The following is a 112,839-nucleotide window of genomic DNA, read 5'->3' as shown; positions in this document are numbered from 1 at the left end:
GTGACACGGATTGCGGAAGCAGGTCGGTCATTGGGCCCAGACATGCATTCCCTGTCAAACATCAAAGGTTCAGCGGGACGTCCGGGTGCCAGTTCAAGACTTCGTGGTGCCTCGCCGACGTTTCAACTACGTCCACGTGGATATCGTGGGGCCGCTGCCTCCTTCCCGCGGAATTTTGCACTTGCTTACGGTGGAGGACCGTATCATCTGGTGGCCGGAGGCCATCCCGCTTGTCGACACCTCGACCATGTACTGCGCGCGTGCCCTGGTGGCCTATTGGGTTGCCGGTTTCAAGGTACCGCTGGACATCTCGTCCAACCGGGATGCCAAATTCACGTCGGAGCTCTGGTCAGCAATGGCTCGCCTGTTGGGGCCTCAGCTCCACCACTTGACGGCCTCTCACCCCCAGTCGAATGGGTTGGTGGAACGTTTCCACCGCCGGCTTATGGACGCTTTGAAGGCTCGCCTCCCCTGTCCTGGTTGGATGGACGAGTTGCCGTGAGTCTTGCTGGGGTTTCGCACCAAAGGAGGACTTGCTGGCTTTATCAGCCGAGTGGGTTTATAGAGTTCCGCTAACCGTGCCCAGGGAGTTTATCCCAACCGGCGTCATCCATGTTGGTCCGACTGCGGGAGAGGGTCGGCGCCCTGTCTCCTGTCCCAACGTCTCGGCATGGTGACGCTCCATCTCACATGCCGCCGGCTCTTGCGGACTGTCAGTATGTCTTCCTCCACCGCGACGCCCACCGGTCGCCCTTACAGCGCCGTTACGAAGGTCCTTTTCGGGTGCTACGGCACGGACCCACGACTTTTGAATTGGACATGGGGGGTCGGGGGGGGGAAGACTGTGTCGGTGGCTCGTTTGAAGCCGGCCCTTCTGGACCTGAGCGAGCCAGTCCAGGTGGCCCAGCCTCGCCGTCAAGGGCGTCCACCATCTCGGGTCCCACCTAGTTCACACTTACCAGAAAAGAAACCTTTGTGTGGGGACGTACATACGAGGTCCAGCTGCCTCGTTCGGCTGCCCGTCCGTTTTTGTGCCTCCGGTTCTGGGGGGGGGGGGAGGTAATGTGGCGGCTCCGGGTGTTGTGCCACACACTCACTGTACATAACCTTCGGCTCTTGGGGGGGGGGTCACGTGTCCCGGTGATGAGAGTTAAGGGTCAAGGTGGGGTCACGGTGTGGTCACGGGTGCCTCTGGGGAGTATTTAAGGGTTAATCGCGCGCACGGTGTTGGTGAGTCAGGAGAATTAGTGTAGTAATAAAGAACAAGAATTTCGGACAAACTTTAACGGGCCAACTGCAACACAGCCATTACAATTCCCTTTGTTCCACCCACCGCCCCTTGACTGTCTTCTTTGCTGTTTAGATTAACTCACTTTTATTTTTCTCAGTTCTAATGAAGAGTCCCAGACTTGAAATATTAGCTGTTTCTATTTCCGCAGATGCTGCCTGGCCTGATTATTTCCAGCGTTTTGTTTTTATTTCAGATTTCCACCATCCGCGGGTTTCTTTCTTTCTTTCTTCCTTCCTTTCTTCCTTCCTTCCTTCCTTCCTTACTTCCTTCCTTCCTTCCTTCCTTCCTTCCTTCCTTCCTTCCTTCCTTCCTTCCTCCCTTCCTCCCTTCCTCCCTTCCTCCCTTCCTCCCTTCCTCCCTTCCTCCCTTCCTCCCTTCCTCCCTTCCTCCCTTCCTCCCTTCCTCCCTTCCTCCCTTCCTCCCTTCCCCCCTCCCCTCCTCCCTTCCTCCCCTCCTCCCTTCCTCCCCTCCTCCCTTCCTCCCCTCCTCCCTTCCGCTCTCCCTGACCCCTCCCCTCTCTCCCTGACCCCTCCCCTCTCTCCCTGACCCCTCCCCTCTCTCCCTGACCCCTCCCCTCTCTCCCTGACCCCTCCCCTCTCTCCCTGACCCCTCCCCTCTCTCCCTGACCCCTCCCCTCTCTCCCTGACCCCTCCCCTCTCTCCCTGACCCCTCCCCTCTCTCCCTGACCCCTCCCCTCTCTCCCTGACCCCTTCCCTCTCTCCCTGACCCCTCCCCTCCCCCTCAGGCCCCGCCTTCCGGTTGCCCCGCCCTGGCCGGAAGTGCATCGTGTATCCGGCAGTGGCGCTCGGAGTGTGATGGCGGCGCGGACGGAGCGGGAGCGGATGAACGAGCGGCAGCAAGCGGCGCTGGGCGCCCTGTTGCTGGAGAGTCGGGAGTGCGCCGACTGCTGCAGCCGAGGTAGGAGACAGGGGGGAGTTGGGTGGGGGTACCGCTGGGCCGGCTACAGGGCGAAGAGGGACGTCCCCGGGGAGATAGGGGAGCGCACCCTTTGGGAGGGGGATAGGGGAGCGCACCCCTTGGGAGGGGGGGGGGAGAGGTCGCTCTATATCAGAGCTGGCCATGTTTGTACTGGGATTACTCGTTTTTGTAGGTATAGAGGCCGTGGTATTAGTCTAGCTAATAGGGGTGTTGGGAACATGGGCCAGAAGGTGCTGTATCTGGAATAAATATCAAACTGTTGAAGAAAGGTCAGCCCTGAAACAGGGTCTCGATCCAAATGTTAGGCATCACTCTGCCTCCGCAGATGCTGCCAAACCAGCTGAGTCAATCCAGAAGCTTGTTTCTCATGGGGAATTCTCTATGTATTAGAGGGTAGGGGCTTTGTCCTGGTCCTGGTTATGAGTGGATGTAGGAGGTGGTGGGTCATGAAATTGCGTTTTGCTTTTGTGGAAAATGTCCAAAAAAATCAACAGGTTGTGACCCATGTGTGTCCCGACTCCATCCGTGGATTGGAACAATCATTTCATGAATCTGATGTGTTTTTAGCCTGATAATTACTGGGATATTAATAGTCTCACATTTGCTTTATGGAGGGAGTTGTCCAGAGTCATCAGTGCTGCCTATCCAGTTTAAACAGAGCAGACCTGGTATACGCCTTTGAATGCAGCTTGGGTGGAGATTGAGACTCCTTACACATTCTTGTGTATTTCAAGAATGCCATTTTACTTTAAAAGTATTCAGTCCATACTCCTTTTCAGCAGCACATGATGCTTTTAATGCCAAGACAGCAAGATCATCAGATACATTATGTGAACAGAGATGTACATGTGTTGAAATAGGGTCCTGAGCCGAAATGTCACCCATCTGTTTACTTTTGAGATGCTGCCTGGCCTGCTGAATTACTCCAGCACTGTGTCTACATTGTGGTTAAGTTCATTGTTGTTATCCTTTGAGTTTCATGGATTTATATTTTAAATAATAGACTCCTCTTGGAGTTATTCAGAGGGTCATGTTGGGCTTACCTTTTTGTACAGATTATTGGCCACCTGTTAAGCACTCAAGGAGCCTGACAATTTGAGGTCAGGACTGGCAGTAGCTAGTTTTTGGACATTAGACCCCAGAATCATCTGGTATTACAGGCTTTGCTTGGTCTTTTGGTACTGGTATTTATTTATTATTGTCACGCATACTGAGATACAGTGAAGATCTTTGTTTTGTATGCTATCCAGACAATCACACCATACACGAGTAAATCAGTACAAATGAAAAACTAAACAGAAAACGAGTGTAGAATATAGTGTTATAACTACAGAGAAAGTGCAAATAAACAAAAGGTGTGAGGAAGATTTGAAAATTAGGTATTTATCCGTGGCATATGTGAGGTCCATTCAAGAGTCTGATGATAGTGGGAAGAAGATATTCTTGTATATGGTGGTGGGTATTTTCAAATGTGTATCTTTTCCGCCTGGCAGGATAGAAGAGGGAAAGACCAGAGTGTGAATGGACCTGGAGTACTCCAGGGTGTGTGTGGACCTAGAGTGCCGTTATTTTGGCTGCTTTTTCAAGGTGTAGATGTCGTCGCAGTGTACGAACTCTGGTTTGTGTGATGGACTGGACTGTGTTCACAATGCGATTTCTTGTGGTCTCAGGCAGAGTCGTTGCCATACCAAACATGCATCTAGATGATAGATACAAAATTCCAGAGTAACGAATGAATAGGTGACGTTTCGGGTCGAGGCCCTTCTTCACACAAAGAGTCGGGAAAGGGAAATAAATTGTTATTTTATGTAAACTGGACCATGAGAGTGCACAAATTAAAATAGTGGAGCAGCCAAAGTAGCAGAAAATCTCTTGACGATTCGCTGCTGAGGTGGGGTTGTGGTTCGGGCTGCACAGGGTAGTTCAAGAATCTGCTGGTCGAGGGGCAGAAGCTGTTCTTGAACTTTGAGGAATCAATTCTCGAACTTGGAGGAATCAGTCTCTGTGGTTGGGCCATGACAAATTGTTGGTGGTATTTACCGCAAAGAACATGAAACTCCTGACTTATTTTGTACAAGATGAGTAACTTCCTGTTCAGTATAGTTTGTACATATCCTGTACTTGGTGATCATCTCAGAACAATAGTTAAAGAACGGGTGTGCCAGTGCGTGTTGGCCTGTTTTAGTAATATATGGATGATGCTGCAAAATCTTTCACTGAGTTTGTGCAACTGTGAGGTTCTCACCTCAGAATCCTGGCTGAGTTTAAAGCTATGATTCTTATTAATGAATTGGTTTGGAAAAATAATCCTTTTTCTCTTCTAGTTCATCTTAAGTAGTAAATTTGAAGGTAGACTCAAAATGCTGGAGTAACTCAGGCAGCATCTCTGGAGAGAAGGAATGGTTGACGTTTTGGGTCGAGACCCTTTTTCAGACTGAATTCTAGTAGTAAATTCAGACTAGTACATTTGAATGCAGTTTAGCTGGACACTGCTTGGTTATTTATTTTTTCAATTAATCTGAAACATGCTTCAGACTTACTGAATTCAAGTTTAGGGGATGATCGTCCATTAAACTCCCTTTACAAGCCGTGCGTCACTGCATCTCACTTCCTTTTTCTGGGTAGGCCAAGTGAGATCATTTTACTTGTTGATACTATACACGATTCTTTAAAAAGTACATTTTTTGTAAGCTCTAGCTTCCTCTCCACCATTGGCGATAAGGCTTTCAACAACATCCTGTGTAATTTGCCACACTTGGCTGTTACTCACCCAGAACAAGGTTAGACTTCCCTTTGTCTAACTCTTCACCTCTCCATACGCTCACTTCCAGAGATTAATTCCATGTTGTTTCGGCCACCTTCAACTGAATATCATCACGTGAAGCATTTTTCCCCTTTCAGCATTGCGGTACGACTGTACACTTCCCGACTCCCCGGTTCACTTCTCCACCTCTGCCAGTAACCACTCCACTTTTTGCCACAATTATCCCATTAAAGAAATACCTTCACTCGACCTCTTACATTCCTATTACCCAAGTATACCTTTCGGGTGAAACTGTAATTCACTTGCACTTATAATTTAGTGTACTAATGTAATGCTCAGCAGAGGATTTCTCCTGAATCCGAGAAATCATTTGAAATTTGGATTACTACTATGCAAAATACTTCTATTTAATCTGTAAGGAAAACTTGTCCTGGGTTATTTTACGGGTCAGGCCGCATCAGTGGAAATGGCGAGACGATGTTTCGGGTCAGGACTCTTCTGTCTGAAGAAGGGTCCTACCCGAAACGTCACATATTCTCTGGAGATGCTAACTGACGTGCTTATTGTGCATTTCCTTCCACAGATGCTGTCTGAGTTCATCCAACACTTTGCGTTTTGCTCAGAACTCCAGCATCTGCACTTCCTTGCATTTCCCTAAGATATTACAATTCTCCATCAATCCTCCATATTGACCACTGTCATGATCCGCAGTGTAAACTAAAGGAACAGCATCACATCAGCTGTCTAGACATATTGTAGCTCTTGGAATTTTAAATTGGATTCAACCTTTTCAGATGATCAACCTTTGCACTTTGTATTGCCGTCCAGTTCTAATGAAAGGTCTTGAATCTATAGCCTTCGTCCACTCATCTGCCAATTTAATCCCCCCCCCCCCTCCACCTCCACCACTTTCAACTGTATCCACCTTTCATTTGCCGGGCTATGTCCTGACCTCACCTCTCTTTTCCAGATTTCTCCCCCTACTCCATCAGTCTGGAGAACTGCCCCAACCTGAAACATTTTCTTTTCATTCTGTTCACAAATTCTGCCTGACATGGTACTCCAGCAATGTGTGTCATCAATCTATTTTGTAAACTGTCTTTTTCTCTCCATTGATGTGGGTTAACATACTGAGTATTCACAAAATTCCCTTTTATTTCATGTGGGTGACGTCACCCATTCCTTCCTTCTCTCCAGAGATGCTGCCTGTCCCGCTGAATTACTCCAGCAATTTGTGTCTACTTTTGATTTAAACCAGCATCTGCAGTTCTTTCCTACACAGTGTTTAGATGCCACACACGCAGCATCTGTTGTTCTTTTTCTGCCCTTACTCATTTCCTATTTACTTCCCCTCTGGACAGGCTGGTTGCGATAAACAAGTCCTCACTGCCATCCCTCAGTTGGCACCACACGTCATTCAATGTATCCTCTGTACCCCTTTCACAGACAATCCCATTGTTTTTCTTGCTTTTAACATTTCTCTCCAATTTAAAATGTGTTTAGCGTTCTCACATTTTTTGCCTGGCCTGCTGAGTGCATCTGGTGTTTTCTGTTATTTCAGATTTAAAGTCCTGTTTGATGCTATTGCTTAAAATGTTTATAGTTGAAGTTGTGTGTTAGTTGCCTAAAAAAATATATCTGGAATTATGTAGTGTATATGTAACCTTGGAGGTCCTTTCGATTAGAAGCCAACATACTCTCCCGTTTCCTTCTTATTTCCCAATGAAGAAATACAGAGCCAGGATTTGCTCACTCACTCCCCACAGTTTGGGACGACTCTGGTGCAGTTAGTCCGGCATCTGCCTCACAGCTCCAGTGACTTGGGTTTACTCGTGACCTCTCATGCAGTCTGTGTGGAATTTGCCCGTTCTCCTTGTGACTGCATGACTCTCCTCCAGATGCTCTAATTCCTCCCATTTCCCAAAGGTGCGCAGGCTTGTAGGTAAATTGGTCACGGCAGAGAGTCCTTCATTTGTAGATGAGAATCGGTTGCGCAGCAGTAGAGTTGCTGCCTTACAGCCCGCCAGAGACCTGGTTCGATCCTGCCTACGGTTGCTGTCTATACGGAATTTGTACATTCTCTCCATGACCTGCATGGGTTTTATCTGGGTGCTCCGGTTTCCTCCCACACTCCACTTATCGGTTTGTAGGTTAATTGGCTTCGGTAAAATGGTAGATTATCCCTAGTGTGTGGGATAGTGTTAGTGTACAAGGATTGCTGGTTGGCACGGACCTGGTGGGCTGAAGGGCTTGTTTCCGCGCTATATCTCTACACTAGACTAAAAAAGAATCGAGGAGGGGGGTTGAAGAGAAAATTGGTAGAATTTATGATTCTGTGGAATCATTCCATGCTGCCTCACGAGTGGGCTTTTTGCTGGTCGAAACATCGCAGACTCCACTGGTGGGGTTTGAACAGTAACTGGGACTGAGGAAGTCTGTCCTCTAAACTGTCCCAGAAAGCCTGTACTACTACCAGTCCCACCAATCGCTTGGTCACTTTTTAAACGTGTCAATGGCACTGAATTAAAACGACATCTGGGAAATGCTAAAATTAAAGTTATTAATTAGAAGCATTACAATGAAATGAGCAAAAATAACCTCTCCTTCCCCATATGATCTGGAAAATCTCTCCAAGGCATAGCTCAGCTCTTACGTTACATGTGGAGTGTAGCAACGCCCTGAATCAGTGGATAAATCTGAAAATTCCACATCTACCCACACGCACAGATATTTCAGACGTAACTGCTAATCCTGGAAACCGCCAGTGAGCTCTGAATAATGGATTGCGACACCGTGGAGCATTCCCTTGCTCTGACTCAAGTTGCGTCATTTGATCTTTATATCCGCCTGAGTGAACTGATAGGGCAAGAGATTCATGTCATTGAAAGATGACACCTGAGGCCACACAGCATTCTTTCACTGGCGTGTCAGTGGAAATTAAATGTATAGGGCAATTGCACGGCCGGTGAGGTCACGACACTTGACCCGTAATGTTGCCACACAATGCCTTCTGGAGGACAAGCGGTGCACTGGAGGCAAGCATGAGTGTTGATTACTATGGCTGCCAGTACAGCGGGACCGTCTTCGGTCCCAGCAGCCGTTGAATTGTCGCAGTATGCCTTCAATCTTTCAACTGAGGAGCACGCACGATAAGTTCTAAAAGTTTCTGGATGTCATGGCATACCTGATATCAATGCGAGTTCATACACGACAAATAATTTCCAGGCATACAAGTCATCACCTGCAAATGGTTGGTTGCACGACACGACAAGATTCATCTTTTTTGTTTTTTTAACAAGAGTTATTAAAAACACACGCACAAAACTTTATGGGTGTGCAAGTAATGACTGATCTGATGAACTACTAAATCTGCAAAACTATATAACAGAATTATATTATGCATTGTGTTCACGGTATTGGCATGTGCGTGCTACAAGCAAGGACCTGAATTGTAGCTCTACATTTTCTCATAAAGCTTACAGTCCCATAAACAGGCTGAAGTATTTTTATTTATTTCAGAAGTTAAACTTTTTTTTTCTCTGGTATCGTTTAGATGGTCTGAAGCTTGAAGCTCGGGTAACTCAAGACGTGTCTGTTAAATTATAGATCAATGGTTAAATAAAACAAAGCTTAAGGCCATACTTTTTTACAAAGGACATCATGTAAATATAATCTCAATATAATGTAAATTGAAAATTGGTAGCCGGATGGAAACTAGAAATGTCAAGCATTGGATTTGCAAAGCAAAATTGCCACACAAGTTTTAACACTTCCTAATCAATTATGAAAACCCTTAGCATAAATGTTAGCCAGTTCCATTTCAAAATTTACTTTTGTTGTTAGGTAGCCTGGAAATTTAAAAAGAATGCTATGCAAAATGTTGGAATTACCTCACAAAACAAATATTATTCCTAATTAAAAAACAATGCTGCAAATCCAATGCTTGCAATTTCAGTGTTTCTTTTTTAAACATTCTGACTATGATCTTGTGCATTCACTGTTACATAAGCCTACTGTTACTGTACAAGATCATTGTACATGTGTGCATCACTGTGAACATGGTAATTTTTCAAGTACAATTTGTGCTAATATGCTAATGTGCTAAATAATATTTACATCTCAGTAGACAATTATTATATAAATCGTGTAATCTTCATGTGATTCGTGAAAACATGCCGCTTAAATTTCAAATTGTATAGTAATTAAATTGCACGATGAAACCTTTTAAATGAACATGAATGGAATTTGAATTTGTTATCTTAAAATTACAAAGTGTACTTTAACTTCTGCCTTTGTGATTTAATGATTTGCCAATTTCTTACAATTTCATTCATAGTAAATGCTGATGAGCCATGTTACTTTTTTGTAAGTGGGTATTTGAATTTCAGTTGGTTATCATGTACTCCAGTGGTACAGTATTAAGTATTTTTGCCTGACACCACTTTGTATCTGAGTAAAATGTAATTCCAAACCCACGTATAATTTTGTAGGTGCTAAGTTCAATTCTGTAAATGATTTGCGATTTTTTTTCTTTCCTGAGAAATTTCCCTTCAGAAGTGATGTCATTTTGCATGTAAACACCCACTTGAGAACCATGGTAACTTCTAAAACGTTTTAGATACCAAAGGAATCAAGAAAAAACAAGAATGCTGTTAATTAAATGTAGTGAACAAATGGAATAATTCTCGATCTTTTCCATTTTGATATCAGCACAGCCAATGTTCTCCAACCACTTTAGCTGTTGTTGTTCCTTCAACTCTCGCTTCTCTCTACCATCATTTCTCCTCGCTTTTGGAATTCTGAAGTACGATAAAAGGCTCTCACAGTTAGCCCTATTCCCACAATTTTTAACAGCACAAAAACTGACCATTTTGACGGAATTTTCCAGGTAAGAATGTCGAATTAGGGTAGAACGTGTTGCGTATGTGACGAGTGAATGCCGGCAGCGTGGTTGTCCTCCAGTATGCTTGAGTAACTCCGTGGGTCACACACATTGACCTTTTGACCTACTGTGCAATCGCCCTACAAGGCAAAGACGCTGATAAAGCTCTGTAGCTGATTACAAGCAATGCATTCTGAGAAAAATAACTTCAGTGATCAGTGATGTGCTGTCTGAATCATTGTTCCTCAGTGGAGAAACAAGGAACTGCTGATGCAGGTTTACAAAAAATGGACAAAGTGCTGGAGTAACTCAGCGGGTAGGCATCAGACGGTTCGACAAAGGCCAGAGTTGGAATAAAGGTGTGTCAAAAGGATTGAAGAGTTGCAAATTGTGAAGCCAGAGGAAGGAAATGTGGGGAAGGAGAGAATCGGTGAAAGTCTAGGTGGGGCACAGGGAGGGGGGAAGAAAGGAGTCATGGGGGAGAGGTGGGGGGGTTTAATTAGAGGTTACCAAAAATTGGAGAATTGGACTTACTCTCTTCTTGCTTTCTCCCTCCCTGCCCCCACACCAGTTTGTCTGAAAAAGGGTCCCGACCTGAAACAACACCTATTCATATTCTCCAGAGATGCTGCCTGACCCACTGAGTTACTCCAGCACTTTGTGTCTCTCATTGTTTGTTTACCGTTGATGCAGATATAGATCGCTGCCCTTTGTTGATAGGAATGTGTTGGCTTCACACTATAAGCCAGCAATCGGGTTTATTCAGGAAACAGCTCCATTGTTCTGATTAAAATAGTTTTTCTTTCCATGCAGAAACCACTCTGCCTTGATGACACCTGGTTTAGGCAGTGTAGTAACCCTAGATGAATGCTTAGGGTCTCAGTCTCTGAGATTCCTCTCCAGTTGCACTATGCCCGAACCCATTGCAGATGTGGCTTCAGCCTTAAGGGTTCTGTTTCCTAACATCCAGCATATATGGATAGAGAATGTGATGGTATAGTCAGTAACATCCACACTGTTAAAAAAAACTGGGCTTCTAGTTTTATATCTTCACTGATGAGTTGTTTACTGCCACCGAAACCACATCACTGTATCTGCGCCAGCTATCATTGAAAGTAAATATGGGTGTGTGAGATAGCTCTTGTGGTGCTTCGTAGGCAGATTAAATTACACAATCATCTTTCTCATATTCTCCCCTCCCATTTTGTATGACTGCTGCTTTAGGAATATTAAGGGAATTGGAAATTGTTGATCACAAAACATGTTTCAGAAAAGTGGAATCAGAGGAGACAGCTCTAATTTTAAAATAGCGGCTATATGTCAATGTATGGTTCAGGTACCTTCAGGATTTGATGTAAACAGTTAATGTATTGGTTAATTATAATACAATGATTTTCTTTTAGAAAATAGTATTTTAGGATACAGTTTATGAATAATTAAATGAGACATGCTAGTGTAGAGTTTTTGGGGAGACAAGTGACAAGAGTATGATTCTCAAAATTCTCGCCTCATGAATGGGTCTGTTGTCCATTGATTGCCACAATTAGTCAGCTACCATTACATCAGGCAACTAACGAAATGGTAGCGGATGACATAGTTTTTGTTTTGTTCAGTGATTCTCATGTCCCGAGCATCTGACCATAGATCTGGCCTATAAATGATGTATTTTGTTCCCCAGACCTGAAATTGCTGTTCAGTTGTATCCAAGTTTAAGAAAATGACATCCAACCCTGCACTGCAAAATTAACTGGTTTCATCGCACGACATAGGTGTAGGTTTATTATTGTCATGTGTACCGAGATGTGTACCCAGTGAAAAACGTTGTTTGCATGCTATCCAGTCAAATTCAAACTATCCTTGAGTACAATTAAGTCACTACACAGCTACATAGAGGAATGGTGATACGTGCTTTCAAGCTGTTGTATTTTTTGCCGGTGAGGTGTAAATAGTCCTTGATTGCTGCTTGTTGGCTGCTTTCACAAGGCAGCATGAAGCGTAGATGGAGTCGATAAGTTGGTGAGCGAGCTATGTCAACAACTCTCCAAACTTTCGCGGTCTTGGGAAGAGATGTTGCGAAACCAAACTGATGCGTCAAAAAGCATGCTTTCTGCAGTGCACCTGTACAAATTGATGAGATGGTTGAGTCGTGCTGAACCTCTTTAGTCTTTTGAGGAAGCAGATGTGTGTTTTCTTGACTGGATCTTCAAAATGGCCTCCTTGTGCGTTTGTTTGTAATTTGGGTCAGGCAAAGAAATATGTAAACTTTTTTGGCATAGATACTTTTTGAATATATTTTTGGAAGGCCATAAGTCATCAGGTGTCTCAACTCCACATGCCAAAAAAGTTTTTGTGTTGTGCATGAAAGCCTGAAATACATAACGGATTAAAGGTTAAAAGGTTCATCGTCAACTGTAAATTGCCTCCAGTTAGAAGGTGTGTGGTGGAATGTGGAGAATTGATAATAATGTGGATAGAAGGTTAAATCAGTGTAGGTAGGTGCTTGATGGTTGACGTGGTGGGCTTGAGGTCCTGTTTCCATGTTTGAATTCTGGACCAAGTTTGCCAATAATGTATTGAAAAAGATACTGGCGAATTTAACGAAATTACAATTTTATTTTGGAGACAAAGAACTGCAAATGCTGGAATCGTGAGCAAAACAGGAAGGGCTGGAAATTCTCAGCAGGTCGGGCCGCATCTGAGGAGGGATGGACATATGACATTTCGGGTTGGGACCATTCATCAGAATTTCATTTTCCCTGTTTTACTTTCTGGCTGTCATTGTGATCTTTCCTTGCCCCCATCTCTTCCAACTGACCCATATCATAGAAACATAGAAAATAGGTGCAGGAGTAGGCCATTCGGCCCTTCGATCCTGCACCGCCATTCAATATGATCATGGCTGATCATCCAACTCAGTATCCTGTACCTGCCTTCTCTCCATACCCCCTGATCCCTTTAGCCACAAGGGCCACATCTAACTCCCTCTTAAATATAGCCAATGAACTGGCCTCAACTACCTTCTGTGGCAGAGAATTCCAGAGATTCACCACTCTCTGTTTGAAAAATGTTTTCCTCATCTCGGTCCTAAAAGATTTCCCCCTTATCCTTAAACTGTGAACCCTTGTTCTGGATCCTTAAACTGTGACCCCTTGTTCTGATATATCGAATCATCCTCATTACCGTAACCAAATTGCAACACGAAGAACCTGAAAAGCTGAATTTTTAAGCAGATAGATGCTGCTTCTTTCAGATTCATTGCCGTGTCAAATGTGACATCTTGAGAATTAGTAATGAATTCCACAAATTGTTGATGTCTGCAGAATGTGAATCAGTTGCCTTCCCTGGTGCCTGTGATTTCCTTGTCACTAAATCTTCAGTTGTCGTGTGAAACCATTTGGTCTTGAGTCATCATCGGTGATCACTCAAAGTTGAGCATGTTTGTCTGACTGGTGTGTCCTTTCTGTGGGTCTTGAGATGGCTGAAGAGGCTGATCTTGGAGCCACAGACGTTTTTGTTGCTTCAGATGGATGCCTATGAGTGACATATTTTAAAGTGGGGAGACTAGTGACAGCCACCACTCATAGTTCCGGCCGACATAAGAGCCTGTCCACTTACACAATTTTTTTTGGCGATTTGACGGCTCCCGTCATATGTCGCGGGGTGACGCCTGTATGGTCGTGAGAAGTGGCCCAGAGAGTCGTACCTTTTTCTGGTAGCCGCTGGATTTTCAACATTTTGAACATTTTTGGCAACCTGCTGCGACTATGACGGGTGCCGGCAAATCGCCAAAAAAATTGCGTAAGTGGGACAGGCTCTTTAGCCATTGTGGTATTCCACCTGCTGGTCAGCCACCATCCTCCGCCAGTTTTACCGTTAACGTCTTCTTGGGCTGTGCTTTGTCAGGAATCTCCCTTCAACTGAGGAAGTCTGTCCACTCTAGTGATTCTGCCAACAGCACAGCTCCAGGCAGTTTAGTTCTTGGGATCTGGCGCACTCAAGCTTCACATCAACAAGGACCTTTGGCGAAGGTCGTTGAGTGAAAGTTAATGTTCTTACTGATCACAGGCCTGATAACACTTGCATTTGACAGTCTAAGCTGAATGACCAAACTGATTTCCTTTTGTAATATGTGTAGAAACTAAAGATGCTGGTTTAAACCGAAGATAGACATAAAAAGCTGGAGGAACTCAGCGGGTCAGACAGCATCTCTGGAGAAAAGGAATAGGTGACGTTTCGGGTCGAGACCCCTCTTCAGACAGAGTCAGGGGGATGGGAAACGAGAGATATAGACGGTGATGTTGAGGGTGATAGAACAAATGAATGAAAGATATGCAAAAATGTCTCTTCCATTTGTAGTATCCTGTTTATGTGCAGGTCCACTCATCTACCTCTGCAGGTTGCTGTGTTTGCAGTTCGTACAGACTGCACAACCTTTCGTTTGTTGAAATGCATTATGTTTTATTGTTCTTTGTATTTTAAAGTACCTGTTTTGTCAGCTGAGATATAAGGTGTTGTCTCTGTCCCAGTTATTATTATTAGTTCTGAGGTAAAAGATTGCAGATTCAAGATTTATTTGAGCACTGCATGCGCAATATAACTACAATTGATGCATTTTCTTTAACATTGGTTTCAAAATTTCCAGGAGCACTTTACACTGAAATATTTTTGAAGTGTAGTCAATTTTGCAATGCATTTTGGAGCGCCACTTATCATTCACATCCTTCAGACGAGTTTCTAAAATAAGACTGCATCTGCCTTCCTGAAGCAAAAAAAAAAATCACATTGCTTCTTTTAAAACAAACTGGTGGAATCTCTCCTAGGTGCTAGCCAATATAAATCTCTCAATCAATGTTGTTTTAGAAAATGCAGGGTATTTTTCTTTCAAAGGATCCTTTGGCAGTGAGGTGATCATAGTGATACGTCACTGGTGCTGTGTTCTCAGTGACAGATGCATTCCCATCTCCTAACCAGAGACTCAAGAGTATTTTATTGCTATATGTCCCAGATGGAACAATGAAATTCTTACCTCTACTTCCACATTGTGTATATCCCAATCTTGTAACAAATGGGGAGCAGGAGATACAGAAACTCTAGGAACATTTTATTTAACACCATAGCCTCAATGAGAGCAGGGTTTACTATTATAGGACATGTATAGGGTGAGACTCCCTCTGTCTATTTAAACTGCTGCTCCTCAGTTCCCCATCTCCTGCTGTAACCATTCCCTGGTGCAGATAGCAGATAGCATGCAGACTGCCTGCTCCCATCATTGTAGCATTACTGTCCATGGACAGCAACACTGGCTTGCTGGGGATCTTGCAGGACTAGTGGGCATCACAGGAGCTGGTGTGCATCTTGGACCTGCTGAGAGCATTTTAATTAGTGTTCACTGTTGTTACTTGAATGATGGGGTAAGCTTGAGTGGGCAGGAAGCTTTTGTCGCTCCGATTTTTGTGTGTTTTTGTTGTCTACATCATCAATCCCAAAGGTATCCATTCTATGTTCTCCCATGGCTACTGAGTTCAGCCTGAACCATCATGGACATACCATAAGCAGGCAGCTGGCTGACCTGCATTTCCAAACTTATTTTCTCTATCCAATGCTTCCACCCATTCATTTGTGACTTCTGGGATTGAATTTACAATTCATTTATGCCTATTCAGAAAGTTATGATATTTGTTTCTTTATGCACTATGACCTAGATGTACTTTGCTTCAGCTTTGTCAGATTGTTTTTGTTCTTTTAATCTATTGTATAGTCTGAGCTTCCTATCTTTGAACCTTTTTGATAAGTTGTACACCATGTCATCAATTATAAGTCATTTGTCCAAGGAACTTCCAGTTCCCTCACTGGGCCCAGGGCTCTGAGCACTCTTGCTAACTTTTTGCTACATCTCTTGTTTTTTTTAAAAGTGTACATATCCAATTATGCTTCAAATTTTCTTCTTCCAGTCCCCTTTAATCATACCCTTTATTCACCCTGTTCAGCACCGAAATGCCGCAAATTGGTGTAGTTCAGTGATACAGTGTGGAACCAGGCCCTTCAGCCCACTGAGTCCATGCCAGACATCAATTGCCCATTCACATCGTAGTCAAGATCGAACTCTGGTCTCTGGCGATGTGAGGTAGCAGCTCTACCAGTGCACCATTGTACTATACCAACAGAGGTTCCGTGATCATGAAACGACAATACAACCTGGCCCGCTAATGACAGTCATAAAACAAGAATGCCAGATACTTAAAAAGAACTTATAAAATGTAAGCTGCGGCTGCCACTGTCTCCCTGCCCTTTAGAACCCTGGCTTCTGACCTCACTCCCGCCTCGCAGGATGCACCAGTGAGCCCCGCGCACCTGCTGCTGTTTTTTGCTTCTGCTTCTCCTTTACTAACGGGATATTAGAACTGAGATTATGACCGCAGAAGGAGACAAATAATAATAATAATAATAATTCATTTTATTTATGGGCGCCTTTCAAGAGTCTCAAGGACACCTTACAAAAATTGAGCATGTAGAGGAAAAACATGTAAGGGGAATGAAATAAATAGTAGAGACATGACTAGTACACAAAGTAAAGACAGAATTCAATACAAAACACAGTATGAGGCAATTAATGCACAGATGAAAAGGGACGGGGACGTGGGGCTAAGGATAGGCAGAGGTGAAGAGATGGGTCTTGAGGCGGGACTGGAAGATGGTGAGGGACACGGAATTGCGGATCAGTTGGGGGAGGGAGTTCCAGAGCCTGGGAGCTCAAATAATAATAATAATAATAATAATAATAATAATTCATTTTATTTATGGGCGCCTTTCAAGAGTCTCAAGGACACCTTACAAAAATTGAGCATGTAGAGGAAAAACATGTAAGGGGAATGAAATAAATAGTAGAGACATGACTAGTACACAAAGTAAAGACAGAATTCAATACAAAACACAGTATGAGGCAATTAATGCACAGATGAAAAGGGACGGGGACGTGGGGCTAAGGATAGGCAGAGGTGAAGAGATGGGTCTTGAGGCGGGACTGGAAGATGGTGAGGGACACGGAATTGCGGATCAGTTGGGGGAGGGAGTTCCAGAGCCTGGGAGCTGCCCTGGAGAAGGCTCTGTCCCCAAAACTGCGGAGGTTGGACTTGTGGATGGAGAGGAGACCGGCTGATGTGGATCTGAGGGACCGTGAGGGTTGGTAGGGGGAGAGGAGGTCAGTGAGATATGGGGGGGCCTGATGGTGGAGGGCTTTGTAGGTGAGGACCAGGATTTTGTAGGTGATCCGGTGGGAGATGGGAAGCCAGTGATGTTTTTTGAGGACTGGAGTGATGTGATGCCAGGATTTGGTGTGGGTGATGAGTCGGGCGGCTGCGTTCTGGAAAGACTGGAAAGACAAAGACTGGAGCACCTTTCCTTGGAAACGCTAAAAGAGAAATTGACCCTGCTTAAAGAGAAATTAGGAATTATAAATATGAAGATAGTAACCGTGAATCCAGCATTTGAAATCGGGGCGGTCCAAAGCTGACAGCTGAAAAGCAATGTAGATCAATTTGTGGTGTTAAATGGCTGACAAAAGAAAACACAAATACTACAGATGCTTGATCTAAAACGGAACTATATTCTGGTAATACTCAGCAATTGTGGAATTATCTGTGGAGGAAACCAGTTAATGTTTCATGACCTTTCATTTGAACTTTAGGTTTTCTTGTGTCGGAATGTTTTCCACCATCCTTTGCTTAGATTTTGGTGATTTAGGCACATGGTGTTCCACAGTATTTGACCTTGTACATTGATAGATAGCAGTGTAAATATATAATAGAAGGGTCAACATTCATCTTAATTGTAAGCTGTAACTTGTGAGCCCAAAAATCTGAGATGCAGAATAAACTTAGAGATCTTTGATGTAATCATTAGAAAACTGTCCATTGTTTTGGTGGGTCCTATTCCCGGGTGCAAAACAAACATAGTTGAGTGATGGATGGTAAAATCTCAGTCAGATCAATAAAATATCTATTGGTTGTATAGCAGCAGTAGACAAGATCTCTTATTAACAGTCAGGGTGGTATGAAAGTGTGCTGCGAAATTACTCAGGCATATTAGTATGAGTTTAAGGTAAATAAATAGTGTTTGTGCAGGGGCATGTGTCTGTATGCTGTGTACTTAAGATGGGAATGTTGATTTATTTTTTTGGATTTGCCTTCAGGGTGTGACAGAATGTAAGTGCAAAATAAAGTGTGATTGGCCATCAAAACAATACTGTATTTGGTAACGCACGAAACAACAACTTGTGTAGCAAATTATCTTCGAGTGTTTAATTCTCAAACAAAAATTAACATGCAGATGTTGAGGCAGATTACAGAAATCTTGGTCAGAAGTTGGTTTTAACAATGTCTTCAGTGATGACATATGAGAAGCAAACAAGCAGAAATGATCTACAGCCTGAGCAGGCAAATGATGCAATGATTAAAATGAGAATTTCAGAATCACGGAATGGTTACAGCATGAAAGGTGACATTTTGATCATCGAGTCCTTACTGGCTCTGTTAGAACAACTCGTGTAGTCCCGTTCTGGCCCTCTCCCCATGCCTTATAAGTTATATTCATTCAGATTCTTATCCGGCTTTACTTACCAGATTCTTACCCTTTAGATTTAGTGATTGAATCTGCCTCCGCTATTACCTCAGTCGTGCATTCCAGATCCTCTCATTAAAACCTCTCATTCTTTTCACATTCACCGTTATTCCATGTCCCTTAGTTCGAACTACTCTTCAAAGAGGAGCAATTTCTGTCCATCAGCTCTATGGATTGCAGATACCTCCATCAGATGCTCTAACAAAAAGGACAAGGCAATCTTCTCCAGTTAATACAATGAACAAAATCATTTTGGCAAATCTCTTTTGCACTTCTCGAAGACCTTTGCATCTCTTCCCTATGGGATTCCCTCAAATATTTTCCTCCAATCTGCAAGACAAACTTTCACTTAATGTTTCTTGCTACTTTCTGTCCATTCTGCCTCAACTTTATTTTTCCCCCCACAGCTTTCAGTTTTGTTGTCAAGCCTATTTGGTGGTGTCTTAGCAAATCCACTTAGTGGGACCATATGCATCTCATCAGCTGCTTTCCTTCATCAAACACCTCTATTTCATATTAAAAAATCTATGAAGATTGCTTGACCCTTTGCCTTGAATAAATCCCTGCTGGCTTTGTCTAATCGATCTAGTTTGTCAATCAATGAGTATCAGCTTTGTGTGGATTTTGAGGTCTTGATCTTCAATTTGAGGTATTTTTCTCAGGTGGCCAATAGCTATGCCAGAGTACTGATTGTGATTGAATGCCTAACACGCTATGCCATAAACCACCTGTAGCCAACCAGACTACAACTGAAGGAAGGAAAATATATAGAAGGCAGAGAAAGGTGTATTGCACTGGCAGGTGTCAATCACTTGAAATTATTAACTTGTTCTTTTGTCCACTTCCATCTCTACATCTTCCATTGTCCCTGTTCCTTGTATTTCTGTTGTTTTGTATGAAAGCTTGAATTGAAAGATACAGCATGGAAACAGGCCCTTCGGCCCACCAAGTCCACGCCGACCATCGATCACCTGTTTACACTATTTCTCTGTTCTCCCACTTTCTCATCCACTGCCTATACACTACGAGCAATTTACAGAGGTCAATTCACCAACAAACCTGCATGTCCTGTAGACCCAGATGGTCACAGGGAGAATGTGCAGACTCCACACAGACAGCACCCGAGGTCAGGATCGATACTGGGTCTTTGGCGCTTTGAGGCAACAACTCTACCATCTGTGCCACTGCTGCCCCTTCATCTTTCTTACATCTGTGGAGGCAACGGACAGGCGACGTTTCAGATCGCAAAGCTTCTTCAAGCTGATTGCAGTGGGGGGAGCAAGCTGGGAAAGAGAGGTGGGGGTGGAACCTGCTGAGTTCTTCCAGCACTTTGTATTTTGCTCAAGATTCCAGCATTGCAGTTTCTTGTCTCTTGAATCTATTGCTTTCAGCGTGCCCAAATAATTTTCCGATTGTTTTGTTCTCTTTCGTAGGACCAAGATGGGCATCGTGGAACCTGGGGGTGTTCATCTGCATTCGCTGTGCTGGCATTCACAGAAACCTTGGAGTACACATCTCCAAGGTGAAGTCAGTAACTCTGCACCAATGGACACTAGAACAGATTCAGGTACTGTGTGTAAACAAAATGTTGGATGGATGAATAATGTGTGTGAGTGGAGATGTGTTGGTGGTTTGGAGCATCTTACACTCTTGGTAAGAGTCAGAAGCTTCAGGCTATAATCTAGACTGGCACAAATTCAACAATGAGAGAGTGGTATTCTGTAAAATGCAGAAAAATGAGGATGTCCTAATGTCCTGAGCCAGAATTTAATTCTGAGCCAACACCATCAAATTAAGTTGAATTTATTCTAATATGTACAAGGAGGGTGAAGTACAAGTGCAATGAAATTCTTGCTTACAGCTGCATCTTTGGGACGTAGTCTGTAGTGCAACCAAAGACAGTCCATGTGGTTAGCTAGTGCTGTGCATTGTTCAAGAACGCTTGATGGTTGATGGGAAGAAGCTGTTCAGGAACCAGGTGGTCACCGGTTTCTGCCTCCTACACATTCTTCTTGATAGCAGGAGTGAAATAAGTGTGGCCACGGTGTCATGGGCCCTTTTTGAGGCAGCACCTCTTATAGATCCCTTCAATAGTGGGGAGGGTGGTACCTGTGATGGACCGGCGGTGCTTACCACCTTCTGTAATCTCCTTTGTTCAAAGCCGCTCATCCAGTCCCTGAGAGAGTGCATCTCCTTCCTGCATTGGCCTATATAAATCTGGTTTAAACTAATAAATGAGAACTGAAACCTGGCAATAATAGTCATGTGAAGTATCCTCAGAGAAGCAGATTCTTATGCATGTTTCATTCTGAAATGCATGGCCTACTTGTGCAGACTGTAGGGCAGCAATAAAGAAAGAAACTGAGTTACCACTGACGGTTGAACATAGTGAATGCCACTTCATCTTCTGTGCAAAGGAGGAAGCATTTCCAGCAGAGGCCCTCTAATTGATGCAGCCTGCCTTGCCATTCAGTGAATTGAGCCTTGGGTGCAGAGCACACTGCTCTAAAAATCATATGTTTAAATTCAGATAAACCTGCAGCATTCCTTATAAAACCTGTCAACCAGCTTGTCCATGTATCCTTGGGTGCAGTGAGGCGTAAGGTATAGCCATGGTTAGCAGAATGAGTTGTCGATTTTGGGCAGGTTTAGGGAGCTGAGAGCAAAGTAAATGCAGCTCCAGGAGATGGGTACTTGCTCTTCTCTTCCTGGCCCCTACCCTCTCATTGAAGCTGGGACCAACATGGGATTGGCATGCTGCTTCTTCAATCTGCCTAACAGCTCCTGTCATCCTGACCGCCAGTATCATCTTGACAGAGCTTGCAGACGCTCACAGTGATCACATGCTTTTCCTCCAGGTTTCCTCCCAAACCACAGAGCCACTGCACTTTGGCAGGTCAGCAAACTGCTCTAATTGCCACAAGTATACAAGCAAGTGTGAAGGTCGGGTGAATAGATTATGGGGAAAATCTGTGGGAGAATGGGATCAAATTTTGGGGCTGCACAGATCTGATGGGCCAAGAAACCAGCTATGAGGTAAGGAAATATGGGATTTACTGGCTATGTTAAACTCCACGTAGACCAATTGAAAGAGCTTACTCCAAGCACTGACTGACATTTGCCCTCCTGAGTACTTGTGGAATTGGAAAGGTTTGGAAAGTATGCAGTATTTTTAAATTGTTTTAAGAATTATAGTAGGAGTAGGCCATTCAGCCCGTCATATCTTTGCTGCCATTCTGATTTCATTGTTGCTTTAGGTGCCTTTGTGTTAATGGTGGAGCTTTTGTGATGTCTCAATAACCTTTTGGTCTTTTGTGCTTTTATGGAATAGAGTATTCAGGAAATGGGCAACTCTAAAGCCAAGCTCCTGTATGAAGTCAACCTTCCTGAGGACTTCAAACGACCAAAAACAGACCAGTATCCTTTTCAAGTTTCTCCAGGGGTCGAGTGAGGCGATGGAGCTGTCATCTGCAGGGACAAGTTCTATTGCCGTGCTTATCATGCATTCATTATACATGAATATGTATAGGTTGCAGATTTATCAACTGTTTAATCACTGTTTTATCAATAAATAGTGGAAAGGGTGTGTAGGAAGGAACTGCAGATGCTGGTTTAAACCCAAAATGGGCAGAAAATGGTGGAGTAACTCAGCGGGCCAGGCAGCATCTCTGGAGAGAAGGTATGGGTGACATTTCGGGTCGAGACTCCTCTTCAGACTTAAAGTCACGGGAAAGGGAAACGAGATATAGACGATGATGTAGAGAAATATAGAACAAATGAGTGAAAGGTATGCAAAAAAGTAACATTGATACAGGCCATTGTTATCTGTTTGCTAGGTGAGAACGAGAAGCTGGTGTGACTTGGGTTGGGGAGGGATGGAGAGAGAGGGAATGCAGGGGTTCTCCAGCTCCCCTTTCACCTTAAAGCTATGCCCTCTAGTTTTTGACATTTCCATCCTGGGAAAAGGGTTCTAGCTGCCTACTCTGTCTATGCCACTCACAATGTTATATGTTTCTATCAGATCTCCCCTCATCTTCTGACACTCTAGAGAAAACAATTCCAGTTTGTCCAACATTTCCCTGTAGCTAGTACCCTCTAATCCAGCAGCATTTCATCTTCAGTTTCCTGATACAAATATGTTCCAGACTATTGAGCAAAAAACAAAATACTACCAAGAGTTCAGTGGGTCAGGCAGCATCTGTAGAGGGAAATGGACAGAAGACATTTTGGTTTGGGACTAGACTATCGTGCACCTTCCCTAACCCCATCCTCCCCACCCTTCACCCTGCTGAATACCAGCAAATAGTGTTCATTCAGGACACCATAGATCACCTGACTGCACACACGGACTTCCTGCCCCAGATGGGACGCACTTTTTCTCTAGATGCTTTCTTGCTTCTAGCATGTTTATAAAATGCTCTGTAATTCTCTGTAATTTTGTGGACCAGTGCCTTTCCATGTCCATTTTTACCTCCCTGACTGTTTTCTTATGCTCTCCTCTAAAGCTTCAAATAAACCCTAAATAACTTGCTCAGTAGCCATTTCCTGTACCTAACCAACGCTTCCTCTTTCCTCGTTAAACTCTAAACTTCCTTTATGAACCAACATCCCCTAATCTTATCATCTATGCTTCTTGCCCTTAAAGCAATAGGCTGACCAGAGTCTTACTATTATGCTTTTAATTGTAACACTTTTAAATGCCTCCCGAAAGTTGTTTTTCTCTCTCTTGTAGCTGCTTCCAATCTACTTTCACAAGGAACTAATTTACACTATTGAAGTCAGCCCTCCCCATTGTAAGAACTGAAATCTAGGCCCAACCATATCCTTTTCCATGACTGCCTGAAAGTTTATCAAATTGTAAAGGGTTCCTCTACAGATATTTCCACCATTTGTTCATGCTCATTTCCTGAAATATGGTTGAGCGCAGCCCAGTCCCACACCATGTGGTTTCTACTACATCACACTTTGAGCCATGCTTTTACCTCTCATCCTGTTTATTTGTGGCAATTTGTATGTGGCTCAGATAATCCAGAGTTGATTACCCTTGTGGTTGTGGTTTTTCATTTTGCCCCAAGCTGCTGCTCATCTTGCAGCAGAATCTCCTTCCTTGTCCTAGCTACCTGGACCACAGCAACGGGATCCTTTCCCCCTCACTGCCAGTTCTGCTCCAGTCCAAGCACTAGGCAGGCAACATACCCTTTGTCTTTGCTCCAGAGAATAGTGTCTGTCGCAGTAACTATGTTGTCCCAATGACTACTACTATAGAATCTTCACGGCTTCCGTAGTATATATATACACTTTTTCTTTAGGTGAGGATACCAAAACTGAACACAATATTCTATATGTGGTCTCACCAAGGCCTTATGTAATTACAATAAAGCTTTCTTTCTGAGACTCATCCTCTCACAATAAATACTAACATACCATTTATCTGCTTAATTGCTTACTACATGGACGGTCACGGTGGCGCAGCAGTAGAGTTGCTGCCTTACAGCGCCGGAGACCCGGGCTCGATCCCGACTATGCGTGCTGTCTGTACGGAGTTTGTACGTTCTCCCCGTGACCTGTGTAGGTTTTCTCCGAGATCTTCGGTTTCCTGCCACACTCCAAAGACGTACAGGTTTGTAGGTTAATTGGCTTGGTAAATGGAAAAAACCCCAAAATTGTCCCCAGTGAGTGTAGGGTGGTGTTAATGTGAGGGGATCGCTATGCGGCACAGACCCAGTGGGCCGAAGGGCCTGTTTCCGCACTGTATCTATTTAAAAAAAACAGTTGGCTACCAGTGACTTATGTATAAAACACTTTGGTCCCGTTAGATATTAGTATCGCCCAGCCAAATCACCATTTAAAAAATTACATTGCATTTCCATTTTGTGCACCAAATTGGATACCCTCACATTTACAACATTTCATTGTATCTCTTGTTCTTGCCCACATATTCAGGTTGTCTCAGCAAGCATCTCTACATTTTCCTGCCTTTTTACAATCCCTTGTCTTATGACGCAGTGTCTTGAATAGGGCGTTTGAAATCCAGCTTGTCTTTTTAATTTTTCTCTTAACTTGTAACTCAGAGCTGTGGAGACCTTCATCAGAGACAAATATGAAAAGAAGAAATATTTCAATAAAAGTATTGATGTCACTGCATTCAGGGTGAGTCCCACCAGCAATTGCAATGGAAATTCTGAAATTCATCAGACCATAGTATGTGAATGAACTGTTTCTGTATTATTTTGATCCATAGATAGGCCTGAGTATGGCCTTGTTAACGATTTATTTTCATTAGTCTCCATTAGATTTGGGATGGGGCAAGAGTTTAAAATGCTGGAAGATTGCTGATTCTTTTGTCACTTTATTTTCTGTAAATGATTATGATCAATGGATTGTGTAGAAAAGAACTGCAGATGCTGGTTTAAATCGAAGGTAGACAGAAAATGCTGGAGTAACTCAGCGGGACAGGCAGCATCTCGAGAGAAGGAATGGGTGACATTTCAAGTCGAGACCCTTCAGACTGATGTCGGGAATGCGCGGGACAAAGATAGAATGTAGTCGGAGACAGTAAGACTGGTGAGAGAACTGGAATGGGGGAGGGGATGGAGAGAGAGAGAGTGAGAGGGAAAGCAAGGGCTATTTGAAGATAGAGAAGTCAATGTTCATACTACTGGGGTGTAATCTACCCAATCCCTAAAATATGAGGTGCTGTTCCTCCAATTTGCGCTGGGCCTCACTCTGATAATGGAGGAGGCCCAGGACAGAGAGGTCAGATTGGGTGGGGAAGTTAAAGTGCTGAGCAACCGGGAGATCAGGTAGCTTAAGACGGACCGAGCGGAGGTGTTCAGCGAAACGATCGCAGAGCCTGCGCTTGGTCTCGCCAATATACAGAAGCTGACACCTGGAACAGCGCATACAGTAGATGAGGTTGGAAGTGGTGAATTAGTCGTGAAGTTGATGAAGTCAGTGAGTTATGCATGGGTGCAGGAGGCAGCACCGATGCAGTCATCAATGTAGCGGAGTTAGAGTTCGGGGATAGGGCCAGTGTATGCCTGGAATAGTGATTGTTCGACGTACCATAAAAAGAGGCAGGCATAGCTGGGCAGGGCTCGAAATTCACGGTTGCCCGGGTGCCAATGACCACTCAAAGTGCCGCCCGGCAACCTAAACACCGAGTCATTTTGCCCGGCTTGGCAACTTGGTTGATACCGAATATAGACACAGAAAACTGGAGTAACTCCGTGGGTCCGGCAGCATCTCTGGAGAAAAGGAACGTGACGTTTTGTGTGGGACGACGGTTGTGGGAAAGATGCTAAGTGTGGCTTGCCGGAGGGTCGGAGCGAATGTCGGGCCCCGCACAGCAGCAGCACCATCTCCTCCTCCCTCACCCCGCCCCGCCCGGCGTGTTAGCGGCAGCTGCTGCCACTCCGCCAGCGGTGCTTTCAAAACAGACCCTTGGAGGAGGGAGGTGTCGGTCAGAGGCGGAAGTAGAGTAGGGGGGGAGAGGGTGATTGGAGGAGGGAGACGAACCAAAAACACTCTCGGCAGCCCTGCACCGCAGCCAGGACCGATCCCGGTCTCCGGTGCTGCAATCGCTGCCAAACCGCCACTGGACCATCCCCATCCCCGCCCGAGAGCCTCCACACGCCCGGGGGTGGCCAGAGGCGTCGGGAGTCAGACGGACGCGGTGCCCCCAGGCCCACAGCCAGCGCAAAACCCGGCTCACTCTGCCTGTCCCGCCAGGTTAACCTGGATTGAGACGGGGCTGTAGGCGAGACAGGCAGAGTTCAGCTGCATTTAGCGCTGGATTGAGCTGAAATTACCGTTCACAGAAGCCTCCGAAGCCTCGCGCGCATGTGTGAGTGTGCGCATGCGTGCGCGGCCGCCAAGATATTTTGTCCGCGGTCCCCTCTATATTTTGGTTGCGATTTCTGTGCCTGACAGGTGTTGTCCGAGGAGCGCTGGCCTTCCTTCCCACCTCCTCTGCCCCTTCCTCTCTCTCTCTCTCTCTCTCTCTCTCTCTCTCTCTCTCTCTCTCTCTCTCTCTCTCTCTCTCTCATACGCCCCCCTCCACTCCCCTTATCCTGAGACCCCTCCTCTTTATCCCGCACTGATCCCCATTCCTGTCTCTATTCAGTCCTCACTGAAATCCCCTGGGCTCCCCCCCCCCCCCCCCCATCTATTCATCCTGCACTGATCTCCCTAGCCACCTCACATTGATTCTCCTGCCACTCCCCATCAATCCTACACTGGTCCCCCAATTCATTTTGTACTGTCACCCCTTCATCCTGCACTGCTCCTCCCATCCATCATAGAAACATAGAAACATAGAAAGTAGGTGCGAGAGTAGACCACCAGGTCCGTCGAGCCCGCACCGCCATTCGCTCATGGCTGAACACTAAACAGACACACTTACCCACAAACAGTAGACACAAGACACAGAACACAAGACACTACCCTCCCCTTTATACCGCTATCACCCCTCTCCACCCCAAAAACCTCGTGATCTCCTGGGAGAGGCAAAAAACCGGATAAAAACCCAGGTCCAATTCGGGAAAAAAATCCGGGAAATTCCTCTCCGACCCCAATCCAGGCGATCGACACTTGTCCAGGAGATCACTCAGGTCTTACTATACTAACCATACCTAGGTCCATATCCCTGCCCTCTCCCCGTAGCCCCTTATCCCCTTGGCAGCTAAAAAACCATCTATTTTAGTCTTAAATATATTTAAAGTTTCTGCTTCCACTGCTCCCTGGGGCAGTGAATTCCATAAATTAACCACCCTCTGGGTGAAGAAGTTCTTCCTCATCTCCGTTTTAAAAGAGCCCCCCCTTATTCTGCAACTATGTCCCCTAGTTCTAGTTTCCCCGATCATTGGGAACATCCTCGGTGCATCCACCCGATCAAGGCCCCTCACGATCTTATATGTTTCAATGAGATCGCCTCTCATTCTTCTAAACTCCAAAGAGTAGAGTTCCAGCCTACTTAACCTTTCCTCATATGTCAATCCCCTCATTGCAGGAATTAATCTTGTAAACCTTCGCTGCACTGCCTCCAGGGCTAGTACATCCTTTCTTAAGCATGGACCCCAGAACTGTACACAGTATTCCAAATGTGGTCTCACTAATACTGTGTACAGCTGCAGCAAGACCTCCGTGTTTTTATACTCAATCCCCCTAGCAATAAAGGCCAAAACTCCATTGGCCTTCCTGATTGCTTGCTGCACCTGCATACTAACTTTTAGTGATTCATGTACTAATACCCCTAGATCCCTTTGCGTTGCATTACAACGCAGCTCCTCCTCATTTAGAAAATAACTTGCCCTATCATTTTTTTTCCCAAAGTGAATGACTTCACATTTATTAGTATTAAACTTCATCTGCCAAGTTGTTGCCCACTCACCTAGCTTATCTATATCCTTTTGCAGACTCTTCCTGCACAGATCCCCCCCATTCAACCCCACTGACATCCCCCGCGCTCTCCCCTCACAATTTTACCTACTCCAACCAACACTCACGAATTCCCCTGCCTCAATCCATCCAATCTACACCGATTGCCTTCTCAAGCCCCCCCCCCCCCCCACCATCTATCCATCCTGCACTGATTCATACACCCCCCCCCCCCCCCCGACCCTATTGTGCTGGAAATGTCTTCAGAGCTAACACTGACTATGTTTGATAACGGAATGCAATCAAATATGTTTTAATTCCCAATGTTATTATTTGTTTTAATCCATAAAGATGGATTAATTAAATTTTGAACACGTGAAACATTAAAACCGCAGTGTTCGATTGTCACTGACACGTTATTACAGAATTCATTTTAATGGCAAATCAATGCTGTTAATATGGAGTATCAGTACTGTAGTTATTTAATGAGCAACATTCACAACTATACATTGGATTTATCCAGGTTTTACTTCTACAGTCAGTCATATACATCACAAATTTGGTCAGGAGATATTTCAGTTGAAATTTTAACGTTAATTCTGAAGTGGGAATGATGGAAAAAGCGTTTATCAACAATTCTTTTTAAAAATGGTGCTCACAAACTGGGTATCTTCATTGCCACATACATCTAATCTGAATGTCTGGTAATGTGGCGTCTTGACACCTTTAAATATATTACCAAACATTTGCTGCATTTATGTCCTTTGGCCATCTCTTGTTAGTCAGTGTAATGTTTAACCTGTCAGATGGGTATAGTCAGTTTTAACAGCTATTGCCATAAAATGCCTTTAGACAATTCCTTGCAACCTTTTGTTGTGAATAAATTATGTGGGAAGCGAGAGTGTTTCTGTCCCAGTAGCAATAACGACCCATGCTATGGCCATGTCATGATAATTTTCGGTCCTTCACAGAAAACATGCTTGCATCAATCTGTAGTGTGCATGGTTAAGCATATATGTTATCAAGGTCCAGGATTTATTGACACAGGTTGATCATACGCTGAATAATCCAACCACATTTTTGTTTGGAAGTGGAAAGAAATAATAAAAATTGCATTAATTGCAATGTGTAAAAAGAGTTGAGATACTGTATTATAATTTTGCTGCATGTCATTGTGGTATATATCATGTCTTGATTGGTGAATATATTAGTTTGTGACTTTATTTGAAGCAGAAATAATATGTGAATGCTTCATTGAGCATAATTCCGACTGGTAACTACGAACTTTGTCCGAGCACGCGTCATGCAAGCCATCTTAAATGACCACCTAAAATGTCATTTGGCAACCTAAAAAGCTGCCAAGGTTGCCCGGCTGGCAACAGGGGAAAAAAGTGAAGCGAGAGTCCTGCTGGGGCCCATGCGAATTATGTGGGACATGAACAAGCAGAAACAATGTGTCTGCCAGGACAGTTCTGTTTGTGGATTTTGGCCATGGAGGGGAACAAAGGTGAGGCCTCTGCTGAGGACAGACCGTTCTGTGTCAGAAAGGGGGAGGTCAGAGTGGATAGTGAACACACGGCAAGGGTGGGGGTTGGGGTAGGAGGAAGGCAGGTGAGTGGATGGAGGCAGAGGCGATATCTGGTGGGGAGTTGTTGTCTTCCTTTAATTCTTGTAAAGTAGGTCATGAACAATGCTAATCAAAAATGAATGAATGATTCAGACTTCATGCTCTGAATTAACAATGACTTTAATTTTGAAGTTTTCCATAATAGTGCACACCAATGTTACTTAAATTTAAAAAATCATCTGTTCTAGAAAAAGCAGATATGTCGCATTTCACTTCAGGTTGGAAAAAGGGGTGAAGGTTATTCGAGGAATGTGCTGTGTTTTGTGCAATGGTGGCAGAAAATAAAAGCACTTTCCTTACCAACTTAGGGGAAAGTACTTTTTTTTTACATAGATTGTTTAAGATATGGGTTGTCAGGTATTGAAAAGGGAGGTGGATAAGTATCTAAAGGAAAATAATTCGCAGCGTAGTGGGACTGAGCAACATGGACCCAACTGGCCAAGTGAGTCCTTGGTCCTACAATCATTCTATAGACGTAAATAAATTCATTGTTCTTGACTGTCAAGAGCAACTCAATCTTTGTAAATGCTTTTGCAGATGATCAGCAGCGAGGCTTCTTGTATCTAATCAAGTTGTATGCTGTCTTCCAGTCTTAAGCTTAACAGCTTTTTGCCCTTCCAGAAAGAAAATAAATGGAAAAAGGAAATTGAGGCAAAGGAAAGCAAACCTGCATCCATTGTTTTTGAAAAGGTTAAAGTGGTGAGTCTGTGGTTTGTTCATAAGTTCTAAGAGCAGAATGAGGCTATTCGGCCCATCAAGCCTACATCACCATTCAATCATGGCTGACCAATCTTTCCATCTCAACCTCGTTTTCCTGCTTTCACCCCATAACCCCTGACACCTTACTAATCAAGAATCTGTCAATCTCCGCGTTAAAAATATCCATTGACTTGGCCTCCACAGCTGTCTGTGGCAACAGACAGATTCACCAACCTCTGATTAAAGTCTGTTTGCCTGTTGCTATATTTCAATCCAGAGAAAGTAAGTACATGAGGCTGGTTGAAATAGAATTATATTTTACCACTTGGTGAAAGAGAATGCCTTCACTGTCCTAAACAAGGGATCTGGTGCATGGCAGTGGTGTAGCCCAGAGGGTGCTACATCTGTGGAAGAGTAATCATATTTTATAGAGAGATACAGCGTGTAAACAGGCCCTTTGGTTCACAGAGAGCCCACACTCTCCATATTGTTATTAACCTTTCCCAGATTTGACCACTCACCTACTCATGGGAAAATTTCCAGACCAATTAATCCAAAAGTACTTGGTATGAATAAGGTCCTGTGCTTGTACAGTGCACACATTTCCAGAAGCCATGTGATAAGTTGCCGCATATGGACGATAACAATGAATGTTGTGCAGCTAATGGTTGGCTGACTAGTAAAAAGCACAATGGGTGCAAATGGATCGTTATCTGGTTGGCATTTTATAATGAATCGTGCCCAAGGAGCTTTGCGTACATTTTTGAGCAAGGCCACTAAAGATATGGTTGCTAAATTTGCAGCTGTCACAAAAATGGTGGGAAGATTGTGATGATATGTTTGCAGACAGGATGGTTAATGTGGAACCATTTGATGTAATGTACTTGGATTTTCATAAGGCATTTAATAAATTGCCATGTAAAAAGTAACTGCTCAAGATAAGAGAGCATGGAATTGGGGAGTAATATATTGATGTAGATAGATAATGGACCAACCAACAAGAGTTGGGATAAATGGGTAACATTTAGATTGGTAATCAGTAACTTGGCAGTGCTGCAGAATCGGTGCTGGAGCCTCAACTATTTATAATCTGTATTGATTACTTGGATAAAGGACGCATGTGCAACTGAGCTGCCTGAAGAAAGGATGTTCTTGCATTGAAGCCGATGCAAAGAAACTTCACTGGGTTAATTCCTCGGATGTAGGGGTAGCCGTAAATGGAGCGGTTGAGTAGTTTGGGCCCATATTCATTGGCGTGTGGAAGATTAAGAGAACAGAAGATTCTGGTGGATAGATTCATAATAAATTCATAAGATATAGGAGCAGAGTTAGGCCATTCAGCCCATCAACATTTGATCATGGCTGATCTATTTTTCCCTCTCAACCCTATTCTGCATTCTCCCCATAATCTTTGACACCCTTACTAAGCAAGAACCTATCAATCGCTGGTTTAAAAATACCCAATGACTTGGCATCCATCACCATCTGTGCCAATTAACTCCACAGAATCACCATCCTCCTCATTTCTATTCTGAAGATACGTTCTTTTATTCTAAGGATATGCCCTCTGGTCCCAGACTCTCCCATTATGGAAACATCCTCTCCGCATCTACTCCATCTTGGCCTTGCATTATACGGTTGGCTTCAATGTGTACGATCAGATCAGTCCCAGTCTAATTAAATGGCAGAGCAGATTTGAGAGGCTGAATGTCCTAATACTTCCGCTTCTGCAGACTACGTGCTGTAATTGCTCCCTTAGCTCTGAACCTGCTACTAATCATTTGCTGTTTATCTGTTCACCTTGGGAGTTTTACAGTAAACAACTGATTATTTTTGTCTTTCCTCTATTGAGGCATTAAAGAAAGATGAACCGCTGCAGTTGAAGCCAAGTCCATCAGCACCACCGGGAGCCACAGTTGATCTTCTGGGCTTGGGTAAGAACTTGAGATTATGCCCTCTGTACCCTCCAGTTGTGCAGTAGCCAATTCCATTTTTCTTCTATGTTTTTACTTGTAATGTTCTCCCCCAGATGTCCCTGCAACAGCTCCCACAACCACTGGGGCCACAAGTTTAACCTCTACGATGGCAAATGATCTCGATCTCTTTGGACCCATGATGTCTAATCCACAGCCGGATCCCAGCACATTCCAAAGCACGGTATTTATCAATGCATTGCAGGGATAGATCTGGCCTTGAATTTTCATGAACAAGAATTGTTTGGTTTGTTATTGCCAGCGTTTTTCACAGTACGCTTTTGTTTCCGTGCTATCCAATTGAATTAGACTATACTGTGCTCGAATACAATCGAATACAAACGGGTCAAGCAAAGAGAAAAATATCAGAGTGCAGAACAGAGAATTAAGAGTAGAGCAATTGTGTCGGGTGATAGTAGATCCTCTCTTGGAATCATCCTGTGAAGAGTCGCCATGCTCCCGTGCCATCTTGCAATAATCAATCCCTCATTAAAGTTTCTGAATCATTTACAGGCGATGCATCCTCTTTTGCTGAGCTGCTTGGTGTTCTCAAATCGTATTTAAATTCTTATATTAAATTTTTTTAAACTTTAGTTTGTGTGGGTCATTAATTAATCAGCACTGACTGAACAGGTCATTGAGACTGAGGAGCAGGGACATGATTGAACAAAAGTGCGCACAGTAACATGGAACAGTACAACAGTGGAACTGGTCGTTTGGCCCACAGAGTCGGTGCCAAGATAAAGTGATCTTGTTTGCCTGCATGTGATGCATGTCCCACCATTCCCTGCGTATCCGGCGAAAAGCCTCTTGATCATTATTTGTCTCTGAAGGTGGAAATACTGATATTTTATGGGCACAAACCAAGTTCACGGTCAAGCTGAATTTCCTCTTTGTTTGTATAACTGTGTTTCAATTGTAGAGTGTTTATCTTCACTGGGAAGGTCTCTAGCAAGGAGTATAATAGGTGCATGTGTAATTTGTAAAGATAACAGAATCGTGCATGTTATCAGCATGGCCAGGGACAGCGTATGACTTGTACTATTGCTCTTATCTTTTAGTGTTTGTCTTTATCTACTTTGCTACATTGGGCACTGTGTACAGGCAGATAGTTCAGTCATTGGCATGCAGAAGACGGCCTGAACTCGGTGTTCATGCTTCACTCTGTTGATCTTGTGTTTTGCAGTCTTTGGCTTCTGCTCCCCAAGAAGCAGCTGAAAACTTGAATTTCTTTGCTGACCCCTCCGTGAAGCAGGAGGATTCGGGGAAGAAGCAGCTCTCGAAGGACTCCATTCTTTCACTTTATGGGTCACAGCCGTCCCATGTACCGGCTCAAGGTATGCAGCAGGATTACAGTTAACACCCAGTCCAGGTATAGAGGAAAACGTACCAGCATCCGAGAATGTAGAACAACAGCACAGGAACAGGCCCTTCGGCCCACAATGTTCATGATGCCAAGTTAAACTAATTTCATCTGCTTGCAAATAGAATCTAAAACAACGCAGACATTTGGCCTATAATCTCTGGGCCAAACATGATGCCAAGTTAAATTAATCTCATCTTCCTGCAGGTAGAATGTAGACCATAGAACAGTGCAGCACAGTTTCAAGCCTCTTATCCAAACTGATGCCAAGTCCAACTCTTATCTGCCTGCACATAATCCATATTCCTGCATTCCTTATATTTTGATATTCCTATCCAAATACTTCAACAACCCACTATCGTATCTGCCTTTTCCGGCATCCCTGACAGCATGTTCCAGGCACTCACCACGCTCTCTTTAAAAAGATGTGCCTTGCACATCTACTTGACTTTGCCCCATGTCACCTTAAAGATATCCTGTTTACTCTTTGACATTGCCACCTGGGTGGAAAGGGTACACGAAAAAAATGACAACTTTGTTACTGGGACTGCAGGGCTTGAATAACAAGGAGGCTGAGACTTTCCCCTGGAGTGTAGGAGATTGAAGGGTGATCTTACAGAGGTATGTAAAGCCACGATGGGTGTAGGCCAGTCTTTGTCAGGATAGGGGAGCATAAAACTAGACAGCACTGTTTTAAGATGAGAGGTTTGATTACAGAAGCCTTCTCTTCCGCCATAACTTAAATTGATAATGCTGGCAGCATTTGAACAAAATGCAACTGGACATGAAATGGTTGATCAGTCTGTGAGTTCAGGGAGTTGGCCGTTGATGCCAGGATGTTGCTTCTAGTCCAGTGTGGGCTAAGACGATCCACTTCTGTATCATCTCATTCCGATGCTTTTCCTATCCATTTTTCTTCATTAATCGCCGTTCATTTATTCTATGATTTAGTTTAGTTGAGAGATACAGCATGGAAACTGGCCCTCTGCCCACCGAGTCCACATCGACACAATTCACACTAGTTTTATGTTATCCCACTTTCCCAGCCACTCCCCGCACACTCGGGGCAATTCAAAAATCTGCACATCTTTGGGATGTGGGATGAAACCGGAGCGCCTGGAGGAATGCCATTTTTAGTCACAGGAAGAACGTGCAAACTCCTCGCACACAACAGCCGAGGTTAAGATCGAGCCCGGGTCCTTGGGTGGCAGGTTGTGAGGCAGCAGTTCCACCTTGTGTGACACCGCACTGCCCCTTCTCTTCAAATGCTCATGACCCACTGTTCAGAAATAGAAATGAGTGACTTCTCTTTGTTTTCCAGGTGCTATGTTCATGCCCTCTGCACAAGCATCCTATGCTCCCTGTCTGCCAAGTGGCTATGCAAACTTTCCCCCTGCGGGCACTGCAGCCACCCACGCCAGTTGTATGATGGGCAGCATGGGACAGTCATTGGGCATGGTGGCTCCAATGGCACTGCCAGCGGGATACATGCCAGGCATGCAGGCACAGGGGATGGGTGCGCCAAGTGGGATGATGGGGCAGCAAGGTGCCTACATGGGTGTGATGGCCATGCCTCAGCCGGTGTACGGAGTCCAACAGGCACAGCAACTGCAGTGGAACATAGCGCAGGTAAGATGGTCTCTGCCACAAGAGGAAATACTGAGGTGAATGTATCAGTGGATAGTTTGCTTGTGAACCATTGCAGTCAGACGGGGGACATCGTCCCAGCACGTCTGGTGCAGAACTCCTCCTGAAACATGTCCCGTTGGCAGAGTACAATGGTTTCCCTGTAATAGTGCCGCAACCCAGCAGCCCGCTGTGACAAATCCTTCAGCTCTCTCATAATCTGATCAATTCTGCTTTTTTTGTTTAGGTCATGATTCTTCAATGAACCGGCTTCTGGTTGGAATGTGCACCCTGCACAAAATCTACCATTTGGGCCCCTTCAGCTGATCTCTCACCCCTCCCTACTCCGTCTGTCATTTCCCCCTCCCCCACATTTCCCCTCCCCACTGCCCCCTTCCACCCACATCCTCCCTTCGCGCTTCACCTTCCACTCTTCGTTTATCTGATATCCTTTTACCTCCTTCTCACCTCCGAACCCTCTCTACCCACAGTCTCTACCCATCTGGCGATCAGACCCCCTCACCTGTACTCACCTATCACTTGCCAGGCTTTAGGCCGCCTCTGCCTCTCTTTTCCAGCTTTCTACCCCCTACTCCATCAGTTTGAAGAAGAGTCCTTGTCCAGAAACATCAGCTGTCCATTCCTGCCACAGGTGCTGCCTGACTTGCTGAGTTGTTCCCAGCACTTTATATTTTTCTCAACTGGTCTATAAAACATAGGAGCAGAATTAGGCCATTCAGTTCATAGATTTTACTCCATCATTTATTCATTGCTGTTTTCCCCTCTCAACCCCATTCTCCTGCCATCTCCCCATAACATTTCACACATAATCAAGAATCTATTAATCTCTGCTTTAAAAATGTCCAATAACTTGGTCTCCGCAGACATCTGTTGCAATGAATTCCACAGATCAACAACCCACTGGTCAAACATCTACAAATGGACAGTTCAGCTTCCCATCTAAAATAACTAATCTGTTGCACTTCCAAAATGCAGATTTGTGTTGAGCAAACCAGTCTGTTCCCACCTCCACAGACGTGCAAAGGGTCTACTTGAATAGGATTATTGGTGCCAGGAGATTGTTTGTCGAGTCCCATTTGACCTCCTTTGTTTACAGATGACGCAGCACATGGCGGGGATGAATTTCTACAGTGCTAATGGCATGGTGAGCTACGGACAGTCACCAGTTTCCATGGGAGCAGGGGCTGCTCCCACGACTGGTCAATCCCTCGGCACCCAGATCTGGAAGTAGAGAGAATGGAATTAAGAAGAAAGAAACAACAATCTCTCCATGTCTCAGAACCACGCCAAAGACATTTTGGCTTCTTCTCTCCTCCGGCCAGTTTGCTGTGCAATCTCACATCCATTTTGCCTTTCGATCTTCCATGGACTTGGCAAGAATGCCCCCATCAAAATAGCAGTCGTCATTACCAAAGTCAAAGCTTTGAAATGTACATTATTTGTCTCCCAAAGAATCGTTTGGAAATCTAATTCCCAAAAAGGCCGAGTCCAGGAAGGGTGCGTGATCTTGACGTTTGTGACGTTGGGAAGTGTTTCTGGCACATCTTTAGTCACTAGTTTCTAAATTCTGCTTAATCGTTCATGTGGGTGAGCCACCAGCTGCAGCCGCAGGATGCCTTGTTCATGGTACTAGGTTAGAATTATGAAGTTTGGACTTTGACTAAATGATCAGGGGGAGTCTTCAAATTTGGGGGGTTAGGGAAACAGCGATGGCTGAGTGTATTAATCCGCCACTGAGCCTCGTTACACAGTTGGAAAGAATGTGAATTGTAGCACGTATGTGCCTCTATTTAACAAGGCCTTTACTGATGCTATGTCAAAAAATGTTGGTTATAGCTTTATCAATAGGTTAATTGTTTTGATAGTAACTATTGAATTGACATTTGGTTAAGGTAGTGCTATTGGATCTTTCTAAAAATACTCACTGTTCATCAGCTGATCAATACCAGCGTAACACTTAAACTTTCATACCTGGCCTGGAATTTATTTGCAGATTAATAAACCCTAGTTAGAGATGAGAGCACAATTGGGACAAACAACTTGCATACCATGCTTTCTCATACCCTGCATTGGACAGGTGGGCTAAGAGCTACGGTTTGCCCCTCTCAGAATGGGAGGTTCCATCTCCTACTTCACCAGTGTTGCAGGAACAAATTACATATTGCCCAGTTGATCTCTTTTCAACACACGCATCTTTTTTTAAAGAAAAATTTCAAAACAAATTTATTTTAAATGGTATTTGGTGCACTTGAGGCCACAAGATAAAAGGGAAAAAAATCAAAGTAGTTGAGTATAATTGGTCCAACCATATTTTATAATTGAATCATTAATGTGTTTAGGCTCCTTACTTTCTGCCGGTAATATTGGTCATGGCTGGGGGGAAAACATTGAAACATTACTTCCTCGGCTCTATTTCCATTGTTTCACGCACGGCTCAAGACATGGCAGCTCTCTCCATTCATATTGTAAAACTTGGTTCACTAATCTCTCACCTCTCTCTGTTGGATGCAGGATCTGCTTGTGCTGTCTTTCCCGGCAAGCAGTAACTTCTCTCAATCTCTGAGTAGAAGAACCAGAGTTTAATGCTTCTCTGAGAGTCTTGTTCTATTGTTCAAGCCCAATAGGTTGTAAAGACAGTGTGCGACACAGGGCTTCCTAACAAGCTGGGAAACTAAGAGCAAGGTAATGGGGAATAGCTGGAATGCTGAGTGGGGAATAACTGGTGAAGATGTTCAGTGGAGATTGCCTCTTTATTTCTACCTCAGATAAGAATGCATTCCTATGAGGGTATGAAGTATCTTCTCTCATTTGGTGTTTGCCGGTTGGGATGGGGCAGGCTACTTTGTGGCTTTAATTTGCTTTCAAAGGGTTGTTGGGAGAGAATTGGTGATGGTGAACAAAAAAAATTCCAAGATCAATTCCACCGCTGCATATGTATGATCTTTCACACATATGGTTTGATGCATGGCAAACAGTCACTGGTTTAGAATTGTTTTTTGATAGCTTTTTCACTCAAACGGAAAATTCTGAATAGACATCTAAACATGTATTGTACCTGAAAAGCATCAGGTAAGTGTGGTTGAGGCTCTAAATAGGTCGCATCATTGTTTCCTAACCAATATTTAGTGGAGTTAAGTGCATGCAGCTAATGTCCACTGTATTAAATTAATGAAAACAGTCACCTGTTCAGGGGGATTCTACGAGCCTGGTACAATATGGCCACTCCCACAGTGTCTAGCCACTTGATCATAAGGGATATTGAGTGATTTACCCTGTAAGAGCTGCCCTGAATGCATTGGTTGAAGGTGCAGCCCCTAATAGTTACTTGTCTGATGTTTCAGGCCTGACGTCGCTGTGAGATTTTCACAAAATCTACCAGGATTTTGGGCGATGCTGCCCCTCCCCAATTTGACCAGACACTTGCAAACATTCTGATTCAATGCACAGGACAAGATTCACTGGAGTAGACATTTGCACCAAGACCATACAATATGAATGTGTAAATATGGGTCTGTTTTTTTTTCAGTATGCTTAAAGCATTTTGGGGGTCTAATTTTAAATTTTATAGTTTTTATTGTAATTTCATTTGAATCAGCATATTTCTTTCTCATAAGGGCTTAACCCTTATGCTAAAGAAATGATGAGCATGACTGCAGGCTTGTGCTTAAATTGCTGTTACCCAGAGAAATAAGTGGAATAATTGCATTTTCCCCTCCCACAAGTTCATTTTCCAGGCTATAAATGAGGCCTGGGCAACTTGATTTGGATAATGAATAAAATGCAGCCTAATGTGAAATAAATTGGATGGGGGTGAGGAAAAGGGGGAGGTTGAATGCCTGTATTTAACACAATTATGCGAGTTTCCTTATTTCAAGTATGAATGAAAATAGTGTAGGAAGGAACTGCAGATGCTGGTTTAAGCCGAAGATAGGCACAAAAAGCTGGAGTCAAGACCCGAAACGTCACTCTCCAGAGATGCTGCCCGTCCCGCTGAGTTCCTCCAGCTTTTTGTGTCTATGAATGTAGAGGTGCTGTTGACACAGGTTATTGACACCGAACAGTGCAGGCTTGGATCTGACACTTGGGTGATGGAAGGGGCCAGGCTGCTGGGAAGCTGCTGGATCAGGGCTATTACAGTGTGGTCCTCCTGTGAAGAGTAAATATTGGATGATGTGTATGACTAGTGTTAGGCCTAAGTACATGATCTCCCACCCAACTCACTAAGTTGCCTCTTTCTGCCCATTTAAACACGAGATAAATGGTCATAGATGGCAGAGGACTGCCAGAGTTTAGAACTGCTTCCCTGAAGCCTGGTAAAGTGTGAGGTTACAGGTAGCAGCTGCAACGTGTCACCCACTGGTTGTGCACTTGGGTGAAACATTTTTGTGTGGTTAAACATGGATGTCACAGAGGCTGGTCAAGGGGTAATGTGTGCAGCAGTATTGAAGCAGGAGTAGGTTTACATCAATCGTAGTTCATTGTTCTGAAGTAATGACCATTTATCGTGTTGCAAGAGTTCATTTATTATGTGTTGCTAATTGTGTAGAAAGGAGCGTTTCAGGTTTAAAGTTATAAATGTATTAAACAGTATCAAGGTTGTAAAGAAAATTCCCTTTCAGCTTTTCCACCAGTTACATGGGCCCTGTGATAGTGCCTGTTTTTGCATTTTGGACTATAATAAGATGTTGCTGGGTGGTATACTTTGCGCAGAGTCACTGTTTAACGTTTTTCAAACCCATTGCATTCCGTTTGCTTTGTGCAACCTCGGGTTACCCCTTGGTGTTGTCAATGCCCACCTCACTCACCACCCCAATTGCTCCACACATTTAATTCCGCAGTTGGTCTCTGCCAACTATGTGCCATGGGTGAAAGGACACCAGGGGTTGGGGGGGGGGGGGGGTGGTTTCAGCTCATTGGAGTGTTGTTGAGCTCATTCCCAACAGTTCCCTCTCGTTTTCTGTTGGGATTTAACAGTGTCAGTCCTGCAGCGGTTCACAGAAGGTGCTCCTTCCACCCCCTAACCACCCAATATGGATTGAAGCAACATTGGTACAAAGTTGTTGGAGTCTCTGTACCACCACCACTAACTGAAGGTCAGCTTGATTGTTAATGAGAAAGGGGGTAAGTTGGGTGCTGATGGAGTTTACAAGGAATGCAAGGGTATTGCTTTAATGTATCATATTTACAGAAATGAATATATTAATATAGAGCTAATTTGTGCTATTTTTATGAGGCTGCTTGGTTTATAAGAAACTAATGTATAAAGTGTGTGATTTAAAAGAAGGAATTAACATTTGTTTTTGTTACTTTTTTGGAGACGGGAGACCATTGAAGGGTGTCTATAGATCACCGTTTACAACCAGGACATGTCTCCTAGTAAATAAATGGGAGGTGTATTTTAAAGTGGAGAAAGGATTTAAAGTTCAGTTATCAACATGGTAGAGGACAGTTTTATATTGTTAACCTTGTGCACAGCTGTTCGCACCTCTTCCTTTGGGTGGCTGATCAGAAATGTGGAGGGAATGTTGGCCCATTGCAGGTATTCACTTGTTTATTTACTGGATTTTAAGGGTTAGCCTTGTGCTAGATAGAAAATAAAATTTTATTTTTTGAATACACAAAGCTATTTTTCCAAAACCACCTGCCCGTCTCCGGGTGCTGTAAAGTGGGGTTTCCTGTGCGCTAGGTTGAAGCATTTTGATCCTGAGGTGTGTTCCATCGGGCAGCTCACTGACTTGTGGCCGAGGCTGGGTTAGCAAGGATTGTGGTCCAATTCGTGGCCTTTGATGTTTGAATGACTGTGGCACTCTCATCTCCAGCCTCAGGGCCACTCCCTGTCATTGTTACACAGAGCTTCATCTGCAAATGTCCATAAGCCACACTCGTGCTTTGCTCTTTAACTCTGTTTTTGTGTGTAAAAGCACTTAACAGTTTTGTTGGCAACCTGTCTAGCGCCAGCCCTGCATTTGGTATCAGGTAAAGTGATGCCTCTCCTCTGCCTTCCTCCTCGCAAGAAGTGAAAGCTCGCGATACTATTGCACATCCCTTTTCACTGTTCCAAGCATGCCAGCAATGGAGTAACTCTTCTGTGAATGTACTTACACAGTCTTTTTCGCTGCTTCCAGCTGTTCTGTACTATATTTTAAAAAATTACCTAATATAAAGATTGTTGTGGGGACATGGAAAATAAAGATTTTATTAAAGATTTACTTTGTATATTGAACAGAATTGTATTCTAATTTGAAATCACACCATTCATTCATTGCTGAGCTAGTTCGATACAGAATAGAATGTAGACATGTGCAAAGTGTTATATTCTGATAAGTTAAACCAGAACATGACATAGTAAGTGACAAGGCCCTGGGAGTAGCATCACGGGGTCTCAGCAGGAAGGTTAATTCAAGCAGGTGAGATCCTGTTTACAATTGGTTTAGGCAGATGTGAAGTGACTATTTTTGGGCAATAATCTCTCACAACTTTGCTGAGGGTATAATTTAACCCCTCCCCCCCCCCGAACAGTCAGGGTAAAAACTAATACAAGCTTACTTGGAGAAAGGTGCTGGGCCTCATGCTGTTCGTCATATATGTGAAACTGGGTGAAAATCTAGGTGGTATAATCAGCAAGTCTGCAGAGGAAACCAAAATGGGTGGTGTGGTAGACAGGAAAGAAGGCTATCTACAGTTGCAACAAGATCTAGATGAACTGGGAAAATGGGCAAAGGAATGGCAGATGGAGTTTAACTCGGACAAGGCAATTTGATGTATTTTGGTAAGTGAAACCGTAGATAGTGAGTGACAGTCTTTGGTAAAGCAGAGACCCAGAGGTACAAGTACATAGTTATCTCAAAATAGACTCTGGTGGACATGCCTTGGTTAAGAAGGCACTCTTACCATTATTGGACAGTGCAGGAGTTGGGACATCATGTTATAGCTGTCCAAGGTATTGGTGAGACTGCAGCTGGAATATTCGAGATACTGTCCTGCAAATTCGGCTATGGGAATGGGATTGCCGGCTCTGGCCAGGCTGGAGGTCCAGAGCCCCGGCTGCAAGGGGGAATTCGATGGGCTGTGGAAGTTCCTATGAGGTCGAGATTGGCCATCTCACCCAGCCTACGCTGCACATTTTTGGGGGAACATCCAAAGGGAGATTTCAAGTACACTCTTGTAATTTTATCTGGATTAATGGAAGTGCTGGACCACCAGTTGACAGTAAATCAGTGGTGGATTTGTATTGAATTGTGCAATAGAGACTTGAAAGAAGTAAGAATGATGAGCATTGGGAATAATTAGGCTGCTGGTAGAGCTGCTGCCTCACAGTGTCAGAGAACCGGGTTTGATCCTGACCTTGGATGCTGTCCGTGTGGAGTTTGCACGTGCTCCCTGTGACCGAGTGGGTTTCCTCCCACATCCCAAAAACCTGCGGGTTTGTTGGTTAATTGGCCTCTCCAAATTGTCCCGAGTGTGTTTGGAATGGATGCGAAAGTGGGATAACATAGAACTAATGTGAACGATGGTCAGCGTAGACTTGGTGGGCCGAAGGGCCTGTTTTCATGCTGTATTTCTGAAACTAAAAATGAATGCAAGCTTACTTGGTGAATGAACAGGCAGTTACTGCCGATATTTTTATTAGTTGAATTTTACAAGTCCATGCAAATACAAGCTGTGTCTGTGCTGTTAACAGGATTCTTATTAAAATCGCTAGGTGTTTTTTTTTTACAAAATTACCGTGTGCATTCTTATCCGCAGATTCCTGCTGCTTATAAACAACATGAACAGTTACAATAATAGACAGGTACTGTGGAGCCTGTTAAAGGCCAGAGGTATAAAATGATTGAAGAGCACAATTATAAAAATGACCATTCCATAAAGAGACAGAATCCATTTTTCAAGCCTATTGTAATCACAGTTTGAAAACATCCAAAGACACTAGGCACCAACTGTGCTGTGAAATATTTCAATTTCTTTACAAATATTTAGTTCGATTATCTCCCTAGATGAGAAATGCAATTCAATTATCTGAGATTTATCAGATTGTTGCTTATGTTGATTCAGTGTGGTCGTGTCTCATTAATTTGATGCAACCCAGAAGATTGATGAGGGCAAGGCCTTAAATGGACTTGAGCAAGGCTTTTAGGGTTTCGCATGGTAGGCTGCTCTGGGAGGTTGGATCGCAAAGGAACCAGGGAGCGCCAGCTAACTGGGTACAGAATTGACTGTGGTAGCAAGCACAGGGTTGTGGTGGAAGGTTGTTTTATCAGACTGGAGTCCTGTGACTAGTGGTGTGTCTCAGATCTGCGCTGGGCCCATTGTTATATGAGATTATTGGATGAATATTTATACGGCATGATTAGTGAGTTTGCAGATTATATTAAAATAGGTGATATTGTAGATAGTGAAGATGCTTAACAATAATTCAGTCGGAGCTTGATCAGATGGGCAATTGGGCCGAGGAATAGAAAGTGTAGTTTAATTCAGTGGATCAAAATTGGATCAAAACCCTGCAGCACACAGTAACAGTCCAATTCATACAGCAAGGAAACAGCCCCTTCGACCCAACTCATCCATGCTGACCGAGCAAGATGCCCCATCTAAGCTAAATGGGTCTAGCTTGGATGGGGCGACTTTCTCTGCATGGATGAGTTGAACCGAAGAGCCTGCTTCCATGCTGTATGACTTGGACTGTTACTGTTTGCTGCAGGGTTTTGATCCAATTTTAACTATGGCCATGTTGGGTAATAGCAATGTCTGCAACATGGTTTCTCCAGGTTTACTATTGCCCGTCACCTTACAGAACTCTGGGGTTTGTGAGCAGGTTTCTGGGATGTCTCATTGAAAGAGGCCGTAGACGAGCAACCATATTTGCAACACTTTGTAGATAATTCTTTGTTATAGAATCATGTATATTGATACCACACACAGTTTTGGGCCAGCCATTCAAATTGAGTTGCCACACTGGGGAGGGTATGAAGGCTTGAAGAGGTTGAAGAAAAGGTTTACCAGCACGGTTCCAGGGATGGGGGGAGTTTCAGCTGTAAGGTTAGTCTGGGGAAGCCAGGGTTGTCCTTGAGGTAACGAAGGTTAAGAGGACATTGAATGGTGAACAAGACATGGGTCAGTAGAGAGACGCTAAATGATTCAACGACAGGCAATACAGCTTGTAATTTTGGAGCAAAATGTACAGGGGAATGTGAAGAAAAACTTTGAAATGAATAGGGCATGGAGGATCTGTAGCTTGGGCTGTGGAAATGGCAGAAACTATCAATGAGGGGAAAGAGACACAATGTGCTGGAGTAACGCAGCGACTCAGGCAGCTTCTCTGGAGAACATGAATAGGTGACATTTCAGGTTGGGATACTTCTTCAGACTGACTGCAGTGAAGGGGGGGGGGGAGAATTTGCAGAGCTGTGGCGAAAGAGCGGGGTGGGGGGGGGGGGGGGAGAAGAAGATGGAATGGATGGGCTACGCAGATTCTGTGGGCCGCACCCCTCTCAGAGCATTGTACCTCTGCGATCTAAGGCTGACAGAGTGCAACAGAGGAGATGTCATCATAAAGGCTGCACGTCCTTATGTTCTACACATGGAGGAATGCAGTCTCTCTGGTTACGTGACTAAATCTACAGCTCACCAATAATTGGGGGGTGGAAAGTAACGTGCACACTCCAGAAATAACGTGACCTTCTAGCTTACTGGACTGAATACTCCCAAAGATTTTACTTGCAGGAGGAGCTGTGAGGATGGGCTTTTTATTTTGATGGGAATGGGAACAGTTTAACAAATGGTCACAAACTGTTCAAACTATAGAGACACGAAGGGAAGCTGCTCAGCTTTGGTCTGGGTTGGATGGAGAACTCAGCATAGGGGTCTGTTTGTGGGGATGTTTTCGAGAGAGAAATCTCCATCACTGTGAAATAGTCCAAATATATTATCTTCGGGAGAGTTAGCTGAGGAATTTGGAGTTGGTGAAGGGAATTCTGTAAAGCCGGAAAGTATCCCAGCATGTGTACATTTGTATTTCATGCATTATGACAGGCTTCCAAAAAATGGTCTCTTTATTGGTTAGCATTCTGATTGAAAATGTCACATTTTTATACAATACTGAAATGCTTGATGCACTTTATATACTCCACAAAGACAGTGCAGTCAAGGCTAACAATAGGTGCATCATAATCTGACCAAACTTTACAAGACAAGTTATTAATTATTATATTAAACCAATGATGTGACCTCTGACAGTTTCATAGTAGAACCACGTTACTTATACAGAAGGAAATGCCCTTTTACAGTAAGTCATCCGATGTGTTGGATCTCAATTTGATGGTAAAACTGCATAAAGTTCTTGTTTAAAAACCCATCTCTGTCCTCATACAGAATAGTTTTGCAGTCCCAGCCTTGCTACAGAGAGAAATCCATAAAACAGCTTCCATGCGTTAGGTAAGGAATAATTCCCATCAACGTGTTAATACCAGGAACATCTTTTCAGCCGAAGAATGCCATCTTCCTTCAGTGACTGAATTTTCCACCCAGCTAAGATGGAGCACTTCAGCGCAGGTAATCCAGATAATGGGAACCATTCCCCACCTCGACTTTCTTCAACTGTCCAATAATATGGGACTTCATTAGGGTCCACTGAGAGACCGCCAATGGTTCATGTCACATGCAGAAAACCTTTCATCTCTTCATGTGTTGTAGATGCAAGAATCAACATGAAGTTGGCTGTGCTTTTTTGCAATGATGAGGAAACAGTAGGATCGCAGCTATGTGAGTGACAGTGCTACATTTTTGCCAGAATTACACAAAATATCACATTTAATCACACCTTAACAATCAGCCCATTATCGAGCCTCTGTGTCCATGGGATCTTGAACGTGAAGAGGGAGGATGGGAAGGATGGATCTTTAGATCCTTGGGTTCCTCACCTGTGATACCATTCAAGTTCTTCATGGATTTACACAGTAGGCTACTGAGCAGCTACATAACCATAAAGTGCTTGCCTTTTGATATATTCTGCCTTTTTCCAGTTTTTTTTTAAATATAATCGGTGGATAAACAAAGTCTTTTTGCTTTATGTTAGAATCCTCTGAAATCGACCATGAGTCATTATTGTTCCTTGCTTGGTTAAGGTTGGCAGATGGTGAAAGTTAACAGCCATTGGCCACATTTAGGCCCAGGTCTTGCTGAAAGACTGGGATAGGTGAAATGTCTAACTGCCCGGCTAGGATGCTGTGAAATCCTCTGCCTGTGGTGTGTTCCAGTGTTGGGTCCCAGTCAACACTCCAACATGCTCCTGTCATCAAGATTGAGAAAAGCGAGACTGTTGTGGAATCTGTTTAACAATTGGCTGATGTGAGTTTTTACTTTCTCCGGCCCAGAGCCGTTATTCATCGGGATCGTGCAATGGCTCATTTTGTGGCCTGGTCCCCCCCGCTGAGTGACTGGACCTGGTCGACAGTTGGAGAGGTGCCTTCCCTCTCTGTTGGAACTTTCACCCTTCTTAAAACAAGGCTGGCTTCAGTAAATTTTGAACAGACAGTGCCACGTGATATTCCCAAGTTTGACAGATGGTTTGGGAGATTGTTTGGATCCAAGGCCCACAGTGCAGCTCATTGAAGAAAAATAAAACAGTAGCCCTTCTGGTTTCTTTGCCGCCTGTTGCCAAAATCCATTGTCAGAGTTCTATGTTCCTAGAACTATTATAGGATGTATTCTTTTGAAGTCAACAAAGTTTTAAAGATGGTCAAAGCATGCAGGTGTCTCGATTTTTTTTATTTTCTAGGATGCAGTGGATGGACATGTGAAGGAATGTGTTACGTAGAAGAGATTATTTTTTTTAGGCTGGTTTGGACTATGCAGGAGGTCCCAGACCAGCCAATGTTTGCTTCACTGAGATCTCAGTGCATGGAGTAAGCAGTGTGTTTACTGCGGGAAGTGCGGAATGGTGGGATGGAGCTGCCTACCAAGGCTCAGGGTGCTGAAGGTCAGGTTGTCTATGCAAAGGTTGTAGAAGTGTTCGGCATGCCTTCTCAAACCTCATTCTGAAAGGAGGGTGCTCATGCTCAGAGACACTTGGTAAGGCAGAGACAGGATCGTGGGATTGTTCCTTCAGACGATGCAGGTTTCAAGGAGGAATACTGTCATGGTGAGAAGGGTCAGCAGGCTTTCCTCGCTGCTGACGCCTTCCATCACTGCTGAGGGAGAACCTTCACGGAAACATTCCAAATGCATTCAACTGAAGCAAATGCACAATAGTCTTATGAGTAGAGCTGAAGGCTGGTTTCTCCTAGTTCGGGCTCTGTGCCAGCAAGGTGCGACACGGTGAGGAAGGAATGAGTCAAGGCATCCACTCATCGACAGACCCCGATGGTGCTGGTCATCTGGATCTCCAGCCTCCGCTTGGACCATCCTTCCAACTGTTGACAGGTTCCTCACGTTCTAATGTGTGCATTGCTCTCATGAAAAGGAAGGCTTGTACTTAAACTGTGGTGAGAAGTTCTCCCTCTATTGCACGTTATCCCTTATGCATACAAAAGCAATTTCCCCAAACATGTAAATGAATGCACAGGATGCGGAGATTACTTATACTTCCAAGGTAATTGAAAATAAATAAAATAACAGATTAGCATTAGCAGCAGTTGGTCAAATTGCACATACAGTATTTACAGCCACCCCTTGGCATTCTAATGATATGCTCCTTGTCCTGTCCATGAAGACCTTTACTGGCCGGCTGGACTTGTGCTGCTGTCGAGCGAGGACTGAGAGAGACGACGGGTGATGGGTGCCACCGTGGAATCGACCAGGGACGATGTGGGGAAGAGCTTGTACCACCCCGTGACTAGGGTGGACAGGTCGAGTTCCTCCAGCAGGATCTGGGCCATTCCCATGAAGTACTTGTGGTCCATCCGACCATAATCTCCCCACACTATGACCTGCAAGCACATCGAGATCAATAGGTGACACTTGTAAGATAGGACGACCAGTTTGGAAAAGGATTCGGGACATTAGATCCCGTGAAGTCGACGATACAGAAGCCAAGAAATAAATGGCGAGATAAAAAAGACACAATGTGCTGGAGTGACTCTGGGTCAGCCAGCACGTCTGGAGAACATGGATAGGCGATGTTTTGGGTCCGGGCCCTTCTTCAGGGGAAGGAGAAAGGGGGGCAGGGAAAAGATTTGCATGTGAACAGGAGATCACTGGCTACTTCCTCTCACTTGCCAACCATTTTTACTCCCATTACTGTACTGACCTTTCTGTCCTGGGCCTCCTCCATTGCCAGAGTGAGGTCGGGGGGGGGGGGGGGGGGGGGGGGGGGGGGGGGGGGGGGGGGGGAGGGAGGGGGAGGGGGAGGGAGGGGGAGGGGGAGGGAAGTCAGGCAAGTGATAGATGGACACAAGTGAGGGGGGTTTGATGAGCAGATGAGTGACAAAGACCAGAGATGAAAAGACAAATGGCTGTGAGATAAGAAGAGGAGAGGTTCAGAATGTGAAGCCAGTGGACAGGATATGGATAGAATGGGACAGAGGGAAGGGGGCAGGATAGTGGAAGAAATGGCTGTGCATGCAAGTGGGGTACAGGGAAGAGATGAGGGAAAAGGGGTTGGGGAAGAGGTGTTGGTTAGTTATATAAAATTGGAGAATTCAATGTTTATACCGTTGTTCTAATGAGGTTCTGTGTGGACAGAGTGAGGCCATGGAAGGATTTCTAAAGATAAGACAATTTAAATCAAGATTCTTGACCAAGCTGGTCCGGAGGGGTGATCGGTGAATGGGACTTGCTGCGAGTTAGGGCATAGATGCAGGATGTGGATGGCTGGAGGTTGAACAGTCATCTAAAGCGACAAGCAGGCTGGGCCAAGCCAGGGCAACAGGTCTCTCTCTTAAAAATACAAATAATTCAGGTGAAAGCGACACTGTGCGGCACGGTGGCGCAGCGGTAGAGTTTCTACCTTACAGCGCCAGAGACCCGGGCGCGATCGGGACTACGGGTGCTAGAAGCTGGGAGGTCATCTTGTAGTTGGTGAGGCTGCATTTAGAATATTGTGTTCAGTTCTGAGCAGCATGAAAAGATGTTGTCAAGCTGGAGAGGGTACAGAGAATATTTACGAAGATGTTGCCTGGACTAAAGGGTCTGAGCTCTAGGGAGAGCTGGAGTAGGCTGGGGCTCTATTCCTTGGAGCGCAGGATGATGAGGGATGGTCTTATAGAGATGTATAAAACCATGAGAGGAATAGATCGGGTAGATGCACAGTCTCTTGCCCAGAGTAGGGGAATCAAGCATAAAAGGACATAGGTTGAATATGAAGTGGAAAAGATTGAATAGGAATCTGAGGGGTAACTTTTTCACACAAAGGGTGGTGGGTGTATGAAACAAGCTGCCAGAGGTGGTAGTTGAGATGGGGACTATCCCAACGTTTAAGAAACAGTTAGACAGGTACATAGATAGGACAAGTTTGGAGGGATAAGGGCCAAATGCAGGCTGGTGGGACTAGTGGAGCTGGGACATGTTGGCTGGTGTGGGCAAGTTGGGCTGAAGGGCCTGTTTCCATTCTGTATGACTCTATGACATATTTTAATATCCGTTTTTAATTTTTAGATTATTTTAACACATTCCCATAATCTGGAATTCAAAGGTCTGGATTATTGATCCAATGCCAAACTCTTCTTCCTCCCCTGTATTCGGGCAGATAAAGCCACTGGGAGATACCACCTCTAGGGCATTGAGGGGGAGGGGGGAAAAATATAGCGTACAACTGATGCGCAGAAGGGGGCGGATGACAGGTGAATCACTCGTGTGTGGCTTCAACAGCACATGCAACACGCACGCACGCTGTTGTATCCGATCTAGGATCTGTCTATAAAGGGCCTCTCACTTGGTGATTTTTTTTCGGCGACTGCCTGCGTGATAAGATTTTGAACATTTCCAAATCCAGCAGTTAAAAAATAAAAATGTTGCGACACTTGAAAAAACACCGCGCGTCATACGTCATCTGCGTCACGCCGCATCACTTCGCGTCGCGCCACACCGCAAATTTTTCAGTGACCTGATACGTCAGTCAATGATGCCGGCAGTCGCCAAAAAAATTGCTAGTGGGACAGGCCCTTTAGCATGCCCTTTGCTAATTACTGTCAAATACGGGACAAGGGCGGTCCTGTGGGACAAACCAATTTAGCCCAATATACGGGATGTCCCGGCTAATACGGGACAATTGGCAACCCTAACCACCTCTGTTGGGAAGAGAGACCCTCGCTGTGTTGGCAGTGGGAGGTCTGTCGGGGTGACACCAGCACTAACCTGCAGTACCCGACCTTGAGGACCCTCATCGAACAGCAGTGCCTGCTGGTAAACTGGGTCCAAAGTCTTCTTCGATAACTTGGTTTTTCTCTTTGCAATACACATGCCATTCTCCAGGAGGTAGACTTTAATGTACGGGACTGCGGTACAGAAGAGACACACTGTTAGTGGGCAAACACAAAATGAAACCCACTTAGTTACCCAAGACATTTCAGACATTGATGAAAAGACAATTGCTTTGCACCCATTGGAGGGCTGTTACTCCTCTAAAGTAGGAAGTTATTTCTGCACAGCAGGGTCCTGCAAACTGCAATGAATAAAGGACCAGGGAATTCTTGGTTGAGGGATAAATGTGAACGAGATGCTGCAAAGGTTCGCCCCAGCCCTGCTCTCTGAAATATAGCTGAGACATCTGGTTTCAGATGGGCCCTATTCAAAAGATGCTATCTCAGACACTCTCGCAGCTAGCTGACTCACTCACTCACTCTCACCAGCCAGTGGGATAGTGTCTCTCACATCGTGGTGAGGAAAATGTTTGTTCATTTCCCTCAAAAACCAGACGCGTTTATTGACGCATTGAGTTGAAGTTGCAGCAGGTAGAACAAAGAAGATAGAATAGTACAGCACAGGAACAGGCCCTTCGACTCACACTGTCCGTGCCGAATATGATGCCAATTTAAACTAATCCCATCTGCCTGCACATGATCCATATCCCTCCATTCTCTGCATATCCATGTGCCTATCTAAAAAAAACTTAAACACCACTATCGTATCTGCCTCCACCAACACCCATGGCAGCACAATCCAGCCACCCACCACCCTCTGTGTAAAAAAAAACACATCGCCTTTAAACTACTTCCCTTTCACTTTAAAGACCTCCTCTCTTTGCTTTCAGAATTGTAACGACTTCTATCAGATCTCCCTCCAGCCTCTGATGCTCCAGGCAAAAACAATCCAAGTCTGTGCAACCTCCTTAGACATAATGCCCTCTAAACCTCTTCTGCACCCTCTCCACATACTTCCTGTAATGGGATGATCAGAACGGTACTCAATTCTTCCTGTTGCTTCTGGACTGGGTCACTGGCAGCTGAATGACGAAGCTGCTCCCAATATATGTCTCCAATAGAGAAAGTGTTTCACACTAATCAGTTTCTTCCTGTTGAGCTGCCAAATCACAGCGACTAACCTCAGGCAAGTCAGCTCTGCTAAGTGTTGTATCATTATCATCTATTTCCTCCTTACTTTATTTTCAAAGAAAACGTTGATATTCTCAGCATCGTTCGTCGATGGCCCTCTGGATTGTGTTTTGTAGTTTTCGATGGTTAACAATCTGTTTAAACATTCACCATACCCAATCATAAACATGTGGATCAGCTGTGTCACAGACTATGCAATAGCTTTGGGGATCCTCCATTTGTATAAGCCTTGTCTCCACTCTAGTAATGCTCCGAGATGTAAAGGCAATGGGTTGTCCATTCTATGTAGCTCCAGAAGATAGACACAAATTGCTGGAGTAATTCAGCAGGAAAGGCAGCATCTCTGGAGAGGAGGAATGGGTGATGTTTCGGGTCGGGACGAGCAGTCTGAAGAAGGGTCTTGACCTGAAATGTCACCCATTCCTTCGATCCTGCCTGTCCCGCTGAGTTACTCCAGCATTTTGTGTCTATCTTCAGTGTAAACAAGCATCTGAAGTTCCTTCCTACACATACTATGTTGTTTCAGATTTGGACTAACATTGAGAGCTATCTCTTCCTGAAGAACAAAATATAGAGGCACTGTGCGAGCGAAGGCTTCTTTTGCAGTTTTATTTCTTTGGGTTCTCTCCTGAACCACTCTGCGTTTCCCAGTGTTAAATCTCGGAGCAGCTTCACCCTTTTCGACAGGTAAGAGAAGAGCTCGGATATTTGTTGGGAGTCATATTCCCAACAAACACTGGATCCTGGAGGACATCTCCAAACTGCTTTAGCTTTGATGGGATCAACACAAAGTCCTCTCCCCAGGCAAGATATCCAATTAAACATCTTGCTGCCTCTCATGTTCCGCATTAATTTTATTTAACGCCTCTGAAGCTTCGCAGCACTGTTGCATGAATTCATCCAGATGTTTATTATGGGCCTGATTAGCTTCTTCCAACTTTTCTGTCAAACCAACGGCCACAAGATCATCCACAATGTTTCTATTCTCTGATGTCTTTCCACCAACACCTCCAACTTCCTTTGGAAAACCTCTGACTCAGTAATGGCTTCCACATCCGGTAAGACACCCATAAAGGTGCGTGGAAAGCAATTAAATGTTTATTGATTGAAAGAAACAGCACGGAAACAGGCCCTTCAGCCCACCGTCCACGCCGACCATCGATCGACCGTTCACACTAGTTCTGTCCATTTTCTCATCCACTTCCTGCACACTAGGGGGCAATTAACAGCAGCCAATTAATCTACAAGCCCACTGGGATGTGGGAAGAAACCGGAGCATCTGGTGGAAATCCACTCAGTCACAGGTCGAACGTGCAAATTCCACACAGAAAGAACCCGAGGTCAGGACTGAACCCGGGTCTCTGGCGCTGTGATGCAGTGGCTGTGCCACTGGGCTGCCCTTATCTAAACGCATCTTAAAACTCTTAAGAAACATCTGATTCCATCAAAGCCTTAGCTCCGTGTAGTCAGTGAAGATACATCTCCCGTTGCTGATGCAGAACCACATCGCTATCAATAACTTTATTCAAGTCTTTAGGATCTGAACAATACCATCTGCTTGGATATTGTTTATATTGAACAGACCCAAGAAGTCAGTGTTACAACTGGAAAATCTCGTCTGACTAGAACATCTAGTTTTCCACGTGTCTAATAATAGACGTGGAATAACAGCATAGAGCATTGGGACCAACCTGTCCATTCCACCATTCATACTTTGCTTAAATCTCCTCCCATCTTTTATCATCCAAATTCGTCCCCCTCCCCCCCTCATTTTTAGCTTCGCTTAAATCACCTGTGCCGTTTGGTTCTACCCCTCCCTGTTGCTTCTCCCTTACGGCCTTAGGGGCAGCAGAGTGGCACAGATAGTACAGTTGCTGCATCACAGCGTCAGGGAGCTGAGTTCAAGCCTGACCTCGTTGCTGTCTGTGTGGAGTTTGCACGTACTTCTTATGACCGTGCAAATTTGCCCCTCACAAGTTTAATTGGTGACTGTAAATTGCCCCTGATGTGCAGGTGTGTGGAGGCTCAATGGGAATGAGTGGAGAATAACATGGGACTCGTGCAAGATGAGCTGGATAGTTGGATTGGTGCATCGTGCTTGGTGGGCTCGCTGTAACTCAGTGACAGCCACTCTCACCCTGCGAGGTGCAAGTTGCACTAGATCTCATGCTCTTGATATTCTCCCATTCCATCACCTCACGCCCAAGGATATGCGTCCACTGAGCACTCCTTGGTTACTGGTTTATAATCATACTCTGGGGCCTGGTGCTATAACGGTGCCATCATCACTTCCCTCAGAATGTAATAACAAAGAACTGCAGATGCTGGTTTATACTAAAGATGGGTACAAAATGCTGGAGTATCTCAGTGCACCAGGCAGCATCTCTGGAGAAAATAGATGGGTGACATTTCAGGTCAGGACCCTTCTTCAGACTGATTGCGGGGGTGGGGAGAGCGGGAAGAACAACGGAGGGAAGAGGCGAGACGGACAACAGATGACCTCAGCTGTGAGGGTTCCCTGAGAGGCAGATTGTTGGATAGAAACAGATGTGACCCCAAAAGAAAGACGTAGTTGCAAACTATGAATCCTGTTGAGGGTTTCTGATGGAAGGGATGGGGGAGAAACCAGTGCAAGTGCACCCTGTCCACACGCCTCAAGATCTTATCTTCATTTCACTAAGTTAGGAGGACATAAGGATGTATGTATGTATGTATATATCCCTTTGTAACACCTTATGTCCTCCTAACTTAGTGAAATGAAGATAAGATCTTGAGGAGTGTGGACAGGGTGAGTGTACGAAGGATTGTTGAGGGAGATACCAGAAGCAGCATTTACGGTTCAAAATGCAGGGTCACACACTTGGAATTTTATTCTGAGGGTCGTGTGTCTTTGAAACCCTTACGTCGAGGGTTGGCGAAAGCGGTCGAGGTACTTTAAGGCAGCGATAGATAGTTGTGGTGTGAAAGGTAGAGGAGTTACCGCAAGTACGTGAGAAACCAGAGCTGAGATTATAACCAAATCAGACAAACTTTGGACAGCTGAATATACTCCTGAATGTACAGGAAGGAGAAGGTGTGAAAAAGGGGGACATATTACTTAAAATTGGAGAATTGAATCTTCATACCGTTGGGTTGTAAGCTACCCAAGGGGAATACCAGGTGCTGTTCCTCCAGTTTGCATGTGGCAATGTAGGAGCCCCAGGACAGAGAGGGAACCATGGTGCCAGTCTGCCCTCTGCTGGAATTGTGCAACACTGTGATCACAAGGTGTCTGGAGCCTGACACACAGGCTTGCAATGCTTCTCTCAGGAGATAGCCTATCGACTGATGTCTATTATAAACCTACGGACACCCACAACTATCTATAGCCTGTTAAATGTACATTTAATTCACAAATTGGCACCTGTCAGTGTCATGATCCTTAAGTGATCAGCAAAAATAGTGCACCCATTGCCAGATGGTACTCATTCCCATTGGAACTGTTCAGGACAGGGTGAATATTTGCTCTGAAGGTGTCTTCCGTGTAATTTTGTCCTGCCAATCTCTCCCAAAAGGCTCAGATGTTCTAAGTGCACGCAGTCTGTGAAAAGTTGCTAATTAATGCTCTTGGTGATTATTTATATCAATTAACAGGTACTTGTGAATTGCTGTCTCCTGCTTGGGGTGAGGTGGGGTGTGGGCAATGACATAGAAAACCAACGGGGAGGTGAATGATATTTCAGTTAATAATGTACATATTCATACGCACAGTTGCGCGTTGGTTAATTCAGTTGATACTTTAAATATTCACCAGGAAGAATGACTTAAACGGTGCGACAGAAGTCTTTTTGCCAACTAAATGCAAAGCTTCCAACTGTGATGCTTGTAACCATGACACTTTGAATGTGTTTAAGAAGGAACTGCAGATGCTGGAAAATCGAAGGTAGACAAAAGTGCTGGAGAAACTCAGTGGGTGCAGCAGCATCTATGGAGCGAAGGAAATAGGCAACGTTTCGGGCCAAAACCGAGGGTTTCGGCCCGAAACGTTGCCTATTTCCTTTGCTCCATAGATGCTGCTGCACCCGCTGAGTTTCTCCAGCACCTTTGTCTGCTTTGAATGTGATGCTTTAGTGTGGGAGAAAGACCATGCCCCGACTTGAAGGAGATTTACGTGGCTACACCTCTCCTCCCATCTGGACCTCCAGCTGATGTACACCAGCAATTACCACACCGCTGTGTTCCTGCTTAAGGAGCTATGTGGAGTTCTGGATTATGAACACTCATCAATTTAACCAGGGTAACAGTTCAGCATCACATTGGTGGTTGTGGGAGGTCATTGTTAGAATAATCATTGGACATGATGCACTCAACCTGGAGATCGGGAAGGATGCAGTATAAACGCAAATTTCTCTTTCACACGCACGTTATACACAACCTTTCGACCGAGCAGAATGCAAAACACATTGAGCATTAAACACATCAAAGAAAAGCATTTGTATGTGCAAAGCTTGTAGCCGCCTCCGCTAATCATCTCCTCCAGCTTTGTGTCTCAAATCCAAGATAATTAAGAAACATCATAAGAGATTTTCCTATTGGGTGGTTTTCATATTATACTGAGTGGAAGTTAATGGGAAAGTTTTTGATCCATTGGAATTTTGTACTATGACAGAAACTTGGAACGAAGAAGACCACAGACTATTACGACTCAGTCCATCTCAGGTACTGATCTCCCCACCATCGAAGGTATCTAGAGGAGACTCTGTCTCAAAAAGTCAGCCAGTATTATCAAAGACCCACATCATCCTACCCATACTCTCATTTCACTCCTACCATTGGGAAGAAGGTACAGGAGTCTGAAAACCATGACCACCTGGTTCAAGAGTAGCTTCTGCCCAACAACCATTAGATTCTTGAACAATATACAATATTAGCCTCAACTGTGAACTTCTATGGAATGTCTTTGATTTCACTAATGACGGTTTTTTGTTTACACTAGTATTTTAGTTAATTATTTAATTTTTATATTATACATTGTCTATGTGTATTATGTTTATAGACCTGTTATGCTGCTGCAAGTAAAAATGTCATTGTGAAGGTCATACGGTCATGTGATAGGAGTAGAATTAGGCCATTCGGCCCATCAACTCTACTCTGCCATTCAATCATGGCTGATCTATTTCTCCCTCCGAACCACATTCTCCTGCCTTCTCCATATAACCTCTGACACCCATACTAATCAAAAATCAATCCTTCCCTGCCTTAAAAATATCCACTGACTTGGCCTCTAAGGCCCGCTGTGGCAAAGAATTCCACAGATTCACCACCCTCTGACTAAATAAGTTTTGCCTCATCTCCTTCCTAAAAGAACGTCCTTTAATTCTAAGGCTATGACCTCTAGTCCTAGACTCTCCCACTAGTGGAAACATTCTCTCCACATCCACTCTATCCAAGCCTTTTACTATTCTGTATGTTTCAATGAGTTCCCCCCTCATTCTTCTAAACCCCAGCGAGTACAGGCCCAGTGCCGTCAAACGTTCATCATAGCTTGACCGACTCATTCCTAGAATCATTCGTGTAAACCCCCTCTGGACCCTCCACAGAGCCAGCACATCATTCCTCAGATACGGTGCCCAAAATTGTTTACAATATTCTAAATGCGGCCTTACCAGCGCCTTATAGAGCCTCAGCATTACATCCCTGATTTTGTATACAAGCCCTCTTGAAATAAATGCTAGCATTGTGTTTGGTTTCTTTACTACTGATTCGACTTGCAGATTAATTTTTCAGGAATCCTGCACCAGCAGTCCCAAGTCCCTTTGCACCTCTGATTTCTGGATTCTCTTCCCATCAAGAAAATAGTCTACGCCTTTATTCCTACTACCAAAATGCATGACTCCACACTTTGCTACATAATATTCCATCTGCCACTTCTCTGCTCACTCCCCCAACCTATCCAAGTCCTTCTGCAGAGTCCCTGCTTTATCTACACTACCTGCCCCTCCACCTATTTTCGTATCATCCACAAACTTTGCCACAAAGCCTTCAATCCCCTTGTCCAAATCATTAATATGCAACATGAAGAGTAGCGGCCCCAGCACTGACCCCTGCGGAACTTCGCTAGTCGCCGGAAGCCAACTAGAAAAAGCCCCCTTTATTGCCACTCTTTGTCTTCTGCCATTCAGCCAACCTGGTATCATGCTAGTATCTGCCCTTTGATACCGTGGGCTCTCATCTTCCTTAAGGGCCTGTCCCACTTTCACGACCTAATTCACGACCTCTGCCGAGTTTGCCCTTGACATACTCGCAGCATGGTCGTCACAAGGTCATAGGAGGTTGTGGGAGGTCGTAGGTAGGTCGTATGTAGGTTGTGATGCTAGTCGTAGGTACTCGTGGCATCAAGTAGGTCGGGGCGTTTTTCTAGCCTGATGAAAAATGTCTACAAGTAGAAAAGGTCGTGAATTAGGTTGTGAAAGTGGGACAGGCCCTTTAGCAGCCTCACGTGTGACAACTTATCGAAGGCTTTCAGAAAATCTAATTAAACAACATCTACTGACTCTACTTTGTATGTCCTGCTATTTACTCTTCAAAGATTTCCAGCAAATTTGTCAAGCAAGACCTCCCCTTCACAAAGCCATGCTGACTTTGGCCTATTTTATCATGAGCCTATATGTACTCTGTAACCTCATCCTTTATAATGGACTCTAAAATCTCACCAACCACCATAGTCAGTCTAACCGGCCTATAGTTCCCACTATTCTGCTTTGCTCCCTTCTTGTGCAGCGGGGTAATATTGGCAATTTCCTAATCATCTGGGACCTCTCCTGCCTCTAGTGATTCTTGAAATATCACAGCCAATGCCTCCATAATCTCTATAGCCACCTCTTTCAGATCCCCAGGGTGCAGTCCATCCGGTCCAGGTGTCTTATCCACCTTCAGCCCTTTCAGCTTCCCAAGCACCGTCTCCCTGGCAATAGCCACTGCACCAACTTCCACCCTCTGACTCTCTTAAAATTCAGGCATGTTGCTGATGTCTTCCATTGTGGAGACTGATGCAAAAAAAGTTATTTAATTCCTCTGCCATTTCTATATTCCCCTTTATCACTTCTCCTGCATCATTCTCCAGTGGCCCAACTTCCACTCCTGCCTCTTTCTTACTCTTTATATAACTGAAGAAACTCTTGCTATTCTCTTTTATATTATTGGATAGCTTACCATCGTATTTCATCTGTTCTTCCCATATTGTTTTTTTAGTTACCTTCCGTTGTTCTTTAAAAGCTTCCCAAACCCTCTGGCTTCCCACTAATCTTTGCTGTGATATACGCCTTCTCTTTTAGTTTTATACTGTCCTTGACTTCTCTTGTCAGCCAAGGTCCTCTCTGTAGAATCTTTCTTCCTCTTCGGAACGAAATGATCCTGCATCTTCCATATTATCCCAGGAAATTCCTGCCATTGCTGTTCCACCGTCACCCCTGCTAGGGTCCCTTTCCAGTCAACTTTGGCCAGCTTCTCCCTCATGCCTCAGTAGTCCCCTTCGCTCAGCTGCAATACCGACACATCCAATTTCATCTTCTCCCACTCAAATTGCAGATTAAAACTTATCATGTTGTGGTCGCTGCCTCCTAATGGTTGCTTTACCTTGAGTTCCCTTATCAAACCCGGGTTATCACATAACACTAAATCCACAATTGCTTTTTCCCTGTGAAGTAACTCAACGGGTCAGACAGCATCTCTGGAGAACATGGACAGGTGACATTTCGGGTTGGGATCATTCTCGAAAGGTCACGATCCAAAACGTCATCTATCCAGAGATGATGTCTGACCCGCTGAGTTACTCCAGCACTTTGTATCTTCATTTGTAAACAAGCATCTGCAGTTCCTTGTTTCTACAAGAATTTAATTGTTCTGTTATCAGTACATATGACAATTAAACACAGTTGACTCTCTTGACTCTTGAAAGTAACGTATATAATTCTTCAGAATTACAGTGAATGGAAAATTGTTTGATCTATATATAAGTAGTAAATGGATAGGGATTTAATGAAACTCAACTGAGGGATGGCAGTGAATGGGAAGGAGTTTAATTCTTTGGATTCTATACATTGGAGATGAATGGAAAGAAGTTTGATCCAATGAAGTTCTACACAATAGGATATGGTAGGGGATGTCCCACTAGGATTCCAGACATCCGGAGGAATTTCTGTACCTGCTGCCTGAAAGTGCTATTGGACATGGACTCCGGTATGGCAACACAGTGGGGTAGCTGGTAGAACTGCTGCTTCACAGTGTCAGACACCCAGGTTCGATCCTCACCTTGGGTGCTGTCCGTGCGGAGTTTGCACGTTCACCCTTTGTGTAGGTGTCCTCTAGGCTCTCCGTTTCCTCCCACATCCCAAAGACATGTGGATTTGTAGGCTAATTGGCCTATGTAAATTGCCGTTAGTGTGTAGTGAGTAGATGGGAAAGTGGGATTATAGCACTAGTGTGAATGGGTGCTTGATGGTCAGCATGGACTTAATGGGCCGACTGGCCTGTTCCCATGATGTATCTCTAAACTAAATTTAACTAAGATGACCCCAGCAGTTTTGTACTGGTTCAGACAGTTACAAGTGAACATGGTCTCCACTTACTTATCCACTGGTGTCAGATGACAGGTCATGTGCTTAACTTTTAACCTTTTAATCCAATTTATCAGCAAATAGCACAGCACATGCATTAGGTCCCTGATATGAACCAGTGGCACTGCAATGATGCACGAGAGAAGCAGTTGAAGTGTGTGTGTCTCTTGGCACCTACCTGGCAAAGCCTTTGTGCCAGGCTTGGGGGTCAGTCCCCGGGCTTGGGTAATTTCCACCTCCAGCTGCCCATTCCGATCAGCCATGCCAATGTGAATGTCGCCTGTAACAAGGTGGCACCATAAATCAGCGGCACAGAAAGAGAGCAGATACCACCCCAACCTCCCGACTTCATTCCAGTCTGTTATATACTCACAGATATCAGTTACCCCTTACACAAAATGACCAGCCATCCTTCATGTGATGCCATCCACTGTTGAGGAGTCATTATTCTAAGAAGATTGAACTTCCATGTATTCAACTTCACATGCATCTCTTATTCCAAATAAGAACTAACAAGAGCCCTTCAATTAGGGTTGCAGCCATTAAGGGGCTGTCCCACTTGGGCGACCTAATCTGCGAGATTAGAAGAGTGTCTTTGACCTTCAAACTCACAGCATGGTCGACACTCTTCTTAACTCGTGGATTAGGTCGCCGGTGCTGACTTCGGTGAATTCCATTGGCGACTACCTACGTCAACCGGCGACTGAATTGTCTTAAGTTGTCTTCAGTTGTCGTAGCTTGTTGCGTGTGGACGTCAACTAGGTGGTAGCTTGTCGTAGACATTGTCGTAGACATTTTCGTGGAGGGGTCCAGTCGCCGTTTTTTCGGCGACCTGCTACGACTATGACAATCGCCGGCAGCCGCCGAAACATTCGTCTAAGTGGGACAGGCCCATTAGCCTGACATCGGTGGTGGGGAAGATGCTGGAGTCAATTATTAAAGATGTAATAGCAGTGCATTTGGATAGCAGTAACAGGATTGGTCCAAGTCAGCATTGATTTACGAAGGGGAAATCTTGCTTGACTAATCTTCTGGAATTTTTTGAGGATGTAACAAGTAAAATGGATAAGGGAGACCCAGTGTACCTGGACTTTCAGAAAGCCTTTGATAAGGTCTCACACAGGAGATTGGTGGGAAAAACTAGAGCATGTAGTATTGGGGGTAGAGTATTGACATGGATAGAAAATTGTTTGGCAGACAGGAAACAACGGTATTAACGGGTCCCTTTCAGAATGGCAGGTAGTGACTAGTGGGGTGCTGCAAGTCTCGGTGCTGGGACCGCTGCTATTTACAATATATATTAATTTCTGATAGATAGATAGATTATTAATCCGCTCAGGGAAATTCAGAATGTTATATTTTTTGCAGCACACCAATAAAAGTAAGACACCACATTAAAAGAGAATTGAACATAAAACATAAAAAAATCCCCCCACAATGGTTCCCACTGTGAGGGAAGGCACAAAGTCTAGTCCTCTTCCCCTTGTTCACCCATGGTCGGGCCTATTGAGGCCTCCGCAGTCGCCGCGCCAGCGGCCCGATGTTCAGGCCCTCTCGCCGGATGATGGGGCTTCGGCGTCGGGAGAACACACTTCAGCGGCTTGGAATGTCTTGAACGGCCGCTTCCTCCCCGGAGACCGCAGCTCCCGAAGTCCACAGGCTGCGCTGGTCAGAGCTCCGACACTGGCGATCTCGGCAAGAGATTCCAGGGTACACAAAATTGCTGGGGAAATTCAGCGGGTGCAGCAGCATCTATGGAGCACAAAATTGCTGGGGAAACTCAGCGGGTGCAGCAGCATCTATGGAGGAAGAGATTCCAGGCTCCGTGGTGTTTTAAAGTCAGCGTCGCCCGCGGCTGGAAGCTCCGCAACAACAGCTCCGCGATGTTGGGAGTCGGCAGTCTCAGCACTCCGGAGCCCACCGCACGATGACCCGGGCAAGTGCCGCTGCCAAAGCCGAAGTTCTGGCCGGTCCCGGCAGGAAACGCCGTCCCAGTCCCGGTGGAAGGCCAAGAGGAAGGGACGAAGATACGTCTCGGAGAAAAGCCGCATCTTCGACAAGGTAGGGACTGAGAAAAATAGTTCCCCCCTTCCCCTTCTCCCCCCTTCCCCCCTTCCCCCCTTCTCCCCCCTTCCCCCCTTCCCCTTCTCCTCCCTTCCCCCCTTCTCCCCCCTTCCCCCCTTCTCCCCCCTTCCCCCCCCTTCCCCCTTCCCACCCACCCACATAAAAAAGATTTGACCTCCAAATGGACTTTAAACATACTAAAAAAAAATAAAAAGGGTGAAAGGACAGACAGCTGCAGGCTGGGCAGCCATACTCGACGGCGCCCCCTCAAGATGAAGGAATTAATAGTAACATTTGCATATTTGCAGATGGCATAAAGCTGTGAGGCAGTGTGAAGAGGATGCTATGGGAATGCACAGTGACTTGGATAGGTTGGGTGAGTGGGCAGATGCATGGCAGATGCAGTATAATGTTGATAAATGTGAGGTTATCCACTTTGGTGGCAAGAAAAATAAGGCAGATTATTATCTGAATGGTGTCAGATTAGGAAAAGGGAAAGTGCAACAAGACCTGGGTGTCCTTGTACATCAGTGACTGAAAGTAAACGTGCAGGTACAACATGCAGTGAAGTGAAGAAAGTTAATGGCATGTTGGCCTTCATAATGAGAGAATTTGAATATAGGAGCAAAGAGGTCCTTCTGCAGTTGTACAGGGCCCTAGTTAGACCACACCTGGAGTATTGTGTTCAGTTTTGGTCTCCTAATTTGAGGAAGGACATTCTTGCGATTGAGGGAGTGCAGCGTAGGTTCACGAGGTTAATTCTCGGGATGGCGGAACTGTCATATGATGAAAGAATGGAGCGACTGGGCTTGTATTCACTGGAATTTAGAAGGATGAGAGGGTATCTTATAGAAATATATAACATTATTAAGGGATTGGACACGCTAGATGCAGGAACCATGTTCCCGATGTTGAGGGTGTCCAGAACCAGGGGCCACAGTCTAAGAATAAGGGGTTGGCCATTTAGAACTGAGATGAGGAAAAACATTTTCAACCAGAGAGTTGTGAATTTGTCGAATCCTCTGCTTCAGAAAGCAGAGGAGGCCGATTCTCTGGATGCATTCAAAAGAGAGTTAGATAGAGCTCTTAGGGCTAGCGGAATCAAGGGGTATGGGGAAAAGGCAGGGAGGAGATACTGACTGTGGATGATCAGCCATGATCACATTGAATGGCAATGCTGGCTCGAAGGGCTGAATGGCTGAATCCTGCACCTATTGTCTATGTATCTACAATGTTGAGAACTTTATTCCGCACTCTGCATATTCTCTTTGCTCCACCTTTTGTACCAGTTTAGCTTGATTGTAATCGTGAATAGGATTATCTGATTTAATGGGATAGCACACGAACAAAATCTTTTCACTGTACAATGGTGCATGTGACAATAATAATCAATAGCAATAATCGGGGGTAATTTATGTGGCTAATAGACCCTTTAGCAATTTTTTGGAATGTGGGAAGAAACCGGAGCACCTGGAGAAATCACTTGCAGTGAAAATGGGCAAACTCCACACAGACAGCACCCCATGTCAGGATTGAACCAGGGTCTCTGGCACTGTGAGGAGAATTGCTACCACCCGCAGCAACGGGTGGGATATGTTGATGGCAATGGGTGTGATATCTGGGGCGGGCAGGTGGAGGGGTTTCAGCGCATGAGGTGCCACTGAGCAGGGCAGACTGACCAGGAGCGGACTGAGGTAACGCAGGCCGACAGGTCACTCACCCATCGACGGGGCTGCCAGGGTCTGCCGGCCCACCAGCTGAGCCGGACCAATCCCATCCAGAAAATCACTGAACTGCCCGTCTGCTCCCAGTCTCGCCATGGGGAATACCAGGCTGCAAAACAGGAGGCAAGGGTTAGCAACTGGTCCACAAATACGGCTTAATATTTGACACACGTGCTTGTTTGCATGTGCTGTGCATTCGCATGTGTGTACGCATGTGTTTGTACGTGTGTGGCTGTATGTGCATGTGGTTGTATGTGTGCATGTCCGTGCATGTATGTGTGGTGCATGTGGTGTGTACGTGTGCATGTCCGTGCATGTATGTGTGATGCATGTTGTGTGTATGTGTGAGCCTGAATGTGCATATGTGTAGATTGTGTGGTGTGTATGTGTGTCTCTGTGTGTGGATGTGTGGTGAGTGAGTGTCTGTCTGTGCGTGTGTGTGGTGAGTGTGTTTGTGTGTCTGTTTGTAATCATGTGTGGAGGGTTTATCGAAGGGCTGTAAAACCATGCGTTTGTATATAGGTACCATCTCACAATGCTCTGGGCCCCGTACATTGCACCGTGCCCCTGAGTTTAGGAGAGTAGTTTCTGCCTCTGCACGGCAGCCGATGTCCATCTGTCCCGACCAGCAACGTACAGTGGAACAGACAGCCTGACAAAGGATCTCAGATCCGAGACGTCAACTCTCCCCACAGATGCTGCCTGACCTGTTGATTCCAGGTTTTATTTCAGATTTCCAGCATCTGCAGTTTGCTTTGCTTTATACAAACCCTTTCAGTGTTGTTCCATTAGGGAGACATTCTCACGACTCTTCATTAACAGTTTACTTGTAGTTTGCTATATGTTCACTCTGAGTCTTCTGTGATTTGGTTGAAAGATAGAAATGTGCAGCAGAGAAAGAGGCCATTCGACCCATCATGTCCAGGCCAGCTGAGAAGATCTACATTGATGAACTGCAGCTCAGCAGGTACCAGCACTTCAAGTGTCGACGTGGTACTTCCCGAGCACAGTGAGGGCTTCTGCCTTGAGTTGTGTTCCAGGATGTGAGTGTCAGAATCTCAGCATGCCATGGCTAGAGAATAATGTCCTTATCTCTCCCCCAATCCTGCTGCCAATCATCCTGAATCCAAACCACCAAGTTATTAATCTTTCTCACAAGGGAATAGAACCTTCCTTTCACCCTGTCTTCTGGGAAACATTAACTGATTGATGAAATCTCTCCTCAGTCTCTTTCATCCAATGGGAACAAACACAGCCCCGAGAGTCTCTCAGTCATTACTGTAGTTCTCCAGCCCTGGCAAGATACAAACGGTTGCCTCTGCACCCTCTCTAGTGTGGTCACATCCTTCCTGCAATGTGGTGACGAGCACTGTACATAGTGCTCCATAGAGCTCTACAGTACAGCACAGAGACTGGCCCTTCGGCCCACAATGTCCATGCCAAACCAATCCCTTCTGCCTGCACGTGAACCATATCCCTCCATTCCCTGCATATCCATGTGCCTATCTGAAAACCTCTTGAACACCACTATCATATCTGCCTCCACCACAACCTCTGGCAATGCGTTCCAGGCATCCACCACTCTCTGTGTAAAAAAATGGCATAATCTTCGCTAATCTTACCCACTGTGATCTTAAACCTAAGCCCTCCAGTCTTTGACATTTCCACCCTAGAGAAAAAAGTTCTGACCGTCTCTGCTATCTGTGCCTCTCATGATGTTGTAAACTTCTATCAGGTCTCCTCTCAATCTCCAATGCTCCAGAGAGAACAATCCAAATCTCCATGTTTGCCCAACCTCTCCTTATAGCTAATACAGTCTAATACACTGTAATTCAGACAGCATCCTGGTGAACCTCTTCATCTCCAAATACTTCACATCCTTTCTGTAATACTCCAGCTGTGACCTCACTGATGTTCCAGTGTGAACGAACAGTTTTTTTTAATGATGTGCCTCTGATAATAAAGGCAAGAAACCTCATGTATCTTCCTGACCACCTTATTTTCTGGTCTCTTCTGGGATCTGGGGAGCCACATACACTATGAGATGTGGTTCGCTACTCTGTTCAGTGTGTGCTGCTCTTTAAGTGTTGCCTTTTCTCCCTAATTCACTATCCCATGCTTAATGACAATTATTTCTCACTTGTCATTGATATTAAAATAATTTTCATTGATATTTTCTTGTAGCCAAAGAGATTCTTTCCAAGTACAATGCCAAGTTCGTATTCATCTCCAAACATCTTAATCATGGCCCTTATATTAAAACAAATGATTGGCACGTACAAGATACATCAAAGGACACTTTGCATTGGCCCTTGCAGGCACGAGAACTCTCTTCAAATATTATTTTCCCATTATCCGAGAATGCACCGCAAGCTTATGGTGACGATTACTGTAAATTTACTGCAAATGTAATTGTTTACTGAGTGTTTGCAATGAGTTTACTAAAGGGTTGGAAAGGATTTATAAGTTTAGCATAGTTTACTGAGAATTTATTTGAGAATTTACCATAGGCTAAGTGGGAGTTTATTGGGCTTGCCCTGAGCTAACCAGGGGTTTTACCAGGAGCTTATTACATGTTCACTGTTCATTTAGGATTAACCGTGTTTACCAAGAGATTATGGAGTAATCATGCTGTATTTATTATAGGTTTAGACCATGTATCTCTCTTGGGCTCACACCTGTTTCTATCTCTAGCCTTTTTCCAACAATCTGACTATTGGGTACATCCTCGCTGGGGGTCATCTGCTGCCCGCCGTGATTTGTCCGCTCTCTTATCGCTTCCAGATTTATTTGTCCCGCATCCCCTACTACAGCAGTCACGGTGGCGCAGCGGTAGAGTTGCTGCCTTACTGCGAATGCAGCGCCGGAGACCCGGGTTCGATCCCCACCACGGGCGCTGTCTGTACGGAGTTTGTACCTTCTCCCCGTGACCTGCGCGGATTTTCTCCGAGATCGTCGGTTTCCTCCCACACTCCAAAGACGTACAGGTTTGTAGGTTAATTGACATGGTAAATGTAAAAATTGTCCCTTGTGGGTGTAGGATAGTACTCGTGTGCAGGGATCGCTGGTCGGCGTGGACCCGGTGGGCTGAAGAGCCATTTTCCGCGCTGTATCTCTAAAAACTAAAAAAAACTAGTCAGTCTGAAGAAGGGTCCCAAACCAAAACACCATCTATCCATTTCTCCAGTGATATTCCCTGACCCACAAGATTTAGTATGAACCAGCATTTGCAGTTACTTTTTATGACACTGTATTATGTTTATTGCACATCTGCAGGTGGTTTACTGCAGGTTCACTGACAGTTTATTGTAAATTTACGGAGATTTTACTGAGGGTTTACTGATGTTTTATGAGCTGCTAGAGGAAGCGGTGGAGGCAGTCACAATTACAATGTTTAAAGGATATTTGGACAGGTAAATGGATGGGAGAGGTTTATGGGATTATGGACCAAATGCAGGCAAATGGGACTTGCTCAGGTCAGCATGGCCGAATTGGGCTGAAGGGCCATTATCGTATTATCACCCTCTGACTCTTCACTGTGACTGGGCAGGGAGTTAACGAGACGTTATCATGTTCACCTCCTCTGGGGATCATGCCGGGGACTTGGCCCGGAGGCTTCACGGTAAATATGAACACACGTACTGCCACGTGGCCAGTGTGAATGGCTGGCGTGAACTTGGTGGGCCAAAGTGCCTTTTTTTATGCTGTATCTTTAAACATAATTATTGCGGCACAGTGGCGCAGATTGTAGAGAGAGCTCACAGCGTCAGAGACCCAAGTTCGATCCTGACCTTGGGGGCTATCCGTGTAGAGTTTGCACGTTCTCTCTGTGACCACGTAGGTTTCCTCCTGGTGCTCCGGTTTCCTCCAACCTTCCAAAGACCTGCGGGTGTGTAGGTTAATTTCCCTCTGAAATTACCCCTAGTGAGTAGGGAGTGCATGAAAAAGTGGGATAACATAGGTCTAGTGTGAACAGGTAATATAAGCATTGACTCAGTGGGTCGAAAGACCTGTTTCGATGCTGTATCTCTAATTATAATCAAGTATAACACTTGTGTGCCCTGCATAGCGGGATTTTATCACAATGATTATATCACATTAATCATCAATGCAAACAAGGCCACACATTGAATTCTGGTAAATGAGATTAGTGCAGATAGATATTTGTAGCTCAGCATAATACCCGATGGGTAGAAGGCCCTGTTTCGTGCTGCATGACTCTATAACACTGACACAGCAGATAAATAAAAACAGAATCTAACGAAGCATGTGTAGAAGGGTGTAGTTCCGATCTTCCAATCTACCTCATCGTGATGCTTGCATTTTTTCTTTATCTGCACTTTCTCTGCAACTGTAACATTGCAACGGTGTAACACTGTATTCGGCACTCTGGTATTGTTCTCGTTGTACAAGTTTCTGTTGTACATGCGTATGGGACAATTTGCTTGTGTGTGTGTGTAATGATTTCATTGTGTAAGGTGTGACTAAACTCGTGTAAAATATAATTTGACACAAAATGCTGGAGTAACTCATCGGGCCAGGCAGCATCTCTGGAGAAAAATAATAGGTGGCGCTTTGGGTTAAGACCCCTCTGGAGAGCAAGAGGAATCACAGAGGGGGAGCAGCGAGAGAGGGTGTTGCAGGACCCCTGTCGGAGAAAGGAGAAAGTAGGCATAGTTTGAGGAGATTTTGCACTGGAGCTGATTTGACTGGATCAGGGTATGATTTGACTGGATAGCATGCAAAGGTCTTCACTGTGTAAGTGACAAGAGTAAACCTCTACCAATACTGAGGGATGAGTTGCTAATTCCTGGCGTGGATTGGCATTGCCACCAACTCAGCGTGTGAGCCGTTTGCCCCTGGAGGAGACTCACTTGCCATCAGAGCTGTTGCTGTTGGTGCTGCCGTCCGTCGATTCCCTGCTGCCCTGCCGGGTCACCCGGTTTCGCATTTCCACGGCTATCCCTGTCTCCGTGCTTCTCCGTATGTTGCTTCGCAGTTTCTTTGTAGCCGCCTCTGGGGAGAACAAGAGCGGGTACATTTAGTGCCGGAGACCACCTAGCTGTGACTGCATGCAAGTTAATCCACCACCACCACCACCACCCCCACTGTGAACCCCCTCAACTGCTGGCTGTGTGGAGTTTGCACCTTCTCCCTGTGACCACCAGAGACCCGGGTTCGATCCTGACAGTGAGTGCTGCCTGTGTGGAGTTTGCACGTTCTCCCAGTGACCACGTGGGTTTCCTCTGGATGCTTCAGTTTCCTCCCACATCCCAAAGATGTGTGGGTTTGTAGATCCATTGGCCTCTGTAAATTGCCCCTAGTGTGTAGGGAGTGGATGAGATAATGGAATAACATAGAACTAGTGTGAACAGGTAATCGATGGTTGGTATGGACCTGGTGGGCCGAAGGGCCTGTTTCCATGCTGTGTCTTTCGATCAATGAATCAAAAACCCTCACTATATTGGCAAGAGTTTCATTGGCAGAAACTCGTTAAGGTGAGCCGCTGATGGGTGAGAATGGGTGATCTATGGTCAGCGTGGAATGTGAGGAGAATAAATGGGTTCAGTGTCGGATCAGTGCAAAATGATGATCAGCACCGTTTGGTGGGCCGAAGGGCCTGTTTTTGTGCTCTGTGACTGGTGAGAGTTACTGTAATCAGGATTGGACTGTCCAAAGGGAGTCAAACAGGTTCAATCACATCATTCTAAAATGGGAAGTATCGGAAGTGTGTATATGGGGATAAAACTGGGAAGTGAGACGAAATTCACATGGACATGGTGGGCTGAATGGCCACATACTGAGATGGGAAGACCTTGTGTAATGTCCTGGTCGTCCACTGATGTGTGCTACATGGGATGTTTCTCGGCTCCTGCCCAATGCCTGAACTCTGGCATTAGTGCCAATGCTCAGGAGAAAAAGACACAAAGTGCTGGATTACCTCAGTGCGGCAACCAGCATCTCTGCGAACATGTCTGAAAAAGGATCCTGACTTGGAACCACACCTATCCATGTTCAGGAAGAAACTGCAGATGCTGGTTTACACTACAGCCACAAAATGCTGGTCAGGCAGCATCTCTGGAGAAAAGGAATAGGTGACGTTTTGGGTCGAGTCTGAAGAAAGGTTTTGACCCAAAGCTTTTCCTATTCCTTTTCTCCAAAGATGTTGCCTGACCCGCTGAGTTATTCCAGCATTCTGTGTCTATCTTCGACCTATCCATGTTCTCCAGAGATGCCATCTGACCCGCAGAGTTACTCCAACACTTTATGTCTTTTTTTGTAAACCAGCATCTGCCATTCCTTGTGACTGACAACACAGCGCTGCTCCATGGTTTGTTTGGGTGGTTGCTAGCCAGCAGACCTCTGATCAGACATTATTTTACAGATTATACAAGAGTAACATGGGCTCTGCTTGGTTTGCCACAGCTGTTCCTGTTCACTTCCCAGAGGCAGGGGAAAGATCCCTTGTGACACCAAACCCAAAATGGCAACATCAGACATGCATCATTTGTGGACGCCCAAAATCCAAGACCCGGTCGATCAAATTTCAGGAGGTTCAGGCACCAGAGCAACCAAATGTAACATCCCTTTCAAAGAACACCTGATGCCTCTAACATGTGTCGGAAGGTGACCTCTAAATAATGCCCCTGTCCCACTTAGGAAATCTGAACGGAAACCTCTGGAGACTTTGTGCCTCACCCAAGGTTTCCGTGCGGTTCCCGGAGGTTGCAGGTGGTTGCCGGAGGTTGCAGGTAGTGGAAGCAGGTAGGGAGATTGACAAAAACCTCCGGGAACCTCACGGAAACCTTGGGTGGGGCACAAAGTCTCCAGAGGTTTCCGTTCAGGTTTCCTAAGTGGGACAGGGGCATAAAAACTGTGCTCTGTGGATGGACTTTAAGCAAACATGTTGAGGGATTTTGAGGCAGTGGGCTTTCCCCCTTTTTATCCAACTGTTCTGTATTTAATTCTGCATTTAATTCACTCTGATCTGTTGGAAAGCAGAAGATACCAGCTGAGTTCACTGGGACTGAACTGCTGTCTAATCAGCCGATATAACAGCTAAGTGCTATGAATAGAAATGCCAAAATTAGGAAAAAAATGTTCACAACATCGATTAGTTGCAGCACCTAAACCTACAATCATCTCGTGTTTAATTCCCTCTTTGCCTTCAGCAGTTACTGAGGGGCGTGCGGTAGAGAGTTCAATGTGAGCAGAGAGCACAGACTGTCACAGTGAGAGTTCTGTTTCATGCAGTTCCATGGACACTTGGACTATGCCCACTTAATTTTGGACCAACGCGTTTGCTGGAAGCAACCTGTTCCAGTTGTGTCGCTGCCAAGGGGTTGGCGGATAAATCTTTACGTGGGTTGGACTGCATTATTCAATCTATTTCTATAACCTTGGGAGCACCAACTACCCATTGGCAAAGGACAACAATAACACACAAAGAAATTGGCGGTGACATTCTATCACCTGTTGTGCTGGATTACATCTTTTGGCAAACTAATAGCTAACTGCGACCATTGAATATAGAAGTTGGGAGGTCATGCTGCAGTTGCATAAGACGTTGGTGAGAAAGATTTTCAAGCTAGAAAGGGTGCAGAGAAGGTTTAGATTCAACATTCGAGATTCAAGAGAGTTTATTGCCATGTGTCCCAGACAGGACAATGAAATTCTTGTGTTTAAGAAGGAACTGCAGATGCTGGAAAATCGAAGGTACACAAAAATGCTGGAGAAACCCAGCGGGTGCAGCAGCATCTATGGAGCGAAGGAAATAGGCAACGTTTCGGCCCGAAACGTTGCCTATTTCCTTCGCTCCATAGATGCTGCTGCACCCGCTGAGTTTCTCCAGCATTTTTGTGTACCAATGAAATTCTTGCTTTGCTTCAGCACAACAGAATGTTGTAGGCATAAATAAATACAGAACGGATCAGTGTGTCCATATACTATTGAATATATATACTGTATATATATACACACACACACATAAATAACCAGATAAAGTGCAATAGGCTATTAAAGCAGATTTTTGTTTGAGTTGAGTTTAATAGTCTGATGGCTGTGGGGAAGAAGCTGTTCCTGAACCTGGATGTTGCAGATTTCAGGCTTGTGTACCTTCTACCTGAAGGCAGCGGGGAGATGAGTGTGTGACCAGGATGGTGTGAGTCCTTGATGATGCTGCCAGCCTTTTTGAGGCAGAGCCGATGATGGACTGCGCAGTGTTTACAACTTTTTGCATTCTTTTCCGTTCCTGGGCGCTCAAGTTGCCGAACCAAGCCACGATGCAATTTACGAGGATGTTTCCAGGACTGAGCTACAGGGAGAGGTTGAGCAAGGCTAGGACTCTATTCCTTGGAGCGCAGGAGGATGAAGGGTGCTCTTATAGAGGTGTACAAAATCATGAGAGGAATAGATTGGGTAGACGCATAGAGTCTCTTGCCCAGAGTAGGGGAATCGAGAACCAGGGGACATAGTTTTAAGGTGAGGGGGGTAAAGATTTCATAGGAACCTGAGGGGTAACTTTTTCATGCAAAGGGTGGTGGGTGTATTGAACGAGCTGCCAAAGAAGGTAGTTGAGGCAGGTACTATTGCAACGTTTAAGAAACATTTGGACAGGTACACGGATAGGACAGATTTAGAGGGATATGGGCCAAATGCAGGCAGGTGGGGCTACTGTAGATGGGACATGTGGGCAATTTGAGTCAAAGGGCCTGTTTCCATGCTGTAAGACTCTATGATTTGATTATTAAATATCCATCTATCTGCCCCAGAGACTGTTCCCACTGCCCTTAGGGAGCAGAGACCCAGACTCTTGGCGTTCTAAGAGAAACGAGGTTTCCACCATCTCTGCCTTAAATGAGTGACAGCTTAGGCTGCTGGTTCTAGATTCTACCACATCTCTCAACATCCACCTTGTCAAAGCCCCTCAAGATCTTATATATGATCTATCTATGTGCCTCTGTAGCCTCTTTATGAACTCTTATTGTGATGAAGAAAATATACAAATAGGCTGGTTTTCCTTCAATCCAACAAGATATTGAAACCACGTGAAGATCCGTTAAGTATTTTTTACACGGTGCTTGATACCTGGAATTCATTGCCAGGGGAGGTGGTGGAATTAGATACCAATCGGTATAGTCTGCAGAAAGGTCCCGACACGAAGTGTCACCTGTCTATTCCCTCCACTGATGTTGCCTGGTCCGTTGAGTTCCTCCAGCACTTATGTATTTTGCTCAAGATTCCAGCATCTGCAGTTCCTTTTGTCTTCATAAAAGAACAGTAGGTGGGACATTCAGAGATAACAGGTGTGGAACTTACAGCCAAGTATCAGGTGAGCAGACAGTCAAAGTCATGTCACCTGGTTTGATGTGTTCAGTGGAAAGACATTGAAACCTCTTCATCTACTGATCGAGGCAACGAGACACTACAGGTAGTTAACTGCACCTCAGCTGTGCCTCGCGTGGTCATGGGCACATCCATTACTGTAGTGTCAAACTCTATTAAACACTCTATACTTTGATGTTCCACAGAAGTCTCATTAATTCTCACTTGCTTTTGCTTGCATTGACACTAACAAGGCACAGTATCTCTTCAGGCTCTGATCTCCATGTGGTTAGTCTTCGTCCATTGATCTAGATCATGAACAATTAGGGTCCCTGTCCCACTTAGGAAACCTGAACGGAAACCTCTGGAGACTTTGCGCCCCAGCCAAGGTTTCCGTGCGGTTCCCGGAGGTTTTTGTCAGTCTCCCTAATGGTCGAAAGTGGTTTCTGCTTCTTCTATATTCCGCTGATTATTTCAAAAAATTCAAAACCAGCCGCGACTAAAAATAGGATGCCATTTTAAAAATCGGTCATTTTTTAGTCGAAGCTGGTTGCGATGCTAGTTGAAGGTGGTTGCCGGAGGTTGCATGTAGAGGAAGGTAAGACCTTCCACCACCTGCAACCTCCGGCAACCACCTTCAACTAGCATCGCAACCGGCTTCAACTAAAAAATGACCGTCCCTGCAACGATCCGTGATGCATCCCCATCTGGAACTTACCCCTTTATTCTTCCTGCTCATTGTTCATTAACCAATCCTCAATCCACATCAAGAGATTTCCACCCCCCCCCCCCCCCCCCCCCCCCCAACCCTGCCAATACCTTCCACTCTGAGTTTGTTTAATAATCTTGAAGCTCCATGATGAAGGCCTTCTCAAATATATCCACTGACCCTCCACTATTGGTCCTGAGTTATAATCACCAAAATATTCCAACAGTTATCAAATTGCCTCATGGCATCAGTGACCCAAGGTTTGATCTTGACCTCCAGTTTCTTCCCGCAACCCAAAGATGTGTGGGTTTGTAGGTTAATTGGCCTCTGTTAATTGCCCCTAGTGTGTAAGGAGTGGACGAGAAAGTGGGATAACACAGAACTAGTGTGAACGGGGTGGTCGATGGTCGATGTAGACTGGTGGGCCTGTTTCCATGCCCTATCTTTCAATTAATGAATCGATCTAAAGAGACGCTCTCCATTTCATAAATCCACGTTGACTTGACCCAATTCTATCATTATTACCTGTCACCATTTCCTCAGCTATAGATCCTGTCACTGCTGGTGAATTCTCAAGCGGCATCAATGGTACACATTGGGGTTACTGTCGGCTGTGTATGAATCGAGGCCATGGGATGTCCCACTGCTTCTGAAAGCCTCGGCTTTTTACATGGAAGTGCTCGGCTTTACCTGCTTGTGTTTGCTGCAGACCACTGCAGTGTTATATAAATCCAGAAAACAACAGCAGCCAGAATGCTGAGGCCTCAAGATACCTCTGAAATCTGCTTAGAATAACCAGCAGGTCTGAAGAAGGCTGTTATTAAAATTCCTGACACAATGTGTGCCGGGAGTAAACTGCAATAGTTAGGCAGGGAGCATCAGTACTGGAAGGCTAAATTATAAAGGGCGGTTATGTTGAGTGGCACTCACCGGGAACTGCAAACAGATTATTAAAGCTTTTGTTCACTTTGTCGTCAGGTAATGCCAGCATGGCTGGAGGGAGTTCATCAGCACACGGTGAGCTCTTAACCTTTCTCTCACAGAAGCTTCTTTAAGCAGAGCAGAGTATTTTTTATAGAACATAGAGCAGTTCGGCACAGTTACCGGCCCTTCAGCCCACCGTGCCCATGCCGAACATGATCCAAGGTAAACTAATCTCCTCCGTTTGCATAAGATCCATATCCTTCCAATTCCTGCATATCTATGTTCCTATCTAAAAGCCTCTTAAAAACATCACTGTCGTATCTGCCTCCACCACCATCCCTGGCAGTGCGTGTCAGGCACCCACATCCCTCTGTGTAAAAAAAACTGCCACACACATTTTATGTATTCGTTACTTTCTAAAAGAAGAAAATTAAGGAAATTATGACTTCTTTGGGGGATGGTACAGAAGCAGATCACATATGTCAGCTCAAGCCACAGACCCGATAAATTGCATTTAAATAACACCTTTATATAACATCTATACACATCCCATGGCGATACACCGGAGGGTGATCAGATCACATAAGGTGTGACCGTGAGCCACATGTGGATATAATGCAGCACAAGACCAAACCACAGTCAAAGAGGCAGGTTTCAAAGACGCTCGTAATGGAGGTGGAGAGGCAGGGAGATATGCAATGGGAATTTTAGGCCAGAAGATGACAGAGCAAGGAAGATCCGAGGGAGATGGAGGCCAGAACTGAGGAACATGGATCTCTTGGACACTTGGAATGTCTGCAAGTGTCAACAGCCTGTGCTGGTGGTGAGGTTGGGGTGGGACTGTCAGCAATCGCATCCTAACACCTCCCTCAACAGTATTGATATACAGAGGGACCTTGGGATCCAAGTCCATAACTCCCTGAAAGTGACAACACAAGCAGATACAATGGTAAAGAAGGCATATGCTATGCTTGCCTTCATAGGTCGGGGCATTAAGTATAAGAGTCAGGATGTCAGCTTGATAGGACTTTCGTTACACCGCATTTGGAATATTGCATGCATTTCTAGTCGCCCCATTGCAAGAAGAATGTGGAGGCTTTGGAAAGGGTGCAGAGGAGGTTTACCAGAATGTTGCCGGGATTTGGGGGTATTAGCTACAGGGAAAGGTTGGACAGATTTGAATTGTTTTTTCTGGAATGCTAGAGGTTGCAGGGAGGCCTGAGAGAAGTTTATAGTATTATGAGTGGCGTAGTTAGGGTAGTGGAGATGGAGAAAAAAAACAAACATTAGCCGGAATAGCTTTAAGGTGAGAAGGGCAAAGTTAAAATGAGATGCGCAGGACAACTTTTTTACAGAGAGAGTGGTGAGTGCCTACAACGCCAAGCCAGGGTTGGTGGTTGTAGCAGATGCAATAGTGGCATTTAAGAGGTTTTTGGATCGGCATATGGATATGCAAGGAATAGAGGAATATGGATTATGAGCAGATAGCTCCCCCTAAGAGATGGCATTACATTTGGCACAGACATTTGGCTCTTAGCCTGTACTGTCCTATGTTCAATGTTCCATCACAATAGCAATGAATCCCACAATCCGTTCATCATGGCCCTGTCTTCATGCAGACAGGAAGGTAGAGTCATGGTCTGCAACCTCTGAACCCATGAGGAGGAGGCACAGGGTGTGTAGCCTCAGGAGTGTCACCTCAAGTCCAATTTGTAGCTGTTATCTGTTTATTAGTCTGAGTCTCAGGTTCCACACATCTATACCCCCATCTACCCCAAATCACACCTGCCTCAACCTCCCACTTATCCCAAACCCCATCTAGGAGTTTGCATGTTCCCCCTATGACCACGGGGGTTTCCTCCACCTGCTCCAGTTTCCTCCCACATCCAAAAGACATGTGGGTCAGTAGGTTAATTAGCCTGTATAAATTCCCTTGTGTGTAGGGAGTAGATGGGGAAAGTGGGATAACAAAGTGTAGGAATGTGTGATTCATGGTCAGCATGGGCTTTGTGGGCTGAAGGGCCTGTTTCTGTGCTGTATCACTAATCACTATGAACTAAAACTAAACTACACAAAACCTCACATACCCTAATTTCTTCACATGCCCCAATCCATCACCTACACAAATCCACAATTACCCGACCTCCATCTGCCCGAATCTTCCACTTACCCCTACAGCCCACGCACCCCAAGGCCACCGCCTACTCAAAGCCCCTCACCTGCACCAATCTCTTACCTGCATCACCCCTCACCTGGTGTGGACTTAATGAATGAAACAAGCCTAGATTCAGGGATCAGAAAGACAGCAAGGTAGAGGAGGAGGAAAGACACAAAATGCTGGAGTAACTCAGCGGGTCAGTCAGCATCTCTGGAGGACATGGATAGGAGGAAGCATTTGGGCTTCATTAACACTTTCTATCTGAACCTTTCCATTGTCCTTTCAACATCACCAAGAACCTTCTCCCACAGTGAGGCGGAAGGAAAATAAATGAACAGTTGCTGAGGATTATTAACGGCTTCTGTCAGAATACTGATATTTACTGTGAAATTAGTTAAGCTGTATGCAGTATACCAGTACTGGGCCCTGGGGCCTTCAGTCAGTGAATGGCTCTGTAATGAGCTGCATTGATACGTTTGTATAAATTTACAATCCTTGTTGAGATTTTTCTTCAGGCAATCAAATACACTCAGCACTAAATCCATCATCTTTATTAGTCACCAAGGCACGAACGCCCTGTGCACAGGATCTACCCATGCTGGCACTTGTCGCTTTGAGTCAGGACTCTGTGGTGGAATGTCATCGAGAACCCTGGGGGTTGAATCTGCAGTAGTGCCTCAGTATGGGGAGCAGCATGCCGAGGAGATACTGTGCTTTAGGTGATATCGGCAGCAATGTTTGTCGACGTCTACATTTAAGGATGTTCAAAACAGTTTATGTGTCATTAAGAGTCATACAAAACAGAAACAGGCCCTTTGGCTTAACTAATCCATGCCGAACATCTCAGCCAGTCCCATTTGCCTGCATTTGACCCATATCCCTACAAACCTTTCCCATCCATGCAGCTGTCCAAGTGTCTTTTAAACAGTGTGATTGTGCCTGTCTCAACTACCTCCTCTGGCAGCTCATTCCATATACCCACCTCTGTGTGAAAAGGGTTCCTGTGAAATGTTTCCCCCTTCACATTAAACTTTTGTCCTCAGTTTCCTCACCAACAAGGCGTCATGAAAGTCTATAATGTGACATTTACACACAGCAAGATCAGAGATCTGGGTAATCTGGTTGAGAGGTGAACACAGTGGGGATGTGGAGGAGGGCACTGCTCTTTATCCACGCAATCCCGTGGGATTTATTCCCAGCAGGTTTTCCCAACTCTCCCCAGTCCCTGATGAGACCTCCTGAAGGCTGCACGCCCCTCTCACCAACACCTTGGCCCACGGTTCACCACACAATGTGGTTTCTTTCTCGCAAATGATGAATGGAGTTACAAAATAGATCAAAAAGGCAAAATCCACAATTGGTATCTGAAGTGGATTTAGTCACAGTTCAGACCCAAGTATTCTGTGGATTTAATCTGAGTTTGTGTCTGACTAGTAGCTCATAGAGTATTAGTCATATAGCATGGAAACAGGCCCTTCGGCCCAACCAGCCCATGTTGACCAAGATATCCCATCTAAACTGGTCCCATTTGCCCACATCACTCTAAACCTTTCCTATCCATGTACAATGCATCATTGTGGCTTAAGAGATACTGATTTATATTTCCTTTGCCCTGATCAAATGTTCAAATCTAAAAAATGTAATGTCCAGGTTCGGGAGCGGCTTTTCCCTACAACCATTAGGTTATTAAACACTGAAACCTCCAAACTGCGTCGACGGAGGCATTGATTTTATCTGTTTAAGAAGGAACAGCAGATGCTGGAAAATTAAAGGTACACAAAAATGCCGAAACGTTGCCTATTTCCTTCGCTCCATAGATGCTGCTGCACCCGCTGAGTTTCTCCAGCATTTTCGTATACCATTGTTTTTGCCTATTTTGCGCCATTATTGTTTTTTTATATAAATACTGAATTTTGTTGTTTATCAAGGTGTTTACAGTGTACTATGTTTACATATCTGTGGAGCTGCTGCGAGTAAGAATTTCATTGCTTGGTTTTGAGATATATGGCAATATTACACTCCTGACTATTGGAGGCATGCTGAACAATCTTCATCTTCTGATGTTGGTGTGTTTTCTTGGTGTAGATTCAAGGTGGTTGGACCAGGGCAGATTGTTGGTGATATTTGAACCTTGGAACTTGAAGCTCTTGACTGTCTCCACTCTGGCACCATCGATGCTGGCGGGTAACACCTGGTCAATCACTGGCCATTTCATCCCATGGTCCCTGGGATTGAACCTGGGCCTCTAGCGCGAGATGTAGCAGCTCTGCCAGTTGCACCACAGTGGCACCTGGCAGAATGGTGGAGAGGCTGGGGAGAATGGTTAGCGGACCGGTTTGTGAGGTTGACCTTTGGAGATATTGAGGCCTGTCCCGTTGACAGTGGCCTCAGTGTCATGCACAAAACTATTTCTTACTTCCTGACTTCTGAAATGGCAATTTCTGTCTTTAATTGTCGATGATCACAGTCCATAGACAATTGATTGTCTGGCACTGGTTTATTTTCACACACTGAATAGCAATGTTACAAAATTTTGAGATTTTAAAAATCAAGTCTGTAATTTATCCCATCAGATAAAGCATAAAAATAAGTTTAATTTGACACCTAATTCACTTTCATATCTCAAGTATTTAAAAAGTTATGGCCATTTTCATACTCGGAAATTAGCATCTTGTTCCCTATTGATTTTCTATGGACATAACAAAAAAGCTGTGATCGTGAACAGTCAAAAGCCCATAACTTTCTTCAAAATTAAGAGAACTGAATGAAATTTTCAGTTATCATAGATTGAAGCATTCTGAAACAAATATAAAATAATCTTACTTGGATGACCTGAAATTAAAGCATATAATTAGTTAGTTACCTAATTGTAGCTAATTTCAGACTTCAATTACTAGATCTAAACATCTATCCATTTCTTAATTAATGATTAACATTTTTAAATAGCCTAAATGTCCAAATAATATTCACAAATAATTCACAATAAAACATGATTTTTAAATCTCATTTACATTAATTTATAGGCCAAATGGAAGGAATTCAGTGTTCAATTGCTGTAAATAAATGCCCATTTAAATCAGCTTTCCAGTGGGTCCCTGTGGAACGCGCTGGTTTAGAACGTTCACATTGCGGTAGATTTGTGCCCCAAATGCCCAGAAAAATACTGCGGGATATAATGGGCCCAAAATGAGCTACTCGCAATATTAAACTTTGTATAAAGGGATCTTTAGAAGCCCTTTTTAATGTAAAAATATACAGCATACCTTCTGTGGTTTGCTTTATGAGACCCTGCGGTTGCTGGCGGTCGCGGGTTTAGAGATTGATTTTTAAACTACTATAACTATTATACGAGGCCTTTAAAACTAATAATAGCTTTTGCGACGGGGTCTTCCAGCGATTTTTCGTTAATAATTAACTAAGCTGAACATCTTCGATTTGAACAGCCTAGAGAAAATCGCGTTTTAAACCCGCCCCCCTCTCAACGGCGCCAAAATCGCGCACAACCGCAGCGGCAGATTTTCAACGACGCTTCAGGTAGGCTTTGCAACATACCTACACTGAAATGCAAAATCAATACAACACGGGCTAAATTACTATAGCAACCATTTCCAGGTGAGAATTTCCACTCACAGAGGTCTCCGGGCACTGTTGGTCAGGATCCACAAAAGCTGTGCCAGGATCGGCAGCAGGAGTCGTTCACCTACTCAGGCTGATTGCTGCCTTACCCATGTACTCTGCAGCCCCAGTCCAGTCCAGTCCAGGGCAAGGCTGTTGTTGGCAGCCACAATAAAGGAGCCCGTCCTTGAGTTCTACACATCGACACCAGCTGGCGGCCCACCCAGCTCATGAAGGAACACCTCACAAGGCAACTCCAAATAACCTCCCTGGAGACTGCCAGCAGGGAAATGATCAAGGTGCCATGGAGCAAAGAAACAAACTCACATGTTCTCGCAGATCATTAAATTCGATCCCTAATAATCCCATTTAACAGCACTTGGTCATAGTCTCTTATGAACATAGAATATAGAACAGTACAGCACAAGAACTCCCTGCATATTCATGTGACTATCCAAAAGCCTCTTAAATGCAACTATCGTATCTGCCTCAACCACTAACCCTGGCAGCGTGTTCTCGCTGATCATTAAATTATCTTTGTGCATTTAACCATCTAACTAACCACTAACCCTAACCATCTTTGTGCATGTAAAAGAAAAGTTGCCCCGCACATCTTTAAACTTTTCCCCTCTCATCTTAAAGCTATGCCCTCCTGGGGAAAAGCTTCTTCTGACAGTCTACCCTATCATCATTTTATATACTTCTATCAGGTCTCTCCGCAACCTCCAGCGTTCCAGAGGGAACAACCCCAGTCTGTTTGATCTCTCCCTGTAGCTAATACCCCCTAACCCAGGCAACATTCTGTGCAGATACAGGAGTCTGAGAACCGCTCCCTCCAGGTTAAAGAACAGCCCCCTCCGTACAACCATCAGGATCTTGAACCGGTCTGCTCCACCCCAGCCGCACTCCCACCTCCGCACCCGTTTACTGTGGACTTTGTTCAAGTTGCACGGTCTGCTCTACCTTGGGATGGTTACCTCGTATAACCGATCATTTATTGTATTTGTTGTGTTGTTGTGTTAATGTGCCTGTAAGGTTGCGGCAAATAAGAATGTCACTGTTCCCTTCCCCGTGTATATGACAATTAAAAACACTCTTGCCAATGAAAATCAAGGTGGAGTCTTAACTTTTGATCTTCCACTGCGTTCACGCTGGGCTTACACACGCCAGTGCAGGGAGATCATAGCTTGCTGTTATCAGCTAGGATTCAACGGGTTAAATAAAAATGATGTGTAGTTGAAGCGGACCTTGGCAAGGCCTCTGTTCATTAACTCCACGGCCTCTCTGTCTTCTCCCTTGGATAGTGTTGGATGGTTTGGATTCAGCTGCAGGGAAGGTCTCCCCCTCATTGTCCCCACGCGACCTCAGCCTGCAGGGGCCACGCTTGGCTGTGAAACACTCTGAGCTAGCAGGTTTTCTAGCAGAGAATGGCAAGCCTTTCCTCCTGCAAACCTGCCTGCTGGACAGAAGGTGTGTCTGGCGCTTGCATCTTTAATCTCAGAGGGAGGTGTGCGGCCATTTGCTTGGCCACAGTGCTGTGGCTCAGTCTCTATCCCCGGCCTCTCTCGTTCAGCTTTACTTTGCAGTGCCTGGTCCTGCCTGTTGCCATGGTAATTTCCTCTGCAATGCACCAGACTCCCTATCGTCTGTGGGTCTGTGGAGACGCTCGGATCTTTCATGGACTTAAGTCAACTCTCGGCTGCAGAGATTGAGGGAGGAGGCAGCAAGACATATCTGCAGTGGCAGTGGGAATTCATGATACGATCCTTTCTCCTCAGACAATGTACAGGTCTTAGTGAGTCGGGACATTTAGCTTCAGGAATTGAGCTCTTTTTAAAATTGTTTCATAGCAAAAAATTCCACAAACAGAAATGATTTTTGCAATTAAAATTATCTGTGGTACCTCGCAAAGATCGGCTTGAAGATCATATGGTCTGGTGACTACTGTACAGCACTAGCTCTAATCCTAACCCTATCACTGGTGCAGGCAGAAGACCATTCGTACTTGATCTATCTCCCCCCCCCCCCTTACACCCTAACCCGGACCAATCACCCCTCAGAGTGCCAGGAGGTGATGGGGGGGAGGGGGTGGACAGATGCCCTCTCTCACCACCCCCCACCCCCCCCCCCCCCCTACACTCCCTCTAGTCTTCTCCCCTGCTCTGAACAGAGGTGAGAACCTCAAGAGAAAGACCCAAGAGCCATTAATTGTCACATGTATCGATAACGGGACAATGACATTGTTTCTTGTAGCAGCATAACAGGCCTGTGAACACATATCTAAAAAAACAAAAATTCAATTAGATTAATAACCACAATATTAATGTAAACCTCGAAGTCCCAATTGTAGGCAGCCCATAGTTGGGGTTAGTGTTGTGTAGTGTTCAAGAGTGATGGTTTTTGGGAGAAAGTAGTTCTTGAACCTGGTGGTCACGGTTTTCAGGCTCCTGCACCACGTTTCCAACGACAGGAGTGAAATGAAAGTGTGGCCAGGGTGGTGAGGGTCCTTTCTGAGGCGGCATCTCTCTGAGAGATCCCTCTGATGGTGGGGAGGTCAGTACCCGTGATGGACCCAGGGCAATGTCCACCACTCTCTGTAATCTCCTTCGTTCCTGGGTGTTCGTGTTGCCGAGCCAGGCCATGATGCAACCAGTCAATATGTTCTCTACCGTGCACCTGTAGAAGCTCATGAGGAGACTGGGCCCAGGGCCCAGGGCCCACCTGGAGGTGAGGCAGCAGCACAGACAGTGATGAGAGGCTGCGGGGGATCAGATCAAAGCGAGTGCAGAAATCTGACCGACCATGGGCAGACGGGGCAATCTCTGCACACACAGCCTCGCTCTGTGGACGTGCCTCACTGAGCCGGCCTTAAGTCAATAACGCCTGGTTTTTAAATGCAGCTGGCAGTGCACTATCAGAATGTGCTGTGTTCATGAGACAAGCAGGAGGTTCGTACAACCCCCCAGTACCGAGTGATTGATATCTCTGAGTGCTGGAGGTGACGTTGTTTACATGGACCATGAACTGATAACAATATTGCCGTAGTTATTGTTGCGTTTTTCCGACATCTGACACCATTATCCCTCAATTAACATATCTATACCCAGCCATTATCCCGTACTGTCGAAGACTGGCCCTTCGGTCCTCGATGTCCATGCTGATGTTTTTGCCCACCTATACTAATCCAGACATTGGACTTTTTCCCTGGAACGACTAAGCTACAATGCTGAGACACTATATTCAGCATCTTTCTCTTTGCTCTACCGTTGCTATTTTAGTTTGGCTTGAGTGTATTCGTATACAGGAATACTGATTTAATTGGATAGTCACTGTATATTCATGGTGCATGTAAAAATAATAAAACTACACTACACTAAACTAAACCCATTTTTGCGTGTTTCAGTGCCTCGAAATGACTCCTAAATGTAGTAATTATATCTGACAGTAAGCTTCAGATATCAAACACTGTGTAAAAAACGTACCCCCTTAAAACTCCTTCCTCTTACCTTAAACCCAAGCTCTCTTGACTTTGATACCCCGACAATGGGACAAAGATGGATGTGAGATCTTGCTTTGTACAGTTTGGTTGTGTTTTTCCGACATTTGTTCAAACTGACCACAGTATGGTGCTGGCTGGAAAACATTGATAAATAGTAACGGCTGTCCAATCTGCCATTACATGTGCACCAAGCATTAGTTATTGAATTACTTGTTTGCAGAGGCAGGGCTGGTTGGTTGGATTTTGCCGTATTTATTGTTTGGGTTGCACTGCTCTCTGTAAGCCAGCATCGTACACGTGTCCCGTGAACTAATGGACAGTCCATTAACACCCCCTTGTGACCCCCCCCCCCCCCAGAGTGGCCAAGGCAGCAACTCACCACGGGAGGAGATCATGGGTGCTAGCCAATGTCCTACGACGCCCTGGCACAGGATGGCTGAGATATTCTTGGGAGCTGGAAGAGAGCAAAGAGACAGACAGCCTGTTACTCTGGATCCACGTGAGAGAGAACCACAGCTTCCACACGGCAGAGTGACCCGTTCAATGGAGAGAAGAGCCCGTAACCTGTCCCGCACTCATCAGGCTCCCGAAACTTTCAGACGGCAGGGATTTGTTTGGGAAGAGATCCTCCCCAGCTACATCCGGACCACCCTCAGCTGGAATTATATTTTCCGTTCCACCATCGTCAGTCTCTCCCCACCTAACATTACCTTCACCAAAAGGACTGTAAAGATTCATCCCCCCTTCTCAGCGCTCGAAGGGCAAGAAATGTGCCAATAATTGACACAAGGCACGAGGAATGTAAACAATTACGCACTAGAGGCCAATGGAGGTCCAACAAGCTACTGTAAACATGTCCATGTGAGGAACGACTGCCAGCCCAGACATCAAGACATCCCAAAGCAACATCTGCAGATACTGGAAACCTTGGACTAGAAGGTAGTAGCTTTAAGGAGAGGTTGAACAAACTTAGGTTGTTTTCTCTGGAGCGTCGGAGGCTGAAGAGGGGACCTGATAGAAGTATGTAAAATTATGAGAGGTATAGATAGGGTAGACAGTCAGAACCTTATTCCCAGGATGGAAATGTTAAAGACTGGAGGAGAAAGCTTTAAAGTGAATGGGCAAAGTTTAAGGAGATGTGCGGGGGATTTTCTTTTACACAGACGGTAGTGGGTGCCTGCCAGGGGTGGTGGAGGCAGATTCAAGGCTTTTAGACAGGCACATGGACATGCAAGGAATGGAGGGATATGGATCACGTGCAGGCAGTGATTAGTTTAACTTGGGCACAGACATTGTGGGCCGAAGGGCCTGCTCCTGTGCTGTACTGTTGGTTTTATGTTCTTCTATATGTTTGCTTGATCTATTTTTGTCACGCTGGGTGAAAGCCCCTTCTCCTTGCGAATGCGTCATGCATTTGTGAGGTTAAGAGAGGCTTTTGTGAGAGGGTTGAGTTCTAATGTTGTAATCAGGACATGTATTAATCTTTCTCCATAGTTCCAGAGGGTATTAACTGCTCTGGAGGTAACGCATTTAACTAATGCAGGAACATCTCACCCCAGCATAGTGCCAGGCGTCACATGGGAACCCACAACACCTTTACTGCCAAGAAACACATTTTGTGGGCTCAGTCTTATATTTTTTGTAGCTCTTTGTTGTTAACAGCTGTGTGCCACTGGGGCTCACTACAACACAAGGTGGTTCTCTAAACCATTGTGGACACGTGGGTCCTGTTCATACACAGAATTAATCATTCAACAAAAACATGACAGCGAGAGGCATTAGCATTTCCTCTGAATGTGTAATGTAATGTCCTAATGTGGTGTAAAGAACATTCTAGAAGGTTCAGACTGTTCTAACCACATGCCTATTGTACAGAATAACAAATTAGATCTGACTTTGAATGCCGTTAAGCAGAAAAGGGTGCAGAGGAGATTTACGAGGATGTTGCCAGGGCTCATGGGGCTGAACTACAGGGAGAGGGTGGGATGGCCAGGACTTTATTCCCTGGAGAGCAGGAAAGAGGAAAAATTTAATCGGAACTTGAGGGGTACGTTTTTTCTCTCAAAGGGTGGTGGGTATATGGAATGGGCTGCCAGAGGAGGGAGTTGAGGCAGGCACTATAACAACATTTAAAAGACTCTTGGACAGGTACAAGTACAGGTAAACACAGGCAAATGGGACTAGCTTAGATGGGGCATCTTGGTTGGCATGGCTGAGTTGGGCCCATGGGCCACTTTCCGCACTGCAGTCTGTTTCCACTTTAAGGGGATTTGTGTGTGTGCAAAATGCTGCATAAAGTGAATACTCAGTTCTTTCAACGTTATTAATAATTCAGCGTTTCGCCTAATCCAGCCAGGAAGCAGCAAAATACACAACTTTGTAAAGAAGACCAACACTGCTGCAACGTTTTCTCCAAATGGTTGCATGGGTCCTTCAAGATCATTTTGACCTGTTAATTTAACAATTTTGCTTGTGTTTCTGACCTAGCCATCTCCTCTGTAATCTCATAGGTATTATAGGCACTTCATATTTGCAGTGATTCGTCTTCATTTGTTATTAACTAAGTTCCTCAGCACTCTGTGGCACAGATGCCCGACATTAGGTTGAGAATTGGCAGATGGAGTTTAATCCAAGCAAGTGTGAGGTGTTGCACTTTGGGAGGTTGAACATAAGGAGTACAGTACAGTTGATAGCAAGATCATCAACACCATTGATATACAGAGGGACCTTGGAGTGCAGGTCCATCGCTTCCTGAAAGTGGAAACACAAGAATATAGTGTGGTAAAGAAGGCCTATGGTATGCTTGCCTTCATTGCTCAGGGTGTAGAGTATAAGGGTCAGTAAGTCCTGCAGCTTTTTTAGTCTTTGGTTAGGCTTGATTTGGAGTATTGTGTGCAGATCTGGTCACCCCATTACAGGAAGGAGGTGGAGACTTTGTAGAGGGCGTAGAAGAGTTTTACCAGAATGATGCCTGGATTAGGTGGTATTAGCTGCACGGAGAGGTTGGGCTAATCTGGATTGTTTTCTCTGGAATGCCAGACATTGAATAGAAGTAAATAAAATTATGAGAGGCATCGGTAGATAGACAGTCAGAGCTTTTTTTCCAGGGTGGAAATGTCAAAGACTAGAGGGCACAGCTTGAAGGAGAGAGGGGCAAAGTTTAAAGGAGATGAGCTGAGCAAGTTTTTTACACAGAGACTGGCGGGTGCTTGGAACACACTGCGAGGGGTGGTCGTGGAGACAGATACTATGGTGACATTTAAGAGACTTTCAAAAATGAATGCAGCCCAGACCATCACACAAACCAACGTCCCTTCCATTGACTCCATTTACACCTCACGGTGCCTCAGCATGGCCAGCAACATAATCAAGGATGAGTCTCACCCCGGTCACTCCCTCTTCTTCCCTCTCAGGCAAGAGGTACAGAAATATGAAAATGCACACCTCCAGATTCAGGGACAGTTTCTTCCCAGCTGTTATCAGGCAGCTGAACCATCTTATCAACAACTAGAGAGATGTCCTGAGCTACTATCTACCTCTTTGGTCCTCAGACTATCTTTAATGGGACTTTACTGGACCTTACCTTGCCCTAAATCGTGTATCTGTACACTGTAATCATGCGTAGTCTTTCCGCTGACTGGTTAGCAGGCAACAAAAGCTATTCACTGTGCGTTGGTACATGTGACAATAAACTAAACAGAACTAAAAAGATATGGATGCTGAGAAACAAGACCCAGCTAATGGCTAACTGTGGGCTTCAAGAAACAGAGCTATTGCATGAGAGATCGGAGTCAACAAGACTGGCCACCAGAGGCGTCTGATTATCCAAGAGTTTACCCTCACCATGCGGTGGTGAAGCAGAGGCTCCAAATGGCCAGCTTTGTCTGAAGAAACCTTTAGAGATACTGACGACCAGGTATGGGTATGGTACAGGTAAAGGAGAAAGCAGGTTGCACGACGATTAGAAGATTTTATTTCCTCACTTAATTTGTGCTCTGATTCAAACTGAAGGTTTATAGATCAGTGAAGATGGGTCTCAGACAGGAACGGGGAGAAAGGTGAGAAGCCATTTACTCAGGCTGACAGGGAGGGAAGCAGGCAGTGTGGGAACAGGGGGACTTCTGCTGCTTCTGTTGGTTGTGCTAGATGGGACCCTACTTTAATAGTGAGAGGGTGGCACAGTGGCTCCGGTCTGTACGGAGTTTGCGGGTTCTCCCTGTGACCGCCTGGGCTTTCTCCGGGTGCTCCGGATTTCTCCCACACTCCAAAGACGTACAGGTTTGTTGATTAATCAGCTTTGGTAAAAAGTTGTAAATTGTCCTTCGCTGGTCGGCGCGGACTCGGTGGGCTGAAGGGCCTGTTTTCACGCTGCATCTATAAAATCAACAATCTAAAGATCACAGCCGCAGAGTTACCTCTTTGTCAGACAGGGGCTACAGTCAGAAGAGGGTTAATGTGGTCAGGATGGGGTTATTATAGTCAGGACAGGGTTGCGGCAGTTCAGACAGCGTCAATGGGGTCAGGATGAGGTTACAGTAGGGAGGACGGGGTTAATGAGGTCAGGAAGGGTGAACAAGAACACGTTTACAGCAGTCATTTGCTGTGAAAAGCCTCTCACTCGGACCTGTCACTGCAGGCAATGGTCCATCACACAGACCAGACTCACCACCAGCTACACTTCACCCTGCCTCAGGAAAGCAGGCAACAGAATCAAAGACTCTCCCACCTCAGTCATTCCTTCTCCCTGCTCCTGTCTGGCAGAAGATGCAGAAGCTTGAAAATGCACACCATCGGCCCCAGGAGCAGCTTCTTCCCCTTTGACAACAGTCAGGCTTCTGAGTGGTCCTTCCATTCAGGCTAGGGTACTGTCTGACTCACCTCCACCCCATTGTGGACATTGGACTTTGTCTCTGGAACTGATGCGCTACAATGCTGAGAACTATATTTACTTCGAAGAACCCTGCCAGGACGCATGCGTAACATATCGCTACACGCATTGCAACGAGTCACAGCAGGGGTAAACGACGTTTCCTTAGCGGCAAAATTTGAAAGCCGGGAACAGCAGGTAAGGAGACTCTGCGTTCCTTCCACTTACCTTTTAGGTGGAGACATGGACCGGATCCACGAAGGCTGCGGGAAAGCTGGTGGGGGAGAACCACGGAGTTGCGGGCAGCCGGCAGCAGCAGCAGCAAACGGCACGCTAATCTCCCGTAATGGGAACAGCTGTGCCCGACTTCGCTCCCGCGCCGGCCCCGGCCGGTCGGGAAAGGTAAGCATAAACAGAGTCGTTGACTCCGAGGAGTCCGACTCTGAATAGCCGCGAGCGGCCAGTGCCCGTGCGCACTGGGGGTCGGTTTGAGCGGCTTTAGGAGCAGCCGCGAGCGGCCGGTGCCCGTGCGCACTGGAGCCGGTTGGAGCGGCTGGGAGCGGGGATCAAAGCAGCCGCGAGCGGCCGGTGCCCGTGTGCATGGGGGTCGGTTGGAGCGGCTGCAGGATGGGGCAACAGCAGCCGGGAGTGGCCTATGCCCGAGAGCATAAGAGCCAGTTGGAACGGCTGCTGGAGGAAATACCCCAAAGTGGCAGGCTCCGGGAGATGGAGGCTAGCCACAGTGGGCAGATAGTAAGCCCCACAGCAGTACCTCGTGTAGGGCTGCACAGAGTTTCTCACTCATCAGAGGGAAACACCGAGGGTCAATCCTGGGCTGGCTGCAGAAGCTGGAGCAGGAGCGGCTTCAGGAGCAGCCGTGACGGTCAGTGACCATGTGCATTGGAGCCGGTTGGGTGCCCGAGAGCAGCGGGCCAGTTGGAGCAGGTAAGTGGCAGGCTCCATGAGATGGAGACTAGTCACAGAGGGGCAGCTAGTAAGTCCTACAGCAGTACCTCTTGTAGGGCTGCACAGTGTTCTCCCTCATCAGAGGGGAGTATAGGGGGTCAATTCTGGGCTGCGCTTGAACAGGGGAGCAGAACATACCCCTAGTACACATAGGGTGCAGAAAACCTATTGGAAGACACTTACCATCAGGGAACTGCAAAACCTGAATGTTCCCAGTATCAACCAGTGTAATTGAAAACATGGTAAGACAGGGAATTGAAACGAAAGAAAGTTCTAAGTCCTAACAGCGGGACGGGATCGGCCGCACTATAAACAAAAAGACACTAGATCACCAGGATGCACTGGCCTTATATGCAAACCTGGAACCTCCCAACCTCCAATATTAAAATTTGGAGGCATCTTATCTTAACAGGTAAAGAACTTCACATAGAGGGAAACTCTGGGGCACATTAAGGAACGTCTTAAAAACTACTTCCTGGGAAATGCGCTAACCCTCATCACAGACACCGGCACCTCAACGACCACAGAGGATGCCGAAATAGTAACAAACCTACTAATAGTACCATGGAGGAAGGTGGGTTTGGCTCCTTACGAGGTTGGTGGGAGATAACAGATCTATCTGGATGCATAGAATTATTACCACCGACACTTAAATTTCAGAAGTATAGGGGCATACCTTAGAATTATTTATTGCATTATCCTCCAGTTCAGCATGTACCGAACTGAATGTTCATGCTTACAGGAAAAGAAACAAACTAAGCGCATACTGAACTACAGTGCCCAAATAAAATAGGAGTGATGGAGCACATCCAACACGAATCACAGGAATTCGTGTCCAAAAAATCCTTATCATAATATAGATGGTGGTTGCCACATCATCATAGATTTGACTAATTTGAATACTTTCGTACTTTATATTCATTACTAGATGGGAACCTTTGTTGCAACTAAGGTATTGATCCAATGGTACTACATGGCAAGCATCGTATTAATATATGCTTGCTATATAGTACTCATTGGAGGTGCCCACAGATGTATTTAACACAACAGATCATCTGCGGTTCACCGTTAACACAGTTCACATGGCAGTACTTTGCCGTAAGAAAGGGTACAGCCTTAATGGAGGCTTGCAGGAAACAAAACCATCCATCAGACTGGTAGTAGAATAATTGGCATTAGGGGCTGTGTGCCAGCCACATAAATCGGACCTTTACATAATCAAATTACTGAGCGCAAACATGCGTCACTCATAAATTTCTGGGGGGGGGGGGGGGGGTCAGGCTGACAGACCAATGAAGCAACCAACAGAGGCCACTATGGTACAAAAATGGTGGAAACATAACATTAGGCATTGTTCCAAACCAAACATTAACAGTTACCCGTCTATGGAACCACTTACTGATGGGCCTTAGATTGGGATGCTACTAATTCCATCTCCAGCTGTGGGGGAGATGGAATGCACAGGAGGCATAATTACTAACGTTGGGCATAAATACCTGGGGAAGTGAGTGCATGCCATGGCTTTAAATCGTATTGTTCTGGGTTATATCACCAGTATGTTAGACTACAAATTGACTACACCACCGGGGTAGCATATGTCAACCATATCGGTAGAAACATATCGACATCATGTGACTATCTGGCCAACACTATTTGGGAATAGCGTATCCAGATAGATATTTGGATATCAGCTACCAACTTACCAGGGAAACTGAATTTAGTGGCAGACAACAGGTCACGGTAAGTCTAGAAACACTGTATGGATGTTGGATAAAATATGTATTGCTGGAACAGCACGGTATGGAACACCAGATAACGACCTATTCACATCCATGCTCTTACCAGTTATCAAATTATGTTCTTGGGAGCCAGAACCTGGGGCAGAGGTTCAGATGTATCTTCGCTGCTTGGGGGATCATTTATGCATCCCTCCCTCTGCCTCATCAGTCGGGTATTTAGGAAGAAACTATAGACTCCACGTCTCGTATTTTGATAATACCTGATTGCCCTACTCAACCATGGGTCCTGGTGATATCAACATGGGTTAGAACCATACATCACCATCCATCATAGACCTAACTTACTGGTTCTTCCCGCTACAAGGGGAGTTACCCATGTCACTATTATATATAAACCTATTTATTTTTAGAGTTGAAAGCACCTCTTCTACACCTGGGACTGACGGACCGTATGCGGAATTATTTCAGCGGGTCACAGACAGTCCACCTAAACATCAGTACTTGGTATCAAGAAATGGGAAGTACTGTCATAACAATAATCATCACCCACAGATCTATGAACATCCCGTCTGTTCTGGAATTCCTGGCAAGCCTCCATTACGATGAGAGGCTCAGTCAAAGTGCCATCAACTGCGCCAGAAGTGCTCTGGCAACATACCTGTCGTAGGTACAGAGCGGCATTCTGTTGGGACACACCCTGGTAACCAAACTCTAGAGGGGCATTTTAAAATTAATCCCCAAGAACCAGGTACTCCCAAATTTGTGATGTGAGCATTGTACTGACCATGTTAAGAAACTGGTCTCCAGCTACAGCTCTGTCCCTACAGGAACTGACTATGAAAAACAGTCATGCTGATGGTCCTGGTCACGCCACAAGGGTCCAGTCACTACAGAAAATAAGGTTGGACAACATGATTAATTCATCTGGAATTTAATTTTCACATCAATGTAATAGTCATACAGAACAGACAGGGGTCAGCAGGCCTAAAAAACAGAATTCAGGGCCTACCCTACAGATGGTCGTCTCTGTATTATAACACACTTACTATCATACATGAAGTATACTAAGATCATCAGAGGGAAGAAATGTCACTTTAATCAGCTACTAACAGCCACTCAAAACAGTGACAGTCCAGACCATCTCTAGATGGCTAAAACAAGTCCTAAATAAGGCTGGAGTGGACACTAGTGTTTTAAATCTCACTCCACCAGGGCTGCAGCTACATTGGCAGCTATGAAGTTGGACGTACCAATGGACCAAATCCTCAAGACAGCAGGATGGTCAACGGAAGAAACTTTCCAATGACTTTATAACAAACCAGTCATTGAACCTGGAACATTTGCAGAAAAAACTTTAAGTTCTGTATATAATTTACCCCATAAATAGGGACAATAATTGGTGTTAATATTTTTACCGTTGGGTTTCAATATCGTATTGATGTCTAATGATGTTAACTCTATTCTCCCCAAAATCAAGGCAGATGTGATGCATGGACTCGTTCCATGGCATGAAATCACAGAGCTTTAAAATCTTCACGTAGTCACTCACGTGACTCCGAAGTAAAATAGTAAGATTAAACGAGAACTTACCAGTTTGAAGTTTGATCTTTATTTTATGAGGAGTAACGTTGATGGAATACGTGCCCTCCGCTCCCACCCTTGATCATATCTTGAACTGGTATCTCTTCTCTAATCTTACTATGTTTAGTCATTACAGTTATCTGTGATTTCACACCGCTGCTTTGAAGAATGACACGCATGCGTCCTGGCGGGGTTCTTCACGTATTCCCTCAACGTTACTCCTCATAAAATAAAGATCAAACTTCAAACTGGTAAGTTCTCGTTTAATCTTACTATTCTGCACTCTGTATCTTTCCCTTCACTCTATCTATTGTACTTGAGTTTGACTTGGTTGTATAGATGTATTGTATAGATGTATCTGTTTGGATAAGCAAAACAAAGCTTTCCACTGTGCCTTGGTACAGGTGACAATAATAAACCTCACCCTAACTGGAGAAACCGTAACAAAACTCAACGGCCTTGTTCCTAAAGGTTTCATCACCTGACCCTGCTACCTCTAATCCAACACCTTATTTTGTCACCTATCTATATTTTTATGTCTGTTTATAATTGTATTTTTATAACTGTAAAAATCTGCAAACACAGAAAAGTGAACCAAAGTGACTGAATAAGTGTCTCAACCCAAAACATCACCCATCCTTTTCCTCTAGAGATGCTATCTTCGAGGTGAACCAAAGATTTGTTCAATGTTGATTTTCCTCCCAGCTGCCTGAGTGAACGGTTGTTCTCTGTGAGGTCCAGTGAGGTTGACAGCACTCTCTCTGTCTGCATAAAGCGGCTGAAATTAAATGTTTGGTCAGCAAAATCCGAGCTTCATTCGCAACAAGCCCGTTTTGTTGATCTTTCTGCCAAAATCCTATGAAGAAGCACAAAGTTTGCTGAAAATAGCGCGATCGTTTCCGGTGTTGCAAAGCCTTGCTTTGTGGATTTATTAAAGCACAATCAGAAAGCTTGTTAGAGCAAGTGCTGGGATATTGACAAAGGGATTGTTGGGCTCTGCGGTGAGCTGTGTCGACAGTGCAATAATCCTGAGTGCCATCTGCACAGGTTCGCTGGCTGCAACACTGCTGGGTTTGCACTGCACAAAAGGACCTCACAACCTCCCACCATATGTACAAAGAGAAGGGTCATTTCTCCCTGGGGTCTCAGATCCTCCCAATCCCAGCCCGTGATGATATTGGGAATGTGCTCCTGGAATCTTTCATTGATTGATGGAAAGATGGGAAGATAAGCCTGGAAAGAGGCCCTTTGGCCCATCGAGTCAACGCCAACCATCGATCGATCACCCGTTCACACGTGTCAGATAGGGGTGAAATGTAAAAGAGGCATATAGATGGAAGTGGTGGATGAGGAAAGGGGTGGAATACTATGAGAAATGGGTGTGCATCAAGATGGAGAGAAGGTGGAAGAGAGGGGGTTACTTAAAATTGGAGAATCCATTGTTCATACTATTGGTTTGCAAGCTACCCAAGCAGAATGTAAGGTGCTGTTCCTCCAGTTTGCACGTGGCCTCACTCTGGTGAAGGACTTTGCTTATTCTCCCTTTCTCTTCGGACTTATTCTGTTCTCTTGCTCTGTTCACAATTCCAGTGAGCAGATTCTACGAGGAGCTCCAGCACTGTCTGTGTGGAGTTTGCACGTTCTCCCTGTGACTCGGTGGGTGCTCCAGTTTCGCCCCCAAATCCCAAAGTCGAAAGTTGACTGTTTGCTACACAATTGCGCCCTCCTGTGTGCTTGGGGGAAGAGCCTGGGGCAGTTGGTGGGGATGTGTGAGAATCAACTGGTCCCGGTGATTTTTAGAGGTATACGCTGTGGAAACTGGGCCTTCAGCGCACTGAGGCCACTGCTAATCACCCCGTACACTAGCACAATTCTACACACTAGGAGTAATTTACAATTTGTATCGAAGTCAATTAACCTACAAACCTGCACGTCTGGAGTGTGGGAGGAAACCGGAGCACCCAGAAAAAACACAGGTGGTCACAGGGAGAGCGTACAAAATCTGTACAGACAGCACCCGGAGTGAGGCTCGAACCCAGGGCTCTGGCACTGTAAGGCAGGAACTCTACCACAGCGCCACTGTGCCACCCTTCAGCACTGTGCCGCCAGTGTAAAAAGTGCAGTCGATGGTTGGCATTGACTTGATGGGCCAAAGGGCCTGTTCTCATGCTATATAACTGTGACTTGACCCTGATACTGAGGGAGGTTCTCTGTCCCTGCTACGCCCACTGCTGCATGGATGGTCTCCCCCTGTGCCCTGCCCATCCCTCTGTTTGAAAACAACATTAAGCTTTTTATGTAGCTTCTCAAAAGCAGAAAAGGTCGAAGCTCAGTTGCTGTTGATCGCTGCCTGCACGGAGTTCCTTATTGTTTTCCAAAACCGTTCAGAAAGTCACCATGGCAACAGTGTCTAAGAGGCTGGAGGAGTGCACACTGTAAATCTTTCATTAGTGATCCGGCAAAAGACCATCCGAGCATCAATAAAAAACCTCTCCCGAGCAGAATGAAGAGAAATCTGCCTTCATATCGCCTGCAACTAAACCCAGAGAGATCATTTTTAATCTCATTTGGTTTTTAATAGGATGCAAAATGATTTTCAACATGAGGTCAAAAGGTTGTTCTATAAGATTTAGCAGCAGTAGGTCGAGCAGTAATCGGTCTAGTGGTGGAGTGGTGCAAGGCTCGGGCTAGTGGTGTAGTGGTGCAAGGCTCGGGCTAGTGGTGGAGTGGTGCAAGGCTCGGGCTATTCCACACAGTGTCCTCTTCTATCAACACCAGCCAAACAGCGAATGGCAAGAACACACTAATTGTTTCATGTCTCATTACCAGGGGACTAACATAACCTTAGAAAGGCAGCCTGATCTACAATAAAACAGCACCTCATATTTAAGCTAGGGTAGCTTACACCCCAGCGGTATGAACTTGGACTTCTCTAACTTCAAGTAGCCCTTGCTTTCCCTCTCTCTCTATCCCCTTCCCCTTCCCAGTCCTCCTACCAGTCTTACTGTCTCTGACTACATTTTATCTCTGTACCGCCCATTCCCCTGACATCAGTCTGAAGAAGGGTCTCGACCCGAAACGTCACCCATTCCTTCTCTCCAGAGATGCTGCCTGTCTGGCTGAGTTACTCCAGCATGTTGTGTCTATTTTCGATTTAAACCAGCATCTGCAGTTCTTTCCTACAATAAAACACAAAGTGCGACAGGAACTCAGTGGGTCAGGCAACCATCTGAGGGGGGGAATGTCTGATGATGTTTCGGGTCGGAATTGGGAAAGAGAAACTATTGAAATGAACAAGACAACGCAGACAGGAACATTTTAGCCTTCAATAACATTTAGGTTTAGGTTTCTTATTGTCACTGGTAGAGCTGCTGCCTCACAGCGCCAGAGACCCAGGTTCAATCCTGACCACGGGTTCTGTCTTTCTGGAGTTTGTATGTTCTCCCTGGTAACCACATGGGTTTTCTCTGAGTGCTCCAGTTTCCTCTCACACTCTAAGGACATACAGGTTTGTAGGTTAATTGGCTTCTGTATATTGTTCCCAGTGTGTAGGATAGTGCTGCTAGTGTACAAGATGATCACGGGTGGATCGAAGGCCTGTTCCTGTGTTGTCCTGTTCTATGTTAGAAACAGAAAATGGCAGAAATAGCAGGTCAGACAGCACCTGTGGAAAGCCATGTTTCGGGAACTTGGTGCTGGAGTCATCAATAGTGACATCAGTCTCCATTATTTGTGGAGACTGCGGTACATCTCCATGGATCAGAACGTGACCAAACTGATTATTCAGCCCTTATTTCTTCTGTGAATGCAGGATCTTACTGAAAACAAATTAGAAACAGTCGGCTTCAGAATTGGAAAAAAAAATGTTACTACTTCGGAAAAGACCGTGGCCTCATTGTAAATCGGCGGCAGGTTTTCTTAACCAGTTCCGAACACAAATGTTCTCATTTCGTTTACCCTGGTGCAAAGAAAGATACTGCAAAATGAAGCCGCTGCTGAATGTCGAGAAGAGGAAAAATATTGAAGTGGTTTAATAGGCCCTCTTGGGAAAGGGATTCAGGACTCTCACCAGATAACAAGGTTTGCAGGTTACTGCAGTGATTGCTGCAATATAGGATTTTTTGATCCAAGAAAATATGCTTCCTTTGCTCTCTGCGGCACAAATACTCCCTGTTAAAGCGTTCTCATCTAAAGCAAACAGATTATTGTGGAGCCTTCATGACCATTTTCAGTTTGATTCACAAATGTGACTGCTTGCGTTAGCTGGACTATACATGCTGCAAATTGGATCTCGGAGGTAGAGAAATCCATTCCTGAGAAACGAAGGGATTTATTTATCAAGAATTGGCTGAGCGATACAGCTCTTGCGGCAAAACGAATTCCAGAGATCCACCACCCTCTGAGAGAAGACATTTCTATGCACCTCAGTTTGAAATGACTGGTCCCGTATATAGTAGCAATGTCACCTTGTTCATCTACAGTTCACCTTTATCAATTCTCCTTGTTAAAAGCTCACAGAATTCAGGCCTATTTGTCAAAAATGATTTACTTTTCATAGAACCATGTTGACTAGGTTTGATTATGTTCAACTTTCCAAATGACTAGATTATTTCCTCTTGAATTACAGACACTAGCACCGTGCCAATCATGCAGTAGATGGTAAATGAGTTGACCAATGGTTCCCTGCCTTCTGTCTTCCTCTCCTTTTGGTTGTTTTCCTGTTTTCAGCTTCCCTCCTGGATTTAATGAGTTTATACCTTCCATTTGGAATTTTTGTGTTAGTCATTGAGTTACTCCAGCACTTTGTGTCTGTCTTTGCCCATCTACACCGCTCCCACATGCCCGCGTTTGACCCATATCCCTCTAAACCTTTCCTATCCATGCACCTATCCAAATGTCTTTTAAATGTTGTTATCGTACCTGCATCAATTACCTCCTCTGACAGTTCGTTCCATATGCCTCCACCCTCTGTGAGAAAAAGTTGCCTTGGTTTTCCCTCTCATCTTCATCCTATGTCCTCCAGTTCTTGATTCCCCTACTCTGGGTAAAAAGCTCTGCATCTACCCTATCTATTCCTCTCATGATCATGTACACCTCCATAATATCACTCCTGCATTCCAAGGAAAAGTCCTAACCTGCTGACCCTCTGCCTCTAGCTCAGGCCCTCATAGCTGGCAGAATCCTTGCAAACCTTCTCTGCCCTCTTGCCACCTTAACGACAGGGTGACCGAAACTGAATACAATACTCCAAATGTGGCCTCATTAACATCTTGTAATCCATGATATTTGAAATTAGCCCATCTGTTCTCTGAGAACCATTATTAGTGCCCTACATCAATGCAAACAAATTGATTTAACATACCTGCCATTTCTTTGCTTCATCTTTTTGTCAACAGCCTTGTTCTCCGTTAAGTTACACACTTTCCTTAGTTGCCTTCCTCCTATGTATATATTCCATACTTACACTCACCCATCACCTACACTGGACCTCACACCCTTGCACTGTCCCACACCCACACCCACACTCAGGAATCCCTCACTCAGCCCTCACACTATACCCCACACCCTCACACCCACACACACACACAAACACACACTATCACACACCCACACTCAGGAAACCCTAACACCCACACCCCACCCTCACCTCCTCGAGCACCTTCCCATTCACCCTTGTACACACCCGCACATTCACATTCACTCACATTCACGGTGGTGAATGTGTGGAATTCATTGCCACAGATGACTGTGGTGATAAATATTTTTAAGGCGGAGTTTGACAGATTCTTGATTAGTACGGGTGTCAGGGATCATGGAGCGAAGGCAAGAGAATGGGGTTGAGAGAGAAAGATAGATCAGCATGACTGAATGGCAGAGTAGACAAAATGGGCCAAATGGCCTAACTCTGCTCCTAGAACCTATTAACTTATGAACATCCCCATTGTCATCTCCACCGATAACCACATCTTCACTCTCACCCTCACCACTCTCCTGCATTTTGTCGATCACTGCCACATTCATCTCATTTCCCATCAGTTTTACACTCCAGATGAAGTTCTCCAGATATTGAAACTCAGATTCTGACTCACTTGCCGTTTACGCTCATCAGTGAGATCCCTCGATCCCATTCAAATTTTGTGTTGAATAATATTTGACTGAATCGCTTTTAATTACACCCATGTCATTAAATCCCGAGTCCAATCCTAGTCACATTTATTGAATGCCATTGAACCAAACTCCATCCAATTTTCTCTCCATATGGAATCCCAATGGGTCAATTTAGTATAGTTTACAGGGACAGCATGGAAACAAGCCCTTCCACATACTGAGTCTACCCTGAACGTCGATCACACGTTCGCACTAGTTAGAAACATAGAAAATAGGTGCAGGAGTAGGCCATTCAACCCTTCGAGCCTGCACCGCCATTCAATATGATCATGGCTGATCATCCAACTCAGTATCCCATACCTGCCTTCTCTCCATACCCCCTGATCCCTTTAGCCACAAGGGCCACATCTAACTCCCTCTTAAATATAGCCAATGAACTGGCCTCAACTACCTTCTGTGGCAGATAATTCCACAGATTCACCACTCTCTGTGTAAAAAATGATTTTCTCATCTCTGTCCTAAAAGACTTCCCTCTTATCCTTAAACTAGTTCTCTTTTATCTAACTTTCCCACCCACTCCCCACACACTACGGCCAATTTACAGAGGCCAATTAATCTACAAATCCGCAGGTCTCTAGGTGTGGGAGGAAACCGGAGCACCCGGAGGAAACCCACACGGTCACGGGGAGAACCTGCAAACTCCACACAGACAGCACCCAAGGTGGGAACCGAACCAGGTCTCTGGTGCTGAGAGGCAACAGGTCTACCAGTTGCACCACTGTGCCTGCCATTCCCATCCAATGTTAGATTATAAATAAACATCAAATACTGAACACCTTTGTATTTTCTTATTTACTCACAATATTTGACATCCCTCTTTGCCATTCACTCCCATCACTTGGAATCTCTCCTGCACCAATTTTAGAAATGTAGAAACATGGAAAATAGCTGCAGGAGTAGGCCATTAAATATGATCATGGCTGATCATCCAAAATCAGTTTCCCTTTCCGGCTTTTTCCCTATATCGCTTGAGTCCCTTAGCCCTATGAGCTAAATCTAACTCTTTCTTGAAAACATCCAGTGAATTGGCCTCCACTGCCTTCTGTGGTAGAGAATTCCACAGATTCACAACTCTGGGTTAAATGCACTTCATAAGAAAAACCTTTACAGACAACACTAAACCTTCCAAAAAAAACCATTGTGCAGATGGTGCTTGCATTCCACTTTGCAAGTTGCTTCTCACATTTTGTCAACTAAAGGGTGAAAAAAAACTGCAACAAGAACAGAAAATTCTGGAACTACTCAGCAGTTTTCAGTTAATTTCAGATTTACACCATCTGGAATTTTATTTGTGCTTTTCCAAGATGAACTGCATTTTTTAAAAATAAATCTCTTGAATCTGTTGATTAAATTGTCACTTGAAAAGTTTCTGACACAGTAGGTAGAGAAAAGATGATAAATAATGCAGTGTGGAACACAAACTGCCGGAATAACTCAATAGGTCAGGCAGCATCTCTGGAGAACATGGATAGACGACGTTTCGGATCGGGACCCTTCTTCAGGCATAGTAGTGGGGAGGGGTCAGGACAAAGCCTGGCAAGCGATAGGTGGAGCAAGAGGCCCGAAACGTCACCCATTCCTCCTCTCCAGAGATGCCTGCCTGTCCCGCTGAGTTACTCCAGTATTTTTCTGGAGTATCTTCGGTTTAAACCAGCATCTGCAGTTCCTTCCTACACGAGTAAGTGGAGGCAGGTGGGGTGGGTTTTGATTAGTAGATGGGTGGACAAAAGTTAGAGTTCGAAAGATAAAGAGGTGACACTTGGAGACAAGCTGACAAAAGGGTATTAGATAAGGAGTGATGAGTACCTAAATTCATGTGATCAGAGCAGAATTAGGCCATTCGGCCCATCGAGTCTACTCCACCATTCAATCATGGCTGATCTATCTTTTCCTCTCAACCCCATTCTTGTGCCTTCTCTCCATAACCTTTGACACCCTCTGACTCGGGAGGAGTGAAAAGTAAAGCCAGAGGGCAGGATATTGGTGGAAGATATGGAGGGGGCGGGGTGGCAGGTGGAAGGGTGGACTAGTGTACATGGCACATGTTGGTTGGCGTGGGCAAGTTTGGGTACCTTAAAATCCAAATATGAGCATTGGATGTGTCAAATTTAGGTCTCACTCCCTTTCCCCCCCCTTCCACCCCCCCAATCTATTTCTTGTGTCCCACCCCAACCCCAGTGCACACCCACTACCCCATGCAGGTATTGTTGGCAGGTAAATGCTCAGAAGGTAAATGGTTCCTTCTTTGAGGGAAGACATGATAGAGGAATGTAAAATCATTTGTGGCATAGATCGGGTGGACAGTCACAAACTCTTTTCCAGGGTGGAAAATGTCAAAGACGAGAGGGCATGGCTTTAAGGAGACAGGGGCAAAGTTTAAAGATGTGCTGGGCAAGTTTTTTTACACAGAGAGGAGTAGGTGTCTGGAACATGCTGCCAGGGGTAGTGGTGGAGGCAAGTATGATAGTCGTGTTTAAGAGGCTGCCTGGCACATGGCTATGTAGGGATATGAATCACGTGCAGGCAGATCCGATTAGCATAACTCAGCGAAGATAGACAAAAAAAGCTGGAGTAACTCAGCGGGACAGGCAGCATCTCTGGAGAGAAGGAATATGAGTGACGTTTCGGGTCGAGATCCTTCTTTGGCCAGTTACTCCAGTTTTTGGTGTCTATCTTCGGTTTAAATGAGCATCTGCAGTTCCTTCCTGCACATTTAGTATAACTCAGCATCATGTCCAGCATGGACATTGTGGGCAGAAGGGCCCGTTCCTGTGCTGTACTGTTCTATGCTCTATGATGCATGAAACTTTTATCGGTATTGCAGGTAGGAGCTGACTGCGTTATTTATTGCAGTCTTGCAGGCTAAATTTGTTCTTGGATTAATTCCACAGTAACTGTGTGCGCGGCGCAGCAAAGCTTTCTCCCCCCCTACCTGTAGCCCCACCCCCCCCCCCCCCCCCCCTTCTCAGCTCTCCCGATTTTCAAAGGATGTTTTGTTCAGTGTACAGATTTGAATAGAAACAGAAATCGTGACTCAACTGCTGATTTGCAGCTAATAAGATTGCACAGCCTAATGCAATGTCTTGTCAAGTGAAGGGTGGCTTTGTTGTGCTTCATGTCCTGCTCCCCTGGTGGAGTTGCTGACGGTCTGAGGGCTGCTGGTCATTGGATAATTGATCACCGCAGCAGCACTAGAGACACATGGATTTTTACTTTAGAGATACAGCGTGGAAACAGGTCCTTTGGCCCACCTAGTCCACTCCGACCAGTGACCCCCCCTAAGCTGACACTACCCTACACACACGAGGGACAATTACCAATTTTTACCAAAGCCAATTAACCTACAAAAGCTGCGGGAGGAAAGCGGAGCACCTGGAGAAAACCCACGCGGTCACGGGGAGAACGTACAAACTCCACTACCCCACGCTCCGCATGTGAGCTGTCAGTGACTTGTGTATGAATTTACACAATAAATCCCATTGACAATCAACACTCATCCCATCCACCATCATTTGAAGAATAATCCACGTTTCTGTGGATATCCTCACATTTTCATACCTTCTCCACTCTTTTGGTGTGTCTACCTCCTTTGAAGCTTATTTGCATTTTGTGTCATCGGCAAACTTGGAAACATGGGAGCACCGCCGCCTGCATGTTCCCCTTTCGAGCCACATGCCATCCCGACTTTGGGCTGTGTTGCCGTTCCTTCATCAACACTGGCTTGGTGTCAGAGAAAACCAACCATCGCCTTGAAGAAGCAAAGTTACGATGCAGGGGGAATGCTCGCCCCACCGTGGACATTAAATGGAATCACGGTCAGCGTTAGCCTTATTCGGGAAAATATGTTGTTAATGTAGTCCCTCGTGCTGTAGAGTCATTGATGTTAAATTGGAAACAATCACATTGGCACAGCAAAGGACCCTGGACTGAAGTGTGTGCCAGTGTGGACACAGCTTCAGAGAGGGGCCACACACAAGTTGGGGACACCACACCTCATATTTCACGTGCAGCTTACAACCCGATAGAATGAACGTTGATTTCTCTAATTTCAAGTAACCCCTGCATTCCCTCTCCCCCCCCCCCCTCTCTACCCTCGCTGTCCTGCCAGTTCCACTGTTTGCATCCCTGTAACCCTTTGTTATCAACCTCCTCACCTCTACCAAAGAAACATAGAAAACATAGAACAATAGGTGCAGGAGTCGGCCATTCGGCCCTACGAGCCAGCACCACCATTCAATATGACCATGGCTGATCATCCAAAATCAGTATCCTGTTGCTGCTTTCTCCCCTATCTCTTGATTCCGTTAGTTGAAACAGAATCTGTAATCAGCATCTCCCCATCAGCAGTACAACATGTAGTACACACTGAGTAACATACACAAGGGTTTGATTCTCCACACCCCTGGGAATACACTCAATGGATGACGTACGTTAATACAGCTCGTTTAACTGAAACATATCCTCACTGTCATTCTTATGTCTTCTCTCTCTGTTGGCCTAATAATCAGTGGTCTCAAACATCCATTTCCAGACCTTCACCTCTATAAGGACTATTGCAGTCGAACTGTGTGGAGGAGTTCAGAACCGAGAGTCACTGTGTCCCTAGCTGCTGCCCTCACATTGTTTCCCGGGGGGTTAGGTGTTCTATTCTGCATTCAATACGATACGATAGAACTTTATTTATCCCAGGAGGGAAATTGATCTGCCAGCAGTCATAAAACACAAACTACATGAAACATGAAATTACAGTGACAAGTGGAAAGGATTGGGGATGTACAAAGATTGGAAGGGAGGACTGGGGAATGGGAGGGGAGTCGGTCTACCCCATGACAGAAAGGGGAGGAGTTGTACAGTTTGATGGCCACAGGGAAGAAGGATCTCCTGTGGCGTTCTGTCCTGCATCTTGGTGGAACCAGTCTGCTGCTGAAGGTACTCCTCAGGTTGACCAGTGTGTCATGGAGGGGGTGAGCTGTATTGTCCAGGATGCTCCGTAGTTTGTGGCCTGTGGACCGAAGGCTCTGTTTCCACGCTGTGTGACTCTATGTGACAATAATACACCTTAACCTAATTGTTACAACAGTTTGCAGTCTTGTACACCTTGCCCAACCCTTGCGTAGACATTTAATTTTCAACCTACTGGTCTGGTTGAGCTGAGTCGTGCTCTTGCTCCACTGGGACAACCCAACGATGGCCACCATCTTGGCGCCGAGGCTGGAGCGCCTCTTCCTAATGGCGGTGTCAGTGGCAGGCTCCTGCCCCCCGCTGGTGTTCTTCTCCATGTCGTACATCTCCCCGCTTATACTCGAGCTCCGCAGCACGTTCCGCGCGGCCTTCCCCGTCGCCCCGTTGTACATCTTCGCGGTTGTTCCGTGGTGGTCCAGGCTCCCGGCCGTCTGAGTGCTCCCTCGCACCGTTCACAACTGTGCAAAGAAAAGACAACAGGTCGTGTCAATTTGTGTGGTTTTCACCTCTGTTCCGCAGGTTGGAAATGCTGAGCGCACAGAGGAGGGATGATTACATCTCCTACGTTAGGATGAACAAAGGGCGGGGGAATCACTCTCACACTCTAGAGCCGACACAACAGACCCTCAGATCTACTCCCGAGATCTACGAGTCACATTCAGCAGGGTCAAGCACAAACACTCTCATTTCAGCTCAGTCTCCATTTTCCTAGCCACAGAACGCCGGAAGTCCCATCTATCATTGATTCGATGGTTCCCCATTGCTTGGGACAAGCTCAATAAAGACCGTGCAAAACACAAAGTGCTGGAGGAACTCAGCAGGTCAGGCAACATCTGTGGAGGGAATGGACAGTCAACAATTTGGGTCAGGACTCTTCTTCAGACTGCAGTAGGGTTCCAACCTGAAACGTTGTCTATTCATCTGCTCCACAGATGCTGCCTGACCCACTGAGTTATCTCTTAATGGACCAGGGTGGAAGGAGCTTCACTCTCTATCTAAAGTGCTATCTGTACCCTGCGAACATTTGATGAGACAGGGCAGAAGATGCTCATTTAGCATTAAAATAAATTGTATATATTTACATTAACTACTAAAATGCAAACCGTTTGGATAAAGCACTGATAGACACAAAATGCTGGAGTAACTCAGCGGGTCAGACAGCAACTCTGGAGAAAAGGAATAGGTGACGTTTCAGGTCGAGACCCTTCTGCAGACCACTACGTGGGGCATTTTGTGTGTACTGAGGTACCGTGAAAAACTCTGTTTTACAGACAGATTAAACCATGAGCAAGTATAAAAAAAAGACACAAAATGCTGGAGTAACTCAGCGGGACAGGCAGCATCTCCGGAGAACATTGACAGGTGACGTATCGAGTCGGGACCCTTCTTCAGATTCATCCTGGGGGGTCGGTGGGAGGCACGAAGGCTGGAAGAGAGGAGGGGCCAGGGCACAACATGGCAGGTAATAGGTGAACACAAGCAAGGGGGAGGTGATAGAAAGATGGTAGATTAAAGACCAGACGTGAATAAACAGAAGTTGTGAGAAAAAAGTTGTGAATTGTGAAGCCAGAGGAAGGAATATGGGTGGATGGGGAGGGGAGAAATAGATGCGTGTCCAGGCGGGGTGCAGGGGAAGGGGGGGTGGAAGAGAGAGATAGAGAGAGAGAGAGAGGGGGGGCATGTGGGGGAGTAAGAGGAAAATGAGGGGGGGGTTTAGAAGGTACCTGAAATTGGAGAATTCAATGTTCATAGCGTTGGGTTCTAAGCTACCTAAGCGAAATATGCGGTGTTGTTCCTCCAGTTTTCATGTGGCCTCACTATCAATGGAGGAGGCCCAGGACAGAAAGATCAGTGTGGGGATGGGAAGAGGAGTTAAAATACATGAATCTATCAGGTAGTGCAAAAGAGAAAATAAACAGAGTGCAGAATATTGTGTGACATTGCTGCAAATGTGTGGATACCAACAGCTATCTACAACCTACAGTTCCTGGGTTACACACTATATCCTAGCTTGTAAATACATCACTGGACCTGTATCATCGCTGAATCTGCTCCACTGTGCCACGCTCTGCTAACTTGGGCTCTGTTTTGTGTAGAAAGGAACTGCAGATGCTGGTATACACCGAAGATAAACACAAAGTGCTGGAGTAACTCAGCGGGTCAGGCAGCATCTCTTTAGATAAAGGATAGTCGAGTTTTTAGATCGGGACCCATCTTCTGACTTCTTTGTTACTATGCCTCAGCAACTGACCACAGGCTAGAAAGGTGCTCTGCATTTACAGTAAGGGCCCTTTAACAATGCAAACTATCCTATGCTGGTTCACAGGAGGGATTATCAACCAAAGTTTGATACCGGCTACATGACGGTACCGTGACTGAAACCTTGGACAGGAAGGTTTGTGAAAACATGCAGCCCAGAGGAGAGGAGGATTAGGAAAGGGAGGTCAGAGATTTGGCTGCTTTATTGAAAGTTTAGTCACCAAGGGTGCTGTAGTTAGAGTCCAGGGAGGGATATAGGAGGATAAGTGGAATGGGAGGCGGATAAAGAGGAAATGGTGGACTTGGGGATGGGAGATGTGTATGCAAAGGAGTTGAAAAGGCCGGGGTGACTGGGGGGGTGGGACATGCTTGGAGATTTGGGAGCGCACTGGGGTTGGGGACGTGGTGAGGGTGGGGGACGGTACATGGGAAGGGAGAGGGTAGGGGAGAGTTGAAGGAACCAGATCCGAAATGTCATTTGTTCATTCCTCCCAAGATGCCATCTGTTCCTCCAGCACTTTGTCGTTTTTTAAAGTTGAGATATTGCTAGATTGCTTGACGCTGCTACTCCCGGGGGAGAAGGTGACAGGGAATAAGGACGTGAGAAGGGAAACTTTGCAGACACTCAACTTTAGTACTTTGATCTCACACATACACACACGCACGCACACACACACACACACACACACACACATACACACACACACACGCACACACACATGTACATACACACATATACACGCACGCACATATGCACAGAAACTGACACACGCACATGAACATGCATGAACACACATGTACACACATGCGCAAGCATGCACACAATCACAGGTGCACATTCTTCCATCTAACTAACGCAATCATCCACCTTTGCCTGGTCTACCCATTCCACGTAAATCTCTGTTGAACATCAGTTATGTGCAACTGGTTTAGGCTTAGATTTAGGTTTATGAGTGTCACGTTTACTAAAGTATAGTGAGAACCTTATCCAAACAGGTCAGATATACTATATATAAGTACAATCAAGTCCAACTCAAGTACGATAGGTAGAGCAAAGGGGAAGATACAGAGTGCAGAATATAGTTCTCAGCATTGCAGCACATCAGTTCCAGAGACAAAGTCCAATGTCCACAATGGGGTAGAGGTGAGTTGGACAGTATCCTAGCTTAGGGATGCTCCATTCAGAAGCCTGATAACAGAGGGGAAGAAGCTGTTCCCATGTGGTATTGTGTGTGCTTTCAAGCTTTCTGTGTCTTCTGCCCGACAGGAGCAGGGAGAAGAAGGAATGTCTGGGGTGGGGTAGTCTTTGATTATGTTGGCTGCTTTCCCGAGGCAGCATGAAGTGTAGATGGAGTCAATGGTGGGAAGTCTGGTGTTTGTTCCTAACTATCGATCAATCAGAATTGTTAACTGTGAGTGAAGTGAAAAGCAAAGCTTCTACGCCAGAAGTGAAGTTCCCAGGTACACCCTGCGATGGGCCTGCACCATTCCTCAAGATGCCAGTAAGCAAGTCACTGTTTATTTTTGTTCAGAGATACAGCATGGAAACAGGCCCACTGAGACCATCGATCACCTGTTCACCATAGTTCTATGTAATCCCATTTTCTCATCCACTCCCTGCATACTAGGGGCAATTTACAGAGGCCTATTAACCTACAAACCCGCACGTATTTGGATGTGGGAGGAAACTGGAGCATGCGGTCACAGGGAGAACGTACAAACTCCACGCCGACAGTAGCTGAGGTCAGGGTGGAATCTGGATCACTGCCACTGTAAGGTAGCAGCTCTACCCACTACACCACTGTACCAGCCATTACCACCATGTTAAATTGTCTTTGTCCAGCAGAGTCAGTGTTGTCTTTTACTAAAACCTGTGTACAGTATAGGAATCCATGTACACACTTATTTATGATGGACACAAGGAATTGCAGATACCGCTTAAAAAGAAAAACACCCCAAAGTGCTGGAGTAACTCTAGAGAATATCTGGAGAATATCGACAGGCGTCATTTCTGGTTGGGATCCTTCTTCAGTCTCAAGAATGGTCCAGAGCCAAATTGTCACCTTTCAATGTCCTCCAGAGATGCTGCCTGACCCGCTGAGGTGCTCTAGCACTTAGTTATTTTTCTCTCTGATTACTTTGTTCAAAGGAAGCTCATGTTCCCTTGGAGTTTTACTCCAACCTCAAGCTCTTTCCAGCACTCAAGTACCAGTGGGGTGTGCATGCTGTTACCATGTAGGACCAACAGCAGCTGACCTGTGGTCTGCAGGTACCTCAGACAGAAGACCAGGTTGGAGGAGTATCCAGACGTAATTCTACTCTCCTTCCTCCGTGCCAAAGTATTATTTGAAAGAATAGAAGGGAGCTGGGGTTGATATCTGATCTGAAAGATGGCTTCTTCACCATAGAGTCAGACACATGAAACAGGCCCTTCAGCCCTACTTGACAATGCTGACCATGATGTCCCATCTAAGCTAGTCACATTTACCTGGTGTTTGGCCTATATCCCTGTAAACCTTCCCGATCCACGTCAGACACTACCTTAATACTGCATTGGAGTGGCAGCCTAGATCTTTGTACTCACCCTTGGGATGGGATTGGTACACATAACCTCCTGCTCCAAACTATGCACAATCTTCCAGCAGTTTGTGCAATGGTCAGACCTCTTGCCCGCACGGGACTCTGATAAAAAACAGTGTGTTTCCAGGACATGCATTCGATTTCCATTTTTATCCATAAAGATAAATCAACCCCTTTCTCTTCCAAATGCTGCCTCCTGCTGGCAACACCTCAAATTACACACATGGCACCCACTAAATTTCCATGTCACTGATATGAAAAATGAAACAAAGTGGGCTGGAATCTGGGGAGCCCAGATACAAGAGTGAGTTATACTGGGCCACAGCATCTGTGTGAGAACTGGTCGAGCTGCAGTCACACAGCGCCAGAGGCCCAGGCTCAATCCTGACCTCGGGTGCTATCTGTGTGGAGTTTACACGTTTTGGCTATTACTTATCTTGTGACATTTTAGCAATTATTTTTCTTAATGCCGATAAGCTGGTCGCCATATTTCATACATCACAACTGTGACTCCATGTTAGAACAGTAAAGCCTCGTGGTTTGTCCTATGATCAGGTAACAAGTGCTGTGTAAATATACTAACAATGAACAGCGGTTTATACCAAAGAAAGACACAAAATGCTGGAGAAACTCAGCAGGTCAGGTTGGACCCCTAGAGAACATGGATAGGCAACATTTCTTCAGACTGTATAATATTCAGCGCTGTATAAATTCAGTCATTGACAGGCAACAGCAATGTGTTCATGTTTCAGTTCTGAGACACTAGCGTTATTATTAACTCTCACTACGTTCCCAGTGGCCAGTATGGACCGGGGGAGAGCAGGATGTCTGGTTCTGGACAGTGGAATCCATGCTTTTCCTCATGACTGCACTAATTTCCTGCACACACATTCACATGAGAATTGTGTCTATGAACGCTGAATTAATCAACCAATTAAAACAACATCCCCGAACCTACTTGAGATGCAATTATGAGCCGCAAAATGTACTGCAGAGAGTCAATGAAACAAACACAATTGCATGCAGTTAACTGTACAGGTTCACCCTGCATTAGGACATCATTTGGTCGTGTGTGCAGTAACTCTGCCCATAGGAAAGGTCATTGTAAATGTGGGGCTGATTCAGAGCACCCTGAAGGTTGATGATTTCTGATCAATTGGGTTTGTAGGTCAACTGGTCTCTGTAAGTTGCCCCTGGTGTGTGTAGGGAGTGGACGCGAAAGTGGGATAACAGAGAACTAGTGTGAGCAGGTGATTGATGGTCGGTGGCTGAAGGGCCTGTATCTTTCTACCAATCAATCAATTAGTCACTCTTGACGATGGCTACATTTTGGGTGCGAGGATCCTGGATGAGGGGTGAAAGCTAGTGTTTCAGGGTGCTCACCAGTGGTGTCTCTGGCTGGAAGACCAAGCCAACACCTATCTCTCAGCCCAGAGACAAAGTGGAGATCCAGAAGATATTTGTGGCCAAGTCCAAATTGCCTTGAGTTCCAATAAATCCAAGAGAAACCCAAACAAGTGGAGAGAACATGGAACTTGCCACTACAAGGAATAGGTGTGGGTTTAAGATTATTATTGTCATGTGTATTGAGGTACAGTGAAAAGCTTTGACCAGGTAAGTCTATTTAACAGTACAGGTCAAGTGACAAATACTACCTAGAACACCATAGAGAGTTTGTATTCAAGGAGAGAATAGGGTGGGAATGAGTGTGATGGGAGATGATGAGTGGTGAATGTTTGAGGGAGGGAGAATGTTTACATTTATTATTGTGCTGAGGTTCAGTGAAAAGCTTTTGTTTGCATGCTTTCATATCAAATTAGATCATACTATGCATTAATATAATCAAGCCAAAAGCAAGGACAGAAGATAAAGTGAAGAGAAAGATGCAGAGTATAGTTCCTCATCATTGTAGTATAGCAGTTACAGAGACAAAGTCCAATGTCTGCAATGAGATAGGTTGGAGAATTGGGACCACATCCTAGCTTATGGGAGGACTCTTCAGAAGACTGATAACAGTGGTGAAGAAGCTGTTTCAGAGCCCGGGGGTGTGTGCTTTTAAACCTTTGCACCTTCTGCCCCATGGGAGATGGGAGAAGAAGGAATGACTGGGGCGGGATAAGTCTTTGATTTATGTTGACTGCTTTCCCGAGGCAGCGTGAAGTGTAGATGGAGTTGATGGTGGGGACTCTGGTCTGTGTGATGGACTGGGCTACATGCACAACTCTCTGCAATTTCTTGCGTTTAAGGAAAACTGAAAAAAAATCATTCATTTAGCACGTTCCAGCGGTGTATTTTTACTGCAGTAACATAGAACAGACAGTAACTAAACTGGACAGAGCAAACTCCCACAGTGGGACGATGTACACCGCGTGACTGAGGGAATAAAATACTGGTCCGAACACCAGCACTGGCCCCCGGCTCTTCCTCAGCTCAGACCCATGGAATAGTGTATGCCCCCTTTCTTGAAAACTGTGATGAAGTGGCAGCTAGAGACTTGTGCTCAGGTCTGTGATGCATGTAAAGGGAAGCTGGAGGAGTACTTGAGGAAATGGCCAAGTAGGCGGTCAAAGTGATCCAAGTGTGGAGCTGAGATACCTCCACTGTCCAGCCATCCTGACTGGTGCAGTATTAAACCGAAGAAGGGTCCCCACCTGAAACGTCGCCTGTCCATTCCCACCACAGAGGCTGCCCGACCCGCTGAGTTGCTCCAGCACTTTGTGTGTTGCTCACGGACCCAACACCTGCAGTTCCTTGTGTCTCCAGTATTAAACACTATTTGCAGCGCTGGTGTGAGTGACACGGAGGTACATCTACTTCACAACTTCCGCAGTTCAGGTTTGATTCGGGTGCTGTCTGTGAGGAGTCTGCATGTTATCCCTTGTGACTGCATTTAGTTTCCACCGGATACTCCATGTTGCTCCCCTATCGATCTGCTAGTTGGCAAGTTAATTGGCCACTATAAGTTTACCCCTTGTGTAGTGTGTGGTTTGAACTTCAGTGGAGTATTGTGAACATGCTTGCGTGAGAGAATAAGTTACAAGGGATAGAGGTGGGAGCATGGGGTTACTCCGAGAATTGGCACAATGGACTGAGAGATAGCATCGACATAATGGGCCGAATCACCTCTTTAAAGTGGGTGTGAAATATGAAAGGCAGCCACGGGTATATGGATGAGGTTCCAACTAATCTCTTCAGCGAGAGTTAACACGAGTGGCAGAGCTGGAACTCAAAATGGGATGTCCTGAATTTCCCAGGATGGACTAAATGTCAAGAGGAAGAAGGATCAGCAGCATGTTGTGGTCAACAGAACTCCCAGCCCCATTCATCTTGAGAAGATTCACCATGTCTGACTGCCACAGCAAAGGCTGGGTGTAATCCCCGCTGCTGATTTGTAGTAATCAAATATTTATTGCTTCTCCATAATTGCTTCTTAAACACTGGGA

At 45.2% G+C, this 112,839-nt stretch overlaps 2 protein-coding genes across 4 annotated transcripts; one reads left to right on the top strand and one right to left on the bottom strand.

The window, feature by feature from the left end:
- The first annotated feature begins 821 nt into the window (after positions 1-821).
- On the top strand, positions 822-41,402 carry smap2 (small ArfGAP2). Of its 3 annotated transcripts, XM_033045500.1 has the most exons (11): positions 822-826; positions 2,103-2,209; positions 19,926-20,059; positions 21,824-21,909; positions 24,564-24,642; positions 30,119-30,196; positions 32,049-32,130; positions 32,226-32,353; positions 33,356-33,506; positions 34,854-35,161; positions 36,276-41,402. In XM_033045500.1, exons 2-11 carry the CDS (start codon positions 2,107-2,109, stop codon positions 36,408-36,410), a joined length of 1,284 nt encoding a protein of 427 aa, XP_032901391.1. In that variant the 5' UTR covers positions 822-826; positions 2,103-2,106; the 3' UTR covers positions 36,411-41,402. The 3 variants fall into 3 exon arrangements, with proteins under 3 accessions (XP_032901391.1, XP_032901393.1, XP_032901390.1); XM_033045502.1 differs by lacking the exon at positions 822-826 and having other exon boundaries at positions 2,076-2,209; positions 32,058-32,130; XM_033045499.1 differs by lacking the exon at positions 822-826 and having other exon boundaries at positions 2,076-2,209.
- A 3,200-nt stretch (positions 41,403-44,602) lies between these two features.
- Positions 44,603-105,009, bottom strand: rims3 (regulating synaptic membrane exocytosis 3). Its single transcript, XM_033045508.1, has 7 exons — positions 104,733-105,009; positions 84,654-84,728; positions 68,920-69,061; positions 64,042-64,154; positions 60,436-60,537; positions 50,468-50,607; positions 44,603-48,102 (listed from the first exon to the last, which is right to left on the bottom strand). Exons 1-7 carry the CDS (start codon positions 104,947-104,949, stop codon positions 47,890-47,892), a joined length of 1,002 nt encoding a protein of 333 aa, XP_032901399.1. The 5' UTR covers positions 104,950-105,009; the 3' UTR covers positions 44,603-47,889.
- Between the last annotated feature and the right edge of the window lie 7,830 nt (positions 105,010-112,839).

This window comes from Amblyraja radiata, chromosome 27 (assembly GCF_010909765.2).
Source record: "Amblyraja radiata isolate CabotCenter1 chromosome 27, sAmbRad1.1.pri, whole genome shotgun sequence".
Lineage (NCBI taxonomy): Eukaryota > Metazoa > Chordata > Chondrichthyes > Rajiformes > Rajidae > Amblyraja > Amblyraja radiata.
The sequence above is the reverse complement of the archived record's forward strand: the minus strand, read 5'-3'. Positions and strand labels throughout refer to the sequence as shown.

Excerpts from the sequence above, each read along its gene's own strand:
- rims3 (XM_033045508.1), bottom strand. The coding sequence starts at position 104,949 with ATGTACAACGGGGCGACGGGGAAGGCCGCGCGGAACGTGCTGCGGAGC. Across the intron at positions 64,155-68,919 it reads AGCAACAGCTCTGATGGCAA|CCTGGTATTCCCCATGGCGA; the intron begins GTGAGTCTCCTC and ends CCTGTTTTGCAG. Across the intron at positions 48,103-50,467 it reads CTCAAGGTCGGGTACTGCAG|GTCATAGTGTGGGGAGATTA; the intron begins GTTAGTGCTGGT and ends ATGTGCTTGCAG.
- smap2 (XM_033045500.1), top strand. The coding sequence starts at position 2,107 with ATGGCGGCGCGGACGGAGCGGGAGCGGATGAACGAGCGGCAGCAAGCG. Across the intron at positions 21,910-24,563 it reads AAACGACCAAAAACAGACCA|AGCTGTGGAGACCTTCATCA; the intron begins GTATCCTTTTCA and ends CTTGTAACTCAG. Across the intron at positions 33,507-34,853 it reads GTCCCATGTACCGGCTCAAG|GTGCTATGTTCATGCCCTCT; the intron begins GTATGCAGCAGG and ends TTTGTTTTCCAG.